This window comes from Amblyomma maculatum, chromosome 3 (assembly GCF_055883805.1).
Source record: "Amblyomma maculatum isolate TAMU_Amacu chromosome 3, ASM5588380v1, whole genome shotgun sequence".
Taxonomy (NCBI): domain Eukaryota; kingdom Metazoa; phylum Arthropoda; class Arachnida; order Ixodida; family Ixodidae; genus Amblyomma; species Amblyomma maculatum.
Window position 1 is genome coordinate 67,317,716 of NC_139346.1, and position 144,179 is coordinate 67,461,894.

The following is a 144,179-nucleotide window of genomic DNA, read 5'->3' on the forward strand; positions in this document are numbered from 1 at the left end:
CACCGTACTTCCGTCAGAGCCTTACATAAAACACCGTATAAGTGCGAACCGCTGACGGTGCAGCAGAGTGCGCAGCTCTCCCACTGTTGTCGTACACAATCTCCAGGGCTAGGACGGAGTGAACGGTGCGCTACAGGACCAAGGTTGACTTTGAGAACATTGCTGAGTACCATTGGTTCGTCTCTTCGTCCCGTACGTGCTCCTGTTCCACTATGGACCACTTCGGCTTGCTCCCAAGTGAGCTTTAAACAGGAGCTCAGAAAATAATAATGAAGGGTGGATGACTCAAGGTCTAATGCAGATGATCCGCCGTTACACGTGAAATTCGTAGTGATAGGCGACGAAAGTGGCGCGCAAATAAAATTCGAGGAAAGATGTGAAGCTTTCTATTGGCATGCCTATTATGAAAACACATTTTCTTCCTATGCGCTTACTTCCATGTGTATTTAAACCGTTCTTCTTCTTGCAGCGCGTAAATAAAGCCTTCGTGTCTGCAGAAAAGGCGGACCCGACAAGAAAATGAGTTTTTAAGAACATACCATAGCACCTGAGCATTTTGTACAGAATGGTTCTCCCAGCTGGTGTATAGAAGATATTTTCACCAGATATTTTTTGTGTAGGTACCTAACAAAATAAATAGCTTTTTAGCATCAGTTAGCATCATTAGGTCGGAACATACGCGCCTATTTGGGTGCTACCGCCGCCAGGCAAAGGACTACAAGCCTGACTAGGAGGTGTTTTTAACTCTATGTGTTACAGGGCGGTGATGTCCTACTATTAGCAGGGACGGTGGTGAAGCAAGCACTGCAGGACAGCTTTCGATTGTTTTATCTTTTACAGGTTTCCAGAGGCTGTCTACCGTAGCATATAAGGAGTGGAAGCCAGTGAATGTAGCTGTTTTGTGACGACAGTTTTAGGAGCAATACTAATCGCGCTACCTTTGTTGGCCCACTGTTCATGCATATACTCTGTTTACTTTTTGAGCGCTTACTATGTGGAGTTCTAACAATGTGTCCGCCGCATTGACTGTTTGGCGACCGAAGCTCGGCACTGGCCGTATATGCCCTCAAACTTATTTGGCGCTGTGTGCGGCTAGTGTCGATGGTTATCGTCGACGGCGGGACCTGCTATCTTAGAATTTATGTAATTGATATCTAGCTGTTTTTGTCTGATGCTGCCGTCATGCGGACATTCGGTCATTTGAAAAGGAAATTAGCAATCAATACTTATAGAATAAAGACATATAATATCCTGAAGAAGGTTGATTGTATGAACCATTATATTATGGTGCGCCTAAATTCAATTATTTCAGGAATGGCTGCTGCTACCATGACCGTGCACTTTCATATTTATTATCGGCTGCAAGAGCTTGCGAGTTTTGTGTTCTCAGATAAAGAAATTGTAACTCCGTTGTCTTTGCGCCCAATCACTGAGGTATCGTTGTTAAGCAGAACATTCTTGCATGTGATTTCGTACCTTTCAAATCTTGCTAAATTTAGGGCAACTCTGCCGAAATCAATGTATGTGCTCTCTCCTAGACTTCATTCGGTCGGCTAACCTTTTCTCAACTATTTAACAACCGCCGCTTTCTTTCTTAACTCCCTTTATACCCTGAGGCAATAACAACGAAACGTATATAAAAAAAAATATCGACGACAACGTTGTTAAAATAGGCCTAAAGAAAGCTGCAATTATTACTACAAATTACTTGCAAGCTCGGCTTGTTCGGTGGCAGAGAGTAATTATTTAATCATAGCTTGGTCGCACTGTCTTTAATAACGGGGAGCAAACAGCTCCTACTTGACTAGCAAGCCAGATTCTCTGGAGACATAGCGCGTTGTGCTGCTCTTAAGCAATGACACAATACGCGACTAGAAGGTAATGCATCGTCACTACCGTAATATTTGGAGCATTGTTCCGCGCAACACAGCCATTGCTGACCCCGGTAAAATATCCGCCCCTCCTTTCTTCACGATGAAGTTTCTTCTGTACCGTCCTGTAGGCATATAAATGAATATTTTTGTACACAGAACACGCAATATAATGGCAATAATACAATTTTTTTAACTGGGTCATTTATGTAAGCAGCTCAGTGGCTCAAAGAGTTACGTCTGTGGCCACTGTGTTTCGTTCCTACAGCCGAGTCAGCGACACCGCATACGAAACGACGGCAAAGAAGAGGTCGAAAGATTATGCCAGCTCGCCTTGCAGCAATACAATAGCTATTTCTGATGCTTACGTGTGTGGCCCATCCCCATCGTGGGTATGTGCCATTATCCAAGGGTACAAAAACTACGACAGCAGCAGCTGGTTGCTAGTGGCCGGGGCAGTCCCGCCCCCCGTTTACCACGACTTTCCCTACCAACGTTTACCAACGTTTCAGCTGATCATCGAGGAGAAGGAAGAAGTTTCGCGAACCCTGGGCCCCAGGGGGCTCACCCGCGAGCATCATGTCTTCCTCCGAAGGCGGCGGCGGGAGCAGCGGTGAGCGGACGGAATTCTTATTCTTCGATAGCCCTGTTATTCAGCGCGTCACGATCCCTGCCTGGCACTTCTGCTGACACACATACATTATACTCTCAAGTATTGTACCCATTGGCGGGCACAGTGGCCCCGTGTAAACACGCGACACCTTGGCTTTTATAACAAGCGCTGCGGTTATTCAAGGCTGCCTAATCTTGCCTGTAATGACAACACTTCTCCCTTAAGGGTCGGTTATAAACTTTTGCAGTATTCGCTTTGGCGCATGAAAGCGTCAGCTATCAGAAGGTTTATGACATCAGCTCACTTTTGAAAACTGTTAAGCAAGCTTAAGTTCTAAAATATATAAACTATTAAACACTGCGTGCATGTTTGACGAACCTTAAATTCACGACTGCAGTACGAATTATGTAGTGTGGCTTCTATTCAGGATCAGAAGTGCTCTTCCAGAACACTGTTCATAAACAAACCCCATTCTATCAGGCCTTTACTACTCCGCTTCGAAGAAATATGCCAAGATTTAGGAATACTGGATGCACTTCCAATTGTAGCCCAGAGACAGTATTCATTTCCGCCTTGGTACAGTTCCCCTCTACATGTGACCTCACACTGACAGCCTTCCGAAAAAAATCAAGCAGCACACGGACACATATTACAAGAATACTTAGCACTACGAGAGAAGTATATGAACTTCACCGAATGTTTTACATATGGATCAAAAACAGCAAATTATGGTGGATGTGCTGTTGTGCTAGGCAACAGAAAAAAAGTTGTAAGGCTACCTAACAGTGCCTCAATATTTACTGCAGAATGTTACGCTGTCTATGTAGCTGTAAATAAAGTTATGCAACAGAACTGTGAAAAGAGCATAATCTATACCGATTCTTTAAGTGTGCTTATGGCATTACATTCTAAAAATGCAGCTGAGCATACAGTAGAAAACATCATTCACGGCATAGAAAAAATCACAACGCAAGGCCAAACCATCAAATTTTGTTGGGTTCCTAGCCATGTCGGGATAGTTGGTAACGAAATAGCCGACTCATGTGCTGCACAAGCTCTAAATAAGGAAATGAAGAAAATGCAAATCCTCTACAAGGATTGTATCAGGTTAGTATAAAGAAGCCTGATAGATAAATGGCAGAAAAAAAATGGAATAATGAAGAGCAAAACAAGCTACACACAGTAAATCCCATAGTAGGAGAATGAAAATCATGGACACAGAAGGAACGCTTCAGTGAGGTGATTTTGTGCCGTCTTTGAATTGGACATACACATTTGACACACAATTTCTTACTGAGAACAAAGCAAAAACCATTATACGAAAAATGTAGACGTGAGCTCACCGTGAACCACATTTTGATCTCGTGCACAGAGCTTGAACAGTAAAAAAAATATATTTTATTAAATTCTATAATGAACGAATCCCATTCCACCCCTGTTTACTATCGGGAGACAACCCACTTGTTGAAATTTCATCTGTTTTTTGTTTTCATAGAGTATTAGGGATTCTAAATAAGCTGTAATTTTCTAAACACTTTTCATTTTCACTCATAAAGAAGCTCAGCAAGATCGTGTTCAGCGCATGATGACCTTAGTTGCCTATATGCCAAAAAACCCAACACAACACAACACAGCACACTCTATTCCGAATCCAAGGTTTCAACGCTGGCAGTGCTGCACAAGGCTGAGCCGTGGTGGCTACTGCAGCGTAAAGAAAAAAAAAGTTGAGATAAATAGGAAAGTCATGCTTGATACATCTCCTTTTTTCTTATATACAAACTCTGAGCGCATCGTTGGTAAAACTAGGCAATTATGCATTCTCGAGAGAAAAAATGTTAGGCTTCTGGAGAGCCGCTTGTGCTCCACAAGAGACGCTGCAAACGTATGTGGAAATGCAGACGCAAAATGTATTCGAAGAAGAAGACAAAAAATGCCTTTCGCCACGCTGTTCAAGGGTGATTGCAACGCTGGAGCCGATGTATATAGGATTCGTTGTTGCAAACAATCCCAACTCATTAATTTGAACGAATGTGAACCGATGTAATCTTCGTAAGGAAGGGAACAAAGACGTCTTGAAACTTCTGCCGTACAGCTCCTTTCCCAAGACATCCACGCTACCAAAGTATGCGATAATCCATTACGTGCGAGCCGATGTGGAAATTAGAAGTGGGCGTTCAATGAAATAAACATTTTGCCCGTTAGCGTGTGCTTTTATCTTCGTAATCATGTATAAGTGATAAGTGATTAAGTAGTAAGTGATTTAATGTGAATGAGAGTGCGTGAAGCACAGTTAAAATGATTCAGTGCAGTGACTACTGTTTATGCTCCCCATCTGCGACAAACATCTCCCAGAAATACTTTTTGCAGCCATCGGTACTCATTAGAGTCAGTGATTTAATCGCTAGCGTCGACGCCCAGCTTTGTGCTCCAGTGCTTAATTAGCCTTCCTTCAACTGGTCTGGCAACGTCATCTTTAATAGGGCTCTCACGCCGGGTGAAAATCGTGTACCTGGACGTGTAAATGATTGAAATTTTCCAAGTCATACAAAGTCAAGCCGACGAGTTTTTCAAGATGACTGTTCACCGACGTTTGTTTATATTTTCTCTTTCTTTTCAGATGAGCAACAGGGGTAAGCTATTTCATAGTCTTTTTACTTCACATTCCGTTTTAAGTTTTTTGCCGTTTTTCTGAATTCTGAAACTCCCTCCGCTGATTAAGCTGCTAATAAATGCACAAAAAGAAAACTTTTGCCCTGCATTTCATTTAAATGTCTATCTTTTACTAAACTTCAATAGATTTCATTCAACTGCACCATAGCCGCTTGAGTAACAGCGATGTTCTCCAGAGATTCTGTATCTGTTAAAAATTATGGAAGACACTTAAGCTCTCCCTCCGAGGGTATGACGAAATAGCGTAGGCTACCAGTTCACTTATAAAGCATTGCTTCAACCAAGTCGTATGAACGGGCCTGCGTTCACTAGGGTTAACGTGAATGCAAGTGTTCTGGAAGGCTGATTATGATATCACCCGTTGATGTGAAAGATTGAGGCCTGAGTTGGTAGCTCCTACCAAACACAACGTCAGGCAATCCTGCATCCAGTTAGTGCTCGGTCATGTCAGCTGCCAGCTACTGCCTACCAGCACCATGCTCGTGATTTTTGCACACAATTCCAACAGCGCGCGGCGCCGGATTTTCGGTTGAACGCTTTCCCATTAAAGAACTAGAAAATTCTACTATTATTTATTTATGTGGAATATTAAGAGAAGGTTGGAGCTACCAATTCAAAAATTGAATTAAGAAAGGTATCAGTAGTCCAATAAACGAGGTTCTGCGGACTCATACGTCAACCGTAAACCACACACTAAGCAAGCGCAATAAAGCCAATGTCATCATGACTGACCTCATGGCCAAGTCATATTCATCCGCACTTGCCACCGGGATCTCAAGAGCAGTATGAAGCTATAGGTACTGAAGCAGCGAGTACAATCGAAACCCGTTCCAGTCGCTGCCTGTTGCCGTAATTATAGGGATAATTCTTTCAAGCGACTCTTCACGCTGCTCTAGTAAGTGTGCGTTCGTTTCAGGGAGAGTGTGGAGTACAGCGGGGAAAAAGGAGATGGCGTCGTGTACCTTATCTTCGGAGTCATCTCCATCGTTGTCATCGTGGTGATTGTCCTGCTGGTCGTGTTCCTCATGAACAGGGGCAATGGGGCTACTTCCGGTAGGTGCGCTACATGATTGTTAAGTGTCGAGAATGCGCTCGGAGAGGGTACAGACATACGGGCAAAGAAGAGACCTTCAGTTAGTCGTACAGGAGCATTGCAAAAAATAGATTTCAGTTAGCTAGTAACGAGTTACGGGCATTCGCTTGAGCGAAGCCATGCATACAAGTTAATACTATCATGAATAATTACACCCTAGTTTGAACTTATTCCAACTTGGGAATCTCCTTAATATACAATCTACTAACACGGCTCCCACTTCTAGCTGACCTTTTCGGCCTCGCCCTGTTAGCCAAGGTAGATTGCGCCTCTGCGTTCCCCTGCAACATTACCAAACTTTGCGTCAAGGTCGCGTCTAAGGAAATGCCGGAAAAATTAGACGCCTTATATAGAGCGCATATGATATACGCGTTATTTATTGATCGATTGGGGGTGTTTGAGAGTGTAATTGGTCGATTGACTGATTAGTGATTACTTATCGTGGATTACTGAACGACACCAGCGCGGTTTAGACAAATTTCTTTTGTGTCGCTGACCGTTCTAACATTTTACCACGTGCGTGCAATAGTAGTGGGGCTTCGTTTGAGTGGGTGTCTTATTGTCACGATAGTGCTCGGTGACCAGGGATACTTCGTAAGATGAATGGCGAGGAGGCGGGGAAGAACCCTCGGCACGAAGCAGTTAGATGGTAGAAGGGAAGGCAAGATGCCAAAATTTGAACGTTACAAACGGGCGTGAAGCACCATAAGTGCGAGGGGGAAGCTGAGCTTGAACTCCAGCAAGCTGCCGGTGACGCCCGTAAAAACGGAACTGAAGCTGGGTTTGTCCTTTCAGCCAAAGATGCAGAGCTGAGAAACGTCAACGTCATTTAATAATAGGTAAAGAAGCGAGTGCGATCAAAGTAGGATCAGAGTAATAACAAATCAGGCCATGAGCGTGCATGCTATCGCCTCTACTCCTAATTGAAAAGCTTAAGCGTCCTCCTAATTTTTACACGGGTCTTGATTGCATGCATCTCATTGTATCCCGCATATGTGGCTCAGCGTTCAAACTTCTCGTGATTGGCAGCTGGGGAGTACTGCGCTACTTGATAGACAGAGACAGGTGAAAGGCGACACACGCTTCATCCGTGTGTCGTCTTTCACCTGTCTCTGCCTATCAAGTAGCGCAGTATTACCCAGTATGATCAACCAACTGGCCCCCATGTTTGCATTGTTGGCAGCTGTAGATACTCTCGTTTTCTTCTGCATGAACCGGGTCGCAGGTGTGAGCAATGAACTCTCAGTAAAGTAAAAAAGAAAGGAAAAACACTTGATTGATCTCTTTAACTGCGTACACTTAGGGCAGTTAATATCTGTAGATACATCTGTGGCTGTAGGTTATTCACCCTGAAAAAACGGGGGAACACTGGGTAACGCTGAAAAACACCATGGGTACTATATTAACACTAAATAAGCGCCTCGCAGCGAAGGCCGTGAGATGCTTTCGGAATTTCAAATTTGCATCAGATTACCGTTCGCCTTCGAGAACCATGCGTTAGATGATATGAAAAGAGCAGAGAGCCTAAGGCGGTAAAATATTATTTTAGATTATTTCGAGGTTGCATTAACGGACGTTGCAGCACCATTTGGGTTTTTCCCTTCTTTTTAGACCCTTTTATAGGAAAACGCCGTTTATTTTTATCGCTAAACACAAATATTGTAATTTCCTCGTGTCTCTCTAGAACCGGCTGCGGAGTCATCGTCCCCGGGAACTAAGTGCACCAACCCTTGCGGGGAAGGTGGGCGTGTCTGCATGCCGGACTCCAAGAGGGACATCGACGGCTGCTTCGTCCAGAACTGCCACTGTTGTACGTGTCGCAGCATTCGCGCACTCGCGCGTGTTGCGGCGGTTTTGTTCGGTGTGGAGCTCAGTGTTAACGAAGAATTGAACAGCAGCCTAAGGGTCAAGCAGTCTCGCGGTCAAGAACATCAGCTGGAACTCTATCCGGGAGAAAATGCGGATAACACAGGACGCTGAACTTTCAACTTTATTTGAAGAAACCGTAACCCGTACTTTTACACGCACCAGGTATACGTCCAGCAGGGGGAGTAATTAAGGCGACCTGACAGCCAAGGCGCGCCAACGAATTGGGAATTACATTATCCAGTACATGAAAAGGTAACAACAGGAACAGCATTGCCAAAACCTCACTAAACAAATAATTCCAGGACACAGAACACAAATGACATGTGGAGATAATGCATGGAAAAACAGGGTTGAAGGCGCACGTTGATAAATGTAGAAAAATGAAAAAAAAATAGCGTTGAGGGCGCATTTTTTGGCATAACATGGGAAAGCCACAAGATATTCAACGCTACATAAATGACGAGGACACAAAAAGAAATGCACAGGACGGGCGCTGACTCCAACTGCTGTTGTTCTTGAGTCAGCGTCCGCCCTGCGTATTTATTACTGCGTCCTCGTCATCTATGTGGCACTGAATAACTTTCCAAAAAACCATGCTTAACCAACTAGCTCTGCAACGTGTTTTGTTCTGGGAAAGTAAGAAGCGATGAAAAGATTAGCTGTAAGAAGGATGAGTGTCTGCAATAAACACGTCTGCAACGATAAAGAGCAACATGAGAAGGGTGCCTCTAAAATCTAGAATAACTGAGATAAAACCCGAGAGATAGCGATTTCTTCTTCGAGTATACCATAGTGAGATGGAAGGGGTGCTCACACAACCTTCCCCAAGCCCTGATATGTAGGCAGTTTCAACACTTCCACGCGTCAGTTGCTTTCATACTTATTCAAGGCGTTTTTTTTTTTTTTTAATCCAGGGATGCATTTCTATTTGTGTCATATCCCCTGCAATGGGCGGGTACATTTCATGATGCACCAGATAAGTCTTACAATCACGTTGTACGCCTCAGCAAAAAAGAAATGTAATTTCTAAACGCCCATAACTCGAATGATTGAAGGGATATGGGAAAAGGGAGAGGTAATCGTGCTACGATTGAGTGAACTCTTACTTTCCGCTTTGCTATTTTAGATCTAGTAGATATAAACTGGTTTAAGACAATAAAAATGCTCTCCTTAGTCAGCCCTTGTGTTCGCGCCCTTTCTCGCCTCGTCCATGTTACTACTGCATGGTAGTCTCCAGTTTGCGGAAGCAACACATCAGCCGCTATGTTTCGAGAGTTTTTTTTTTCTTTTACATAAGCCAGATTCAGAATAAGGCGTGCAACTACAGCACAAGAAGAAGAATGCGGGGGAGCTTTAGCTTCAACACGTGGGCGCCACCATGTTTCAGTTACGCCTACCGCATGCGGCAACAGGGGGTGCTACTTTTCAAGCTATGTGCGCCTGAGAGAGCAACGCGTGACAAACTCTTGCAGTGTCGTTCACTTCCTGTGTTCGTGCCAAACTTAGAACGTTTGCATAGGATTTCCCATTGCGTTCTTTCCGCTCGTGTTATGCCATTGACTCCTGCATCGACCAAACATGAGCAAGCAACTATGCTCTGAAATGCTTCAGATGGGCCGTGCGCAGTGGCTGAATTTCCCGGTTGCTGTTTACCAGCGTCAACGAGCGTGGTCGAGCGATAAAGAGAAAATAGTTTCGACCACCTCTCCCGCTGCTATATCATGATTGATTCATTCCTTTCCCTGCTTCTTCTTGTTCTTTGGCAGACGTTCCTGACCCTGCCCATCTGTGCAGCAACCCGTGCAACGCCACCGGCCAAGTGTGCCACTTCGACTCTCCCCTGGACGAACACGGGTGCTACAAGCCATCCTGTCAGTGCGGTCAGTGCGGCCAGCGCGGCTGGTTATTTTTTCGGAAGTTGCACGGAAGGCACTCTGGAGTCCGCAAGGGATAGATGTCATCAAGAGACGACAACGGAGCTACAATACGTGGCTACACCGTCCCTCCTAACGCAACAAGCTGCAGCCAGCAACAGGAGGCGCATTCATGGCGCACAGGCTGGCGCGGTTTGATTGGGGTCATTTTAAGTTCAGCTTAACGTTTTTAGTTTGATCTGGGGCAGTTTTTCTTCGAAAAAAAAAGATCCCCGAGTGAAGGACGTACGATGAGACTTCCGCTTATTACGCCTATGCGGCGATGTGATAGTAGCCATCACTCCAGGAAGACATTGCCTCTGTTCAGCTATAAGGTTTCAAGCTTGGCGACAATACACTATTAGCAAGCAGATGCCGCCTTGTTATGCCACAATAGCGTGTACTGCAAGAATATGCTCAATTTTTGGATTAAAGAGACACTGATAACAAAATAGCAAATAAAGATGACATGCTAGACGATGCCTCGGGAGCACTGGCGCCGGTTTTTCAGCGCAGTAAGCGGTTCCGTTGCAGATACAACAAACAGCATACAAATGTAATTTCCGACATTATTGGACATTCTCGGGTCCACGAAAACGCCGAAGCTTACTTTTTTTTTTTTTTTTTCAAGGCATGTTATGCTGGAGCTTTCCAATTAACCAGGTTAACCCAAGTGCGAATGCCATTCGTGACTTCCCATTGAAGAATTGCTGCGTGTGACTGCGACAGTTCAGGGGCATGCGTGTACAGAATTAAGGGCAAACCCGTCTGCGTGCCTCCTTGTATGTCGTTATTCCGTCATCTTTCTGTGTTTTCTTTCCTCTGGTTTGATGTTGAGACTTTTGGCACTGGTGGCTGCGCTTGGCGCCCTCCTACAGACTCATTTGTTCCACCGCACATTCCCACTTACGGCTATAGTGTTTTGCACGAGAGAGCGAAAAACTGACGTTTCCAAGCGATTCCATTTCACTCCGTTTGAAAAATGATCTAGGTGCAAAAGCTGAAGGTCTGAAATCAGAAGAAGCTGGAAATAATCATCATCACCATTATCAGTAGCAGCAGCAGCAGCAGCCCGATGATACCCCCTGCAGGGCGAAGACCTCTTCTATGTTAAGGCGAAATCCTTTGATTGCTTATACTCGTGGCCATGATCCTGTCCGCCCGGCCACGAGAAGAGTCACAGGGTTTCTCGAGATTCCACAGGAAATCGCGAGATTGTGACATCATCGGCCATTAAGCCCCGGATTGCGGAACGCACATAATAATTTTCCTTGTCTATAGTGAGGAAGATAATTATAAATAAATAAATAAATAAATAAATAAATAAATAAATAAATAAATAAATAAATAAATAAATAAATAAATAAATGCGCGATGTCAATGCACGTTAAAGAACCCCCCAGGTGGTCGAAATTCCCCGAGTCCTCCCCTAAGATGTCTCTCACAGCCAGAGTCCCTTTGAGACGTTAAACCCCACAAACCAACCACACCAAATAAATCAATCAATCCTGTTTCCACTGGCAATCGAACCTCCATCCCTTGCATCCCCAGCCGATCGCTTTAACCAACTGCGCCACGCCCGCGATCTTGAAACGCACGTCATTATTCTCCTTGTCTACTGTGAGGATAGTGGTTAAAAATAAATAAATCTTGTTCTACCGTCAATCAAACCTTCATGATTTGGCTCCCCAGCCGAGCGCTTTAACCAACTTCGCTTAGCCCGGCCTTGGGGAACGCACATCATAATTCTGCCAGTTTACCGGCAGAATGATAGTATAGCAATGACAATGACGCTAGAATTACTAATAATGACAATGATGACATTAACAATAATAATGACGGTCCAATTAGTTTCGAATTATGTGTACTAGCAACGCTTAGGCTTTCGCATTTCTGCAGCTGTAGATTCCACAATGATCTCGGAATGATCGAGGTGCCAAAGCTGAAAGCCTGAAAGAGAGAAGTAGTTGAAAATCATCATGCGCAGAACAAGCAGCAGCATCAACAGGATTATACCCACTGCCGGGTGAAGACCTCTCCTATATTGCTCCAGTTAATCCCGTCCTGTGCTAGCTGCATCTACTGGATTCTTCCGAACCTGTTAATCTCATCCGCCCACATAGCTTTCAACCTGCCCCTGATAATTTTTCATTCCCTTGGAGTCCGAGCTGCTACCCTAAGCGGCCATTGGTTGCACTCTCTATGCAATACGTACCCTGCCCATTCACATTACTTCTACTTGATTTTGACTACAATGTCACTAACTCGAGGTACTTCTCTGACCCACTCTACATACTTCCTATTTCTTCACGTTGCAGCTACCATTTTTCTCATCGTAGCTATCTCCGTTTTAGTAGGACCCTTTCGTAAGCCTACATATTTCAACCCCAGATGGAAATATATACAGCGCAAGCAGGCATTTTGTTAGCAGCGAGAGTATAGATAAGAGAAAATTCTTTCGTGATAATGATTGGCTGTTAAGAATTTATTTGCTCGTTGTAAGGCGAAAACTGTCGACGAAAAGCGTAGACGCATGCGTCGACGCGCGTGCGCATTCACTAAAACAAATAAAGGCTGTCCAAGCTAACTTTAGCCGAGGTTAAAGTATTAAAAAAAATATAACGATAGGCCAGTGAATCTACTTGTATACAGCTGCAATCCATCTGACTCACCATAGGGATATTTTTATTTCGCAGTAAATAAGATAATTTATCTAATTTACTGAGTATTGACTTTAAACAATAAATGGCATGTTCAAAGTTTGACAGCCCCTTTTGAAACCCCGATTCCATTTATTTCCGGGAAAGAAAGCCGCACGTGTATCTTCCTTCTAAAACTCTAAAGAAAGCTTGTGAAATAAAAAAAGTATCACGTGACTAATGCATTTGTGCGCCGCGATTGTGCTGCGCTCAACCATGGTCGGAGTGAACGAAATAAGTCGCGGCCGTGGCCCCATGGCCACGTTGCAGTGGCAGGCCGATATGTCTGTATTGGTTTCTTCGCCCTCGTCAGCCAGTCAGTGCACGTGACGGTGCAAATTGCAGCAAGCGCGCCGCACATGGCTGCAACTGTCGCCAACATATCAGGCTACCGCTGGAACTGGGCTGTCCAGTCAAAGCCGCAGCTATTTTCGTTCCCTCAAACCACGATTGAGAGCACCACAATCGGGCGTGCGAATGCGTTAGTCACGTGCGTGATATATATATATATATATTCTCTATCGGACGTTAATGGAAAGGGAATATCAGAAGGTGCTCTCCAATTTGGCGAATCACATTTATTGTCTAAAGGCATTAGGTAGTAAATTAGAAAATATCTTAATTGCTAATCAGTTATTTGCAAAATAAAAAAAATTGCCTGTGGATTCCCAGTTGGCTGGCGTCCGTATACAATTGGTTTCTCTGCCCTACCTCAAATGTTTTACTATTTTTAACTCTTGGCTGTACAGTTAGCTTGGACACCCTGTACCTACTGAACATCTGGCGATACAACGCAGGCATACATTTTTCTTGCGCATTTGCATCCCGCGAGCAATTTGCCATCTGTGCGTAGTGTAGAATGCAAGCATAAGGCTTGTGCGCTCCAGAGAAGTTCTGCATTACGTGTCGCTATTCTGGGAACGATAGAACGGTGCGAACTCATGGCGGCGCCTAAACAACCGCCCACTACAAGCCATAATTCGCTGCTCAATATAACCCACTCAAACCTTCGTTCGCACTGACAAAATCGGGGTTGCGCACAGCTTTTTAGTGATTTTGAGAATTTCGCGAGGTAATGAACCAAATGATCGCTGTGATAAATGAAGCTTTTGGTAATAAATTCTAACTTACACCGAGGAGCCTCCTATTGCATCTGGGAGCTGGTCATCGATTAACTCCCTTAATTATAACCGAGGCCTTTTATTTGATGTTTTATGATGCTCTTTTCTAATGAGGACTTTGCTCACTTCACGTAAGCACTGTGCAAAAGTGCTCATTCGGAGTTCATGCATAGTTCTTAAAACGCGGATCAGTCTGAAAAGCTCGTGCTGCGTCAATCCAAACCCCGCGCTGAACTGTCATGGTTTCTTTGCCGGCTTTTAGCATTCCGACATATTGGTGCACAAAGGAGGCATATTACCAAAACGTTGAATTGGGCGAGTTAGTAGATATTCAGAGAAGACAACAATAAAGGACAAACGACGAGCGCTGATTCGCAACTAAAGGCTTTCCATATAGAAAAGGACCAACAGAATTGTGTCAGCAAACCGACCATTTTCCTTTATGATAGGGGGATCACTTTTCTATGGAGCTCTTGACGGTGTTACGAGCATATCTGTGAAGTTTTTAGAGTTTGTGTTGTTTCTTTTATATATGATTGTTCCTTTATATATGAAGGTTTTAGTGAATAAACCTTTAATTGTGAGCCAGCTCTCGTCCTGTGCACCTTCTTTTCTTGTCCCTTGCAGTTAGCGCTAGAGGAATATTACCACGTCGTCGAAAAGAAAATAATAATGGGTGTCTGTTTCCTTGGCGGCTTCTGTAAGTAGCGACTTTCTTTTTGTGTGTACGCAGTGACGTGCCCTCAGGACTGTCCGATGGAAAAGAAGTGTGACCCGAACAGCCCGGCTGGACCAGATGGCTGTCCCATGTCGGGCTGCACGTGCGGTAAGTTGTCAAACAAAAGCATGCCCATTCACGGGCAGCTGCGGAAACTGATCTTCAAATCTTTCCTCATTTGTCTTGAAAAAAACATTCATTTATCAAAGATGAGTTCTTGCTTAGCTGTTGGGTAGAGTCCTCTCTGCAGAACCACACTGGCCTTAACTGATGAATCTATTAGTTGGCTTAACGCTCGTAGCTTGTCCAAGGTGAAGCTGATCAATTGTAAATCATACTGCTCGGATGACGTGTCCTTTGCGTGTAAAGGTTGCGGTTCAACCTTGCACTACAAAGATATATGAAATATCTTCGGACTAGCGTTGCACAAAGACTAGGCATTTTGTTATTAAGTGTGATGGATTTTGTGCAGCCTTTAAATATTCAGAAAGCCATTAGTTTGAATCTGATGCCAGGCAGGCATAGGCCTCCTTCGATGTGAGGCAGCTTGTGATGGTGGGTAAATACTGCGGTGGAGCCGCAGGGCCTCATGAAGGTCTGAATACGTTTCAGAAAGGGTACTTAGGTAAAGTGTAGACAGCTCTGTTGGGTTGGTAAGACCGCGAGCTAAAGTATATACCATCTCGGTCACCTCAAGGTGTTCATGGCCTCGAATCTATGCAATCTGATGATGCCGGTGAGGCAAGAGCCATCTGGGTCGCCGTCCTGTCGCGTATTCGCGGCAGGATTATTGAGATATAGTGACGAGGTGGGAAGGGCCGGCGATGAAGCGAGATGTAGGAGAAATTACCGGTGAAAGTCGGAATAATTTACGAAAAGCAGTTAGTCTTCGACCGCATGCCGCCTGATTAATCTCATCATTTTCTCTTCAACGGCTCGGATATAGGGGTAGTGTTGTCGAAGAGAAACAGAAAAGAGAAGAGTGAGTATAAGCACGATCTAAATATAAAATAAAACAAAAAGTGTGGAGTGATAGGGCAACGCAGTGAGCAACGAGAATAAGAAATAACTTGGTATTTAGTGCAAACCTATTGCGAGTGCTCACGAACAATAAGACACATTTTTGCTAGTTTATTCCCAGTCAGCCGCAACAGCAGTATCCTGTTTAGAAGAGGACTTTCCTAAATGGCTCACCGACAACGCTAAGAGCGGGAGCCTGCTCCCATTCCTCACAGAAAACCATTTACATGAGTTTCTATAATATGCCTTATGGCAGGCTTGCCTACAAAAAAAAAAAAGTATCCTATGCAAGCTCCCGAAAGTCAATTCAATGGCAGATTTTATCTCATTACTGCAAGTGAAATCAGCAAAGATGGAGTTCAAAATACTCGCGCGATAGCCTAAAACCAAGTGGATGGTGCCGCATCCTCTGAAACATGTTCCACTCTGTTGCATGCTTTCAATGAACGCAGTGCCGATGATGTGCCCCGCCCGGTGTCCTGCGGGAAGACAATGCGCTCCGCACGCCATGACTGACGCGAACGGCTGCTTCGAACAGGACTGCATGTGTGGTGAGTGTTCCAAGTAGGGTTACATCTCACACCGGAAACCTCCGCTCCGCTGAAGTCGCGGATAGAAGAGTGGAAAGAAAATTTCGACCTTTCCTAACTGCGATGTAATGAGATAAATTCTTGCTATGTTCGGGATTTCTTTCTTTTTATGTTTTTATTATTTATTTCTTATTTGTGTGCTGTGGGGTGTAAAACGAGCCCACTAAAGTGAATAAGGCTTAAGTTATAACACACCTGACACCGTGTTTCCTCAGAGTAGGCGCATTCAGCACTGCAAAGGCTGAGCCGTTTAATATCTGCGTTACCCCTTCGTGATAGTCAACTTGAGCCAACGAATCGAACTCGTTCAAAGACGAGGGGGGAGGTGGGGGGGGGGGGGGGGGCAGCTGTTTAGGTGCAGGTTATAGGGAACTTGCGCTACACTTCGGGCCCTGAAGTAGTTTTAGTGGAAATCAAAATCTGCTGCAGGTATGCGCTTGTGTCGCTGCAAACGCAAAACCACATTCTGATCCATCACAGGCGAGCGTGTGGCTGATAACATTCCTTGCTTACAGCTACTCTCGACGTAACCGTTAGCTGACAAACGCCGCGTGTCACTTCGACGTAGCCTGCGAGCTCGTGTCTGTCAGCTGTGGCAGATGGCTTAGGAAATGACTGTAGGCGCGCTGGAAACTGCTTGCTTTTCGCGCTGATCTTAACGAGAGCGAAGTGCGTACTATAGGCTACAAACAGCAGCACGGTTGCCAGCCATGCAAAGCTCATAACTTTCCTTATCCGTAGAAATTTGAATAGACTGATAATGTATGGAAAGCCTAGAAAACATTTCCTTCTCCTATACCACTGCTCTAAACATTACTCCAAAATGCTTTCCCACCGGCCAAGATAACTTAAATTAATAGAAGGGAACGACGAACACAAGTGTTTGCCATGGATTTCGCTCTTTGTAAAGTATCTCAATATCATTGATTTTAATTCGACAACTGAATGCGTAAAACTCTTATCTGAATGCATAAAAGCATGCCGAAACGCTTCGAAATTTCGGTTCGATGCTCTAATGATTTCGACATCTTTCGCGTATGCGAGAAGTGCGGCGTTCGACCCCAATGGCGCCGGGCATTTATATATTTGTCAATGGGTGCAATCTTCCAACAAACTGGCGCTCGTTTTTTGTTTAATGCAATGCTAGCGGCAAGAAGGGACTCCGGATGAGCCGAAACAGGTTTTTTATAATATACTTGGCTCTAGCCACTGACTTGCCATGAGAACGCATCAGCCACCGCCGTAATGATTACACCGGAGCGTAGTCGGAGCTTCACATTGGGACACACACACACCCACACACGCGCGCGCGCGCGCAAAAACACAAAGGCAAAAGGTATTAACATCCCGACTTCCCCCATTCTTTTACTGTGATATTATTACCTGTGCACCTCTGACTTCACAACATACGCTAAACTAAGTCACCGACAAATATGAGCAAAAGCTTAACAATACGCAACATGTTGCGTCAATGCTTGTTCTATCAGAACTTAACGAATTTTGTACCCTGTCCTTTACTGACAACAAGGAGAACCTTGTTTTGTTTCTTTTTGGTTCACAAAACACGGGTATTGATCGTAATTATACAGAAGGATGTACCAACACTGACGGTTCCTGCTAGGAGGTAATGTATAAGCATTGCTAAATTTTATAGGAAACTGGAAAGAAATAGTTTACGAATGTGTTTAAGCGAACGAAGGAAAAGCAACTTGAAACCACACAAGCAGCTTTTTAAATTTGGACTAATTACAAGAAAGTTGTACAGCTTTCCATTACATCACGACTCGTACATGAAATAACTCAGGTTTAGAGTATGATTGAACCGATACACAATGTTACAAAGGCGTTTTGGCAGTAACGTAGCCGTATTGCAATAATATAAATTTTTTACATCTGAAACAAAGCGACGTAAATTCTTCAAAATGAGGCTGGTTATTCTAAATTACTGACGATGCAAAAGAGCCGAGTGCTTCCTATTTTAGGGTGGCTGATTGGGAAAGTTAGTTATTCGCAATGGAAACTGCAGCGCTCAAAAATGCAGGGACAACTTGAAGGAGACAAGAGATGCTTCATTCTAAGTTTCTGTAGTTTGTACGATTTGTTGCCAGTAAAAAAAAAAAATATTTCTGTCAAGAACTGCATGATTAATTTTGATGAGAGCGTCTATTGTATTACATCTGAAAGTACCCTGTTGTGTGCAGAGTAGGACTGCGATTGCAAGTGCTACAGTGTTATGATCGGAAAGGAGTGGTAGCGCATCACTTCGTTAATAACCGTAAGTTAATGTTGAAACAGGGCTTATTGCGAAGAAATCGAACTTGGCTAGCACCAACCCGCGATACCACCAAAGTTGCTTAGGGCGCCGGGCCTTCAGCTGCGACTGACACATCCAAATGAATCTCCGGAGTTGCCGTCGATTCTCTCTATACCATACTAGCTTCCAAATCTCTTCCTGTACTCCTTCGTCTCAGAAGCAGTTTGCGGCATTGACAAAGGCAGGGACAGCCTGGCCCGCTCGCCGCCCGAAATGGTAGGAGAGACAGTGGGAGCACATTCGTCTATTATAGTGCGTACGATCGTGATTGGGTCAGGCCGACCCTACCTTTGTCAGTGCTGCAAATAGATCGACCAAGTGGATCGCGCAGATAGGTGACGCGGATCGGTTACTTGAAAGTTGATGCCGAGTTTCAGGGCTCATAGAATTCCGGCGGTTAAATCTGCGGACTTGGCAAGCGTTGGTACTTCAGCTAAATGTGCTGCTGCCAAATCAGCTCGCTGCTGTAAAGAAAACGGCGAAGTGGGCTCCGTATGATCTCGACCTCGACTTAATACGAGTCGCATAAGCGCACAGCACTTAGAGTCTACACTTAACTTTCTTAATGAGTCTAGCGCCAAAGGGCGGAGTGCTGCACATTCATTCCATGATCCAGTATAGCAAAACTTGGGAGTGTCTTTTGATTGTTCAGGATTTCACCTGTAGTTGTTTTGAATCTCTTCAGTATTACACACATTCTGTGGCTTACAGGCAGATAAATAGTTTTAATCGTCTAGAGGTAAGTATGAAAAACTTCTGTCTATCATCACATCGGATATTAAAAAATACGAAAAAAACACGCTTGCATACGTTGGGAAACGTTTTTGAAACTTTTCATGTACGTGCACACACACGCCGAAAAGTGTTAGGTGCTTGCCTATCCTTCTTCATCGAAATGTCGAACCTCAATCCCCAATCACAGTGAATTATTGTGTGTAGGTCGTGCCGTACGCGTTTAGAAGTGTCAGCACCTGGGAACAGAGTTTTTCGCTAATAAATACGTTTCGTTTTTTCTTCCCACAGTACAAGTAACCGCGAAGACCCCGCATAAGCCGACTGCAGGTAAGTCGCTGATATCGAACTGATGTTCGTTGCTTTAAGGGGCATGATACGACGTATCTTCCCTTCTTATGCCTAATATGCTACTTACCTGTAATAACTTAACAGAACCAAGAGAGAAATCAAAAGAGCTTGACGGTCACCAAATATTTCGTCGCGACTGTCTTACAGAGGTAATGATACCATTGTTATTTGGCAATACAGCTACTGCACGGTTCGCATCCCTTGTGAATAATTAACCTTCATCATAATAGAGCAATTATTTTACGTGAAAATAGCTGCTTCTGTATCAGCTGCCAACGCGCTGTGAGAAATTAACGGAATGCGTTATTTTAACGAGATGCACTCTTATGACAGCAGGTGCATTCCGGCACAGCGAAAAAGAAGCGTGCAACGATACTTTCCATCGTATACGGCTGGCTTCCAAAACTGGTCTATTAAAGCTTAATGACCTCAAACGTACGGCGAAATCTTGAGGCAATTTTAGAAAGTCTAAAAATTCTAGGTAACTCTATTTACATGAGAAATCAAAATACACGGTTTATTTCACAGTATTTTAATGAACAAAGTATGACACCCCTAAAACTCTTAAGTGAGTGCAAGGCAAAGTGAACCGTTGCCTTGAGGCTTTCAAGCGAAGCGAAAGCTTAGACATCCTTTGGACGCCGTGGATGTTCCATTATGCGGCTTATAAACAACTCCGTTGCCTCGTTACTTTTCTAAAATGGAGTCGTGGGCTTACACGCCTTACTGCGTTTTTTTCGGCATGACAGATCCAGAGAACCGGTAGCATATTTGTTTTAAAACCATTCCTCACTGGCATGCTTGTACCTGAAACGCACCTGCGTAGTATGGCACCACCGATTGTAGGTCACATTGAATAATCGATATGCGTAAAAGCCTGCGTTTCTAGCCGTCGTAAAACACTCTTGGATAAATAAACCACTCGACTAATAAAAATCAGTGAAAACCCTCACTAAATTTCCTCTTGAGTAATGCTCTATAAAATGCTTGATGAATGAATGAGCGCACAGATAGATAGATACCTAGATGGATTTATTGAAAAGAAAGTCAGAGACGTTGGCCGGAATCATTCAAATGTGGCCTGCTACTCTGCACTGGGGAAGGGGAAGGAGGGAAGAAAGAAGATCATGGTGTATGGCGATGTGGGAGAAGGCAATGAAATATATGTATACAGGCACAGTAGCTTGCTTTACAAGCGCGAATAAGTCCGCTGCTGGCGCACAACAAAACGGCAAAGAGCCCGCACTGCCTGGACACCCTTCCCCTTGTCCTGCCAAGCGCTCAGCAGCAGTTCCTCCAACAGAGGCCTCTTGTCCAAACGCTTCAAGGAAGCGGCTAGCACATTTCTTTCGCACACATACACTGGGCACATCAATAATATATGGTCCACAGTCTCTGGGATGTCACAAGTTGAACATTCCGGCGAGTCCACCTGTCCAATTAAATGTAAGTACTTGCGCGTGAAAGCCACGTTTAAACGAAGTCTATGTAGCAGCATGCCTAATGACGCGGAATATCACGCGGAACATAAAATGTCAGCGTTTGATCGAGCCTTCTTAGACGAATGTGTCCCAGTAAGCTGCTGAATGTGTCCCAGTAAGCGGGACCCAGTAAGCTGCGGTAGCATTCTTCATACAACTCGTAAGAAGGCACGTCATATCAGCTCTTGAAAAAGGCACAGCTGTTTGGAGGCCATTGCTGAGCGCGCTTTTCGCTTCAACATCGGCCTGGTTATTCCCAGAGAGCCCGCAGTGGACAGGGATCCATTGAAACATTAATGAGCGCACAGATTTCTTATGCACCGGTAGAGCAAGCTCATAGGGCATAATGCTTTCTACAAGTTCACAGGATAGTATCAGAAACGAGAAACACCTGAACTTACTGGAGCGCGAGTCCCTTTTTTTTCGTTTATTGTTTTCATTTTTATTCTTTGTTGATTTATGTTTTTGCTTTTGACTTTGGGACGTTAGGCCCCAAAGCCAAACAACTTCCAGTGTAGCCCGTGGTCTCAACGTTGTGCCACATAGAAAGGCATGCAGAAAACTGCACACCCGTCTTGTTTTTAGATGAAAATTTTAATATTCTTGATTTCTCGTAACCAGTTCTTCAGTAAATTAACGCCAGTCGTCATCACGCCTCGGTGGAGTGCGACAGTCATAGCGATCGGCACACGTGATCAAAAGCACTGGGCGTTGCGGAGGCAGGCAGGCGGGTGAGAGGGAGAGGATGCCGGGGAGTTTGAGGGAGGTAGAGATTTTGGTTTCTTGACAACGCAATGAAAACGTGAGGTGCCGCTTACTCGCATCTTTTGCATGCTGGCAAACAACAGGAGAAAAGAATTGTAAGTTGCGTTTACATTTGTTATAGTTAACCACGCTCTACCTGACGGCCTGCGTTATTTAAAAATCAGCTCGTCATGAATTTAGCACGGGATAGTGAATGGGCAGCGTCGAGTTTAAGATGGCGTTTAAGCGTGTGGTCCATGATATGCGCCGGAAACGCGATGGAACTGAAGGCTGCAAAATCAGTTTGAATGTGCACGTGAGCGCAGACAGGCTAAAAACTAGGCCTGTGAAACACCAAAACACCTAGGCTGCGACCTAGTACCCACTAGTGCCAACAAGCTCTTGCCGATTAATGCAATCAACCAGTATGCCTTGCTCTACTTATTGCATGCCTTTGTTTGCTAGGTTGTCGCGTTGCGTGTCCCGAACCTATGCCACCTGGTTAAACCCCATCAACATAGAGTTTTGGCATCACTATATGCTAAACAATGTGTTATTTGGCAACATTAAATGTTATTTTCACAGGCGAGACCTGAGTAAGCTTGCGGACATACCTGTTAAACTCCATCTGCCTACAAATGTTCTTTCTTTTAATGCGACAACATTAAAGCAGCCGTTAGGAGCAAGTCTCGCGTTCTGTGTCAGGGAATTTTCTGATAGACCAAAAAGGTTATGACGTCATCAAATTCGTGTGATATCAAGGAACTAATGACATGATGAAGCCAAACTTGAAAAATGGGTCTAATGTCTCCAAAATAATGGTAGGCCTGCGGGTTAGTTAGGGAAGATTGAGTTCAGATTAGTATAATCTGCCAAATTAAGCCAATGCATGGTGCTAGAACATGTGACTCATGCGTACTCATGTTATATGTCATTGCTTTTTAGGCATTTTTTAAGACACCCTCCACCTCCTATCAAATGTTTTACATTCTTTATCTTCTGATAAAATGTCCCTGACAGGGAGTTTTGGCTCCGTGGCATAACAGGCTGTTTTCCACTCCGACGCGGAGCGCGGTGGTTCCGTTACGGAAAAACAATATGAGCAGACGGGAGTCCCCAGAAAGCTGAATATAAGGTCTTATTTTCGTCTAGAAAGGCTTATCGTTATAAGCCGTGAAATATATTCGAATGAGTTAGCAGAGATAGACAGCCGTACTAAAGATATGATAATACTTTGCCTGTGATGCTGCTGCCAGGCATACCTAGTAACGGTTTCCGTGCGGTCTCTGTTACTGCAGTTACAGTGTTTAACTCATAGCGACGCTAAAGCTCTGTTGATGAGGTTTACACAGGTGGAAAGCTCTGACATTTATCTATTGTGTCCATGTTAGAGTTCCACAAACCGTTAGCAAATGTTTTCATTTGGACCTAAGTGGAGCGAGATTTTATTGCAGAATCCATCAATTTATACCATGATTCTAGACCTCGAGCATGGGATTAGGCGCGCAAAACGACTCACTACCGGAACCAAAATTGTGGATGTTGCGCAGCCCCTTTCACGACCCGAGAGGGCGGAGGGGCAGGGTTAAAAGCCGCAGCACAAATGAGCGCTGCTGGAACATCTTGCCGGAGTCTCCTTCTCCTGGCGCCGTCAGAGGCAGTGTATACCAGCCGACAACGCATAACAAAGGTCAAGACACCACCATAAAACTGGAGATGCCTCCCAAAGACTCGCACTTGGTTTTAGTTGGATCGTTTACAACGGGTAGTTTCGAGCTACACCTTCTGAAACTTCTTAAGCATAGTGTTTAGTTTGGCATTGGATTGTAGAAAATTTACCCTTGATTTTATCAAAAGTAAATTTTCGTGAATAGCGATGGTAAACTTAGGTGTGACGCACGCATAGAATGTAATGCAGAGAAAGTGTAACGCATAACAGTCGTCATTGGCGCCGATAGTCGCACTATTTCGAGGGTCGATGCCTCCTGCATGCGCCGTCGCCTGGCCCTCAGCTGTTTACTGAACCGATCGGCGGACCTGTTTTCCCTGTCATTTTCTGCGATTTGAGCAGCCGCCGAGTCAGTCAGTTCTCTTTCAACCACTTGACTTTCATCGATAACGAGCTTTTGAAAGCGTGCGGCGGGGAGATGAGAGATTACGACGACGACGGTGGTGATGCAAATTCGTGCCCTTCCACTTCGCCTTTACGCCACGCCACGCTTCGTTCCTAGCAGTCACCTCATGCTCGCAGCGGCCTCGTAGCCAAAACCAACGTTTAAAAAACATCTGTGCACGTGGCGCCATCTGTTAGGCTCAAATTGATTTATTTGCTACAGAGTGCCGTGCACCAATTGCAACTGACAAAGCGAGGCGCTGCGAGCATTCGCTGGCAACATTTGGCCCAGCGGCTTTAAATATATAGCCGCTTAGCCTATATAGCTAAATATAGAGATCTACAATTACATATAGAGAAGTACAGATACATAGCGTTCTTAAGTATATACAGGTTGTGGCGCATTAAGTGAGCCAAGGTTTTAAATAAAAATGCTAATCCGGGCGAGAAATCAACGGAATACATAATGTTGGCACTAGCCTATAGTTACTTAGGGTATTTTTCAATTTTCCTTTTAGCTATTTCTTTAGTTATGTTTAATTAATCAGCTTTTTAAGTATTGCCTGTACACCAAGTTCAATAGACAAACCTGTCAAATTATTTTCTACACGATATATCTCACGTAGTTTTTTTTTTTTGCGCGTTGTAGTTCAGTCGTTCAGTCGTGTCCGACTCTTCGTGACCCTATGGACCATGTCACGCCACGCTTTCCGGTCTCTCACTATCTTCCTAACATCACATAACTTCATCTGCAGTGCCTCGAGGATGCCATCTAACCATCGCGTTCGCTGCCTACCCCTTCTCCGGCGACCCTCAACCTTTCCTAACATCAAATCTTTCTCCAGCGACTCCTCTCTTCTCATCAGATGACCAAAGTAGCTGAGCTTTGACTTTAAAATTTGACCCTCCAATGAGCAGTCAGGGTTTATGGTCGACAATATCGACTGATTTGATCTTCTGGCAGTCCAAGGAACTCTCAAGAGTCTTCGCCAGCACCACAATTCAAACACGTCAATTCTTCGGCGGTCAGCCTTTTTCACAGTCCCACTCTCGCATCCATACATCACAACTGAAAAGACCACAGCACGAGTTATACGGATCTTAGTTGGCAGACTAATGTCTCTGCTCTTTACTAGGCGGTCAAGGCTAACCATTGCTCTCTTTCCCAGAAGCAGGCGTCTCCTAATTTCATGGCTGCAGTCTCCTTATAAGGTAATCTTGGAGCCCAAGAAGAGAAACTCTGTCACAGCTTCCACTTCTTGTCCATTGATGCTCCAGGACTTGATAGGGCAAGACGCCATGATCTTTGTCTTTTTAATGTTCAGTTTAAGCCCAAACTTCTCACTCTCTTCTTGTACGCGCATCAGAAGTCTCTTGAGTTCCACTTCACTTTCTGCCATTAAAGTGGTATCATCCGCATATCTAAGGTTGTTGATACGTTTTCCAGCTATCTTCACTCCAGCTGAAGACTCGTCCAGACCGGCCTTCCTCATGATGCACTCTGCATATAGGTTAAATAGGCAGGGCGACAGTATGCAGCCTTGCCTCACTCCTTTCTCGATCGGAAACCAATCAGTAAGACCATGTCCAGTTCTGAGTGTGGCCTCTTGCCCTTCATACAGGTTCCTGAGGAGACAGATGAGGTGAATTGGAACTCCCATCTCTTGGAGAGCTTGCCACAATCTGCTGTGATCTACGCAGTCAAACGCTTTCGCATAATCAATAAAGCAGAAGTAGACGGGTTTCTGGAACTCTCTTGCTTTTTCCATGGTCCAGCGAATGTTAGCGATTCTAAACAGGCCGCTAAATATGAAAACTTGCCCCGGGACAGGACGCTTGCGCCAATTGATTGATTGATTAAAACTTTAATTTCCACCGATTTAGGAGGCCCCCTACTCCCCGCTCCTGGCACGCAGGCCTGAGGAACGGGGGCTGGAACCTCCGTGACTAAGGACTGGCGAATATACATTGGTTATTCGCGGCCTCAACCGCCAGGCGGACGGCTTTCTGCTGGTCAGCGGGGATGTCGCTTCGCAGCAGAGTTACCCAGGCTTCTCTACTTTTAATGTTGTCCCTAGCCCCCGGAGACTTAGGGCATTCCCAAAGTATATGGTCGAGGGTCCCCCTCGCTTCGCAGGCTTTACATTTATCGTTTTTTTCTCTCATCTATCTGGGTGCGAAACAACCAGACAGGGTTCGGGAAATTTCCGGCTTGTAATCGCCGCCAGGCTATGGCCTGTTTATTATTTAAGCTAGGATCCGGTGGCGGCATCAGACGTCTTCCTAATCTATAATTTTCGATTATTTCTTTATAGGTTTGCAAACGTCCGTCCATCGCCTGGCAGTCGGGCGGCTCCGCGTTTGCCCGGAAGTAGAGATCTCGGGCTAAATCATGAGCCGCCTCGTTGCCGAGGACGGACGTGTGTGCTGGGACCCAAATTATGGTGATTTTGCGATCGATTTTAGTTGCAGCTTTCAGAATTCGGGCGGCTTCTTGCGAAACCCTGCCTTTTCCAATATTCCAGAGAGCAGTTTTATTGTCGCTAAAGATCAATCTAGCCTTCGTTCCGACGCAAGCGAGCGCTATTGCGACCTCTTCAGCCGTGTCTATGTTTCTGCTTCGGATGGTGGCGGAGACGACTGGTGCGCCGCTACCATCGACTACCGCGGCGACTGCCGCCCCTGATCAGCCGCTTGCAGTGTCTACGTAGGCAACTTCTTTTACTCTGAATTCGTTTGCCCTTTTAACCAGTGCTTCTGCTCTCTTCTCTCGTCTCTCCTTGTGGTATTCTGGGTGCATGTTGCGTGGGAGAGGACGGACAATGATGTTCTCGCGACATTGTGGTGGTAGGGCAACCTTGTCGGCTGTGCCCCTATCTATTTTTCGACCCACCCATTCTAAGATGGTTCGACCCGTGCTCGACCTATTTAATCTTTCATGTTGGGCGATTCTCACCGCCTCAGCAAGTTCCGTCCAACTGTTATGCACTCCCATTTCCATCGGGCGTTCCGTAGAAGAGGAGAAAAGTAGACCCAGCGCCCTCTTGACGCAACGCCTGATGAGTGCGTCTATCTTATCTTTTTCATTGGTCCTGATGTTGAGGAACGGTGTGGCATAGCATATTCGACTTATTACGTACGCCTTTATCAGTCTCAAGAGGCTTCTCTCTTTGAGGCCTCTGCCTTTGAATGCAATCCTCCTAAATATTCCTGTTACTTGCGTCGCGTAGGTAGTGAGTTTTTTTATCGTTCCGTCGTTATACCCGTCCTCTTGAATAAAAGTCCGAGGATTCTGATTTGCTGGACTCTTGGTACGGTTTTGCCGTCGACCTTAATTTCTACGTTAAAGTCGCCCTTGCACCTCATTGATTTTGGATTATATATGAAAAGTTCGGATTTTTGCGGAGAGCACGAAAGACCCCTTTCGGCCGCGTAGGACACAATGCTTTCCGCCGCCGCCTGTAGGCGTTCCTCTATGCTGCCATCGCTGCCATTGCTCATCCAGAGATTAACGTCGTCCGCGTAAATGCTTAACTTCAGGTCTTTTATGACTTTAAGAGCGGCAGGAAGGCCTCTAATCACCACGTTAAAAAGGAAGGGGGAGAGCACCGAGCCTTGCGGAGTTCCTTTACTTCCCAGGTGGACGGTGGGGGATTCTAGGTCCTGAAACTTTAGTTTCAACGTCCTGTTTGTCAGGAAGTCCATTACGTAATTATATGTCCTCTCGCCGACTCCTAATTCCTGTAGTCCCGCGAGAATTGCCTGGTGTTTTACGTTGTCAAATGCTTTTGGTAGATCTAGTGCGAGAATTGCCTTCGCGTCTCTGGATTTCTAGTCAATTATGTCATGTTGTAATCGGAGCATTACATCCTGTGTGGACAGGCCCGGTCGGAACCCGACCATCTCGTGCGGCCACAGGTCGTTTTCCTCCATGAAATTAGTTAGCCTTGTTTGGATTACGCGTTCCATAAGCTTTCCAATGCAGGAGGTTAGAGAAATAGGTCTGAGGTTTTCCAATTTCGGGGGCTTGCCAGGTTTTGGAATTAGCACAACGTTTGCAGTTTTCCACTGCTGGGGAAGACGACCGCTACTCCATACTTGCATGTAGTATGTAAGTGCCGTTATGGAAGCGTCGTCTAGGTTTCGTAGCATTTTATTTGTTATTCCATCGGGGCCAGGAGCTGATCGCGTCTTTAAGCTCAGGATTTCGGCTCTAACTTCCGCTTCTGAGATGGGCGCGTCGAGGGCCTCGTTCGGTGGGCCCGCGTATTGCCTAAGAGGGAGCGGATGTTGGATCGCCGATATATGTGTCTACGAGTTTAGTTATTAATTCCGCCTCAGTCCCCTCGAACGCGTGTCTTGCCTTTGCTATTGTTGTGTTTGACTGTGTTTTCGAACTGTCGGGATCAAGAAGATGTCGTAGCAGGCTCCACGTCTTTGAAAGGCTCATGTTGCCCTCCATTTCATCGCACCTGTTACACCAGTTTTGCTCGCAGAGTTTAATTGCATAATCCTCGATTTCCTTATTGTGTCTGGCTATTTTTCGCCTTAGGTTTCGGTTCCATCTCTGACACCGGAGGCGCCTTTCCCTACCTTTTTTGCTTCCCACATGTGTAGGAGTTTCCTGTCGACTGTTTTCGGTGCATGTCCCCCTGCATGGTAGCGGATTTAACGTGGTGCATGAGGGTTTCTGCCCAATCGTCGATATTTTCAATATTTTCGTCCATGTTTGCAGATTCCCTAATTTGTCTGAATTTCTCCCATTCGATTGCGCTGATGATCTTTTCTCGTCTTACTTTGACTCCCCGTTTAAGCGTTATTTCGAGGACGTAATGATCGCTTCCAAAGTTGAGCTCTGTGCTCTACCACCTAAGCTCCTCTATGTTTTTGGTGAATGTTAAGTCTGGGGTTGTGTTTTTGCTCGCACTGTTTCCCACCCTGGTCGGGCAGCCAGAGTGTGTCTGCAGGGTGAGGTTTAATTCGTGAAAATCTTACCATAACTGCCTGCCCTTAGGATCTTGCTTATTAAATCCCCACTCTTGGTGGCAGGCGTTGAAGTCTTCTGCAATTAGCGGGGGTTAGCTCCGGCTGCCGCACGTCCAAATACCTACACCAGACATAACGCCCCGTCGCTGGCCGCAGTCTCACTGCAGCCAACCTTGTTCATCCTTGTCACGCTTGAGAAAGCAAAATTAAAGAGCGCAAGCACCCCGCCACGTGGCATTCTTTTTTCATATTTCGCGGGCTACCTTTGGAACGCGGGAAAAGGACCACGGGGAATATATCGTGTAGGAAACAATTTATTCAGAGGATTATTAAGGTGCTCTGCAACTTCCTCTATGACATTTGGTGTTTACAGGCAATGCTAAAATGTTTGATTAATTAAACACAACTAATCAATTAGGGAAAAATGAACAACCCACTGGGTAGCTACAGACTACTGCCAACATTGTGTATCGGGATTGATTCGCGGCTGGAGTGTCATTCATTTTTAAAACTTATGCTCAAGATATGCGAGACAACCTGATTAGCAAACTGTCGTTAATTTGATCTTCAAGGAACTGGCCAAAATTTTTGAATTATTTTGAACTTCGATTTATTGAATGGGGCTAAAAAAATTGTAGAAAATCCCATGATTCGCCGTAATCCTTTTTGATCTACACCAACATGAAATCTGTATTTCAGCTGTCTGCATTTCATATAAAACACAAATGATAACGACGGTTTTGCCCGATTTCGTTAAAGGCCTTTATTCGGACACTCTCGGGAACTTTAAAGAATGGCTCCAAGATCGTAAATGCCTCCGCTACCGAACGTTAAGGAATTGCTCCGAAGTTGTAAACTCCTCCGCCAACCTTTCGGTGTGCGAAGCAGTAGCAGCAGTGAAAAAAAATATAATAATAATAAAGAAAGAACCAGCCCGTCACGATTTGAAGATGCTTCACCAGCAGTGCACAAGGTGAAGCATTGAGGGCGAAGCACGCAGTGCAGAGGAAAAGCGTACTGGATGCAGCATATGGGTGCACGCGATATATATATATGAGAAGGCGTTCTAACCGCGTGACGACACCCCAAATAAAGGTACAAACAGCGAAGCGTCAAGCTGCTGGTAGGAGACAGAGCTTTAAGATTTTGAAAGATTTAGGGAGTTCATTGTTCTGCTGCGGTCAAAATGCTGCTTGTGATGACGAATCTCACCCTATTTCATACCCAATGCCTGTTTAGCTGCGCAGTTCACCTTCGCAAGCCACAGAAACACGCATTCCATCGCATTTATGGTAAAATATATGACAAATTAAAAAAGCACGCAGACAGGTATTCGGGAAATGTCCAGAAATTTTGTCTGTCCAAGTGAAACTGGTGGCTTGAACTGCCTGCGATTACATGCTCAAATAAGAATGAAAAATTCAAATGCCCCCACCGCAGCCGGGTCGGATAGCGGTGATTGTAGTACACGAGTTTGATCTCGTCGCCTTTAATCCAGTCGCAATCTTTTGTTTCTGTACCTTTGTTCAATTTCTGTGACATACACTTCTTTACTGCAATTACCCATTTGCAAGAGTTGCTATTGGTTTCAGTCCGTTATACCTAGTGGCACGGGCAGAGGCATATTATTTTCTATTACTTTTGGGTAACCTCAGCGTAATATATGTGGTCGCGCGGTAGCGTGGCGAGAACGACGCGTCTGTTGCCGCCTAGACAGTGCATGTTATAACTTCGCTTTAGCCTCGACTCTGCGCGCGTGGACTAAAGTGAGCATCGTCTGCGTAGTTAGCACTAGTAAAAATTCTGCCCTATTACGTAGAAGGTTTCCGAGCTGTATGTGATCAAAGTAAAAAAAAAAACACATTCCGTGTAGGTTGAAACCAACTGAGAGCTGTTTACAGACGTGTGGCGTAGCCGGAGGCATTTTTTCGTACTCCAAACCTTGTAGCGTAGTAAAGGCGAATTACCGTACCATTTATTTACTGGCCTCAAGAGCAAAATGTCAAATAAAATGTGGTAAAGAATCCTGCGAAGCAGTAGGCAGCACTATTTTCACCAAGATGCCACTTACACAGCTTTATTAATTGGCCTTGTAGGACAGCTGTCACGTGGCCAGCAGATGGCTGATATATCTTGCCCTGTGTGCACACAATGCCACTTCAAGAAGAAAGCTACAGAGAAAAGCGTTTTTTTTTTTCTCAGATGTGTCTTTGGATGCTGATGTATAGCACACTCTCAGGGGAAATATTTCATTGTGCGCAAGTTATCTTTAACTCCGGTAACAAAACACTCCGCTTAAGGTAGCTTGCTACGAACATTTTATACAGCTGCTTTTCATGGGATCTGCGACTTCTCCAATGGGCCTTTGTTTCTGAGACCGGAAGTTGAAATGTCAGTAATTAATTGCACAAGAACGTACTGCAGTGCAGACTGTGTCACCCTACCCTGAACTGCGATCAATCGGTTTGGGTGGGTTAGTACGCCGTCTTTGTTTAGAAGGTGCAATACTTTTAAATGGAGTACGGGAGACACACGAGCTGTTAGTAGAGCTGCCATATGATGCGAAGCGTCGTTAACGCTTTTAGGCTATTTCCTGTCAATAAGAAGGCGCGGGGACTTCTATGACTCAATATTTCATCATATGAAATCCTACCAAACATTATTCTCGGAGCAGCCTCTTCTGCCTGTAAATGATTTTGAGAATACTACTGTTTACTTTCCCATAACCAGAAATACCACCGCTTAACTAAGACAGCGTTCATTTTTCCTTTGAGCTACAAATGAACGCAACGGGATAAGCGTAATCTCTACCTGCGCATACTTTTTTTGTCAGGAGCTTTCGTCTTAATGCGATGGCACTAAAATAGCCATAGAAGAAAACAAATGAGGCTTCTATCGACGTTGCCTTTCGTAAAATTCGCGTATTGGTCGGCTGTGTTTGTGACGTCACGAAACCGCGCAACATGACCAATTTGACAGCTGCGCTGGTCACATGATGCGGGGGAGCAGGGGAGCAAGCTTGGCGTCAGATAGCAACTGGGCTTGGTTGTGCTCAGCTGTGTCTAGAAATTTCGGAGCATCAGGTTGGAATGCAGATGGAATCAACTCGGCTTCTGTCTGCCGTGGTTAAATATTTCCTCAAGAGGAGAGGGTGACAAAGGAAGTATGTCGCTAAAGATGTATCGGAGGCTGCGCAGGCTCGTGCTGTGCGGCGAAGAGCAATGACGGAGGAGGAGAGGCAGCCCGAGCTAAATTCCCTTTAATTCTATCGAATGTTCAACACGTAGTGTAATTTAATATCCCTAAAAACGTTTTTCACTCTGTTGCAATAATTTCCTTGTGGTCGCCTTCCACCGCTCTAACTGCACCCATGGGTTGTGGTGTCCTGTTGCATTGCAGTTCCCAAGACGTGCCCTGTGATCTGTCCTGACGGCAAGAAATGCCACAAGCTGCAACCAGTTGACGCCTCAGGCTGCCCTATGGCACCCTGCACCTGCAGTCAGTACCGACACTACTTTCTTTCAGAGACCCCAGTGTCCGCAAATATCAGGGGTTGCAATTCTCTCATTTCAAGCAACTGTAGAAATTCTTCAGACACGAAAAGCAGCCAAATGAAACGTTGGCGTCAATTTTACAGGTACTGCGGAAAAATGAGATAGCTTCCCACCATGTTTTTATAAGACCCCTGAATCACAAAGGCACGGTGAATGTGCACGTGTTCTCAACATTGTTCTGAGCGATGCTACGGCGTAACTCGCTTACTGTTGCAGTCCATTTTCACATTTGTTGTGTTTTTTAGATCTTTTTTCAGCAAATAGTGGGCCCGTTTTATAAATAATATAAATAAATTGGTTCACAGGAAGGGAAAGGCGCAGTAACTGTCACACTTGCTCTGTGGACACCCGAACCGCGCCGTAAGGGAAGGGAGGAAGGTGGGAATGAAAGTGGAAAGAGAGAAAGAGGAGCCGTAGTGGAGGGCTACGGAGTAATTTCGACCACCTGGGGATCTTTAACGTGCGCTGACATCGCACAGCACACGACGCCTCTTCGTTTCGCCTCCATCGAAACGCAGCCGCCGTGGTCGGGTTCGAACCCGGGAACTCCGGCACAGTAGTCGGGCGTCTTACCGCTGCACCACCCCGGCGGGGAGGCCCGTTTTCGGAAACTCCGCTTTCTGGGCGTGTTTCCAGGGTTCACTGGTTTTTGGAGGCAAATACTTAAAAGCAGATTGTCAAAATAATTGCCGAAATTAGCGACATGCTTCTTGTTCGGGCCTGTGGCGAACATGGCACATTCGATTTTAGTTTTGCAAAATCCAACAAGCGATTCCGATCAGCCATGTTTATTATCTCGAATAACTTTTTGCTCTGCTACTATTGATAGCTAGCACCTTTGACGTCAGCAAGCGTTGTGGGGCTTCGCCTCTGGAATCAAAAGCAGTGACTAAAATAACACGGCGAGATAGACGGAGCATCGTGGAATTTATAGTAAATCTTTCTTTTTGTGTAACATCGTGCTAAATATCAAATGAAGGCAGCCTATGGACGAAAAGTTGATCGTCGCGACTGAGCAGATAAAAGGGCAAAGAAGGAAAACATATACTATACGAACTATATACGCCACCATAATTTTCTCCTTTCGGCAATTGCTCTGAACTTAATAGCGAGCGCGATTACCTTCCGTACTATTAGCATGTTTTTCTTCACGAATACAGTTTGGCAATTAACTACATAGCTAGAAAGCAACTGCACAGCTACAATGTACATGCAGCGATAGTAGGTTGGTTGGTTGGTTTGTAGGGTTTAACGTCCCAAAGCAACTTAGGCTATGAGAGACGCCGTAGTGGAGGACTCCGGAAATTTCGACCACCTGGGGTTCTTTAACGTGCACTGACATCGCACAGCACACGGGCGCCTTGCTTTTCGCCTCCATCGAAAAGCTGCCGCCGAGGCCGGGATTCGATCCCGCGTCCTTGGGAACAGTAGTCGAGCGCCGTAACCACTGCGCCACCCCGGCGGGGTGCAGCGATAGTAGTATTCGGTTGAAATTTTTATGACCGGATGTTTGAGGTACGCATAATTATTAGGCAATCACCATAGGCGTGCACAGGGTTCTGCGTTAGGAGGAGCGACGTTGCACTTACGGAACAGGTCCGGCAATTTAAAGGTAGGGGGCAGATTTGGCGCCCCCCTTAGAGGATTAGAGGGGGCGCCCCCCCCCCCCCCCCCCTTGTGTACGCCTATGGCGATCGGGGTGGTAGGTCCCAAGAGAACGTTTTAGAGCCAACTGCATTAGATGATTGCATGTATTCGAGTAATTTGTAATCACTGTTTCTTGCCGTGCTGTACTTGTTTTCCTTATTTCCACTGTCACTTTAAAGTAGCGGATAGGGAAAGAATTTTCTTATTGCTCCCTCCTTGCTTCCTTGTCAAGCGCTGTTTTGCGCACATTACTTATGAGCAAATCAGTCTTCGTAATTATACTTAACTTAGTCTATGTCATGCGACAGCATCCGAAATAAAACGTTTTAGTTGCTCATTCTGCGTTTACACACGTCGAGCTTGCATATCCGTTATAGGGCATATCAATGTGTTTGCTCGCTAACTTGATAGGACATTTACAAACAATGGAGCTGCAAATTTATTACAAGCGGACAATGCTACAAGACATAGAAAAAGGGGTGAAGTACACGACACTCAGCGCAGGCTAAGGAGTCTAATTAAGGCAACTGCGTTTACAGAGCGCCTGCTTTTTGAATAAAAAATGTCCTCAAAAGCTTTCCAGTTATTGCCCGCCCCTCTTATATCATAACTTACTGACATATTTTCCCAAAGAAAAGAGCCGATTCTTTTTTAAGATGTTTTGTGGCGTCTCAGCATAATTGTTAACTTAAATCGCCATGTTTAGTGCCGCTGCTTCATCAATGGTGTCATCTGGCGGTGCAGTTTCCGACTCCTGTCCACCTCAGTGCCCTGACGGGGAAATTTGTGACCTGACTGCACCGATCGACGCCGCAGGATGCTTCAAGAATGGCTGCCAATGCGGTGAGTGAGGACTGATGGGACGCGTTTTTGGGCAGCACTTAACTATCTGTTGTCCAAAAAATGAGATAACCATTGGGTAGTCCCAAAATATAAATAAGCCTGTAATGAACTCCCAGCTATGGGCTGCCCAAGGTGTGTACGTCTGACCAAATTAATGGACGAGCTGAAAAGTTAAGACGGTTATTCAGCCTATACCCTCGAGGTACAGATAGCATCGCAGAATGTAGGTTTAAAAAGTGTTAAAAAATTAAAATATACTGACACCATGAAAGGAGCTAATTAGAGAATTCAAACAAAATTTAAATGTTTAGTCTAACATAATGTCAGCGAGGCTTAGAAGTTCACAGGGATGAGCTAGCTGCGTTTATCACACGTAGGCTTCATTTTGAGATGACTGGGATGTCACCAACTCGCTTCTTAAGCTGTTATTCTGGGATGTGAATTCATGCAGTAATGAACGTGACGTAGTTGCTCCTGTTTCCAACGACGATGATGATGGTAGAATCTAAAGTCAGGAGCAAATGACAGGGAGCAAACGTTTTGCACATACTTGCAGATATTATATGCATTTCTCTATTACATATAACGTAACCATTTGAATATTATGCACCCACAGGTGAACTAGTCATGAAACTGAAAAAAAAACGTTGCTTTTCACGCGTAATTCGAGTAATATATAAATGAAAGTTCGAACATTTGTTTCCTCTCAAATTGGTCATTACTGTACGTATATTTAAAACAAAAATACACGTAAGCGAGTATTGTGTGAATACGCATGAGAGGGTGTGCAGCAGAGTGCAGAAAAATCTCGCAAATATTTTGACAATGATCAATGTAGATTATTTCAAATGACAGACAAGAAAAGCAAGATCATAATTAGGTCTTTGTGCAGAGAGCTCCTCAATAGGTAAGAGTTATTTTTGCATGTTATTGGTAAGGATAAGTTGCGATATTGAAGAAATGAGGCGACTACCACAGTCCTCATACTAACGTTCTGGTTGTGATAGTGACGAAAGTAAAAAAAAATGGTGATAGCAATGATACCACTCAACTGGGAGCACGACCGTTCGAGGTCGAAGAGAGACAGCGTCAAGGCAAGCTTCTGATTTATGACATGAGGGGCACTCATACTTATAGGCTCAATGAAAAGAAAAACTGCGCACAGTGCCCTAGTCTTTCTTAGGAATTCCGTCCCCTGAAGTTTTGATCGGAAGGGCACACAAGGTCGACGGGCTCGTGTCGGACACATATATGCCAATTATTGCCAAATATCATCTTTCAAGATAAAAGACGAAATACGTTTCAACAGTCTAAGCCTAAATATAAAAAGAATACATTCAGAGAGTTTTTCTTCATTTAGTAGTCACTCTATAAAAAACACAGGATCGAATTCAACGAAACCAACTATTTAATTAAAAAGGTGCGCTTCAACGGGCGCTACTTAAGATGCAAGTGCTGCATTTACAATTGTTCTTATAATCTCTTCCGTAAAATTCCTAATGGCCTCCCGCTCACGACCGACCGCCCTGAGGGTTCTCGGCAAGAAACCTCGAGTGCCTCTCCGTCACAGACCGCTCTTGTTACCGACAGCACTGCACGCGGAGCACTGTTTAAAAACTACGGCCCTTAATTAGCTGTCTTTCTTGTTGAAAATTACTCATAGTATAATTCATAAACGCTGAAATTTGTGTGCTCTTATTGATGCTGGCTATGCTGACATATGTCTCACTGAAACCTTGCTATCGGTAAAGATAGCAGAAACCTGTAAAAAACCTAAAAGAAACCTGTAGGACCTTACCTGCAAGAAGCGCTGCAACGCTCATTTTCTCTACAGGTGGTCTCGACGTGCTGGAGGCGAATTTGTCGCCGTTACTGATACTGTTATGCATTTTCCAATACACGTTTTAAGCGCACTAGCACTTGTTTCGTTGAAATTACCACCTGCACTAAGAAACTGATACAGGGCATTTGCTCTCCTCGGCTCTCTTCTTCCGCTACCTTTTCATATTCATAATGTCATCCATTTGAATACAGCCCGTGCATCAGAATGGTACCTTCATTTCGCTAGGCGTTTTTAAATATTTCAGTAGAGCGTGATTTAGCTTAGGTCTTTACTCTATTTCTTTCCCTATTGAATGCGACATAATGTTGCATTTCTGCAATGATTTCAACAGTGTCGCAACTTTATTGCAAGCACTCGAATTGAGCCTTCTGCATCTATTATCCTGAGATTGGAACTCACTCCTTCGCCTGATTTTTTTTCCAGCGCGTATTGTACTTCCCAAAGTTAAGTGATCCCCTACTGCTTTAGTTTTCTTTGGCCAACAATATGCCTCATCATCTTAATCACAATAAATGTATGAGTGATTAACCATGAGCTGTCTGTTTTTCTAAATGATTATACTTATCAAGCCTTCAACATCGCTGGGTGATTGATAACTGAATCTATTTTATAAGAAATTGTTAAGGAGCCATCAACACTCTCCACTCAACCTTTGACACTAATTAATGATAGGAAGGGAAACGCTCGTTCCACTCTACAAAACTAAGTAATTCCAAAAAACTTTGCCTCACTTTTCTGGCCCCGCCACTCGCGCGTAAATTATTACATTTTAGTATAAAAAGACGTACTCGTAAAATAAATTCAATGTGAATATGATGGTGAAAGTGCGTGAGTTAGGCACGAGCCCTCTTCTTTGTACCAATGATCCACGAATCATTTGCAGAATAATTATATCTTGCGTGAAGACAGGGTAGAGAAAAACAGAACGTACGCAAGAGAGATGACAGGACGACGCGCGTCGTCCTATCAGCCCCTCTTGCGCACATCCTGTCTGGAGCTAACTAATTTTCATACAATATCCAGAGATAGTACAGCAACAAGTTTTACTTTAACACATGTAGTGGCTCGATGGCGTTTCGTAGATTCTTCATGCATTTCGCACCTCGTATTCCGGGTTATTTTTGTGCACTATTTCAATATCAGAAGTGAAGGACGGGGTGTAGCAAAGATGTGTAACAAAGGAAAAACACTATAACGTAAGCGCGTCCTTCGCTGTTTCTAACGTATATCTCGACAACTGGTTATCCAGTCTGCCACCATAATATTCACGAGGTATATTCACGAGTTTCTCAGAATTTTCCATCGGGTGATAGCCTTTTCCTGAATACACGCAGTGCCTGACAGCCGACCTGTGCCTCCCTCGGCTGAAAAATCTTCGCCCGTGACAGGTAAGGTCCAGTTCCAGCTTCTTGTGATGTGTCTCAAAGTGAGATGTTTTTCCGGCTTACTTTGGCAGCGGCAATATCTTGCATGTAGGCGCAACTAGCGGAGGGACGACTTTAAACAACATAACCGAGTCACGAGTGCGCTCACTCATGCACACAAAGAGCTGGAAAATCAATTTCTGCTCATAAACACACACAAAAACTTGATGCTCAAGGACACCTTTCAATGGCAGATAAAAAATGGCACCTTTTGTTGGCGTACACCGAAGGATCACCTTCAGTCTTGCTGATCGTGCAGACCGGGTAAATCCTTCCGCCTTTATTTTTGGTTTCAGCTATGGTCGGAAAATCCCTTGCGCAAAATGTGAGAAAGGTAATTGAAGCTAAATGGATTGCTTACCTTCCTAAAGCGACACATAAGCTTTAAGCGACAGCGTAACGTTGGATGTGCCTGATCGGTTCAGACCATCTCGGGTTCGTTACCGTGACCTCATTGCATTTCGTATGCATCGAAATTCGGTAGCGGCGGCTGAATTCGAGCCCTCAGCCTCGGCACTGGCAGCGGCGAAGCAGTGAACTACTGCGGCCAGTAGCTTAAAACAGTCTGGTGAAAGTGTATCTGAAAAACACGCTAAACTTTAAATAAAGGGGGACCAAGGCGGCCTCCAACTTTCACAAAATGTATCCTGTCCTAAAAAAAGTAGCGCAAAGCCTCGGTGCAAATACGGTGTTTATCGCTCACTGCACATGTTTCCTACCTGCGCGCCCGTAATACTCCAGGCAAACGGCCACGATACGCCGCACAATGTCGTGCGAACTTGCAAACTACGTCGGGTGTGGGGGAGGGGGGGGGGTGAATCCAGGGAAGTGGAGGACAAGTCTTCTAGTAGAAATGTTGGCTTGAGGACTGAGGCTCCCCCTCAACCCTTGTCCGGTCTTTGTTTTGTTTTTTTTTACACAGTTGGGGTTGTGTATTTTATCCTTTCGTGATGCAGCAGTACGTACGCATATCTGGCTAGGGCGCCTGAAAGCGCATCTGCATATGCTGAAATCGCGCTCGGGCCGGGTGTGCAAAAGTGCTGCGACTTCTTGCTTCCGTCGAACTTCCCTAGATTCATATCATGGGGAAAGTGGAGGCATAAGTGCGAGCTGCCTAAGGTTGTAGCTAACCTCGAGACAGCGTTCTTTCTATCAGTGGCTCTATGGTCAATTTCAGGTATGAAATTTTGTTTATTGCTACTCGATCAATATTTTTCCTTGTTCCAATTTTATGTGGTGTGACATGTTCGCATGCGCGAACATACCACTTTTACATATATTGGAATGGAGTCAAAGAAATCCAACACGATATTCAGTGGTATCATGCATAATACTTATTTTTCATCTCTAGCGTCTTATTTTCGCTCTTTCTATCCGTCCCTTCACCAAGTCGTGTTTATAGTCGCAATACAACTGCTGCTGTTCTCCACTCTGTTAAGCTCTATAACGGGTACACGATAACGAACTGCCCTAATTGAAGCCGTTTTATCGCTTTCAAGATGGGACTGGCAAGACTATAAGGCATTGAACTAGCATATGTTGTTATTGAAATCCTGGTAGTTTAATAGTAGCGTCTACATCAAATATATATCTTCCTGGACAGATGTCATCAAAATGAAGCGCACATTTCATAAGCGCTCACGTTGGCAACGGCGACAAATTAGCTTTACTAGGCACTCACGGACAATAACAGAACCACACTAGAAGACCTATTCTTGCATTTTTCTTTTAGATATAAAATTTTTGAAATATTCAAATCCATATATTCCTAAACGCTAAGACAAGCATTGTATAAGATGGTTTTCTTCGGACTCAGGATCACATGAAAATATTTTTGTCAGGAGCGACTTTAACTGTTTTCAGTGCTGAGCACTGGCAAAATCACCGCCTGTTGCGTATGGTATAGTTTTAAACATTGGACATCGAATGTAATAATACATTCATTTATCATATGAGATATATTTCCAAATAAATGAGCAAATCCTGTTAACTTTTTGGCGGAATCTCAATGTAGTTCACGCAGCTGAGCTTTCATGCGGCTTCCACATAATAGAGGCTTTTTCTGAATTCTCAGAAATTTGCGCTTGATAGGAAAAGTTTAGGGCCTCTTGAACTTACACTGGCGAGCACAAGAATTTTTATGATCTATTTTTACACTTATTACCCCAAGAGGAGATGTGCGGCGTCTCGAATAGCAGGCGTACGTGGTATCGCGGATAAGACGGAGTGTCCTATTCAAGTGATAGCCCCAGAGAGCTGTTGAATGTCGCGTGGCTTAAACTGCACTATTTTTTCGTTCTTCGTTGTTATTTAACTAGCAGGCACTCAGTAGCTAACCTTTACGGCGGTAAAATAAAAGGCCGCTCTTCCGCATATCACCGGTGTTTGTTTCCTTGTTTGTCCGATTCTCTTCACGGCCATGCCTCTAGTAGGTTGAAACTAGGATGTGACATGGTGAGTGGTCGGTGATTTCCGTGACGTCACGAGGCCAGATGCCAAGTCAAATTGGCAGACGCTTCCAATTTGGGGATTGCCTTTAGAATGGGTCTCTTGAATCCCTAGTATTCTACTCTACTGGTAGGCCATGTCGATTCACTAGTATAAATCTTTGATAAAGCTGGCTTTAATCTTAATACTGAGAGTAATTTGGAACAAATTTCTAAAATGAACCATGGTCTTCTAACCGGCCAAAGTTTACGCTCAATTCAAACAACTAAGTTTTCCCAATGCTTAATCATCTTGCAACTGCAGCCATTGTGAAATCGCCAGAAGATTAGGAAATCGCCAGAGGGATAGCCCAAATCGAAAGAAATATAGTTATTTTTAAACATCGCTTGACTAATGTGGGAACTCGATTTCTTAACATTTTTTCTGCTACTGCTACTTCCAGAGATATATATCTGGGGGAGTCTGCGCCAGAAACTTGCTAGGTGTAAGATTATTTTTGTTTTACTCTGTGTAAGGCAGTTGAGGAAAACGGCTCTGGAATTGAAAGACTGACCCACGCATAACCTTCGCAATTCTGAAGTGTACATGCGCACAAATGTTTCGGCACCATATGTACGAGCTTTCTCGTCCACCTTTGCCACGGAATCAGGACTTTTCAAAGTTCTGCTTTACATTTAATTGCAAGAATAACCAGCGTTTATGGTGTACCCACGTAGGACGTTATTTTTATTTAATATTTCACTGCATATTTGCGGTACATGAGGCGAAGTCATTTCTGTGGTAAATTCTTCGTATGAAGGAAAGAACTGCGGCCAAATACAAGAAGGAACTCATTGCTGCTTACTTGTCCCTCCCTTCGTTCTCTCCCAAGAGGCTCACCTCACGTTCTGCACTTATGGTAGCGATGATAGCCGTTAGGCTTCACAAAGCTGCGGAGCAGCAGTGGGCCTTACTGCAGCCCCAGAGACCAATTCACAGACCAATTCATAAGATGAAAAACAAACAATGTTACCCTTTCTAGACTAGTTTATTTTTTTAACAAAAATAAACTACTTCCAGCCCGTTAGCCGGTAGAGCTTGCGGAATATATCTAGTTTCTCATCTGTTTAGTTCCGATTAAGATGACGTTGTGGAACCCGTTTACATACATATTCTTGTTCTCTGAGAAAAAGTAGGTTATATAAGTTCCAAGCCTACCGACCACATTCACAACTGGGATCTCTCTTAAGACTGAGCATCAAAGGTAATAGCCGTGAGAGATGCGCGAAATTCAAAAAGTATTGCCTCTGTCCGCATTGAGCTTAGAAAAGGCCCGCCCCTTATCAACTTACTATTAGCCTACATCGGAAATCGAAGGCATTAGCAACTGTAGGTTCGGTAGCTAAAGACAAGGGCAAAAAAATAAAAACGCACACCCATGCCTTTAAATGGCTAGGTTTGCCTTTCATGGGAGGGCTAGAACATGCAAAAAAACGAGTGAATCAGTATTATAACATTTGTTTTAGTGTGAGGCTACCGACGTTTCGTGGCATATATCCCGACCTCGCTTTACAGACATTGAGCGACAGTAACTCAGGAGAGCAGCCTGAAGGCCTCAGGAACCGCTCTGCTTGCGTGGCCTCGTTATGCACGAACATAAGGACTTGTCTACGCAAGTGCGGATACTCAAGGCACATTGATCAAGAAGAAGGTCAATCAGAGCAGACGTCTCAGCTTTGTCATCGGGTCGAATGCAACGACGTGGACGTTGTCACAGACTGAGCACCAACACTTGATGAGGTTGAGAGACGCCTGCTCAAAGTGACTACCTGAAGTGACTTCATCGTTATCGGGAGGTCTCTTCTCAAGAAAACGTTTGATACTGTGACAAGTACTGTGAAATGTGCGGTGTCTTGATAACGTATGAGCGGAATTTCGATTTAATAATTGGGAAGAAAATACTAGGACCCGATATAAGCGAAAAAAAAAAGAATAGCATAAAATGACAGAGTGTCAAGTCAATGTTTGAAGGCGATAGACTACTTGAAATTTCTGATTCATAACTAACGAGTATTCATATTATGGATTCAAAGCTTCGGTTGAAACCTTTTTTAAGAAGAGCGCCTCACGCACACATCTTTGAGGTTTAGCAATGTGAAGCTATCGACTCCTGTCTTGAACAAACTGAGCAGTCACCGCCAAAACTGCAGCAACTTCTTAGGATAACGTCGTAAGTCAACGGTAATAAACATTGCACAGATGCGCCGATTTATGCTTGCAGACCAACCGTTGTGCGATCGCGTGAGAAATTCGCACTGCTGTCATGGCTAACACTGTGGAGTTAAGAACTTTCATAGCTGTTGCAGCACAGCGCATCATTCATGCAGTCGTCGGGCACTGGCGACATTAATAGAGACAATGAATTGGTTTTCGCCTCATTTTGTGTCAAGCCACGTGGCGTCTTGCCCAAGAACCGAATTGCTGCGACCAATTTCCAGTTTTGGCAAATCTACAAGAGTTCCGAGCATTACTTGTGGTTGAGGGGCTAAAACGTCAAGAGGAGGGACAATGATGTACTGAGGACGCCGTTGTCAACGGCGATTTTCAGTGGTCGAACAGGGGCGACCGGCCGCTCCCAAGGATCGACGTCTGTTCACTTTCTGCACGAATCGCGAGCTGTCTGTGCCCAGCTTTGTTCTTCGGGTGGACACCGGATTTTCCTCAGGGGACACTGTCGACACGCGCCCTGTTCGACCACTGCACAGCAGCGGTGAGCACGGTATATGCAGCGTCAGGCGTGATGTGCGGATATAGGAGAAAGTGTTCTTTTCCCCGGACTTCAAGGAATAGTTTGGTCCTTTAAAGCGTTTAAAGTATTCCTCTTAGAAGAAAGAATTAAGCTAGATAACGCCCAAACATTTTACCTATTCTCAAATTGTACTACCAGCCGCTTCTGTAAATGACACCAATCTAAAGTTCACACCGGTCATTGAATCACTCATGTCGCGTTAAATATAGCGACTACACTGGGTGTGTACAGCGCAATGTGGATTCCCATTTGATGTGGTTCCCTCTTGGTTTCATAAAGACCGGAAGTGGGCTACACCACAGGTCATGTTAGCAAGAGTACCTACTATTGAATTAAAGTTTAGCGCTTTACCCCTGTACCCCACTTCGCCTCATGCAAGACCTGACTGAGAGCAACACGCGCATTATTGAGCGGCCTTTTCCGACTTACCTGGATACTCTTCTAATCAGCTATTATTACTCATCCTCCTGCCTAAACTGCATGTTTCGAACAACGCACTATAGCCGAACACTGCCTGCAATTATCGAAACGCCACTTCCTTTACACCTCCACGCCATCTAAATTAGCTAGCAAACTTCTCCCGTTTGTCCAAAATTTCCTGAATAAAGCACTAATCAGGAACATTGTCGGTGCATTATTGAACCATCTTTCGCGTTTCAGGTGCATACCGTATTATAGGCTACCATTCCTTAATCTTGTAACCCAACTCTCAAGAATGATGCAGTCCTCTCTTGAAAACTGCTAGCAAATTTCCGAACCGCCGTTTTCATTTCACCTATATACCTTTACCATGGGCACCCTTCTAGCACCCATTGCACTCAGAGTACCTCTTTTACTACCTAGCACCCTTCTGCCGAAATGTTTTAGTATAGTGCACTGCTCAAGAATGCTGCACGTACATAATCTAGTTGCTGTCTTTCTTTTCACCCACATATCAATTGAGTCAGCTACCGTTGCAGACCCTCCAGTCTGATACCGCTTTCCATTGGGCGAACAGGAGCAAGAGCAACGAGCAGCCAGAGCAGCGCACGAGAGTACTGGGGACGCGTGTTCTCGTCTCCCCAATGGAACATTCACGCTGCTCGGAGAGCAGCGTAGTGAGGGGGAGCGCGTGACGTCAGGCGTCATGTGATCAAACTTTTCCTGCGCTCGCGTTGCCCGTATCCGCCAGCGGAACGCCACCGCTGCCGTCAAAAAGATCACGTGACTTCCTCCGCTCTCCCTGTACTGCGCCGCTGGCGACGGAGCACCGAGGACTGCTCTCGGCTGCTCTCGGGACCCCAAAAGCGCGCCTCCTCTGCCAATAGAACACAACGCTACTGCTCCTGTTCGACCACTGGTAGGCGCCGAAACTCGCGAGGGTACTTTTAGTGCAGCTAAAAGTGCTTCTGTTCACCCAATGGAAACCGGTATGAATTGTCTCGAATCAGGCACAACTTCTATTCCTAATGAGTAAATTTCACCGGGCCCACTTACATAGTTCTCCTGACCCCTCAAGAGTCATGCCTAGTTTGGAGCGGCTTGGTGATCTCTGGCCTTATACTCAACCTAAAGACATAAGTTTTGGCTCCTGAGTGATGTGGTATGCTTCTCTCCTCCCGCCAGTTTGTCTCCAGACACGTTCAGAATTCTCGAACCACTTTTAACAGTAAGGAAAGAATCGAATAGTATAAAAGGCTGTTATGGGCATATTCACGAGAAGGGTCTGAACCTCCGATGAGTGGGAAAACGTTTCCTTTAAAATATTTCCTGCACTCGAAGCGACAAGGTAAAATTGCCATAGACAACCGATGGGCTGCATTTTAAAACTAAATGTGAGGCAATCGCGGAATATTGTAAGATAATATTTATCCATATACCGTAATAAATAGTCTAATCTGCACGCGCGTAGCGAAACTTTGCATCTGAGTTTGTGCTACGTTCATGACGAGTTATTAAAACTTTCCGTAGAAAACAATTGCGGTGCGTTCTTGACCAAGTGTGAGGCAAAACCAAACATTTTTTATACCTTTATGAACACATTGATGAAATTTGTCTATGCTTCCTATGCGGTCCAAAATTGCGTTTCTAAAGTGTGCCCTAAGCTCACATTCAGTAATTTAGACTGCCATATAAAACATAGTGCACGTTTATTTTATAATTATTAGCAGAAATCTAGAAACTTTCTGAGGTAAGAACTGTGTATCTATGTGTTGCTTGTTATAGCGAAATAGTACAATATATGAAAAATTTATGTTATCGTCGGCAGCTTGGGGAACCTAGAGTCCTCCGGAACGGCTTCATTCCAAAGAGAGCGGACTGAAGAGGCTGAATGTTGGCTTTTTCTTATATGGATTATATGTAAACAAGCAGATACTCCTGCACACGGTCTTTCGTTTAGTGGGTTACCTCACTCCCTAAATATTCAGCATTGAGTACATACCACAGTTTGGGATCGTTTGACACAAACAGAAAAAGTGACACGTACACATTCTGCCGCCATGTAACAGTCGAGTAAAAGGCACTGAGGATTCGGACCTGGTCGGGACCACCTTGCCGTCAAATAAGCAATGAAAAATACAGGCTAAACAAACGTAGTGTATGACACATGCTTTTTTCGGGTGAACATGAGTGACAAATGCTACACGCACAAGCAAGTGCACTACGAAGATAATTGCAGCTCCAAGTGAACTGTGCTTATGCTACAAGAAAAAAAGCTCCATGTTATCAATTATGCAAGATATCGTGCACGAAGAAATTCATCCAACCTTGGTTACAAGACCAAAGTAGGAAGCTTTACAACTCTGTCCAGGTACAAAGCAGAGCTCAGAGCTGAGAAAAATTATTGGCGTTCTTGGCTTTCTCAATTGCGCTTCGAAGCGGAGCACAAAGAGAGTGGCGAGGGGAAGCGGGAGAGAAACCGAAGAGGAATCTTTACTATAATCATCTCATTCATGTTGTCTTGTTCTGCTTCGTTCTCGAGGGTTATGCTAATTTTTTTTTCACGCCCACTTGAATGTGGTCGAGGCGAGCGCAACAGCTCACCATAGCATAGCAGTGAGGTTTACTAGAACTGGACAAAAGTTTAATGGTATCCCCTTTTAAAAGAAAAGGGTGGAAACATAGAAGAAGAGAGTAGAGAACTTGTCGCGTATTTCTTTTTAAGAACTCGCTCTTTCTCTCGAATAATCAAGTCTAACCGTATCTGTCGCGTTCTTGTATTAAAGGCTAGCGACTGTTCAGGTGCACGCGGGAGATATCGAAGCGCAAATTCAAATAGTGAGACTGCCATTGAAACCAAATGGGATATACATTTCTTAAATGATATCAGCAACTATAGAAGCCTGTTGAATGAGGATTTGTGATTATATTGGTCGTTACCGTGATGTTAGATAACAACTAAAAAATAAGATTTTCTCTTTTTTTTTTCTACATGTCGAAAATTTCTGGGTATGTCGATGGAAAATTGAAACATTTATTTTTGTGTTTCTTCTTCCGTACTGGAAGTAGGCGCGACTGACCATATCCTTACGAGTATAAAAATCATAAACAGGGACTAAGCCATTCAGGACGCCGACTTTGAGTACGCGTATACGCATGCGTACAAAGCACAAAACTTTAACTTGGCTCCTGTAGAAATCAGAAGGGAAAGCAACGTCACCATAAGAATAGCTGTTCAATTACATATCGAAGTGCAGCACGAAGTGGTACAGACGCTGAAGATACAGCAGAAAACCTTACTGATAAGATGCGCTCTTGTTAGCTTGTATCTGCTACGTCATCTCGAGTTACAGATTTTCCCGCGCACTGTAAATCCAGTGGACGCTGTGAGCGCGGTTCGATCCCAATAGCAATCTCTTGGAGCACGCGATAGATATCAGCGCTCACAATCAATTCGAGCGCTGTTGCACAGGAATATAACTACCTGCCGAGTTCGCGCACTAATCTGCACATAGACAAACGGAATGATTTTACTAATAATCCGCAGGAGACAGCGGTTCGAGCGCAGAGACTGGATCTACAGCCGCGATGGAAAGCATTACGCAGCCTGTTGTTCCTGGTGAGTAACCCGAAGCGCTCATTGCACATTTTCAGATATGGGACAGCCGAACTTAACCTTTTGAGGGCCGAATTGTTTTGAAAAAAACTTCTCCAGGTGGTCAAATTACTTTATTGCAGGTTTTGAAAGTTCATATGAGTAAAGTCAAGGAAAAGTTGTAGAAAAATATTAGGAACCATATTTTAGAGTCAACGTTGCTCAATAGGGCAAACTCAGGAACCTCAGAAAACGGCAAGGAGAGCAGAAATATCTCGTGAGCGTCAATCATAAATAAATTAACAGCAGCCCAAATAAATATGAATATCGGTTTCTGTGGACCCTGCACCGGGAGTGCCATAAAGATAAAAATCAAGTTTTGCGCGCCTACATTGCGATCACGGGGGGGGGGGGGGGGGGGGGGGCGAAACCATGCAAGGGCCTTGCCGCAGACCGGGCCACAAGCGGCAGCTAGGAATCAGTTCTGTTTATCCCCTGCACGGAAGGGCCCATAAAGATAGAAATCAAGTTTTGCGCCTCCGTTGCGATCACGTCTCGAAACCGAAACCGCGATAGGGCGGCGGCGTTACCGCAGACCAGGCTGCAGCTACGAATCGCTTCTGTTTATCTTCGCAAGAAGGCAGCGCCATGAATTTCAAGCGCTTCTGGGCCTAGGAGTTGGCAGCACCTCCCAGTGAGCATACACCGTCATTACGGCGCGAAATTTCAAACGGAGGATTGAAACCGTACCGGTACGGCAAAAACCTTGCGGGACGAAAAACCAACGCCTTACATGTACGGCCAAAGCCCTCAATGGTTTAAACCGCTTGACGTTGTCATATGGGGGCAGATGTCGCTCTAAAAGGTGGTGAAATTACCTTCCAAGCAGGCCAGACGTTAGCATGAGCTGCTGATGAGGATCGCGGCTGAGGGAAACGTAGATGCCTAGCGGTCAAGGGGAGTGGCTGTATAGGCGCCATTAGGCTCTCTAAAGGTGCGCGCAGTGGCAAGCATCCAAGTTATGAGGAGAATTCTCCTCTTCTTCATGCAGGAGGCGTGCTCGCTGCAACTGTTAGGAGAATTATTCATCCGATCTGCTTATTTACAACTGCCAAACTGGAAATCAATATGGTCGAGTTGAGTGAGACCTCTTGCGGCAGTAGTGCACCTGCTACACTATCACCTGCGTGAACCAGTTTTTTTTAGCATGTGTATCGAGAAGGGCATTCGCTATTTTTGTCTTTAAACTGAGATTTTTTAGATATTTAAAATAGCTCCTGCGCGCAGTTGTGCCATTTCTGGCGGACACCAAATAAGAAGTGAGTACTGTTGACAAATAAGGTAGTTAATTGTCTTCTAGCTGTTACAGTTAGCTATCCAGTAGCAATTAGAGGTTTGTAGCCAGCGATTAGTAGAGACGTCTGTTAACACATAGCTGTGTCGCAAAAACCGCCTTGATATCCCAAAAAGTGTACTTAAAAATATCAGCGCTGGATTTCTTCGAAACAACTTGCATATTTGCCACTTGGGTGAGCGGCGCTACCTTTTGTAAACTCGGCAACTCACAACCTTTTCCTTTCAAAACATGGAGAAAGCTAGCCGGTAAATGCATAATTTTTGTTCAAAACTACTTTCAGTGAACATACACCCGCGGACAAAACGAAACGCCACAGTTCACGTGACGAACACGTGAACCCAGTGGTCTTCCAGAAGCAATCCAACGCTAGGTGTTGGCGGCCATGTTCATTTCTCTGAAATGCGTAGATGCTTTAGGATCACGTGGTCGCTTTTCGGCAATAAAGATGCGAGTGGCATAGGGAATACCTGAAATTCTGGACAACCTATAGTACGACCTCTAGAAGCCGAGCTCAGGGAGCTGCCGCATGGAACACCATCAAAGAGCTGCATTGCAAAGGAACGAAGCCCTTTACTCTTGCATTAGATATTTCACTTTTGAGAAAGCCATGCCGGTGTTGGAAAAGGTGAACAAGAAATCTTTAAAACATGGTTGTGGGCATGCCGAGATTGCTTCATAGGCATTAAAATAAGTGCGGGTTGAAATTAAAAAAAAAACAGATAAATTATGTTAACTTGTAATCGCTTTACCTACTAAATTAGACTAGTTTACTTCTTTTCAGCGATTAGATCCAAGTGCGGGAAGGTGATCGGGAGTATTTAGCCGGCGTGTACATAGTAGTAGCCATTTCACATTCCTCAGATTAGTAATAGCCTTACCCCATTCCTAGATCACGGGTGTGAGTGAGCTCAGCAAAACTAATGCTATCGCATATTTCACGCGTAATGGCAATTAGGCAACTTTAACTTTTTCGGCACTAACTTTGGCAACATCCTTTGTAATTGTCGCATGATTACCTCTCAAAACTAGCTCAGATAGGTGAAAGGATGCGTTGCATGATAAAAAAAAAACTTTGGTAGGAAGGCTACCGTGGAAGCAAGGATGTCTGTCTGTCATGAGAGTTTATTCATAGAAGACTGCAAAGCTTATAGACCTTTAGCTTTTGCTGTGTATAATGTATATATCTGCATACCATGCTTCATGCATACATGCAGTGGTTTTTTTAGTTCTGTGTGTGAAATACGTTAAATTAAGCGTTTTTATTTTTCAAAATCTCATCTCTGTTCACACGTCATCCTGCACAGACACATTCCAAGTCTAGGTAGGCACCGTCCTTTCCAACAGTTGGTAATTGTGCCCGGATCTTCATATCTTGAAACATATTATGTATTTTGGCTGCAAACGCACTTTTGTCGCGCGAGAAGTTCTAAGACGAAAGTTGAGGCAACTAGAAGACGGAAAGGGCTTCCCTCTCCCTCTGTGTGTAAAGAGGGAGAGGGCTTCCGTGAATTATTGCAAGCGAGAGAGCTGAAAAGAGAAATTAAACACAGGAGTTCGTACAAGCCGCAATGTGTGCTGGCGTGCATGCATGCTCTAGCAATTCTCCGCTTGAGTGTAGAAATTTCAGCAAGCTCCACCTTTGGTAATTTATTATGGTGTTTAAAACGTGTACTGTGCTCTATTTCGTTTTTTATTATTTTACTTGCAGGAGGCCGAGCTCTTGAAGCTGACAACGGCAACGGTAACTGTTTTCTTCAACTTCCCTGGCTGCTAGCGTAATGAGTCTAGCTACACTCACTTTGTTCCCCTGAGCCAAACAGCGTGGGAAAAGCAAACCACATAAAAAAATCGAAGCTTATGCGTCCGCTCAGGAAACGAAATTCTGTAAACTTGCGAATATGGCGTTAGTGGAAACATCTTGATCTTATATGCGGCCCGCCGGTGTGGTGCAGTGGTTAAATCGCTCGCTACAGTGCCCAAGGATGCGGGATTGAATCTCGGCCGCGGCGGCCGCTTTTCGATGGAGGCGAAAATGAAGGCGTCCGAGTGCTGTGCGATGTCAGTGCACGTTAAAAATACCCCAGGTGGTCGAAATTTTCGGGACTCTCCACTACAGCGTTTCTAATACCCTGAGTCATCTTGGGACGTAAGAGTCGATAAATCAAAACGACTAAACCTAAACATGAATGAAAAAAAAAAAAAAACAATCTCAGAATGTGGCAGAGACAATATATATTTGGGATTTCTACTTTCTGTACCATGGATCGACTAGGACAAGGCCATTTCAAAGTTTCATTTTCAGCCGGTGGACAGTGCTTCGTGCCCTGCATACAAGTTTCTGTTAACGCTTTCCGTGTTGTATTTTATCACGTTTGGGCGCCAAACTTTATTAATAGTCTTAGAAGGCAGCTAGTGGATCTATATAGACTGCGCGTAACATTTCGCGAAAGATGATATGTCAGATGGTGTCCACAACAACATAGATTGCTCAATTTTTTTTCCTTGCTCGCCTGTTTTGTCGGTAATACAAAAGAGGTTAACTCACATTCATCTATTTAGGTCATTTGATAGCGAATCAGTCTACTATCCTTAGACCAAGGTGTAATTATAATTTATTATGATTCCAGACTAATGGGTGCAGTCAAATGTACAGCTCAGTGCTCGTTAAGGATGCTTCTACTGGCAACGTTATACACAACATTATGCTTTTTGGATGCTCTTTTCGAAACAGTGACAATGGCAACGACCCATGGACCTAAGGACTTATTGCGCCATACAAAACGCGCAAGCCCTATAGTGCCGATGCTGGAAACTTAGCGACGGTTACCGTGCTCGCCCATTATGTCATCGGTAATCTGCTAGCCGATGTCTTTCCGACATTCCTGCTACAGCTAAGGCATCCTAAGTTGTTTTGCACTCAAACGCGGCCACGGTCCAGTGGCTTTCAAAATGGCTTCAATGCTCCCGCGTTGGTGGTGCGAGCTGCTGCAGTACCCCAATGTACCTTCGAGGACGCTGCGTTGCGCTGTTACAGGTGTGGAATTTTGTGCTTGTCGTTTCTGTGTGCAGGAGAGACCAACGGCACGCACAACAAAGGCGAGTAATAATTCTTCTCTGCGGGCATTTCAGGCATATTAAACCCGTGTATAGAGAGAAGTCTGCATGACTTGGCAGCATTGGCATGTAGATATAACTTAGAGGCCAGTGCACACTGATAAAGTTGCGAGCATGTAACCGGCTGACAAGAACTGCAGCATTTATATTATCGAATAGCATTTAGTGCCAAATTGCTGATACCTGGCAACTCCTGCATCAATATAAACCGTATGAACACTCACGATGTCCAGTTAAAGTCTTAGGCAGGCTACGTCAAATTAAGCGAAAGATCGCTTACGATGCAGCCATATAGCTAGGTAAGCAAACCAATTCCGAAAGTATAAACATTTTACGGGAGGGTGATACAGTGGAGCCCGGATATATCGAACAAGAATATTTCAAACTACTGGCTACTTCGAACTGCGCGTATGAAACCTCTGAAAGTAGCGCTTCTCCGAGTGTCGCTCACCATTATTACTTCTCCCACGCCGATACTGGTCGGCTGCTCTGCCTTGGGTACTACAGGTACTATATATAGGCGATATAGTAACTATACTGAGTACCTGCTAATAGCGCCAGGGGTGTTAGAGCTACGAGAGGAATATAAGACACGCTTTAAGCTGGCATTCGATCTTTTTTACTCAATATGGATTCCCCTCGCTGCCATACGATGAAAGCAATGTAACTGACTACAGCTTCTTGCCGGCTCTCATTCCGCGTGCTTAGATTACAAATGCTTAAAATCGACTTAGGTCTATCAACGCTGAGCGGAAGGCAGCCAGCACAATCGCGGGCGGCGCATCGCTGCAAGCAGCTCATTGTCAGCCTGGGTGTAATGTATTCCCGCATCTAGGCTCGTCTATTGCTTTGTATTGTATGTCTAATTACTGATATATAAGTGCCATTTCCTGAATCCTTTCCAATTCGGCATATCCGTGCTTGACAGTAGGGGAGAGTCGGGATGTATGGGACGGTTGGAGGAATGGGACGTCTGGTGTATCTCTCCAGCAACTAGTTCAAAAACGTTCTACAGTTACTCACGAGATGACACTAGAATATCAATAGCGCGGTTTTAATGGCGGACGTCTTTGGCGGGTGCAAGTTACTGTGACAAGAAATTATCTGATTCACCTGTAAAACGTAAGTATCTGCAATCTCATTTACACCTTTCTCGTGTACAAAGGACTCTGGTGTCGCTAATACCAATTTTTCACCAAGAAGGCGGATCAAAATGTTTGGGTCTAAGGAGACAATTTTCGGCATTGAAGGTTTCTTTCTTTGAGCAGTGTAGCTTGGGAGGAATGGGACAGCTAAGGTGAGGGTGGAAAGGGACACTGTCCCATTACTCCCGCCATTAAGACTAGTGCTGCGACTAGCGGCTCTACTACAAGGCTGAGCCGCATTAACCTCGAAAGCAGAAATTTCCGTTTATTTCGCGTTTTGAGCTTACAAACATTCTGTGGAATGAAAATGGCTTAAGATAACAGTCAGACTGGCTAGATAAAAATTCACGTTAGGGTGCTTTAGATGGGGAACTAAAGAGGCATTATAAAACGATCGTATTGCTTCATTTACGAACTCCGATTGCTATTGTACTTTTTTGTGAGCCTCCCGGGTGAAGGGCATAAGTAGTAGGCTACAGTGCTGTTTAATACATGCTACATATTAAGCAAAGCCATCTTATTAGGAATTTGTGAGGGTGCTTCTTTATATTTGCATGCTATTGCTCCACCTACCTTTTCAAGAATATGCCAAGGGTGTGCAAGAAAAAGCATCCCGAGAGGGCTCGAGTATCGAACTGTTCGATGTTGAATGCTGTGAGAGTGGCGTGCGACTAAGAGACGTATAAGGGCCGTAGCAGAAGCTCTCAAATTGTCAAAATCATTCCTTGCTCGGGCTGTAAAGAAGTGCAAGGGTTGCAGTGCGAGAGGAAGTATCTTGTTCAGCTACAACTTGGTCTGCGGTATGGTCTTCACAGCAGAATATGAAGTACTCTTGAAATAATAATTGCTCAAGGCAAGCAAGATGCATTATGGACTTACAGGAGTGCAGGTTCATTCATTTGCATACCAGTTTGCCACAGCTTTAAGTCGCAAGTGTCCAACATCGTGGAAAGTCAACACATCAGCTGGAAGAGACTGGTTTAAGGGATATATGGACCGTCACCCTGAGCTATCACTTCGACTGCCCGAAGCGACCTGTCTTGTTCCGGCAACTAGCTTCAACAAGCCTAGAATCGATGCCTTCCTTTGAAATCGGAAAGCCGTGTACGACCGACACAAGCTAACTCTAGACCGCATCTACAACATTCTCGAAACAGGCTTCACAACTGCCCACAATCGGCCAAAGATTGTCGCAGCACGTAGAGAGAAGCAAATTGGCATCTGTGGAACGCGGAGAATTGGTGACCGTCTTGTGCACTGGCAATGCCATAGGAAACGCTCTGCCACCGGTATTAATTTCTCCACGAGGGGGATTTAAAGATTTTTTCCTGAAGGGCGCCCAAGCGGAAGCCTTGAATTGGCAAGCAGGTCTGGAACTGGATGTCCGGCACATTGTGACTTATACAAAGTGCTCCAAGGAAGAACCATTCTTTTAATTCTTGATAGTCATGAAAGTCATGTCAAACATCAGCGCCATCAACAAGGCCAAAGAAAGTGGCGTCGTTCTGCTGTCCTCTTCTTCACACTACAGCCAACGCTTGCAGCCACTTGATGTATCCGTATATGGATCATTCAAATCTCGTCACAACCCTACTTGCTACAACGTTGGATATCGTGGGATCCGCCTATGCATCAACGGTAATACAAAAGAACATAATCTTAGGGTTCCACAAAACAGGCATTTGACCTCCCAATAGCGAAATCTTCACTGTGGACGACTACATGATGTCGTCCGTCACTGACAGACCCGAAGCTTCCCCTAGCGGAGAGGTCTCACCATAGGCAGCCACTGCAATACGTGAAATGGATGATTCCAGCCTTCTGGGAAATGTTTTGAACTGAGAGACAGACGATGACGCAGCTTTAAACATCCTCGGAGATGTTGTCACGCCCACAGTCAATGAAGCTGCCTCGACTTCGACTGTTTTTCCCAGTCGATTGTCTCAAGCGACCTTAGGTCATATATCCTACGGCTGCACCGCGTAACCCAGGGCAAAAGGTAACGCTAAAGTACTTAAGACACCCCAGAGAAATGCGCGATCGAACAAGCAACTGCAGAGAGGTTGACGGCACAGTCAGAACAAAAGAACGCCGAAGACAGCAAATACTGCCGCCACTGCCTGTTCAAAAAGAAACCTGTGTCTTCATATAAAGACCACAGCTTTTCGATTGAAGAACTGAAGAAGAACTGAAGAACTGTTGATATTCCCTTTGGCGATTCCGACAGTGACATTTCAAGTGTCGACGATGAGAGGCTCGATATTTCTGACGTCGAATGGCCGAATGAAGCTTTTAAAGGGACAAAAGATGATTTTGTCCTTTTCAGGTTTTCTAAAAAACAAATCTGTCAATTATTGCGCGTTTAGAGTCGAGAGCAGTGATAACATCGACGCAAGTATCTGGTTCATTCGAAAGAAAGACGAGAGCTCCCAGTTTCATTTTCCTCTTCAGGAAGATAGAGCAACTGTACCAATGGCCGACATTGTCACGAAGGTGCCACTGCAGAATACTATCGGCGGAACAAAGCGCTTGCAGTCCTGCTTCAAGTTTGATGTGGAACTATCAGCTTATAATATTCGCTAAGGCAGTTGTCATCACAACATTACACACGTCCCATTCCTCCCAAGTGAAGTCCCAGTCAACCCTGGAGGAAGGTGGAATGGGACAGAGTTTGGCTTTTGTAAACTGTTTTTTTTTTACTCCTACTTCACAAGTGGTAGCAAATATTCATTCTCAGAATTTGTACAGCATGTTTGATTTATATTATAATAAAAATTAAAAAAGAAAATAAAAAAAATCTAAAAATTTATTTATGAAAAGTGTCCCATTCCTCCCGATCATTATTTCAAACAGCATTCAAAATAATCTCACAAGTTTTGCTTTGAGTTTGGAGCTGGCATTGTCACCTTTCTCAGCCGTTGTTGCATAGCTTTGTAGGCGGTATCGCAAACTTAGCAAAGTGTTGATGTTATGTATCATGCGCTTCTAACGGGCTGGTTATGAAAAGGAATAACCAATACTCGTATTATGCCAGTTCATCGTCATCATCATCATCATCATCAGCCTGATTATACCCACTGCAGGGCGAAGGCCTCTCGCATATTTCTCCACTTAACCCGGTTCTGTGCTAGCTGCATCCACTTGACCCCTGCGAACTTCTTAATCTCATCCGCCCACTTAACTTTCTGCCGCCCCCTGCTACGTTTTCCTTCCCTTGGAATTGCCAGTTACTTGGCTTATACTGCTCGCATTCGGTATACTTGGCATAAATAAACAAGATATCGCATTGTGCAGTTGTGTATTCATGAACGTACAGTTCACTGAACGTCGGTTAATTTATGAAGACCGGAGAAAGTGGCTGGTAAGCACACGCGTACTCGGAGTGCGTTCAGAAAGATGCTTTAACAACTAAAATGTGAAAGCTGCAATCAAAAATGGAAACTCTAGATATTAGAAACCTTTTTTTGTTCTTTTACTATCATCACTGACCTGACGCTACCACTATGTCTAGATGATATTCCTGTCCTGAAGCGGAGCCCCCCTCTACTGGAGAACGGAAATGGTAAGCAAGGTTTAAGAGTGAATGCCGTTGGGCGAATCGATCGCTCATACTTAAGCAAGAGAAATGCGCAAATAAACAACTCGAACGAGAAGACTGCAATGTATTTATGCATTTCGCTTGTTTATATCGGCAACACAGGAAGTATTTCTGGCTGGCTGCATACAAAATACTGTTTCACACAGTCAAAACGTTTTTGAACGGATGTCCATTGTTTGCGCGAATATCCGCAAAATATTTGATACATATTCGATTCGCCTTTGAAAGGAAATGCTATTCGCGCACGTACTCCCATGGTAATTCAACAAGGTTGACGACTGGGCAAGTTGGTAAGGGTTCATATTTAAGCAGCCAAAGGACGAGACACAGGAAAGAAGAGGACAGGACAAGGCTGGACTAGCAACTGAGTTTATTGAACAGAAGAAAACAGCGAAGAGTCTTTCCGAAAAGCACGCGCACAACCCAACCGGTGGAATGGCAGGAAATTGGGAAGAAGATGAAAAAGAAAATTCAAAGCCAATTCGAAGTCAAGGCCAAACTAACAACTTTTCTAATAGATCAAATTCCTTACAATGAAGGCTAACCGACGCCTTAGCCACACACTTGTCCTCGGCTTTAGCAATGTAATATGCTTCAACCAACTCTCTACAGAATTGATTACCATTGTTGTAAACTACACCCTTAATATTGAAATCAGACGCACAAAGCTCCCATGGTAAATAGTTTCTTTAGGGAGCAACTTACTAACCTGCTCAGGTGTCAAGCGTTTGATTGGGTACCGACAGGGTTCATAAGCACGTTGATGAGCTATTCAGTCGTCACATTACCTTTCCCGTTGTATCTAGAGTCGTCGCCTGACTCCGTTCCCGCCGAGGCTGGAGGAAATGGGGATGACACGAAGCAAGCAGGAACAACGGGTGCCCCAGAGAAACTTCCCAGCGGAGAGGCGAGGGCAAGTGATGAAGGTGCTTCACTTTCTACGTTTATGCCGTGTGTCACGTGGCTTAGGCCTTAGCTTGAATGAATGTTCCCATTCTGTTAAACATTCTATCCCATATGAATGAATGTTAGTAGCTTCTACATTTGAAGCAATCCCATATGAATGAATGTTAGTAGCTTCTCCATTTGAAGCAGGATGGTGTTGTGTGCCGCCGTATATGCTCACCTAGCTAATCAATCTTTCGTGTGTAATACCACGTAAAACTCCTAATTCTGTATGTGAAAACATAATGTTCCCATTCACTCAATCGAACTTTGAGTTGTGATCTTCTTTCTTAACATCACTGCTATTATTTTAAGTTACTTACCTTATACAGCAAGCACCTCTCATTAGTTTGTTCGTTAATTAATTATTTAATAAATAATAGTTAATTTTGCAGGAAAACAGACGGCCTGTAACATCCATTCCGCCTGGTTTGTACACGAGAATACAAACTAGAGAACTTTTATTAACCCTTCTTTTGAGGACTTTTCTTTTTCGAAATATTCAAAATAGGAAAACCAAAACGAAGTCAAGATTGCTGTTATGGAAATATTAACGCATCTTCCTCCTGCAAAGCTGTGAGAACAAATGAGATCCACTAATGGCTGTCCTGCGAGGAAACCATGAGTGAAACAAAAAAAAATTGAACTCAGGTAAAAAAAAAAAGCACTAACAGCCCTCAAAGTACCCCCCTCTGGTTTGCGGCATCGCTCCAAATGTGTGACGTCGCGGCACACACGGGAAAAGCAAAAAACTAAACACACACACATAACTGAAAAACGTGTTCTTCCGCGTTCATAGACTCGCGGACATTTACCAAAATGGTCACCTCCGATTGTCGCATCCGTCCGTCGGTGCAGGCGCTTGTCGCTGACACAGCGGTGTCATTTCGTAGGGCTCTATGGCGGAAAAGAGATTCAGTGAAGCGCAGAAAAGCGAAACGGTTTCGTGAAATCTCGATAGTGCTGAAATTCACAATCAGAATATATTTTACTATCATGTGTAAACGACTGTCCATCGAATTGAGAAAATGTACCCATTTCTCCTAGAACTCTCGAAGAATTTAGGAATTATTTGAGAGCACGGACTTACTCGAAGAAACCATGTTCCAAGCGCTACTCGTAGGTGCAAGGCGGTCGGTCCTGACGTCATGGTATAGCTCCGCAGCTATTAGATGGAGGGGGAGGGGGAGGTCCTTTGATAGCTGCATGCCACTTTTTTCTTGACCTGTATCCGACTATAGATCGTTTTGATGCACGGATGAAAATGAGCCTGGTTCACTCGTGAGAGTCTTCCTTATCAGCTTGAACGTATGATTTCTGAGCGTTTTGGTCATCATTTCTTTTCTTACTCCATCAGCGCTATTTTCGCATCAACTGCCAAAGCAAAGTCTTTCGGGGAAGGCTATCACAGAAGACATTAGGATGGTTAGCTGGTTGCGCCAGGTATTAAGAAATGATTAGCCTCTGCTACACTGAGTCTTCTCTTCAGTCGATAAAATTGTACATCCCCGTAACAACATCTAGAGCGAAATAAGGCGAGAAAACTCGTCAATTTGCCGACGGCTCGAAACAAAACAATATTTATTTATTTTGTAGTGAACTACACGAGGATATACGAAGACGAGGATTAAGTAGGTGAGAATATCACGAAGACGAGGATAAGGACGACGAAGTGCCGCTGCGCTGCTCGTGCTCGCTTGTGGAGACTGAGACTGGCTGTGTTCTTGTGTGGTTCGCCGTGAAACTTCGACAGGGCTATTATCCCTGTTAAAGCACAGTAAAAACCCCCTTTCACTTGGTGGAGGTGAGCATTTCCTGCCGCCCTGGAGCTCCGCAGCCGCACACTCCCGACACAAGCAATGACCGACGCTACTACCCCCAGTCCAACCAGCCCCTCATCCGCGGTGTTCTGCGCTGGAGCTTTGCGCCAGCGTGATCCTCCAATCTTCAGCGGAACCGGCGACCATGACGTGGAAGACTGGCTGGCCTCATATGAGCGGGTCAGTATTCACAACCACTGGGACGACAACCAAAAACTCAATAACGTCATTTTCTACCTAACGGACGTTGCAAACCTATGGTTCCGCAACCACGAGGCCGATATCACATCGTGGTCTACTTTCAAAGCTAGTTTTGCCGATATTTTCGGCCGGCCTGCAGTGCGCAAATTGCGCGCTGAGCAACGCCTGCGCGGCCGTGCACAGCTTCCTGGTGAGAATTTTACCAGCTATATTGAAGATGTCGTAGACCTCTGCAAGCGCGTGGACGCTTCAATGTCAGAGAGCACCAAGATAGATCACATTATGCAAGGCATTGATGATGACGCGTTCCAGATGCTTCTGGCTAAAAATCCAGCCACCGTCGTCGACGTTATCAACGCATGCCACAACTTTGATGAATTACGCAAGCGCCGTAACATCACTCGCTCTTCGCTCTCAAACCCCGCGCCGCTTGCAGCTTTAACACCTGAAGCAGACCAGTCCACCTTGCTGCCACAAATACAGCAGTTCGTTCGAGAAGAAGTTGCCCGTCAACTATCCCTCGTTCGCCAACGTCCTGACGCTCCCACTCCTTTAGTGCCAAAGCTGCAGCAAGTCATCCGCCAACAAGTTGCGGAAGCACTCCCCACGCTTCCTGAAACTCCTTCTGTTGCTCCTTTGACATACGTCGAAGCACCAGTCCAGTATAGTCAACCTGCTGTTCCAGCCCCTTTGACCTACGCGGCTGTGGCTGCGCGGCCACCGCCTGAGCCATCACAACCCATGCAGCCTGTTCTACGCCCTGCACCGCTTTCTCAAACAGCCCCGCTTCATCCGCCCACTGCGCGCTATTACAACCCTTGGCGTACTTCTGACAATCGTCCTATTTGCTACTACTGTGGTTTCGCTGGACATGTGGCCCGCCGATGTCGTCGTCGCATGGCCGAGCCTGCGTCTTCTGATTACTCGCCACCGCTGCTTCGTTCTGCCCACTCTCCGCCTGCGTATGCCCCAGAACAGCGTTCATATACAACGCGTCGTTCTCCTTCTCCGCGTCGCCGGTCACTGTCACCAATGCGCCGGCGACCACCACCTGCTGACGAGGGAAACTAAGCTCCGCGGTTCCTGAGGCAAGAACTGCGTACTCTGCGAAAAGCTCAAGGCCTCATATTCCACCCACGAACATTATAATGATTTCTATCGATGGTCTGTCCGTATATGCGCTGGTCGATACGGGTGCTGCAGTGTCAGTGATTCATGAGCAACTCTGCCGACGATTACGAAAAGTTACGACGTCATTTAACGGTTTGTCGCTCCGCACTGCCAGTGAAGAGAGGATTGCACCTTTAGCAGCATGTACAGCGCGTGTCGTCATTGAAGGTATTTTGTACAGTGTCAAGTTCGTAGTTTTGTCATCTTGTTCTCACGACGTGATCCTCGGATGGGACTTCTTGTCTAAAAATAACGCCGTGATCGATTGCGCCCGAGCTGAAGTAGAATTTTCTGCACTGTGCGACGCACTGCCCGACGACAGCCGTTCAGTGTGTCCTCAAAAGCTGACCATCGCTGAAGATGTCGATGTAGCACCAGAGGCTTGTGCCCTTGTGCCTCTTTCGTGTCCTGCCGCGTCAGACGTTAGTGTTTTATTTACACCGTCTGCATCCTTCATCCACCGCAAGAACCTGCCGCTGCCATCTGCTGTTCTCGATGTTCACGGTGGCTTCACGAAGCTACTCATCTACAATCCGTCCCCACGCCCGATTACTCTGCTACGTGGGGAATCTCCCGGTTCCATTCAACCAGCCCACCTTCTCTCTGACCTGGATGCCTCCGAGACCTACCGCAGTAACTACATTGATGCTCTGCAGTCCGATCCGACGCCTGATTCGTTGCCAGACGACTTCTTCCGAACCGCCATCGATGAGGCTCTTCCTTCCACCTACCGGACTCAGCTCGTGGCCCTTTTACAGACATTTCGCTTTGCTTTCGATGCCGCCCACACACCTCTCGGCCGCACTTCAACAGTCGCGCATTACATTCAGACCGGCTCTAACTCGCCTTTTCGACAGCGCCCCTATCGTGTGTCAGCGGCAGAGCGTCGCGTGATCAATGAACAAGTTGAGGACATGCTACAACGTGGTGTAATTCGTCCATCACAAAGCCCCTGGTCCTCACCAGTGGTGCTAGTGAAAAAGAAAGATGGCTCGTTTCGCTTTTGTATTGATTACCGGCGCCTCAACAAAATTACCCACAAGGACAATTACCCCCTTCCGCGTATAGACGACGCTCTTGATTGCCTCCAAGGTGCCGAGTACTTTTCATCTCTTGATTTACGTTCAGGTTACTGGCAAGTACCAATGGCCGCCTGTGACAGAGAGAAGACCGCATTTGTGACGCCGGATGGCCTCTATGAATTTAATCTGATGCCCTTCGGTCTGTGCAATGCGCCCGCCACATTCGAGAGGATGATGGATAACATCTTGCGGAAGTTCAAGTGGCACATCTGCCTCTGCTACTTGGACGACATTGTTGTCTTTTCCGCCGACTTCGCTACGCACCTAGAGCGCTTACGGCAAGTTTTGGTTTGCCTTACTGACGCCGGCCTGCAGCTGAATCTCAAGAAGTGTCACTTCGGTGCCAGGGAGTTGACTATTTTGGGGCACATCGTCTCTAAGGAAGGTGTTCGCCCTGATCCGGTCAAGCTGCGCGCAGTGGCGGAGTTTCCTAAGCCGGTTTCTCTCAAGCAACTTCGAAGCTTCATAGGTCTATGCTCCTATTTTCGGCGCTTCGTGCAGAATTTTGCTTCGATAATTGCACCCCTGACGAAACTACTCGGAGGAAACAGTGACTTAACTGCGTGGTCGGTCGAGTGCGACGAAGCGTTCAACGCATTGCGCCGTCTTTTGACTTCGCCACCAATCCTTCGCCACTGCGACCCGACAGCACCCACCGAGGTCCATACTGATGCGAGTGGCGTTGGCCTCGGAGCTGTCTTGGCACAACGGAAAAACGGTTTTCACGAATACGTCGTCGCGTACGCGAGTCGTATCCTCTCTAAAGCTGAGCGCAACTACTCAGTTACAGAAAAGGAGTGTTTGGCAATTGTGTGGGCATTAACAAAATTCCGACCCTACCTTTACGGTCGCCAGTTTGACGTCGTCATGGACCACCACGCGTTATGTTGGCTGTCCTCTCTTAAAGACCCGTCCGGCCGCCTCGCACGATGGGCTCTCCGCCTACAGGAATTTGACATCCGCGTTATATATCGCTCTGGCCGTAAACACATGGACGCCGACGCACTATCTCGTTCTCCCGTCTCCAACGAACCTGCTTGCTCTACGGCGGCTGATCCCGTCCTCTCCTCTCTAACCATCGCTGACATGCCTGCGGAGCAGCGAAAAGACCCGTGGCTCGCATCTCTTATCGAGATCGTGTCCGCTTCTCCTAACGCTGCTGCGCCTTCTCGGGCTTTACGCCGTCAAGCACCACACTTTGCCCTACGAGACGGTCTTCTGTACCGCCGCAATTATATGACTGATGGTCGACGGTGGCTTCTCGTCATTCCCCGCCATTTACGACATGAAATTTGCACCTCTTTCCATGCCGACCCTCAGTGTGCCCATCCTGGTGTATTGAAGACGTTTCAAAGGATCTCTCAACGCTACTATTGGCGCGGCATGTACGGGTATATTCGCAAATACGTCCGCTCCTGCATCGCCTGTCAGCGCCGAAAGTCATCCACACCTCGTGCTTCTGGCCCCTTACAACCACTTCCATGCCCGGCCCGCCCTTTTGACCGCATTGGCGTTGACCTTTACGGGCCACTTCCCTGCACGATTTCTGGGAACCGGTGGATTATCGTCGGCATCGACCACCTCACCCGGTATGCCGAGACCGCCGCTTTACCCGCCGCTACTGCCCGTGAAGTTGCCCTGTTCTTGCTACATTATTTTGTTCTTCGCCACGGCGCGCCGCGAGAGCTGCTGAGTGACCGAGGACGCGTCTTCCTTTCCAACGTCGTTGAATCTCTACTAGCCGAATGTCGCATCATACACCGGACCACAACAGCCTAACACCCTCAAACAAACGGGTTGACTGAGCGCTTCAATCGCACTCTCGGAAATATGCTGACGATGTACGTTGCCGCCGATCAGACTAACTGGGACGCTGTCCTTCCTTTCGTGACATACGCTTATAACACCGCCACGCAGTCAACTACTGGATTTAGCCCTTTCTTCCTCCTTTATGGGCGTGAGGCGTCGTCCACGATGGACACTATTTTACCATATCGTTCCGACTCCTCCGAGTGTACTCTCCTTTCAGACGTTGCCAAACATGCGGAGGAATGTCGCCAGTTGGCCCGGTGTTTTACATCGGAATCTCAAGGCCGCCAAAAGCATCACCGCGACAAAGATCAGACGCCACACGTTTTTCCTGCAGGATCCCTTGTTTGGCTTTGGGTTCCCGGCACCCCACCGGGATTGTCATCAAAATTTCGAACCGAGTATCACGGCCCCTACCGCATTGTCCGTCAAACCTCCCCTGTGAATTACATCGTCGAGCCACTCACTACCTCTTCGGACATGCGTCATCGCGGCCGCGAAACTGTGCACGTGAGCCGCCTCAAAACCTACTACGATCCGCTCCTCTTACCCTCACCATAGGTTGCCAGGATGGCTCCTCCTCGCTCCGGGGGAAATTGTAGTGAACTACACGAGGATATACGAAGACGAGGATTAAGTAGGTGAGAATATCACGAAGACGAGGATAAGGACGACGAAGTGCCGCTGCGCTGCTCGTGCTCGCTTGTGGAGACTGAGACTGGCTGTGTTCTTGTGTGGTTCGCCGTGAAACTTCGACAGGGCTATTATCCCTGTTAAAGCACAGTAAAAACCCCCTTTCAATTTATTTATTTATTTATTTATTTATTTATTTATTTACTCATTTATTTATTTATTTATCCTCATACCCACAGTGCCATTGTCTGGCATTACAGTAATGGGGGGGAGGGGGGGAAGAAAAAGTATACAAATTCTACCGCGCATGCAGGCGGTCTACAAAAAAAAAAAGATAACATTTAGATGGAAAGAATACGGAATTATAACACACAAAAAATGTCACAGCATGGAAGAAAATGAATCATTTGATAATATGGACACTACCTCCTGGGACAGCTTGTTCCATTCCAAAATCCTTTTGGGGGAAAAAAGACATTGTGAAAAGGTCAGACCGGCATCTGTATTCTTTAAGTGAATGATCTCTCCGTATATGGTCATCTTCTGCCTGACTATAACCGCTCCAGGATGGAGGCCTATCCTTTATTAGTCCAATTAACCTGGTCCTGTGCTAGCTGTGTCCACTTGACTCCTGAGAACTTCTTAACTTCATCCGCCCCGTCCTACGCTTTCCTTCCTTTGGAATCCACTTTGTTACCCTAAGCGACCATCAATTATCCCTTCTTCGTAATAAATGCCCTGTCCATGTAAATTTCTTCTTGATTTCCAATAGAATTCGCTATATGGTACGTGCAAGCAGACTTCGTTAGATCGCGGTTTACTGACAATGCATGCAAAAGCTTTATCGATCCCGGGCGGTAGTTAAGAGGGCCACTGACACACACAATCAAGAACGCCGTTCGAGTAGTGTAGACCAAATTGTAGACGAATGCGTTCGCTGTAGTCAAGGCCGGCCTGGTGCACAGCACAGACAAACGTTCATTTTTTGATCCCTAGGTTCGGCTGCGGACGACAGTCTGACGAAGTCTAAATACACGACTGGAGCCATTGAACTGGGGCCAATTGAGGCAAGTGCGACAATAGATGACAAAATAACGCCAGAGGCGACCTCGGTGGCGTCTCAGGCTCTGCCATCAGACGGGGATGCCACCAACAGCCCGGGCCAGGATGAAACCGGAGGTCCTGCGGCAAAATCGACCAATGAAAGGACGACCAGAATTGCTCACTCTGAGCAAGATTCCCCCAAAGACGACGAGTCAGTGGCTTCTGGCAAAAGTGTGTCCGACGCTGGTGCGACTGAAGCGGAAGCCAAAGCCGAGGGTGCTGCTGTAGCTGACGAGCCGGACGGTGCGGAGGCAGCAGCGGGCGCATCTTCGGACGAAGGAGCCGCGGCTGAGAATGCGGAATCTCGGGTGCGGCGTAGTTTCAAAGCAGCTGGCAGGACCCCAGGGGAGCCGACAATTATCTCCGTCGGGAAAGTGGAGGCGAATGGAGCCCTTGACGCCTTCAACATGGCCCGGAAGCTGGCCGAGGCGCTTTCCAAGAGTAAGTGGCGCTCAGCGAGCCCGTATGTTTTTATTTTTTAAAGCGCTTCTGTATTGTCCCCTGCCTTCTTGTAGCGCTCTGGAACACCAAATATACCCATTAGCATGAAACTCTCACACTATTAAGTACACCATTACAGCTGTCCCCGATTCAACAGCGCTGGTCCACTGCGCATTTGTTGCTCCCGTGCAGTTCAGTTAAAAAACACGAGAAAAATGTCAATGATTTTTTAGTGCGTGCAGATTATCAACAGATTTTGTTGACATAGGATGCAGATTTGGTGTTTTTGTTTCTTTCAGTTTCTATATACATTTATTCTGCATATTCTACTGCCGCAGAAACAGTATTGAAGTGACCTATGAGATAGCTGTATCCATGCATGTACAAAACAAATGTTCGAGGTTGATATGGCAGGCATTGACAGCTGCTTCTTATGCACATACGAACACAATTTCTTTCATAGCGGCCAATTTGTCTCGGCATCCTACTAAAAGAGCCCTGATTTGCTATTTTTAAATCAAATGTTTTGCAGCGGTAAAACTCGTGAGTCTCGTGGCGTATTCCTTTGACAAAATAATAAAATGTGCATAACACAAATACAGCGTTCGACAATTATGTGAACAGCCTCGCTACCCATGTTATTGAACCAAAATGGGTGTACGCTGCAACGAGCGAAGCTTTCGGCTTGAAACTTGTGAAAAACTACTTAAGGCACAACTACATTAGGCCTGTGAGCTGTGCTAAGTGAGCCCGAGGGTCGACCAATCTAAACGAGTGTTTCAGCGACTCAAACGCTTCTTGTAAAAAAGGCAACTGCGTTGTTTTCCTATACCTTTCGTTTTCGGTGTACTACCAGCGCTGCGTGTTCTGAGCATTCGATCTAGGTACGTAGGGAGCGTATGATGCGTAGTTGCATGGGATTAAGTTCTCTACCATGAATGGCAAAAGTACATTTTGGAAGTAATTAATTTAAATTTATATTTCATTTCCAAAGCACATGGAATTCCATTAAAGTTACACACCGATTTCATCCCATGAGTAATGGCACTGCAATTTCATTACTTTCGGAAAGTAATGCAATTCAATTTAAATTACTTTCTAGTCTTTTTATGCACGGACATTTGACGTTTCTTAGTTTACTGCACCAGATAGTCAACTAAGTTTCTCGTTCAGGGTCCAAATTTTACAAACGCACAATTTTTTTACATCTGTGTAGTATTGCGGTGAAACTTAACTGTCAGGGTGCTGCCTGTTTACTCGGCACCCCTGTCCGTTCTACTCTGTTGTCTCTGAATCGCCTCCTTATTGCTTTCTTCTTCCCTGGGGTTCTCACCCAGCGGGTCCTTCATCTTGGCAGCACCTTGACACGCTCCACTGCCGTCACGCAGGCTTCCCTCCCTTCGCTATAACAGGCTGGTCTCGCTTGCAGTGGCTGCGGGACGATCATTTGTCCCTTTTAATAGCACCAGACTTCCATGCAGTGTCAGCCTCTCGCCTCTAGTACTGGCCGCCTGTACGGTGCAGCTTGTCTTCCTAACTAGCCAGTACAATCTGTTCGAACAAGTAGCCACCTCCACACTTGTCTGCGCGCACGCACAAAGCCACACACCTTGTCTTTTAAATATGAAAACGACACGAAAAAGACGAAGAAAACAACAAAAAAAAGCAAAACGCTCTTCCATATTGCACTCAAGATATCAGCGCGACCCCAATGAATGGCTGCCCAGAACTAACCACCCAGTTCGAAGCTTCCGATAAACATTATTTGTTGTTTCGGCGGTACTTCGTCGCAGTTTCAGTCCTTGAATGTTGGCGTCATGCATGTTTCCACACTCCTCTTCGCGCCTTCTGGGGTGAGAAGCGCAACTAAACACCGCTATGTCTTGGCCGATGTTGCCAATGTAACCATGAGTCGGAGCTCATCTGCGCCCGCTCCCACAAGTCCTCAGAGTTCGGCGCTAAAGGGTTCCCTTGCAGGTTGTTCAGACCTTATAAGCGGTTCCTATATGGAACGCGGCCCCGTGTAATATACTTAAAATATAGCTTTGACACTGTTCTAACTGCACATGCGAGGAACTTTACACCGCAAAAAAAAACGTTTATTTAGCAGGAATGTTATTCTACATATTTTCGTGGCATGTGTACAGGAATCTCGGTTCCATACAAGCAGAAACATTAAAAAGTTGTACCCAAATTCCAGTTCTTAAACTGAATTAGTGTTTAACAAGATTGAGCCTTGCAAAAGCAGTTTGTGAGCCACTGCATGTATAAACACAGGCCTGTTCTTTACGCAATTTGTGCCAGTAGGTGCTGCGCAACCTATCGGTGAGATCGTTTCTCTTTTTCTTGGTTTTCAGTTGCACACATCACCTTTTCCCATCTTTCAGATAAGAGCGTTGACCACAGTTCCTCAACGATGAAGGTTCCCTTCTTGACTGTGCCCAGCGGAGACCCGAGTTCGTCTACCTTCCTGGCGCTTGTGACAAAGGAAAGCACAGCTCAAGCAAACGACACCGGGGAGCGAGGCATTTAGAACAATAAAAGACTCCTCCTCGGTCGAGTAACAAACATAAGTACCGGTACACAGCCACGTAACGCCTGCAGCCTTTCTTCTTCTACAAGCGTTGATACGCAGCACGTTCGTGTGCGGGCGTGAGGTGCGAAGACGACATTATACAATTAGTCCTGCCAATTATATGAACGACATTTCAAGAAAATTTCAGGAAGTCACCTGGCGAAATTATCGCGCTCGCATGGTCAGGAGAACCGATCCCATGTATACCGGGTCTCTCATTTATTCACAGGAAACGGCTGTGTCTCGCTTTCGATAGTTTCGTAGTTGCATCGCAGCCTATTCCGACAATTGACTCTGTGAAACTACTGGCATTTCTTGTTTTGTTAGGTGCATATAAAAATGTCTGGCGACCGCTTCATCAAAACAAAACAGTGGGTTTTACTGTGTACATGCATAGAGTGCCAACCTTCCGGTAGTACTCCTACCGTAACACTGTGCGCAGTTTTGCACAAAATATTAAACTCCGAATATATTCACCTGATGTTTATTTCAGATGTTTTGTTGAGTTTCGGTGTTTTCGGGTTAGGGTCTCTGGCACATGCCGTTGGCTTAGCGGGTGACGACAGATAGACGGCAGTGGTTTCAAATTGTTTGTCAATTTATTTTGCTCCATCCCATCGTCGACCACCGAGGACCATCGTGGACCACCGTTTGAACTGAAGTTCTTTTCCAGAAAAATAAAATTGTAAAAGCTGACAATATTTACAAATACAAACTCATAAGAAATTACTCTAGAGCGGTACAAGGAAAGCTCGATTCTTTTCTCACACTAGCCAATCTACAGAAACAGCATTATACTTACCCTCACCGCCATCAACTGCCATGGAAAATTCCTTTCTCACGAACCAACTATGGCCGTCAACGAATTGCTCACACACTTTCAAACACACTAAACTAATTCTAAGATATAATTCTAAAATAAATAAATTCTAAGATAATTTCAAAGATATGCATTTTGCTCAGTTCCATTACAGTTGTTTTCCTTTGGGAATTAGTTTAGTGTGTTTGGAAGTGTGTGAGCAATTCGTTTCACAACCGCCTCATGTGAAACGAATAGCTCACACACTTCCAAACACACTAAACTAATTCACAAAGAACATAACTGTAATGGAACTGAGCAAAATGCATATCTTAGAAAGATTTCTGTATTGCCGCAAAGATTAAAAAATGTGTTTCTATCCTGTACTTTGTTTCTCATTGTGAATTAGCCTACAATATTTATTTTGCTCATTGTATAATATTCAATGTGTATTTTTGCGTACAATCATACATTATTTGTATTTTGCATCCCTATATGACCGTGTAATAATATTTTACTCTCTACAATTGTTGAAGAAAAATGTTATACGAAACAGTGTGTCATTGTTGCCTGGGTGGCCGGAGCGTTGTCAAGCTGCTGCTGTGCAGCTTTTTCTCCCGTCCCCCTTTTTCGCCATGTATCCCTTCCTTGGTGAAAATAAAATGTGCGTGAAAAAAACTGCATAAAAATATGGCAATCCTTATCGATTCGCGAGCGCTTTTTAGGCACATTGATGTTTGTTACGTGGCAAAAAAAGAAAAACATTATTGCCGAGAAGTCAATCTGAGGACAGACAATTGAAATTAAATTTTCAAATATTCCTGCCGTTTGATTCGAATTCGGGACGTCCCCGCCGAAAAATACTGGTTGTCGCTGTTTCGAAGTGAGGGGTTGCTGTGAGTTGCTGCAAACAATGGCGCACGACGCAATTGTTTATTAATGCGTGAGCATTAAGCAGGTATGTCATCAGGCTCATGTCATTGCGAATTTTTATTCACGGTCACGCTCACACGAAACGAGTTATAAGAATGGTCGCATTATATAACGGATTAACAAATCTCAAGAGGAAACGTTTTGTGTATGTGGATTTATTAGGTAATTAGAGCCAATTAAGTTATAGTCAGACATCGAAATAGCCGAAAGAGGTAATGGCGAAATCCAATAGAGGTCACATAGTACTCGACTTGCGGTGACGTAGGCCTACCTTCCGGTGGCTGGAAATTTGAAATATGTTTGAATGTGAGCGAGCGGAGAAAGGGCGTGATTTGCGTGCATAAATCGGTGGGAACAGTTCGAAAGTGTGTAAAGAGAGATAATCAACCAACTGCAGTATGAAAAAATTGGCGACGATTACGGTACATCCTAATGCGAAATTTGAGCGCAGCTCATCAGCTGTTTCAGCTTTTCGATACATTGAGGCAAAGAATTCGAGCAAGACATGTATGCACAATTACAGACAACTGGTTACGAGGGACAACGGCGGTGACGACGCGAAACCAGGGAACGGGCGCCAGAGCTTAATGCTGAAACGATGCCATTCGATACATTTTTTGAAAAGCGAAGGTTTTTCTGTTTTGTTTTTTACCGTGGTGAACTAGCTGTATATAAGCAAACTACATCAAAATGCGATGCTTTTCTTTGTGAGTATGTGATTTCGCTGTTACTGCATATGTTACCCTGCAGTTCAGTGTGGGCGCTCGGGTTATTCGTGAATTATTGTATTTGTAGTAAACCCTCGGTCTGTTGTGGCCACCTGCATGCGATGCTGACTGAAGCTGCGAAGACTGGTCCGAGTATAGCGCATATGGGCAAGAGAAGGGGTGTGCTGCCCGCCCAAGGTCGAGTAAGGATGAAGCAGGGGGGTGGGGAAGTAAATGTGGACATCCCACCTGCCGAAGCAGCCGTGGCGTGTGCCACCGCATTGCCCCCTGATTCGTCCGAGTGACCCGAAGTCTACTGAATAACGACAGTTCAGGCCGCGAGTTGATGACGTTTAAGGAAGCTCTGTATGGCCGTAACAGTTGCATATTATGAGCCCGGAGTAGCGATTTTCTGGTAAGCTTCATAGGAATCAATAAGAATACGTATTGAACCAGTGCCGGTGCAAGGGCCCCGCCTGGGTAGCGCAGTGGTTACGGCGCTTGACTACTGTTCCCAAGGACGCGGGATCGGATGGAGGCGAAAAGCAAGGTGCCCGTGTGCTGTGCGATGTCAGTGCACGTTAAAGAACACCAGGTGGTCGAAATTTTCGCAGTTCTCCACTAAGGCGTCTCTCATAGCCTGAGTTGCTTTGGGACGTTAAATCCCACAAACCAAACCAAACCAGTTCCGATGCAAGGCACTCCTTACAAGGCTCCCCAAATCGCGAGGAGTTCAGAATGAAGAGGGGTACCTCGAGGTAGGTGGCAGGTACAAGCGCCTGAAAGGGATGGGTTTTCATTGCATACCCAGACCCTAGATGCAAATATGTTTATAATCGATGCGTCGGTGCATATGTCAGTCGTACCAGGGATTCGCTCTTGTCGGTGATGGGCAGCGAGGAGCTCCCGGGGAATGACAAAATCGCAGTTTATAGGTCATCGATGGAGGAGTGTGACTTCTGGCATCGCCCAAGGGGGAAGAGATGCATATAAGGCTGGTGTTTTGTCGTTACGCTCTTTATTCCAGGCCAGCAGGTGACGCCCTTGGGCAGTGTTTTCTAGACGTATTCGATGACGCGTCTGTGACTCGGAAACGATGGTAGCGAGCGGTGGGAGAGCGGCCAAACGCTCAAGTTCGGTTATAGGAGTGTGTTTAGGTAGACCGGTAATGGTGCGTAGTGTTGCGCGATGAAGGCGTTCGACCTTAGCGAAGTCAGCTTTCGACAGTTACCATCATGACATGCATTTCTACGATTGCAGACAGTAAGGAAACATATATACTATCCAGTCAGGCAATATTTTAATAATAAATAATAATTGGTTCAGAGGAAGGGAAAGGCGCAGTATCTGTCACACTTGTTACTGTGGACACCTGAACTGCACCGTAAGGAAGGGGGAAGGTGGGAGTGAAAATAGTAAGAAAGAAAGAGGAGCCATAGTGGAGGGCTGCGGAGTAATTTCGACCACCTGGGGATATATAACGTGCGTTTTTCCCTGATGGGGCTGGGTCAGGTGGGTCACCGCCGCTTGCGGCGGGGCTAGCCTACCACGGAATTTTTATCTGTTGTAGGCCGTCATTGCACCCGCCACTGTTTCGGTGGTGGACGACGGCTGCTGTTGCGGTGCGAGTCTTTCTCTCCCTCCTCCTTTTCTTTCTTCTCTATTTTCTCTTCTGTCTGCACAAGGCAGCGGAGGTGGCTCAGCAACAGAGCCAGTAGCAGGCCGATGCATTTTCGTTCCCTTCTTTCTACAGCCTGTGCAGTGGTAAGACGCCCGACTACTGTGCCGGAGTTCCCGGGTTCGAACCCGACCGCGGCGGCTGCGTTTCGATGGAGGCGAAACGAAGTGGCGTCCGTGTGCTGTGCGATGTCAGCGCACGTTAAAGATCCCCAGGTGGTCGAAATTACTCCGTAGCCCTCCACTACGGCTCCTCTTTCTCTCTTTCCACTTTCATTCCCACCTTCCTCCCTTCCCCTACGACGCGGTTCGGGTGTCCACAGAGCAAGTGTGACAGTTACTGCGCCTTTCCCTTCCTGTGAACCAATTTAACTTAACTTTCTACAGCCACAACAACAACGCTGACATCGCACAGCACACGGACGCCTCTTCGTTTCGCCTCCATCGAAACGCAGCCGCTGAGGTCGGGATCGAACCCGGGTACTCCAGCACAGTAGTCGGGAGTCATACCACTGCACCACCCCGACGGGGCAGGGAATATTTTACAAGTCAGATAAATGGGAAAACATTGATCTACAGTAATAAATATAATAATTGGATCACAGGAAAGGAAAGGCGCAGTATCTGTCACGCTTGTTTCTGTAGACACCTGAACCGCTCCGTAAGGGAAGGGAGGAAGGGGGGAGTTAAAGGGGATAACAGGTTTTAGTATTTTTCGTTTTTTCTCGCTGTCCTCCCGATTGGCTGGAATCATGACTTTCGCCTCGCCCCCCCCCCCCCCCCCTCCATAAAAACTTTTTAATCATTTGATGATTTATGTTCGAACCCGACCTCGGCGGCTGCGTTTCGATGGAGGCGAAACGAAGAGGCGTCCGTGTGCTGTGCGATGTCAGCGCACGTTAAAGATCCCCAGGTGGTCGAAATTACTCCGCAGCCCTCCACTACGGTTCCTCTTTCTCTCTTTCCACTTTCACTTCCACCTTCCTCCCTTACCTTACGGTGCGGTTGCGGTGTCCACAGAAAACAAGTGAGACAGTTACCGCGCCTTTCCCTTCCTATAAATAAATCAGTTTTTTTGGATTATTAATGTGTTAAAGCAACTTAACCAAGTTTAGTTATCACCTGTGCAGATATTTTTTTAAGATGGGGTGATCTCACCACTGAAAGCATCTATGAACTCTCGTTTAAAGATACATCCGCATAGTGGGCAAGAAGCGGAACGCAGAGTGTATTGCCAAGTTAAAATTCTTTACTTTCGCACTTAATGCCTCGCAGCAGCTAGCTAAAGAAGAAAACAAAGAAAAGGCAAGCTTTGGGCCTCACTTGGCAGCAATTTTCTGGCAAACCGAAATGGAAGCTTTTTTTATTTTTTTACTAAAGTGAAGCACGTAACCCTTAATTACAGCTCTGGTACCATAGAGAGCCTGGGCTACCAGTGTACTTGACAAGCTGGAGAAAGAATAAGCAGCCTAGACAAAGATGCACGCCCAGCAACAACGAAGAAAAAAATTTCCCCAGCGCAGACAAGGGCACTGGACAGCTGCTAGCTAATAAAAACCAATCCAACTTGAAGCTATCGCCTCAGAGCAGTAAAGCATGCACTAGCCGGGCCACTTTGATATATTAATTTAGGTCTTAAACGTGGTTAGCGTTCTTAAATCTTTGAACTCATTTTTGTCAGCTTGAACTTTTTGCAAGAGCGCTTTAGGCAGGAAAACTACCATATCTAAACTCCTCCGCAAAAGGCTGCTTTCGAGGTGGTTTCTGAAGTAAAATTTCTTTGGGAAGAATATGAGGCACATCTTGGACTCCTCTAATTATTCCGTAAGAAAAAAAAAAAAAAAGATGCGACATGCAATGACAACAGAAAAAATTAGGGTCATTTAATAAGCGCTCAGATTCTTACAAGAATCTCGTAAAGAACCCGCAGTTTGTGTTATCCTGCACAATGAAGTACATAGAAGTTATCTAAGCACGGATGGTTAGTACATCCTTGTGATATTTGAAATGATAGTTTTCCTAAACTGGCACACTTCATTACTTATTATGACAGCTAAAACTTCTTTTCTCTTTGCGCTGTGGTGATAAACTAATCTGTGGCACATCGCCACTTGACAGCAGAATCTTTGCCACAACTTTTGCCTACAAGCGCAGCAGACAGAATGCATGACTTTGTTTTCAAAGGCCTTGACCATGTAAAACAATACCGATTGACTTAAAGGCCCCCAAAATCCCACTCCTTGGATGCCCGCTGAAGGCACCCAAGAAGGGCATATTGTTCTCCTGCGATAAACACTTGGAGACAAGCAACAGAACCAACGAAACGAAATACAGACGCAGAGCGACTGATTACTACTACGGCGCGACCGAGGCCCGACGCACGGATGGATGGAATATAGGAGCGTCCCCTTTGAAACGGGGTGGTAGCAGTAGCTATCATGCTCATTTTTCTCCCTGTATCTTAATTATTGATTTGGTTTGGTTTGGTTTGTGGGGTTTAACGTCCCAAAGCAACTCAGGCTATGAGAGACGCCGTAGTGGAGGACTCCGGAAATTTCGACCACATGGGGTTCTTTAACGTGCACTGACATCGCACAGCACACGGGCGCCCTGCTTTTCGCCTCCATCGAAAAGCTGCCGCCGAGGCCGGGATTTTAGAATGATTAACTAAACCATCATTCTATTTCATAAATTTTTTTGTTTCTACATTACTAACTTTACGTCACTTCTCTGCTTTTAGGCCACCAATCTTCCAGTCGTTTTTTCCTAGTTTTCACCGCCAGTTTATTCATCCGGCCACTGGTATCTCTAAACCCCAGAGCTTCAGGAACAGTTACTGCGCCTGCATCAACTTCCGGGTGGATACCATTACATTCGAGTATAATATGGTCTATTCTTTCACTGGAGTTACCCCATACAGCACATGCGTCATCTTCATTGTTAAATTTCTTTTTGTAGCTGCGTGTACTAAGGCACCCTGATCTAGCTTCAAAAAACAGGGCACTGCCTCTTGAGTTATCAAAGAAAGTTTCCTTCCTGATCTGCATTTTCCACTTTCGGTATATTTCCGCACTCTGTTTCTTCTCCATCGAATTTATCCAATTTTTATCTTCTACGTTTTTCACTTGTTGCTTAATTCTCTTTATTTCTCCGTCCTTATGACTAGCATACTTACTAGTTAGCTTCCTAGTTCTTTTCCTCCATTGTGAGTCAACGCTTTTTAAGTACAGGTATTTAAATACTTCAGCTGCCCATCTGTTACTGCCCAATTTCCTGACGCGTTTTTCATATAATATTTTACTCTGAGCTTCCCGTACTTCGAAAGATGCCCAGCCCATATCTCCCTGTACCGCCTCATTTGTGGTTTTGCCGTGGGTACCTAATGCTAATCGCCCAACGGCTCTCTGATTTATTTCTAATGTCGAGTGTACCTCTGATTTTAGGCACAAACCGCACAAAACGCCGCTAGCAGCAGCGCCACATTTCCCCTGGCGGCATCGGTGCGTAAGGGGGCCACGCGCGACCGAAGGAAAGCGCCGCGGTCTTCACACCTCCCTATTCTAACCACCCTAATCCTTGCTTTTAAGGCACCATCGCAACTTGTGTGTGTTGCGAATTTAATGCTTTTTTTTTTTTCTGGGAGTGTAGAGCAGCTAGTAGTAACAATTTCATTCAGAAGAACTTCGCTTCATTTATATGCCTTAATACACGTATTCATTCGTATTCTATTTCCGTATAGAAATATTTTCAACAATAATATTTGGTATTTGGTATCGTGCTTCCTCTTGAGCTTGTCTTTCGTTTTTTTCGCTGCCCTCACCCCTCTGTAACCCGAAAGCCATGGGGATTTCGGAATATAATGAAAAATAGGCTTGGTAGTCTATCTTTTGCTGAGCTACTAAATATACTGCATATTTATTAGAATGACCAGCAATGTACCACCTGGTCCTGAATTTGCATGCCGACTGGCTTTAAACCACGCAATAGCTTTTTTCCTGCTTTTGCATCGTTATTTTCATTGCATGGCGCGTTTTAAACAATACCGAACCACTAACCGCTTGAGATACCGCTAGAAAAATTAAAGTTGGGTTGTAAATTCCAACTGTTTTTACTCTGTGTGTCAAAGTTTGTAAATGACCACGAAACCAGACTGCCTGCCTTCTGACCACCATAAGCTATTTGGGTGGAAAATTGTTAAGGTTCAACTATCCTTCAGTCAAGTTCCGCGAGCATTAGTCATTGACCACAGCCGCAGTGGCTGCTGCCGCTTTGCTGGCACAGATCTCGCGCACAACTCTCGCGCGCGGGATTTCGTTACATGACCCTATAAAGGCTTTCGCCTAGATACGAAAAGTTTCTATTGGTGCAACATTCACTCACATACACACACACACACACACACACGCACACACACACACACACACACACACACACACACGCACGCACACGCACACGCACACACACACGCACGCACGCACACACATACACACACACACACACACACCATCCCTTACATTTGCCTTGAACTTGTAGACTCCTGGCTCCTTTGAATTTTATAATAACGAGCCCCTGATTACCCCTTCAATTGTCTGCTTTTTGCCGACAAGAATCACCGGGCAATTACATGGCGCGCGCGCGCGCGCACGCACGCACTCACGCACGCACGCACACACCATCCCTTACATTTGCCTTGAACTTGTAGACTCCTGGCTCCTTTAAATTTTATAATAACGAGCCCCTGATTACCCCTTCAATTGTCTGCTTTTTGCCGACAAGAATCACCGGGCAATTACATTATCTGCGGCGGATCTACAAAAGCGGCGTTCCTTCGCGGGTCTTTTCAGATGGCACGGCAGTTGTCTGTGGGACAGCATGGCTTAACGCCTTCTGCTGGTTTTGCAGGTTAGTTACTGACTTAATGTTGATCCACACAGAAATGCAATAGATTTGTAGTGATCATGCCGTGCCGTCGCATAAATCCCGCAATTTTGAGTGATTTCTGGTCAATGTTGTTGCTGCTGTTGACGTCAGGCGATCATAAGACGAATGCGGGGCATACGAAGGAATACTTGCAGATTTAAAAAAAAAAGTAAGCCGGAAACGGATCGCAAATTGAAGTCTGTTCAAGATGAAATTGCTGAGTTGTATGCACGGACGGAAGGATTATCGGATTTTCTTGCGGCGTTCAAGGAAATGAGCACGAGAATTGATACCCTAGAGTCGACCATAAAGGAGCAGGCTAAAAAGTTAGCTAGCGTAATTTGAGAATCGTGGCCGACGTAACAATCTCTTAGTGTTTGGGGTGCCTAAACTAGCCACCGAGTCAGCGTCAGATCTGAGAATAGCTCTTGTAGACAGTATTTTTCACAAGGATCTCGGTGTTCAGGCTACTTCGATAAAAGGAACTCATCGGCTAGGTAGAAAGAAAACGGGAGCCACTAGACCAATAGCTATGAAATTCTATGACTCCAGGGGAAAATACAGCTTTCTTAAAACTTGCGTTCTGAAAAGAAAAGGACTTAAAAGTACATCTTTTAGCTTAAGCAATGACTGCGCAAAGGATATTGCACAAGGCCGAAGAAAATTGTGCCAGTCAGCTGCTGTGGAGAGATCGACCGGACAAAAAGTATCGCTGGCTCACGATAAGCTTAAGACGGATGACCGTTTGCACTATTGGGGCCAGAATCGAAACGAGCGTTTTCTCTGCCGTACCAAACGTAAGGGTATTCGGCACAACCGTAACGAGTCAGCGAAAGCATTGACTGGCATAATGGATCACCTTCTAAAAGTAATAATAATTTATAGCTCAGAACGGCTCTGGTGAATGCTCGCAACATTATTAGGAAGGTCCCATAATTTGAATTTTTATTGCTGTCGGAACACCCGCATATTGTTTGCATAACGGAAACGTGGCTCAACAGTGTTGTTTATTCTGATTGTATTGTTCCTGCTGGCTACATAGCGCTTAGGTGGGATCGCAATTCCCAGTAGGGCGGGGGTGCCGCTATTGTCAAATCATCGTTCTCGGTTTCCAGGATTGGGAGCGAAATGCCGGAGTCTGTGTGGTGTACAAATGTGTTTTCTTGTGCTGCATACGCCACAGGGGCAATTTACAGGCCACCCAATATTTCATGTGACTTCCTCGATAAATTAAATGAGTTCCGGTTCAGTATTCTAATTAGGAGCACTCGCCTGATGATAGCTGGTGCTTTCAACTTGCCGCATATTGATTGGGGATTGACTACGCCAGGGTATGTAGAAATATCTAGCGCGGAAAAACTACTGGATCTTGCTTTGTTTCACGATTTGAGACAAATAGGCCACCTACACGGATATACCGTCAATCACAGTCATTACTGGACTTAGCGCTCTCACAAAATGTCTGCGATTTTGAAATAAACGTGACATATGGTATATCTGATCATAAAATTATTTTCCTGGGTATGCGTATTTCTGCAGACGTTCTTGCAGAGCTTATTGCGCGAATAGAAATCAAGGATTACGGGAAGGGCGATCATACATCCATTCTCAATTATCTTAAAAGTTGTTTTGATGAATTTGAAACAGCCTCCGAAAATGAATCTGTTGAATTAACAGCGTCTAAAAACTTGTATCCACTGGTACGTGCCAACTGCACTTAAGAAAACAGCAGCGCAACCCATGGATCACCAGAGATATCACTCACGCGAAACGCAAGTTGAAAATACTGCGTAGAGAGAAAGCCGACCCAAATGACATGCATGCATTACGTCAAAAAGTAAAAATGCTGCTGTCGGCCGCAAAAGAAAGATTTTTTTAATCACACTTTTACTCGATTTCTGAAAAATTCCCAAGAAAACTTTTGGCGCTATCTTTATAAAAGAAAGGAAGCAGTAAAACAGGTTACAGTTGGAGCTGAACTTATTTCAGATAAATAAGAAATAGTATACCTTTCCAATAAATATTTCCATTCCGTATTCGCAACAACCTCGAGCCAAAGCGAGGTGCGCGACGAGCACACTCTTGTGAAATGTTTATCGATACTGTCGGCTTTACTCAGAGCGTCGTGTTTCAGCAGCTGTTACAATTAGATGAAAAGAAAGCCATCGGTCCGGGTGGAATACCTACATGATTCTGAAAAATATGCTGAATGGATGTCCTTTTTGGTAATTATATTTCGAAAATCACTCGTAACTCATTCTGTGCCCCAAGACTGGCGCTCTGCCGTTGTTATACCTGTGTTTAAAGGCGGCAATCGCCCACCCATGACCAACTATCGGTCTGAGTAACTTACTTAAATTTATTGTACGGTTTTGGAACATGTTATTGCGAAACATATTATCATCTTTTTGGAAACAAACAGGCTAGTTTTGGACTGTCAGCATGGGTTCCGTCGTGGGTTTTCAACAGAGGCACCGTTAATTGATACATGACCTTTCCAAATATACAGATGACTGGCGGCAGGTTGATGTTATTTGTTAAGATTTTGAAAAAGCCTTCGATAAGGTTCCTCACGGTAAATTACTACTGAAACTGCAAAGGGTTGGCATTAAGGGAGATGTCCTGAAATGGACTGAAGAGTATTTGACTAATCGCAAACAAGCGGTACGTCGTGACAATTGTGAGTCTGGCTTTTTGGAAGTATATTCTGCTCTGTCACCGGGTTCTGTGCTGGGGCTGTTTCTAGTTTGCATCAAAGATGTTGTAACTGCTGTTGCAAATTCTGCTAGGTTAAAACTGTTTGCGGATGATTGCCTCATTCATGCACCTATGAGATCTGAAGGAGATCAGGTTAACATTAACCAAAACCTGCAGGTATTTGGCTTTGGTGTGACATATGGGAAATCAAAATAAACTTCAATAAAACCGCATTTATTCATATAAATAGCAAGCGCAATATATGGGCGAGTCGGTTGAACCTTATTTTAAAACAGCGCTAGAATACAGACAGTAGAAACAGACAGACACTATGCGCTGACTTCATTTTCAGAATAATATTGCAGATCACATTTTGGTTAACATCACTACGCTCAAGTATCCTGGGGTTTCAAATTATGACGATCTAAATTGGCACAATCCTGCTGAAAATGTGTGTACGATGGCAAATAGAAAACTGTGTTTCCTGAGAGCAAAGTTGGGGAAAGGAACGAAAGACGTGAAACTTGTTAGCGTACAAATCTTTCATAAGGCCTTCCGTTGAATATGCGTCTGTAGTATGGTCTCCTTATCAGAAAGTTCTTTCAACTGAATTAGAAAACGTTCAGAGACGTGCGGCGAGATTCATTTGTTAAAAATATAGAAAACATAGAAGGAAGACGTACAAAGCAGAGGTTAAAAATAATGTACCATCCACGGAGAAATAAACATAAATAAGGAAGCATATCTGCTGCCTCCAGGCAGATTGAGCTCCCGCCTTAATCATCATAAAGCAGTTCGCCCTTGCATAACCAACGCTAAAATATCTCGCTGCTCATTCTTTCCGGACGCTATTGAGCACTGGAACAGACTGCCCAGTCATGTTGCTGAGTTTGCGGGTGTAGCTCTGATTAGATTCCTGTGGATGTGCGTGTATATAATATGCGTATATTTTAGTATGGCATATGACTGTACGGCGGTGTTGTGCTGAGTTTTTATGCTCTCTTGTGTTGTATATTAGAAGTGATTAGTACATTTTTTTGTACATAATTGTTTTCATTTTCCACCCTGTCGTGACCCTCAAACGAGATTTGACAGTATTCTTAAATAAATAAATGTTCTTTTCGTTGTCTTCCTTTCGCAAGACTAAATTACACTGTATTCTTGTGAACTGGATTCTTCTGTACTCCCGCCTGCTAAAGTCTGACTTGCAGTCTGGCAGTATGAAATAAATAAATAAACAAACAAACAAATAAATAAATGAACTATATTTTAATTTCACTTGTCTCATTGACACAGGTGTGAGAAGTGGCCCAAATATGCCATTAAAATGCACGTTTCTGCATCTAAACAACGCTTTCCTCATTTGCTTTGACCACTTCACTTATACGCTGACTTCGCGAATCCATCGAAGACGCTGGCAAAATTGAAGGTAACGCTGCTCGCTCGGCACGGTTTGGCGCTTTCAGATGTCTATATTGTGTTTATATTATCAACATAGTTTTATAATTTGAGCACTCTAGTCCTAATTAAAATTCATAGTCAATAAAACGGAACGTCTTATCAAAATTTCTTTTACCTGCACGTTGACGTTTACTTACTCCTCTGAATGCATCTTATTACCTTCCATTTCTGTTCTGATTTCAACGTACACCTTAAAGGTAGGTGGGGTGTTTCAGTGTTTAGCCTTTTTACGTTGCATGTTGGCAACCTATATAACTCACTACTGTGCTAATAACCATGTGGCGTAGGTTATAGGCTCCTCACTGAAAATAAACACTCTTTGTTGTGTTAGCTGTTACTTGAGCTTGGAGCTCTCCGCCCGGCGTGTCCTTTCCTCCGTGCCCTTGGCATAGTCGCTTCGCGATACAACAGCAGGTTGCTCGTTAGCCAACCTTTTCTTGTGTTCGCAGTATGCAAGCAGTAACAATTTGATGTCTAACGGTTAATGCATAAAAGAAAAATTGCGAAAAAAAGATACATACAGAACTTCGACAGACGCGAAACGCAAAAAGTATTTGTGTGCTTTACTATATCAGTACACAATAAGGATCATCAGACAGTCTAATTTAATCCAGAGCCATTCACTACAGCGTCTCTATCAGAACAAGCTTCGGCAAGTTATTAGCGTACTTCGCATACGTGCCAGCCTCAATCACCGGCGCACTCCTGTTACTTAGGCTATCTCTGAACCTAGCGAATCAGAGATACCGCTCTTACCGGTATAGTCAAATGTAGGTATAGTGCATCCTTTTAACACAACTGTTCTAGTGGTGGCGAAAACTAGTTTACGCGGAACTGGCTCTCTTCACCTACTTTTAAGCACTTGCGGACAAGAGCGCCATCTGTTCACTAGCCCTTCAACTTGGGCAACTTAGATACGCTGTCACCTGAGGGCGCCATGCGTCCTACAGGTATCAGGAATTCTGCACTCAAACAGAATGCGCCGAGTAAAAGCAAAATATACGGGCCAGTCACATAAATCAGTTCGCCGGGAAGGGTGGGAGATGACGTGAGGCTTAAGCTGCACCTGGTGGAACGTACGTCATCTGTGAGGACAGCAACGAAACGACGAAACGCAGCAATTACCCCAGGATTCCGGAACCAATTCGTTAGGCACTACTCTTCCATCTTTCTAGAGGCACCGAGCATTTGAATAAAGAAATAAAAGTATTCCTAAGATGCAGCAGCGTGAATCAAAACAACAAAATTCATGGTTGGCTAGCGTTAATACTGTTAACAAACTTCTGAGAGTACTGTGGAATCTACCCAGCATTAAGCGTGGTGCACACGGTGCATTCCGTTTACTCTCACTGTCATTATAAATTAATGCGCCGTCATTGTCATTGCTAATGTCATCATTGTCATTATCACCAATTGCAGCGTCAATGTCATCGCTGCTATTATCCTCACGGAGAATTATGATGAGCGTTTCACGATGTGCGAGTGACTATCAATCGGACTGGCTCCCATTATTGATGTGTTGTCTTTCCTTGCCACCGTTTTAGTGCAGTTGTGCTAAGACATGTTGCAGTTGTGTGTTTTTGTGCTGTATACTTCAATTGGACTAGTTCGGCTGCAGGCTGATTGCTTTATAAATAATGTATACAGCTCTTTCCTGCATTTAAAGGCGTGTAATCAGTACCATGCTAATAAAAAAAAAATTACGGGCGTGGCACAATTGGTCAAAGCGCTCGGCTGGTGATGCAAGGGATGGTGGTTTGATTCGCAGTGGAGACAGGGTATTTTTTTTTAACTATCTTCCTCACAGCACACAAGGCCAATTATGCGTTTCACGTTTTCGGGCATGATTGGTTGCGGGATGCGACCTGGTTAAATCTAGCTTGAAGTACTTCCATGCAAAAAAAAAAAAGGCTGTGGCTAAAGGTACGTCGGACGGACCCGATCAATGGTCTTAAAGGTACGTCCGACGGACCCGGTGCGTTTTTCTTCGGGATCCGTCCGACGGATCCGGGAAATATTTTTCAGAGGTACGGCGGACGGACCCGATCGGTAGGGTTCTTCCGACGGACCCAACGCATTTTTCTCCGCTTTGGGCCTTGGGATCCGTCGGGAAAGCCGGACTCAGATGTGGTTGTAGCAACAACATGGTAGCCATATGTAGCCAAATCGAAGTTGGTATGAGGTGTACGAAGAAGTATGTACTACATACTGCATGCGTGAAATGTGAAATTACAAAGAATAGTACAGTGGCAAGAATAGTGCCTAGAATGGGTGATATACTACGTGATGGCATGATGATAGGTTTACGTGAGTTGGACCGCGGCAGGGTGGCAAGAGCGCGAGCGCATGTAATCGCGGTGTTGACGGCCAGCCCGCGGCCCGCACGCCCGCTCATTTGGTCCTCGTTATTATGTGGATTAACGTCTACGACGGTCGTTATGTAATTATGTAGTTTTGATTCTTCAAAGTTTCCTCACTTCCATCTGTGATGAGATGCGTCACGTAACGCATCGCTTTCTGCTCGCATTGAGGTTTGGTGCTGCAAGTTCTACGTAGTACAAGCGGCGCTGAAAAAGCTGGGCACCGCCGGCGTGTCTCTAGCCCAAGCATCGCGTCATTCGTGTTTGTTGTACAACTGGAGGTGTGGTTTGTGCTTACCGTGAGATGCTGTGATTACGGATTACGTCCTACTAGAGTGCTGTGTGAGACTACGAAGAGTGCTGTGATGAGTGCGCCGATGTCCGGACGGACATCAGTGTGTCCGTTTATGATCGGCGATGTTGCACGTGCATGTCAGTGTTTATTAGGTGCAGTGGTAATTTATTTACACGCGCTGTGCAACAATCAGACGAAAATAAGTCATCGACAATTTGTTAGCCTGTACTACAGAGCTCAAAACTCTGAAAATGGGAATGCACGATGCAGTTTTCGCATGTTGGAGTGCACCGAAAAATAAGTGCCCAGCCCACACCGCCGGGATGCATATTACTACATGTGAAATGGTTCAGGTTTCTGTAAAATAGCTGCCTGGCACAGCACCTTTCTAAATGTTCAGGCTTTGTACTATTGTTGAAGGCCACTTTATCATTAATAAAGGAACGAATATGCTTTATGTGTTAATGACTAATGCTTTTTCAACATATTATGTTCATTTTTTTTTCGTTTTTCCTTAGTTTCCTTTGTTTTTCATGCTAGACAAACACAAATAGTACACTTTTAAACTTGTCAGTCCAAAGCTGAACATGAATATCTGCCATGCATGTGACCGCTTTAATGCTAGAAAGGTTGACATGTATAGCATGTACGTACACGCTGCGACATCTTAGTGGCACGTTAGGCTACTTGCCCCAAGGTCGTGATGTTTAATACCAGTGATGGCAGTCGCACTTTGGTGCAGGTGAAATGCAAATGCTTCTGTTTTCTGCAAGATGTCAATTCAAAGTACAAAGCCCAGGCAGTCAAATTAGTCTGGAGCTCTCCACTACGGTATTCTTCATAGCTACATATGTCACTTTAGGATGTGAAACCCTACATGCCACAGGTAGGCTGCATTGTTTTTTAGATTTTGTAACCTCTCATCTATGTTTTGCAACATTTGGCTAATTTTAGTTCCCAAACAGTTGCTAAAGATGAAACCAAAGCAGTTCTTGGCATGGTTTGCTGCTTAGATTAATTTGCTAATTGCAGTTCTTTGAAACTTGCATCAATGCTGGACAGTTCAAATAGCAAGCAGTTGAATTACAGAAATGACGTGGATCATGCATTTCAGTTCTGACAAGTGGAAAGTAACGGTCCCCTCCTTGCATGCATAGGTGCCTTTAGACAAATACATACTCGGGTGTGTGATTGTGACGCATATCAAGGGTCAACAGAAGGCCATGTGGAGCCAGTGTGATATTCTTCATGAAGGCTAAAGTAAAATTGTACAACAGCTGCTGTACCATGCAGAAAAAAAATTGATCATCTAGTGTATGATTAACTGACCATGAATAGCATCTTACTCAGAGTATGATGTGATATATATCTGGTTTAGCATCCCAAAATAACTACGGCAATGAGGAACACAATAGTTGAGGGCTCCGGTATAATTTCGACCATCTGGGGTTCTTTTACATGCACTGACACCGCACGGTGCATGACGGCCTATTGTTTCGCCTCTATTAAAATGTCCCTGCTGTGGCTGGAACCAAATCTGCATCTTGGGTTCAGCAGCCAAGCACTCTAACTACTGAGCCAGCACAACGGGGCCAAGTATCAAAATGCATGCCATTACATTTCTTTCTAGCCTGTGGTTTTCTTCACAGAACTAATGTATACAAGGAGAAGTAAACAGCAAGAAAACACTAGTTTTATTGCACATTATATTCACATTTCAGCAAACATTCTCTAGGAAAAAATTTCTCATAATGTTTTCATGGAAACCATGAACAAAACAAAACAATGCACTTACTCCACTCGAATTATTAATGGGCAAGGTTGCATCTATGCTACTACACTGCCCTTATCACAAAACCACAAGCCCCATCTGCTTTGGCCAATCACTTGATGGAACTAACGGAGACAGATGTCGCACACCACAGACTGGTCGTCTCGCAACATATCTCTGCATATGTTGCATTTCAATTTCATGCCTTTCCACTTAGTTTCAACTGTTACCAGCATTACTAGTCACCCATCTTTTCTGAAATTCCTGTTTACGCTGTTGGGATCAGCATCCTTGTTAACGACGGTCTCTGGCATTTTAGATGCTATCATTTTCACATCTTCCTCATCTGGAAGAACGAAGGAAATGACAAGCTTTGAGCAGACAAAAAATTAGGGAGACTCCTAATCTCCACCTGTAAGGGTATGGTGTGCCAGCGTTAATGGTTCTTGTCTGCAGATCCCACTGTGGATTCTCGTTAATTTGCATGCCCTTTGCTACAAACATTACTACTAATTCCTTAATTCATGTCTCTGTTATCTCAGATATACTCATTAGCATACGGTCGTAGGCTGCCCTGTTAGGTGATAGACAACCTGGCATAGACCTCTGTAAGCCTCAACCTTTCTTAATTGGAGCTGAAACGTTGAAGCTGAAATATTTCAAATATAACTTTGTAAGCTTGGCTTAACAGCTCCTGCCATGTCGTGTGGCCTCGTGACATTTGGCTCGTGACACTTTTGGCTTGTGCACAGGGGTCATCTGTTAAACACTGGTTAACATGCATGAAAAATACATTTTCACACAAACTGGTGGCAAATGGTCAAGTGGTGCACTGCAGATTCTGAAATGTATACCTATATTCATGCAAGGATCGCATCATCACATAACATGATCAAGAGTTCTATCAGTACCTGTAGTTACATAGCATTTCAATGCCCATTAAAGGACCACCTCAATGGTTGTTGTTATCTCAAGACCTGTTCTAACAGCGTACTGACGCCATTCCACTGAGCGATGGACATGTATATGCATACCCTAGATAGCTCATGATTGTGGATCTCATTTATTTCTATGACTTCCAAGGAGTTCCTGTCGTCAGAAACTTTATGAAATCGGGACAGTAGTCTTGAAAGGTGATGAAAAGAAATAACCAGGTTACCTTGACGCAATGCTAAATTACAGAGGGTGAATATGCTGCATGAAGATACCAAGAAGCTTGTACAAAGAAAAGTGAGAGTGAAATGGCAGGATTTTTGAAACATTGAAATAAACTACAAACTACACTTGTCAAACCTGTCATTAAGGAATGGAAATCATGCAGTAATCAAAAACGCAACATGGAAGCCATTTTAGGTCATCTTCACAAAACACATACCCACACCTCACACACAGCTTCATACTTATGAAAGAGGACAAACCAATATGCAAGGAGTGTGGAGATGAACTAACAATAAACCATATCTTACACATGCGCCAGAGTCGAGAAAAGAGGAAACATTTTGTACAATTTCCAACAGATCCATTTCCATCCCAGCATGATCCTAGGAGAGACGTGCAAATTTCCTGCATTTTTGGTTTCCTAAAATGTTCCTAAACAAGCTACATCCTAAAGAACATTTTAGTCATTACACACAAAATAAATACATTAAACCTTGTTCTTGGTGCATGGCAGCATTAGTCGCTTAGGCACCATAAAAATCAACACAATGCTGTAAGGTATACCTTGGTTAGCTATGTTATATGAGACAAGCTTTCGGCCTGGTGTGGTCCTTATTCACGTGACAGCGCTGTCATGAGGGTCTATGTCCCAGCGATCGGAAAGTGACCTATTCCAATAATTTTACAAACTGAAGGTGATTGTAGATTTCTAAAGACTGGAGTGCTCAACTGTTTTATCAACGTCCGCCTGCTTTGACAGCCTGGAGTGAAACTGTTGAAGAGAATACATTTTGAACATTTAACGCGTTTCTGAAGGCGTTGCTTTCAATTACGGGGCCAACAAAAAGCAGGTGAATGTCAAACGCCGCCTAGATAGGCTTTCTAGCAAGACAGCGGTGTAGCGTGGAAAATCGCTCCGCCGATCCATCGCTGGCGCCGCTGACTTGAAAGGCGAACTGTTCAAACTTATATAGCTACTGACCACACCTGAAACACTGAATTGCGCATGATCAAGGCAGAATTTCTCTAACACTGAGCACTGGTAGCTATCGATTTCGCGCCCAATATTGTGAAAATCTGTCCTCTCTTCGATCATTGATACGTCCACGGTTGAACATTTATGCGCCTCGGGGTAGGCCAGCCGTGGGAACATGGATGCGTGGTTGTAGCAACGATCGCTTGCATGGCACACTCTGCAAAATTTCAAGAGTCAGCTTCTTCAACGAAATGTGCAGCGCACATTTTCTACCGCGTACCTATAGCCCGGCGATGCATGCATATCGATCCCGATCGTTTCAAAGCTGCGCGGCCGTTCAGTCGGGTCACGCTAACCTCGAGCATGCGGGGGTTTAAACTACATGTACGCAAACTTCAACGACAAGAAAAAGATGCAGCCTAAGCACTTTAGTCTAGTAATCCCCTATATACCAAAGAACATTGCTGTTCACAGGGAATTCGGATCATTCACGCTTTCGGCTTTCCGGTTGTGCACTCTTGCGGTGCGGTGCAGTAGGTCTTCGCCTCGACGAGTCGATGTGCAGGCCTCTAGTAGATTCGGCATGTCTTCTGCCACGGCTCTGAGGTAGAATTTAAACGAAGAATTTAGCTAAAAACATCCTGTTTCCTCGGTCTGCATGTGAGGAACGAGCATAATGCCATTTCACATACATACTTTGGACTGCCGAATGTTCAGCTGCACGACGAGGTGTGTGTGTGTGTGTTGTGCCGGCGCTAGATCTTCAGAGGTCGATGCAGGACCTAAGACAGCGTAAATGCTAGGAATAGCTCGCTCGCATTACGGGCAGATCGAGGTGATAGTTTAGTGCGAAGCGAAAGCTGCTCGTGAATGTGCGTATCTCGATGCCAGCTGGTGGAGCTGGTGCAGTACGTAGCATATCGCCTGCAGCTATGTGCTTGACAGCGATGTTTGCCGTACACAACCCTAAGTGAAGACCGTGATCTATGTTAGAACGGATGCACTCTTCGTAGCTCCTCATCGAGAGTCGCGGCTAGCTGATATCATAGAGGATGAGATCCATTCACGCGTAGCAAGCGGAATGGGACCGCGTTCGACGTGCATATAGCCATGAGCCTGTATATCGACGTCCGCCGTATCTTTACGAGAATCGAATGGATCCGTCGGACGTACCTTTAGACACTTTGGAGCTCTCCGCCCGGCGTGTCCTTTCCTCCGTGCCCTTGGCATAGTCGCTTCGCGATACAACAGCAGGTTGTTCGTTAGCCAACCTTTTCTTTTGTTCGCAGTATGCAAGCAGTAACAATTTGATGTCTAACGGTTAATGCATAAAAGAAAAATTGCGAAAAAAAGATACATACAGAACTTCGACAGACGCGAAACGCAAAAAGTATTTGTGTGCTTTACTATATCAGTACACAATAAGGATCATCAGACAGTCTAATTTAATCCAGAGCCATTCACTACAGCGTCTCTATCAGAACAAGCTTCGGCAAGTTATTAGCGTACTTCGCATACGTGCCAGCCTCAATCACCGGCGCACTCCTGTTACTTTGGCTATCTCTGAACCTAGCGAATCAGAGATACCGCTCTTACCGGTATAGTCAAATGTAGGTATAGTGCATCCTTTTAACACAACTGTTCTAGTGGTGGCGAAAACTAGTTTACGCGGAACTGGCTCTCTTCACCTACTTTTAAGCACTTGCGGACAAGAGCGCCATCTGTTCACTAGCCCTTCAACTTGGGCAACTTAGATACGCTGTCACCTGAGGGCGCCATGCGTCCTACAGGTATCAGGAATTCTGCACTCAAACAGAATGCGCCGAGTAAAAGCAAAATATACGGGCCAGTCACATAAATCAGTTCGCCGGGAAGGGTGGGAGATGACGTGAGGCTTAAGCTGCACCTGGTGGAACGTACGTCATCTGTGAGGACAGCAACGAAACGACGAAACGCAGCAATTACCCCAGGATTCCGGAACCAATTCGTTAGGCACTACTCTTCCATCTTTCTAGAGGCACCGAGCATTTGAATAAAGAAATAAAAGTATTCCTAAGATGCAGCAGCATGAATCAAAACAACAAAATTCATGGTTGGCTAGCGTTAACACTGTTAACAAACTTCTGAGAGTACTGTGAAATCTACCCAGCATTAAGTGTGGTGCACACGGTGCATTCCGTTTACTCTCACTGTCATTATAAATTAATGCGCCGTCATTGTCATTGCTAATGTCATCATTGTCATTATCACCAATTGCAGCGTCAATGTCATCGCTGCTATTATCCTCACGGAGAATTATGATGAGCGTTTCACGATGTGCGAGTGACTATCAATCGGACTGGCTCCCATTATTGATGTGTTGTCTTTCCTTGCCACCGTTTTAGTGCAGTTGTGCTAAGACATGTTGCAGTTGTGTGTTTTTGTGCTGTATACTTCAATTGGACTAGTTCTGCTGCAGGCTGATTGCTTTATAAATAATGTATACAGCTCTTTCCTGCATTTAAAGGCGTGTAATCAGTACCATGCTAATAAAAAAAAATTACGGGCGTGGCACAATTGGTCAAAGCGCTCGGCTGGTGATGCAAGGGATGGTGGTTTGATTCGCAGTGGAGACAGGGTATTTTTTTTTTTAACTATCTTCCTCACAGCACACAAGGCCAATTATGCGTTTCACGTTTTCGGGCATGATTGGTTGCGGGATGCGACCTGGTTAAATCTAGCTTGAAGTACTTCCATGCAAAAAAAGAAAAAAACAAGAAAAAAAAGTCCCGTGCGTGGCGCGGTTGATTAATGCGCTCGGCTGGGGCTCATAGGGATAGGAGTTCGATTCTCGGTGGAGACATGATTTTTACTTTGTGATGACGTCATCATAACGTCATTTGGCTGACAGCTGACCGAACGAACGAACGTAGTCAGTATGAGCCATTAAAGGCTTTCGCCCTAAAACAGCGTTGTGTGCCTAACGTTTAATCTAAACATTAAACTGACACTGCTCCAATGGTTATTTTCATGTTCTGCTAGCGATGATAAAAAACAAATATGCGCAATGAAATGTTCTGGTGGTAATGAAAGCACAGCTCTACAGTATAGCTGCCTATATTTCTGAAATATTCCATTTCAGAGTTGTTGTTTTCACTCTTCATGCAGCGCAATGTATTCAGCTTTAAGAGGGCTTTGCGGATATACACTTGCCACATAGTGCACGCTCAGCCTTAAAGCTTCCTTACCGAAATTTTCCTGCTGCCCATTTATCCTTGTCATGCGTAACACACTCTTCTTGGGTGGCTATGAGCGACTGCAGGCACGTTACCTTTAAGAACGTGAGCTAGCCATGAGCTGCATATTTTAACGTATTGGCGTTAAAAGTCTCGTTGCTCGTGAAATCCGGCGCAGTCAGCATCGGCACCGGTGTCGGTGTTGTCGTCGTCGCTGTGACCGAAAGATCAAAGGGAGGCATTATTATCTTGCAGCTGACATGACCAAGCACTGATTATTCCATTTATTTATTTTGCATTTATTTATTGATACTGCGATTTTTTACAACACCTTAGCAGGGTGTGGACAAAATACAGGAGAACATGAGTGCTGGAAACAACAATACGAAAACGTGAAAAAACACAGCTGCGGGAGTACCAACAAAACACAGGGATGCAGCGGTACAATCCTAAAGATGGCTTTCAAACACGTTTAGCGAAGTTTGTGTCGCTGCATCGTTAGTAAGATTATTAGTAACCTCCTGCATGATGGTGTGTCGGATCGTAGGGCTGTGACGTGTGTGTGTGTGTGTGTGTGTGTGTGTGTGTGTGTGTGTGTGTGTGTGTGTGTGTGTGTGTGTGTGTGTGTGTGTACGCCGAGGAAGAGGAGGAAGGGGAGAAGCTCCACTTTTAGCGGCATTGCGCGGCAGCGTTACAGGCGCCAGACCGCAGCTCCCTTTGCGCATTCTCACTGGCGTACATTCAATTTGCAGCTCGGTTAATCATTGATCTCTTAATTTCAGTCCCTGTTATGTCTTCCATACTCTTTATACTGCACAGCCGTAATCAACTTACCCCACTGTATTAAAGACCGGCCGACATATTATCTCGTTTAACCAACCATATACGAACTTGCCTGGGTGGCCGAAGAGTAGCATTTCTATCTCGCGATGCAAGGTTCCTGGAGGGTTCGGTTCCTGTCGCCTTCTTACCTGAATTTAAAAACCCTAGTTAGAAGCTCCTGCCACATTGGCTATGTCACGTGGTGACGTGACGTCGAACAGCTCTGCCACCAATCAGTGCCGCGCACGGCCTTGTCAGCTACCTACTATACTACCTGGCAGATCGGTATCCGCTTTTTTTCGGCTTCAACGCCGACACTTACATCGACAACGCCGGCAATGCCGGTATGGATTTTGCTGAGACGACGAGGTTAAAGGCTTAATAATCCCAGAATCCCTTTTACAGTGCTATTATGGTCGTAAACTCACATAACCACGCTGCAAGCAGCCGGTGTGCATCATTGTAAAACTGTACACATTTGCGGCGGACGTCTGTCACCCGTTAATAATTAAGGGGGTATTATTAACGATGCGCCCTTAACGGTGCGCACACTCCCAGACACCCTTAGAGTGAGTGGGGGTAGCAGCTCCGGTCGCAAAGGAGATGCCCTCGACTTGCGTGGCAAGCTCAGCCGGAATTAAGCTACCTTGTAGTGACAGAAGGGGGTGGTCGTTTGGTGCCCAGCGGTCGCCGGTTCAAACCAGAGTAAGGATCGGAGTCAGAAGTAACAAACAAAACACAATTTATGTACAGCAAGAGACGATACAGAGGAATACACAAGATCACTTGAAATACAACAGACGAGAGGTTCACAGAATAACAAACGCTAAGCATGCAATTACAGAATGATTCAATAACACAGGCTTTACAACAGATCAAACACGAGAGAGTACGTAAACAAACACCAAATTGTTCACCGGGCACTGTTGCAGTCCGACGCCTCAAGAGTCACGATGTGGCCGCCATACGAGACGAGCGCCGCTCCCTTGAAAGTCCGTGGGCTTGCCAGCAGCGGGTGATCCCCGGGAGTCCAGCCGAAGCACTGGCGAGCACGTCGCAAAACACTGACGAATTGACTGACTGGCTGACTGACTCATCAAACGGCGCGGTCTCTTTCAATAGGGCGCGCCGCGTCTGTTTGTTAGCACGCGTCAAAGCTAGCGCGCACACTCACATAGCTTCGCTGGTTATAGCTCCCTCTTCTCCTCCCGTCGAGCCGCGCGTCGTCATTGGCCAGGTCCCATAGAACCTTCTCGAAAGGCCTGGCACATTCCAGGCCGATGAACCACCGTCCTCCCCGGGCAATGGGGAAGAGGGTCACGGCAACGCGTACAAAGCTACGCGCTCTCCCGCGCGGGGAAGGGGGCTTTTCTCTCCCTGCCTTCCACGCGACGCCGTGCGGGCCTCGCGCCGTACCGGCTTGATGAAAATGGGCGCCGATTTCGTGACACTGCCCCTCCCTTAAAGAATATTGTCCCACAATATTCACATCAACCACGAACATCGCGCGCACATGCATGCGCTCACAATTGTATGGGGCAAATGTTCACATCACACATATTGCATAAATTTCACAACCTGTAATAACACTTTACAAAATTCACACATCAATGTCATGATGCTCACAAACATAGCACCACGCTGTTGTCAGATACACCAAAGAATCAACAACACACCGCTTTTCAAATACGAAGCGGACAAACCTAAATTCTGAGCGTAATTACAGCCCGCGATCAGTGCGTGACACGCTTCTGTCCGCCAGAGATTCTGCCTTCGCTCTAGGCTCTCGCATTTGAGACTCTTCTATGTTCTCCGATCGGGCTACTGAAAATTCCCTGAGGCAGGACTTATCCTATTGCAAATCACACAACCAATGTGTGCCGATAATTGCCCCTACAACCAGTAGCGCCGACGGATACACGGGAACCTGTGCCAACGCGCACAGACCAACAAAAAGAATCACTGTAATAGTGTTCTTTCCTAGGCACCGGTATTCCTTCCGCTGACGGTGACATATCCCAAGTAGCTCCCCCATAAGTAGGACGAACACTTGGGCTACCTGCATCAACGAAGGCCTAGGCAGTCCTGACTTTATTTCCTGTGTTGCCTCTTTCTTATCGGTTTCCTCCTGAGGGGCTTCCTTTTGTTTCTTCATGTCTCGAGTCTTTTCTTCCGGCTTCTCATGGCCTCGCTTTCCTCGCCCTGCCCTTTTCTTTTTAGATTCATTGCAGCGCACAGGCGCGGGACTTTGTTCAGGATCCTCGGGAAATTTTGCGCCCTTGATATTTCCCAACACCAAATCGTATATAGGGCCTTCCATGCACAGGGCTGTCAGTTTTCCAGAATAGTATGGCGTCTGCACTTCCAATTTTGCTTCAGGTAGCAGCTGAATTGAGCCGTCAATCAGCCTCACAGGGCATTTCTCGCCAGTCAGATCACTCTCATGAATCAAGCTTCGTTTCACGATTACGGAACTACTACCTGTATCTCGTAGCACAGACACTGACTTTCTTCCTATCTTTCCCCTCGAAACCGGCATCCGATTCACCGCAGATCCAGGTTGTGCATGTACTACGGCGTTCACCACCCGGATTTTCTTCTCCTTCCGATTAACCCCTCTCTCTGCTTCCTCCTCCTCTAGGTCGTGCACCACGCGGACTTTCCTGCCGTTCTTAAGCTCAACAAAGCCATCGGCATCTTCTTCCTCCAGGCGATATTCCGACTCTGACGGAGTCCTCGCACATGCCGCCTGCGGAGTTGCCTTGTCAACGTCGGGACACGACATTGCTTTGTGGCCCTTCTGTCCGCATTTCCAACACGAGGATGGATTGTTGGTTACAATTTTGCGGCAGTTAGGTGCGATGTGGCCTAGTTGTCCGCAGAGATAACACCTCGGGGTTGACTTCACGCTAGGTTGTGTCTGCCTGAATTCGGGCTTTCGAGGGGTTTCAGAATTTACAATTTTGCTCAAATTTTCGCCTCCCTGGGCTTCCAAATACTGGTCTGCGAGATCCATCATTTCTTCCAGGTTATTCGCTTTTCTTTCTTTTAAATAAAGCGACAGACCAGGGTGACAGCTGCCCAGGAATTGCTCCTTAATTAGGAGTTCACGAAGTGCGCCATACTCTAGTTTAATGTTTGAGAGTTCAGTCCAACGGTCGAAATAATGACTCAGTCGCGCAACATACTGTGTTGCCGTTTCACCGTCCATAGGTTTTCCAGTCCTGAACTTCTCACGAAACCCATCCGTCGTAAATCTAAACCTTTAAAGTAATGCAGCTTTCACTTTGTTATAGCTGCCTGCATCCTCAGGAGGAAGTCTTCCAAACACACTTAATGCTTCGCCGCTAAGGCAAGTGCTCAAGATGGTAGCACATTCACTCTCTGTCCAATTTGCATTTATGGCGACCCTTTCAAAACGCAAGAGGAACGCGTCGAGATCGTCTCTTCTCTCGTCGTATTTCGGGATCAATTTGCTTGCGTCTATCCGCAAGCTGCTATGTCCTTCACTGGAGATATGCACTTCAGTTAAACCGTTGTTGTTCCCTGAGTTTTGGAGCTGAAGTTTCATAGTAAGTAATTCCTTTTCTCGCTGAAATTCCTCTTCACGCTCCTTTCGAGCCTTCTCTCTTTCTTCCTCGGCTTCCTTTCGAGTCCTCTCTCGTTCTTTTTCTGCTCTCTCTCTTTCTTCCTCGGCTTCCTTTCGAGCCCTCTCTCGTTCTTTTTCTGCTCTCTCTCGTTCCTTTTCTTCTCTCTCTCTTTCTTCTTTTTCTCTCTGGCTAACCCATTTGCGCAGTTCGGCACCGGACAATCCCAGCTGGGTGCCAGCCTCAATCAACTCTTTCAGATTCATATCTGAAGCGCGAACCGTCTGGGTGTAGCCTAAACACTGCTCAGCGAACTTCGCCTAAACGCTTCCGCGCGGCACTACCTCTCGCTACCGCTCTGCTGCTACACTGTTTACGACCTCTTCGTAAACTCTTCCAACTCGTTCACCGTCCTCTGAGCTTGAGTGCACCAAACGTCCTGTCGCGGACGCCAGAATAATTGTCACCCGTTAATAATTAAGGGGGTATTATTAACGATGCGCCCTAAACGGTGCGCACACTCCCAGACACCCTTAGAGTGAGTGGGGGTAGCTGCTCCGGTCGCAAAGGAGATGCCCTCGACTTGCGTGGCAAGCTCAGCCGGAATTCAGCTACCTTGTAGTGACAGAAGGGGGTGGTCGTTTGGTGCCCAGCGGTCGCCGGTTCAAACCAGAGTAAGGATCGGAGTCAGAAGTAACAAACAAAACACAATTTATGTACAGCAAGGGACGATACAGAGGAATACACAAGATCACTTGAAATACAACAGACGAGAGGTTCACAGAATAACAAACGCTAAGCATGCAATTACAGAATGATTCAATAACACAGGCTTTACAACAGATCAAACACGAGAGAGTACGTAAACAAACACCAAATTGTTCACTGGGCACTGTTGCAGTCCGACGCCTCAAGAGTCACGATGTGGCCGCCATACGAGACGAGCGCCGCTCCCTTGAAAGTCCGTGGGCTTGCCAGCAGCGGGTGATCCCCGGGAGTCCAGCCGAAGCACTGGCGAGCACGTCGCAAAACACTGACGAATTGACTGATTGGCTGACTGACTCATCAAACGGCGCGGTCTCTTTAAATAGGACGCGCCGCGTCTGTTTGTTAGCACGCGTCAAAGCTAGCGCGCACACTCACATAGCTTCGCTGGTTATATCTCCCTCTTCTCCTCGCGTCGAGCCGCGCGTCGTCATTGGCCAGGTCCCATAGAACCTTCTCGAAAGGCCTGGCACATTCCAGGCCGATGAACCACCGTCCTCCCCGGGCAATGGGGAAGAGGGTCACGGCCACGCGTACAAAGCTACGCGCTCTCCCGCGCGGGGAAGGGGGCTTTTCTCTCCATGCCTTCCACGCGACGCCGTGCGGGCCTCGCGCCGTACCGGCTTGATGAAAATGGGCGCCGATTTCGTGACAACGTCCCATCGACATATCAGCCAGAACATAATTCACGCTCTACGGATTTGGCTGAGGGCTCGGCTTCTTCAATATGCCTCGCTAGCGAACGCGCAGAAAATTTTACGCCAGCCACAACGGTAAGAGTGGCCAGAAATATGTGGAAACCATGCACGCGCGAAGAGTAGTGAGAAACATTACCCCACCTCTGGTAGACAGGCAAAAATACGAAGGTGCACTCCACCCTTACGCCAGGCTGCCAGTATAATGCACCCATCTGGTCCAGCGTGCGGCCAGTACAACGAAGGAAATGGGCTTTGTGCAGTATACAAGAGGTCGGCCTCGGTGAGGCTCTGCTCGTCTGATTTATTTCTGTATTATGTGTTCTGGTTTGTCTCGGCGAGCTATATTACTAGGTGGTTGGTTAAAACTGACGGAACTAGGCAGAAACAAGAGCCACGCGCCATGTGGACGCAGCGCAAATGTCTGTCCTGTTCTCCCGCGTCCTTTCTTCGCTGTGCTATTACGTATACTGTGTGGATCATGAATAGCACTGGCAGCCGTTGCTTGCTGCACGCTTCGCAAAAAGACGAAAGTTGAGAAGGCTATGATGTAAATGCGAGTAGATGATAAATAAGCATCACAAATTAATAGAAAGTTCAGTTAACACTATTCAGGGTTGCTAAATTGAGCAAAGCGCCAAAACACGCAATTGCTGTAGAAGAAATGACGTAGCTTACGGTATTCGTCTTATCGATTCACACCTTTCGTGGGGCGAACTTCAGTGACAGAAAAAGGTTTGGCGAGTAAAAGTGAGACCAGGTATGGGTTCTTTGCATCAGTTGTACAACACTGAGCTTAGGCCACGTTTTCGAATTTATGGTCGTGTGCATTCGCCACGTTAGCCTTTTGCTAGGCATTGATGATTGTTTGAAACTTTCCATTCTACTCTGTGAACAAGCTAGTGAATGCTAAAGACTGTAACAGAAATTAATGAAATAACTCGATAGTTTTCTAGTGTTTTAACATTTATTGGCATAGATTCCTACCAATTCGCGATTCAGCTTCCTTCGGTGCCAGTCTCTGTGACAGGGCTAACTCGGACGCGGAACATAATTCTGCAATGACCTTGCATGGGGTTGTGATCTGGGTACCACGATGCCATCCATTAGTGTGGTGCATTCATTATGTTCATGCCCAGCTGCCAATATCGGATGATAGAAAAGACTCCGTGTGCCTTTAGCAAAACATGCCACGATTCCCGGTCCCAAGAAATTGTCGCTCATAACTCGCAAATCGCTCGTCTGCTAGATATTACGGTAGTTTATTCACTGATTTCATAACTGACAAAGGCAATTTTCCTACTTCAGCGGCGTGATGACCAGACTGATATGCTGATTTCAGCTTGGCGTGCCCCGCCCGTGGTGGGGATCAGGAGAGCGTCTTTCGGCAGCTGTAAGTTGCTCAGCAGTAATACTCCATTTGTACTCTAATCGTCTTCCAGTTACATTATTCGTGCAACAATTAGTACCAAAGTTTAAATGTTCGCATTGAATTCCCTTCTGACTATGTGGCTTTCGTACACCCCATCTATTTTGATTTTTACAAACGCACTATGCGACTCGACTTTGCACTTCGAAACTTAGCACTTTACTATTTGCTTCCCAATTCGCAGATACCCAAACAGATGGGAAGAGAGAGAAAGCGCGACTTTTAGCAGAAGACAGCCACTAGCTGCTAAGCATTCGTACAAATCGAATGGTGGTTACGAAGGAGGTAGGAGAAATTAGCCGAGTTTAAAAAGCAGAGATTGCAGTTAGAAAATATAACTATTTTCTAGCGGCATAGGTTATTTTTCTAAAAATAAAAATATTTTCTAGCGGCAACGTTTATTGGCTGCAGCAAAGCTTCGAAGCCCTTCGGAGTCGCCACAGGCAAGCTTTCAAAGCCGCCGACCCCTGCGCCTGCTATCCGAGAATTTTCATTTTTTTCCGCGGATATAGTGATATCTAGTGGTGGTAAAAATAATTTATTGAAAATGTTCCGCAGGTTGTAGCGGTGGTTGGAGTCCTCAGTCCGAAGCCCCATTGGCGTAGGCTCCTGTCCTCGCTCTTTCGATAAGTTCTTTTTGACCCCTTGTGTCCGAGCTGGTCATAACTGCCTCCCACCCCTCCTGCTTTGGCTGGTTATTAATGGTGACATTCTGATTTCGCTGGCATGCAAACACTATATGGTACAGGTCCGCCTTCTCCCCACAGAATTTGCATTGTGAGTCAACTGACTCTGGATCTATTACGTGTAGTCTTCGTGGGCTGTTAAAAGTGTTGGTCTGTAGCTTGCGGAGGTGTACCTCCTCCCCTTTGTCTAGTGTTTTTGTCGGTGGATGGTAGACACGGCGAGATAATCTTAAGTACTGAAACAGTTCAGTGTAGGTTAGCAACGGGGTAGGAGGATCTACGAGATCCCTATTGGGTGCCCGGGGGAGAAATGCTCGGACTGAGCCGTTTGCGCTCTTCTTCCCTGGGATGCCGTGGTGACCTGGTACCCATACAAAGTGTTTATCCATGGGTTGGTAGCCACGGGTGTAACTATCTTGCAGGATTTTAGATACTAGCGGTGCAGTCCTGCCCCTGAAGTAATTGGTATGCTGTCTGTGAATCTGTAAGAATGTATTCTGAGGAAGTGTGTGTTGCAGCTAGGGCAATCGCCACTTCTTCCGAAGCCAGTTAGTCTTGGCTAAGCAATATTAGTCCATACACTGTGTGATTTTGGTGCACTACCGGAACGGCCGCCATTCCCCGTTCAGGACCCGCAGCATCGACATAGAACGCGCCCTCGCGGCTGCCGTATAGTAGATCCCGCTCGAGTTTGTCGTCTTGGCTGATTAAAATCGGGGTGCATATTCCTCGGCAATGGAGTTCCCTTGAATTGTCCTCTCCACGAGGCTGGGATGTCGCTTTTAGGGTCTAGCTGTCGGGGGCAATTGATGATCAAGTCGTTCAAGACTTGTCGGCCAGTCAGATGCGTGGAGAATCGTATCCACCTGCGCCGTGAGGTGTGCCTCTATCAGCTCGTCCACCGTTTTGTGGACGCCCAGTCGTAAAAGCCGGTCCATCGATGTCGCAAGAGGGAGCCCAGGGCCTTCTTGTAGGCTGTTCTGATTATGACGTTGATGTTCTTGATGTCAAATTTCTTGAGACGGAGGCAGGGTGCTGCATAGACGATGCGGCTCACGACGAAAGCCTTCACCAGTCAGAGAGTATCTTCTTCGTGCATCCCTGATTTCCGTGTCGTTATTCGGGCGATCATCCTGGCGACTTGCTCGCTCACAAGGCGGAGTTTCCGGATGGCGAGGTGGTTGTTGCTTTTGTTATTCATGTACAGACCCAGTATCTTGACGGTCTAAACTTCCTTGATGGGTGAGTTGTCAACGTGGATGTCGATCGTGGCCTGATTTTTTTGTGCTGGCGGAAGACTAGGAGTTCACATTTTTCGGGAGAGCAGGTTAGTCCACACGCTCGTGAATAATTCTGAACTGTTGTTGCCGTTGTTTGTAGGTTTTCTTTAATCATTCCCATACTACCCATGGTTGTCCAGGTGGTTATACCGCCAGCGTACAGGATGTGTCGTATGCCCTGTATCTGATTTAGAAAAGGTGGAAGATATCGGAGTGCAATATTGAACAGAAGTGGGAATAATACTGCCCGTTGCGGAGTGTTTCTCGTGCCCATCTTCACCTGCGTTGTTTGTTTAGTGCCGATGCCGCTGTTGACCGTTCTGTCTTTAAGGAAATCATAGATGTATGAGCAAACTCGCTGGCCACAGTTCGTGGTCTGGAGGTTCTGGAGGATTGTGGAGTGTTTGACATTGTCAAACGCTCCTTTGAAGTCGAGGGATAGAAGTGCTCGGTCACTGTTTCTGCACGTTGAAACAATGACTTCGTGTTTTAGTTGCAGAAGCACATCATGGATGGAAAGATGTGCTCTGAATCCAAACATCATGTGTGGCAGTAGCTCGTTGTTCTATATATAGTTGGAGAGACGCGTGTGGACTGCGTTTTCCATGAGTTTGCCTGCGCACGACGTGAGGGATAAGGGGCGTAGGTTTTCAATGCTGATTTTCTTGCCGGGTTTGGGGATGAAGTGGCTGTTTTCCATGCCTGTGGAATGGTGCTGATGCGCCAGCATTCGTTAACGTAATCCGTACGTTGCTGCAGTGCCTCCGTGCCAAAGTTGGTTAGAAGTCCGACCGTAATTTTGTCTTGTCCCGGGGCTGTACCTCGGCGCATATCTGCTAGTGCTGCATGCTATGTTTTCTTCTAAAGTGAAGTGTTTATCTACGTCTTCGTTCGGTTCCCCCCGGTATTCTGAATTTGAGGGTTCTGCGTCTCTCGAAGTGCATATATAGCGACGCGTGAGTTCATCCACGAGTTCGTCATCCGTGCCTTGAATGTTGTGTAAGGCTCGGTGCAAATTTCTACGTTGTTCACTCTTCGATTTTGGTGGATCAATTAGGCATCGGAGATGGTTCCACGTAGTCTTGCTGTCTAGGTGACCTTTGAGGGATTCGCACCTATCTGGCCAATTGGTGCGAGCGAGGTCTCATCCGCATTGGTCTGCTTGAATAGTTAGCTTCGCTATTCGAATTCTGAGTTTTCGATTGTGCCTTTGTTTCTTCCACCGTTTTCTGAGACTACGTCTAGCTTCCCAAAGGTGTAGGAGATTGTTGTCAACAGCTGGGTGGTCCTCCGTGGTGGCAAAGGTTTTGTTGAGGTTTCCTTTAAGGTCGAGAATGGATGTCGCCCACTCTTCGTAACTAGTTATTTGTTCCGATGTGACTAGTTTAGTTTAATGTCCTTCCTGAATTTCTTCTAGTCTGTCACTCTGGCTGCCGCAGTATGTGGATCGGGAGCTTCCGGACGTGCAAGCTGGGTTTCGCAAGGGCAAAGGAACTAGAGACCAGATGCCAACCTTCGCTGGATCATGGAAAAAGCAAGAGAGTTCAAGATACCAATCTACTTCTGCTGTATTGATTATGCTAAAGCGTTTGACTCCGTAGATCACAGCAGACTGTGGCAAGCATTCCAAGAGATGGGAGTTCCAATTCACCTCATCTGTCTCCTCGGGAACCTATATGAAGGGCAAGAGGCCACAGTCAGAACTGGGCATGGTCTTACTGATTGGTTTCCGATTGAGAAAGGAGTGAGACAAGGCTGCATACTGTCCCCCTGCCTATTTAACCTTTATGCAGAGCGCATCATGAGGAAGGCTGGTCTGGACGAGTCTTCAGCTGGAGTGAAGATTGCCGGAAAACGTACCAACAACCTTAGATATGCGGATGATACCCCTTTAATTGCAGAAAGTGAAGTGGAACTCAGGAGACTTCTGATGCGCGTACAAGAAGAGAGTGATAAGTTTGGGCTTAAACTGAACTTTAAAAATAAAAGATAATGGCGTCTTTCCCTATTACATCCTGGAGCATCAAGGGACAAAAAGTGGAAGCTGTGACAGATTTTCTCTTCTTGGGCTCTAAGATTACCCCGGAAGGAGACTGCAGCAATGAAATTATGAGACGCCTGCTTTTCGGAAAGAGAGCCATGGTTAGCCTTGACCGCCTAGTAAAGAGCAGATACATTAGTCTGCCAACCAAGATCCGTATAACTCGTGCTATGGTCTTTCCAGTTGTGATGTATGGATGCGAGAGTTGGACTGTGAAGAAGGCTGACCGTCGAAGAATTAACGCGTTTGAATTGTGGTGCTGGCGGAGACTATTGAGAGTTCCTTGGACTGCCAGAAGGTCAAATCAGTCGATATTGTCGACCATAAACACTGACTGCTCAATGGAGGGTCAAATTCTAAAGTTGGTCATCTGATGAGAAGAGAGGAGTCGCTGGAGAAAGATTTGATGCTGGGAAAGGTTGAGGGTCGCCGGAGAAGGGGTAGGCAGCGAACGCGATGGTTAGATGACATCCTCGAGGCGCTGCAGATGAAGTTATGGGATGTTAGGAAGATAGTGAGAGGCCGGAAAGCGTGGCGTGACATCGTCCATAGGGTCACGAAGAGTCGGTCACGACTGAACGACTGAACTGAACTAGTTTAGTTTAGTGTCCTTCCTGAATTTCTCCTAGTCTGTCACTCTGGCTTGGCCACATGGTTTGCTGTGCTTGTTGCTTTCAAAGATGGTCTGCAGCCTGTAGTGATCGCTGCCTAAGGTCTCTTTCTCGTATTAAGCCACTCACTGTTGCGGGCGTTGCGGACGAGCGTGAGGTCGGGGGTGGTATCCCGAGTTATGCTGGTACCGACTCGAGTCAATCAATCAATCAATCAATCAGTCGGATGCTGCGGGTCAGTAAGGAAGGTAAGTGCCATGTCAACGATGGCGGAAGCTAGTTTTCTGCCTTTAGTGTCTTCCTTTGGATATCCCCATAATGGGCTAGAAGCGTTAAAGTCTCCGACAATAGCTAGGGGAGCTGTATGAGCTTCTCAGTTCTTTGATAAAGATAGCATCAAAGGCTACGCAGCGCTGTTTGGGGCGACTATATATATTGAGTATATAGGTGCCCTTGCTGTTACGGTGTTGTGGTAGCAACTTTATTATGAAGGTATATTCAATGTCGCTGTGTAGATCAAGGTTTACAGTGGTTGCTGTGCATGATTTAAGGCCAAATTGCATGGCGAGGGGTTTGTTTGATGTGTTCAGTTTACTCTGATCTTAGCCTCCATATTCACCTCTTGCAGGGCTATTATTTGCGGCGCATGAAAATAAGAGTCTATGCATTGTTGTAATGTTTCCCTCTTACGCGTTAGTTCCCTGCAGTTCCATTGTAGGATCGTGAGTTTAGGTCTTGGTTGTGGCGCCATGTTGAGGATTAGAAATGTGTGTCTGATCCTGTGGTGAATCTTTAAATTCTTTATCAAGTTCAGGGATGTCAAGGCGACAATTTCCCATTTTGCGCTGTAGTTTTGTGCCCTTCTTGTGAGAAACATCCGAAAATTCTTGAATTTTTCGGTCAAATCTAATCTCCTGCGCTTACATCCCGGTTAGAATAGGTTCAAGTTTTTCCGTCATAGGCTTGGTGACTGATTCTAACATACTTTTGATTGTCGTCTCGATCATAATTTGTAATTTATTCTCCATGAGATCTTTGTGTTTTCCAAGCGGGTAATGCGGTGCTGTGTTTCGGAGTTCTGAGTAAATTGCGGCATGGGTGCGCGCGGTGCTGCTGCCTGCTGTTGTGGTACCTGCGGCATTGGCACCTGCTGTGGCGTCTCTAGTGCAGTTTGCCTGTCGATGCAGCTAGTATTCAGCTGCTGTGGCCACATAGGGTGTACCTCTTCCTTGTCCTCCTCCACCGGACATACCTGTTGCGTCAATGGATGTAATGTGTTGTTCGGGTTGGCTGCGATGCCGAATTGCTCTTTTAGTTTCCCATTTTCTGACTTTAGTTTCTCGATCTCTGTTTTAAGTTGTTTGTAAGTCAATGCTTCGGGGGAGGAGGCAGCTACATCTGCCCAGCTCACGTTGCCGTCGTTGCGCTGCTCCTTGTAATGGGGTTATGTTGTCTTCTCAGATGGACGATTGCCGGTGGGGTTCGACGCCTTGTCGGTAGTGCCAGGTCCTTTGCTTGATGACCGTGAACCGTGTGGTGCTGAGTTGCTGCTGTTGGACTGGGCCTGTTGGGTCAGCCGGTCCCCGCTGCTCGATGTGCCTCTGCGGCTGGACCGGACTCGAAACTTGGCCCTGGACTGGTGACTGTCTTGGCCTGTCTTGGATTTGGCTAGTTTTGATGTTCGGTACTTGTACTTGTATTGATTCGACCCCGTGGGATGTGGGCCTTCGCACACCGTGCACTTGGGTTGGCAGTCATAGGCTTTTTGAATATCGTCCTGACCACACTGCGGACATCGTGACTGAGAAGGGCAAGGGGAGACATGCGCACGGTGTCCAAGTTTCCCGCACAGTAAATAGGCTGGTGTTGTTTTCTTGTACAGGCGCACGGGAAGCGTCTCACCGTAGTAAAAGACGTGAAAAGGGATCTTTCTTCCTTCGAAAGTGCCGGCCGCTTTGTTGGAGGAACCTAGTTTTCTCACGCTCACCACTAGTGTGTCCGGGGAGCGAAGCACTTCTGTGATGTCTTCGTTGGAAACCCTAGGGTCCACCTGTATTACTCCTTAACAAGTGTCGTCAGAGGGCTGGAGGTAGGAGTACACTGCGTGTGCTGTGTCCCCTAGTTTGAGTTTTTGAATTGCGAGGATCTTTCTGATTATTTCGGCGTTGATATTTTGTGCCCAAATGGGCTAACCGCTGAGCGCTGCTGATGTGTTGTGAATGCCTGCTGCCGTGTGCAAGGAACTTCCGAGAGTGTTGCTTCCCCTGAATTTGCTGAGATCCAGCGTTCCTCTAGGCTTGATTATGATGACTGCATCCTGCTTGTCGAGACGCGGCTGCGGAGGAGGCTTTTAATGCTAGACTTGCGTGCGTGGCGTCTGCTACAGCGGCGTATCAGCTCCGGCGGTGAAGTGGTCATCTGGCATTCGTCCTTTCTGCCGTGCCGAGCGCTTGTTACGGGCTGATGCGCGTTCCCACTCTTCTATCTTGCGTTGAATATTGGCATCCATAACCTTGCCGAAAACTGGCATTTTCGCCAGCGGAATGGAGACGATACGCATTCCATCCGGGTCGTACCCCGTCAAGGTCATCAGTATTTGCGGCAGACTGCCCGCGGACCCGCGGCGGGCAGCTGAGTCGAGGCTTATCGGTTAGGCTCAGCTACTCACTCGAACCGCTTGAACTTGAAATCCTCGTTGGATTTGAGAAAATGGTCCCACCTGAGAAACGGTGGTCTCCTCGTCGTTCTGAAGTGACCGGGAACAAGTCCTGATGCTTTTAAAGCTCTTTGGAAATTCTTATTCGGGAAAGGAGCATAAATTCGGTGGAGCCGATGTTACACACGGCCGTCCTTCCCGACTGCTCGCAGCGCCCCCTCTATAGCGAGACAGCAGAATATTCTTGAGCAGTACTTAATGTACAGCATCCACATATACGTCGCAACAACACAATGGTTGCGACACACTTTGAGCTAGCAGAGGAAGGACTATCAGGCATAGCGATATCCACACTTGAAAGCAGAAAACACATAACAAAAAATGAAAACTGTTTGAAAATCTTAGCCAAAGCGCACATGACCTGTGAGGAAAAGATTTCACTGTTCATATAGCGCCGGGTCAGAACAATATATATCCATCGCTAATTGTTCGCGAAACTCCATTAACGAACCCAATGCATTAAAAGAAATGCGGGCAGTACGCTGAAATAAAAATAATTATAAATGGTTCACAGAAAAGGTAAGGCGCCGTATCTGTCAGACGCTCTGTGCACATTTTAACCGCGCCGTAGGGGAAGGGAAGAAAGTGGGTGTGAAAAGGGAAAGAAGAGGGGTTGTAGTGGAGGGCTACGGAGTAATTTGGACCACCTAGTTGTTGTTGTTGTTGTTGAAAACTTTTATTGTCCAACAGAGAAGGACCACACCGCCTGGGCCGCTCTGTCTCACCCCCCTGTAAGGGGGAGGGGACTTAGCTGCCCAGCCGCACGGGATGGTCGCATTAGATGCTGGCCGGTTTGGTTTCGCCGGCGGCCTCTGCTGCCAGTTGGACGGCGGTGAGTTGGAGCTCAGGGTCCGAGCTTCGCAATAAGGTTTCCCAGGCTTCCCTACTGCTAATGTTTTGCGCCCTGCCTGGGGAGTAAGCGCACTCCCAAATTATATGGTCGAGGGTTCCTCTCGCCCCACACTTTTTACATTTATCGTCCTCGCAGTCCGATCGGATATGTTTATTTAGTACTGGGTTTGGGTATACTCCAGTCTGCAGGCGTCTCCACGCCATTGCCTGACCTCTATTTAACGCCGTGTTTGGTGGGGGGAAACGCATCCGGCATTGCCTGTAGTGTTCTGTAATGTCTTGATACGAAATTAATCGCCCTTCTCTATTATGTTCTGCCTGAGCCGAGCCATCCTGTACAGCTCGGAGGTAGAGATCTCGAGCTGCACTGTGGGCCGCCTCGTTACCGCTGACAGATTCGTGCGCCGGGGTCCAGATGATGTTGATCGTCCTATCAATCACTCCTTGTGTTAAAATTTTGGTGGTGAGGGGGTTTACCCTCCCCCTACTGAAATTTTGGATTGCAGTTTTACTGTCGCTAATAATATATCTAGCTTTGGTGCCAACGCAAGCGATCGCTATCGCAGCTTCCTCCGCTATTTCGGTTTCTTTCCCTAGTATGGTAGCCACCGTGATGAGGGTGCCTCCCCCATCTACCGCCGCTATGGTCATGTATCGACTGTGTCTGTTTCCTGCCGCATCTACGTAGGCAACTTCATTTGGGGGTTTGCTCCGATATATTGTTTCTATCGCTTCCGCCCTTTTCTGTCGCCTTTCCCTATTAAACTCAGGGTGCATGTTTTTGGGTAGGGGAGGGATTCTTAGGTGCGCCCTGATTTTCCTGTCAATGTCAACCCTTTCCTTTTGCCCCCTGTCTGTGGCTATTCCAAGGTTACTTAGCGTAGCTCTTCCCACTCGCGTCGTGCTGAGTCTTTCAAGTTGCGAGGTTTTAACCGCTTCCGTGATTTCTGAAATCGTATTGTGCAGTCCTAGGGCCAGTAGCTGCTCCGTCGATGTACATGTTGGGAGGCCGAGGGCCTTTTTAACGCATTTTCTGATGAGCGCGTCTATCTTTCTCCTCTCATCTGCCTTTAGGTTCAGATATGGCGTGGCGTAGCCCACTCTGCTAATGACGAAGGCTTGTACCAATCTCAGGAGGTTTTTTTCCTTGAGGCCGCCTCCGTTACGTGAGACCCTCCTGATGAGGTTTAATGTCTGGGTCGCGTGGTTTTCTAACTTTTTAATGGTGATCGTGTTCCTTCCGTGTGTTTGTAAGTGTAGTCCCAATATTCGTATTGTCTCTACTTTTGGTATCTCCCTTCCTTCCACGTACACCTGTGGGTCAGAGGGAGGTTTGTTCCTGAGTGCCTTGTCATTATACACGAAGATTTCTGATTTTTCAGGCGAACATTTAAGTCCTCTGTCCGCCGCGTACTTAGAGATGACATCTGCTGCCGCCTGCAGCGTTTCATTGATCTCTGCGTCGCTCCCTCTGTTGATCCAGAGATTGATGTCGTCCGCGTACAGGCTGTAATTTAAGTTGTAATTCCCAATTTTCCGCAATTCTTTCGGGAGCCCTCTCATGGCCATGTTGAAAAGGGTGGGTGACAGTACCGATCCCTGAGGTGTCCCCCTGTTACCTAGCCTGATCACCCCAGATTGTATTTCCTGGAAAGTTATAACCGCCGTGCGGTCCGTTAAGAAATTTCTGACATAGCGATAAGTTTTTAGCCCTATTCCTGCCTGCTGGAGCCCTTCCAAGATGGCTTCGTGCTTGACGTTGTCGAAGGCCCTTTTTAGGTCCAGTCCCATAATGACTTTCGCATCTTTGGTTCTGGAATTAATTATGTCTTGCTGCAGCCGCAGCATGACGTCCTGTGTGCTCAGATGGGGCCTGAAGCCATACATCTCGTCTGGCCATTTCTCTTTTTCCTCCATATAATTTGAAATTCTGGTCTGAATTATGTGTTCCATTAACTTTCCTACACATGACGTGAGCGATATAGGCCGGAGATTTTCCAGTTTCGGTTGCTTCCCGGGTTTTGGGATCAGGATCACGGTAGCCTCTTTCCACTGCGGTGGGATCTCCCCCTTTTCCCAGCATTTCTGCATGTAGCTGGTGAGGGCCTCTATCGAGTTGTCATCTAAATTCCTGAGCATTTTATTCGTGACTCCATCTGGCCCTGGAGCTGACTTGGTTTTGAGTTTCGCTATCTCCGCCCTTACTTCAGCTCTCGTGATGGGCGCATCTAACTTCTCATTTGGAATTCCCTGGTAGTCGGGTAGCTCTCTAATTTCGGTGTCCCCTATGTATGTCTCGACGAGTTTCTTCATGAATATGTCATCGTCCTGCTCTTCGCATGCGTGTCTAACCTTAGCCATTTTGACTCGTGCTTGTGTTTTGGACGTTTCAGGGTCTATTAAATGTCTTAGGATATTCCACGTCTGCGGGAGGTTCATATTCCTTTCCATGTCGCCACATTTGTTAGTCCAATTTTGTTCACATAGTTTAAAGGCGTAATCTTCTATTTCTTTGTTATGACGCGCCAGTCTTCTTCTGAGATTTTTGTTGTTTCTGCCTTGCCTTTTAAGTCGACGTTCCATGCCCTGTTTGGCCTCCCACATGTGTAGGAGTCGGGCGTCCGCTATTTCCGGAGCTTTTTCCCCTTCTAGCGTCTTAGTTGTTTTCCTGGTGTCTTTCTTTACCGCTTCGCACCAGTCCTCTATATTTCCTATCTCTGTTAGGTCTCTGTTCCCCCTAATCTCTCTAAATCGGTCCCAGTCTGTGATTTTCGTCCGGAAGCACTTTTTTCCTTTGACTTTGCTCCTGATTTCAACCGTGGTTTCCACTATTGAGTGGTCGCTCCCCAGGTTGAGTTCCGTATTTAGCCATTGCGTTGTTTCTACGTTTTTAATCAGGGTCAGGTCCGGAGAGGTATCGGCGGTAACGCTGTTCCCCGCCCGCGTGGGGTGTAATGGGTCAGTCAGCAATGTTATCCCCAGGTTATGCGTGTCCTCCCACAACTGTCTCCCCTTTGCGTCTTCCTTAGTGTAACCCCACTCCGGATGATGGGCGTTAAAGTCCCCCACTATAATTAGCGGCTGGTTCCCTGCTATCTTAAGTGCCTTGTTCATTATCGCCCTGAAGCGGACCTTCCGTTGTCTCGGTGGGCTGTAGATATTGAGTAGGAAAGTGTTTGATTCCTCCTTTTTTCCTGTTAGAATTTCTACAAAGACGTTTTCTATGACGTTGTCTTCTAATTCGTGTTGGATTGTTGCTATGTTTCTCTGCACCAGTGTTGTAACTCTCGATTTGTCCCCTTTCCCACTGTGGAAGGCGCGATACCCTTGCAATTTGGCCGGGCCGCCGGTCTCCTGCAACGCTATAGCAAGTGGGGCTGATTCGCGGATTGACAGCGTGCTCTGCAATACCGGTCGCTTGCGTCGATACCCGCGACAGTTCCACTGCCAAATTTGGATGTTATTGGGCGGTCTGTCCATTATTCAACTTTGTTTTGTTCTCCTCAAGTATAGTCACTCTCGCATTTAGGTTGGCGGTTTCCCCCTTTAATTGCTGGAGCGCCTCTGTCATGAGGTGAAAGTGATTTTGCATCTGTATCTGCATATGTTGAATCTGCTTGGCTAAGTCCTCAAGTTTACTGTCTCTTTCCTTAGCGAAATTCTTAAGACTTCTGTCCAGTTTCGCATTTACTTTCTCTAGCTTTTCATCCACTGTTAGATCTGAGCTGCTATCCTCCCTAACTTTGCGTTTAGATGGGGGTGGAGAGGTATCCTCGACCAGCATATTATTATCCGCTCCCTTGTTGTCGACTTGAGCTGTAAGATGTTGGCCTTCGATTTTGTTGGGCGCCCCTATTTCAGATCCGCCTGCTTTTGTTTGAGATTTAGTCGCCACTGTATTGCGCTCTGTTTTTAAATTTTGTATTTCCTCCTTTAAACTAAGGATCGTTGCATTCATGCTCTTAATAATGCTTGTTAATTTTTCTATTTCCTCGTCTTTTTTGTCCTTCTTAATATTTCGGCCCTGGGTAACCTTGCCTGCGAAGCTCACGCCTTTGCTCTCACCATTCTCGGTTGTTGGTTCGTCTCGGTCTCGACTGGGGGTCGTGGCTCTCGAGCTTGACAGTCCCCTGGATTGGCTCCTCCGCCTGGAAGAGCTTCGTCCCCTGGAGGCTGTCCGCTGCTCCTCTCCTAGTCTAGGGAAGGAGCTCGTCCTGGGCTTGTACCCTTCTTTCTCCCCTTCTTGTCTGGCTCTTGGGCGGCTCTGGTGTTCTTGGGTTTTTGCGATTTGGTTGGTTGCTCCCTCCGATTCCGCTTCTTTCTTCATCTTCTTTTCCCAGATTCTCTTTTTGATTTCGTACGGTGTACGATGGATCAGCTTGCATTTGCTGTCCCCCAGCATGTGCTCTTTCCCGCAGAGTTGGCACTTCAGCTTGCAGGTGTGGTCCTCTGGTGGATTTTCCTGTCCGCAACCCCGGCACTTGATGTTTGTCGGGTTTGGACATACGTCGATTCTGTGGCCTAGTCTTCCGCATGCCTTGCATACTTCATATTTCTTCTTATACAGGTAGCATCTGTGCGGGGCTCCCCCAAGGATGACGGTCCTCGGTACTTTCTCCTCCTTGAAGAGTATTAATATAGTCGTGGAATCTTTCCCGAGTCTTCTTACCCCGATAGCCTCCGGGTTTGCCTTGTGTCTTAGCATTTGCATGATGTCCTCTTGGGTGAAAATCCTATCCACCCCGTGCACCACTCCCTTGCCGCACCCGTCCGGAGTGCCCACGTAGGCGAAGACTGCCACCTCTTCTTCTTCCCCTAGCTTAATTCGGTTTATGCTCGCGTATTTCATTTTCCTTTCCCCACTTGTTGTAGCGATGAGAATGGAATGTTGTTTCGTGTTAGGTATCACGATGTCTTCCTCTTCCGTTTCTTCAATATTTACGCCCGCCGACGCCCTGATCATTCTTGTTAAATATGCGGCTCCACGTTTAAGGAGTCTATCTAGTCCTCCTTCGGGTCGGAGAATAATCTTGTCCGCTCCCTGCGGGATTCTTGCCTCTTGTCTTTCTACAGAAAATGCTGCCAGTTTTCTTCCGGCCTGCTTAAGCCTGAACTGCTCAGCCTCGATTTCCTTCCTGCTCTTTTCAAGCGGGACAACCTTCTTCCCTCTGCACTGGAACCACTGTCCCGGCACCGTGAACTCCCGCGGGTCCACTTCTTCACCTTCAACCACCTCCATGGCTGCACTCACTTCAAATTTCCCGCGCGCTTCGTGCCGTGCTGAATTTCTTCGCCGCCGGTGGCGCTGCTGCACCCTCGGCTCCCCCGTCGGGGCCTCGACCACTTATCGTCTGGGTTAGGCTTAGCTCGCTTCGCCCCAAAAATCCTTGATGATTCGAGAAATCGGACTCACTTGGTGGAGAACTTGTTATCCACGTATTCCCGGCGGGTTCCGACATCCGATTCTTCACTCGTTTTCAGGCGATGGACAGGATTTCTCCCGATAACAGCATCAAAGCACTGAGCTGTGCGGAGACGCGTCCGATCATGCCGGCACCGCAGCGCCCTCCTCTGGACCACCTAGTTTTAACGTGCGCTGACTCGCACAGCACACGGACGCCTCTTCGTTTCGCCTCCATCGAAACGCAGCCGCCGGCGGTCGGCTTTGAACTCGGACACTCCGGTGCAGTACCCACGTACATAATTAGGCATAATACAGTCAGACTTTCCAAACGTTTGTGGCAACATTTACGACCAATTTACTGACAAAAGCGCTACTGGGACCATTGGTATGAAATGTCTGTTATTATGACTGAAATCAGATTCAGATTGAGTGCAAAATTGAAACATTGTACGCAGCAAAACACATCTGATAATTACCGAAAAGAAAAAGCGCACGCTGCGAAATAAAGAAAGCAGAAGTCAAATTGGAACGGAACATCGCACCTAAAAGCGCTTATATGAGCAAGTTCGTATAGTGTCTTGATCACTTTTATAGCTTAAGGCAGATAGTCGGTGAGGTAAAATTTGGTGTACCGCCCTCTGGCGCTGTAGAAATGTTGCAGCATCAGATATCGCTCAGCGTGGCCAGAACACCCTGTCATATAATTGTCGAAATCCACGTCGTAGAGGAGGACGCATTGTTTGTCTGGATTCCCCATCATATCCATCTTTTCTCTGAGGACCTTGATATGTTCAACGGCGAATGTGACGTTCAGGAGGATCCCTCGACTCTTCTTTACTGTGCAGCCCGGTACAGGAATCCTCCATTCTTCAAAGGACAGCTTCGTATCGCACACCTCGAAAAGAGCTATATACCCGGGCTTTGCCGACGCGGGCCGCGGTGGGGCAGGCTGCTCGAGGCGGTAGCCATGGCGGTTGTGCAGGGCCAACGACATGGTGATGCAGAGCCCTTTGTATTGACCAGTGTTAGTGGCAGGTACTTTGCGAGGCAACGGGGGTGGTGGAAACAGAGGCTTTATGGCATCTAGTTGCAACTCCAAAGTGTGCACAGAGTTCTTACAATACTCGTCGAAACTCGTCACTGGTGCCAATCGATGAGTCGTGAAGAAAGTGAGGTTCAGGTCACTCCTTAGCGCGCGAAAAAAATCCATCTGAAAAGGGTCCTCAGGATCTACCATTGCAGACACGATGAAAGCGGTGTTGTCAGTATTGATAGCTATCAGCGTTCTGAGGCTGCGCACAAACTCGGCGAGATGCGGCGCGCTACTTCCGAACCCTTCTTCACAGATATCCTCATCGCGCACCCAGTGCAGGTTGATTCCGGCTAAGCTGTACTTCTGGTAAGCGATGTACCCCTCTTGAATCAGCCTCTGGCGAACAGCGAGGTTCCTCTCAAGTTTGTGAAAGTCCGCGCTGTCTTCGGGGTAGCCACCCAGGGTCAGAATTACTGCAACATCGACACCCTGGTCCCGTGAAACATTCTGTATGGCAGCCAGTCCGTACGTTTCGTCGAATTTCTTTGCTCTGCTAGTCAACTTGGCACCGGCTAGCCTCCACGACCAATACACGACGCCCGGGCATAAAGACAGCGGGATGTCCAGTGGTAGGAAGCCGTAATATGCTGGACGCCTGAATCGCGTTACGTTGTAGATGCAGTAAACCGGCTGCGGTCCCCCGGCTGGACCATGTGGGTATTGTGAGTGCGACCAGTGGAACACACCAGTCAGGTCATTGGAACCAGGTACGTCAGGGCTTCGTTTCGTACAGTTCAGATGGGTCGTCGTCGATGACGTTGAAATTCTCAATGTAGTTCGTGAAGAAGAAAGCAGGGGTTCCGTGGATAACGTGGATAACGCGGTAGTTGACGCAATCAAGGACTGCTTAACCGTGGAGGCAAGCGTAGTTGTTATTTTCATGAGTGGAAGCAGCAAAAGGAGTACATGCAGGACAACAGTAGTGATTCCGATGAGGCAAAAAGCCCACGACGCAACAGTGAAGAATTTGCGTCTGGGCCCACGTCCGAATGGTCGCCGAAAGCTTGTGCTCCACGCACTGTCGCTAGCCGCTTGTCTCGAGTCGAACCTCTGGGCCGCGGGTACCAACTGGTCGTCAAACCTATCACCTTCGATTCCAACAGACGGAGGCGACGTGTGGGCTTGACGCTGTTCTGGAGGTTTTTCGGGCAGCGTTCCCTGAGCTGGCTGGTCGCCTTGCTTGGTGATGTGTGTGCTCCGCAGCTGCTTGGTGCTTCGAACACCGCTGGACATCTCAGATTGCTTGAATCGCAACTGGTGGCTCCTTTCAATCACTCATCCCTAAAAATGTCCTTGAGGCCGATGGATCTATAGGGTGTGGCTAACTCTCAGTGCCAGAGATGAGGGAAAGACTTGCTTCCGGGGCTTCTTTCAGGGCTTCTCTTCTTCTTTTACGCAGCAGAACGCGTGCGCAGCGAGCAGCTATACCTGCGTGCACAAGAGCGCCACAGGTGACACGTTCTATAGCAATGATTCTGATCCGGGAAGCCGCGCAAACCGGAACACAAAGAATGAATTATGAAAATAATTAATAATTTATTTAAATGCGAGAAATAATGCACCCAATTTATTTTAACTCGCTTTTTCACGTCAACATTTATCACGTTGACTGTTTGAAAACACCGCTCGGCATTTCCGAAAAAGAAAATATTGTGAAGCGAAACTTTCATTACGCCATGTCAAGCAAGGTCGCTGTGCGAAGCCGGAACGCTGCCCGCTGCTGCGCATACGCCGAGCCACAGGTCTGAACTGGTGCACAGTGCGTGACGTCATAGTTCCGCCGCCGCCGCTACCGCAGCTTCGTCGCGACATATTCTGCATGCTGAAAGGCTAACGTGAACAGACACGAACACTGACTAGCTTTCGCTCGTAAACCAGGTTCCAGTCATGATTAAATCTGCACCTTTTAGACCGAATGGAAGCGAAACGAAAAGGCATCCGTGTGCTGTGCGATGTCAGTGCACGGTAAAGATCCCCAGGCACTAGGCCCCTGCCAATTCTTTTATTTTTTCTCTATTTGCTCCTCTGTCCGCACGGCGCATTTGGGTTTGCTCGGTACGGTGGCTTCGCAAGAGAGAAAACGACAGAAGAGACGAATAAAGCGGACTGTTCTGACAAGCATCTACCGCCCCCAGAGGCAGCGCGAGCGGTTCAGGTGTCCAGAGAAACGTGTGTGACAGATACTGCGCCTTTCCCTAATAATAATATATAATTATTAGTAGTATTATTATTATTAATATTATTAAGTATATTATCCAGGTGGTCCAAATTTCCGAAATCCTCCACTATGGCGTCTCTCATAGCCTGAGTCGCTTTGGGACCCCATAAAGCATTATTATTATTGTTATTATTATTATTATTATTATTATTATTATTATTATTATTATTATTATTATTATTATTATTATTATTATTATTATTATTATTATTATTATTATTATTATTATTATTATTATTATTATTATTATTATTATAGGCTCTCTCAAGGTAATGCCGCGGCCAACATGTCGCCCATTGAAAAAATTGGTCTGGCTTAGCTTATGGTTAAGCCTAGGATGCGAAGCATACTAGCCTAAAAATTAAACATTACCTGGCTATACTGGTCAGCCATTTCATAGACAAGAACAACTCATGCGTTACTCTGCTTCTTCCTTTATTTTTTCAAACCAATAAATACACTACGATGATCAGTAAAGTAATGGCTTTACTTAAAGAGGGCCGTGCCGCCCTCTCCCTGGCCGACATCTCGCTGCTCAACTGACTCAATGAGTGCAAGACGAGTGCGTTGCCTTTTATACAATTGCGTGACGTCATAATCTCCTAGCGGTAGGAGCGAGAGTTAGGCCGCCGGCGGAGGCTGCGCGTCCGCAACCGAGCGCACTTGAGCCCCAGCTTTCACAGCTGTTGTGACGTCATATCACGTGGTGCGCCGATGTAGTTCAAGTGGTAGCTACGCGGCCGCGCGCGGCGCAGCAAGGAAGAGCTCGGTTGTGCGGCTAGTGTGCTTCGCATAAAAGCACATGCTGCGAATCGCTCGGCCGCTCGGCACCTGGGGGCGGTAGATGCTAGTCGGCACAGCCCGCTTTCTTCGTCTCTTCTGCTGTCGTTGTCTCTCTTGAGGAGCCACCGTACCGAGCAAACCCAAATACGCGTCCGCACGAGGCAGCGGAGGTGGCCAACTACGCCATCCATACTGCCAATGGATGGATGGATGGATGGATGGATGGATGGATGGATGGATGGATGGATGGATGGATGGATGGATGGATGGATGGATGGATGGATGGATGGATGGATGGATGGATGGATGGATGGATGGATGGATGGAATATAGGAACGTCCCCTTTGGTCATTTTTCTCCCTATATCTTAATTATAGTTTTAGATTGGTTAACTAGATAAACTAGATTGGTTAACTAGATTGGTGTACTAGATAAACTATACCATCATTCTATTTATTAAATTTTTGTTTGAATATTACTTAAATTATATCACTTTTCTGCTTTAAAGCCACCAGTCTTCCAGTCGTTTTTTGCTAGCTTCCACCGCCGGATTAGTCGCCCGGCCACTGGCATCTTTAAACCCCAGAGCTTCAAGAAGAGTGACTGCGCCTGCTCCAACTTCCGGATGGTTACCATTACATTCAAATATAATATGGTCACCATTACATTCGAATATAATATGGTGAATTGTTTCACTACAGGTACCACATACACCACGTGCGTCATCTTCATTGTGAAATTTCTTATTGTAGCTGCGTGTTCTAAGTGGCACTGCCTCTAGTAAGGCACTGCCTCTTCACTTCAGTTATCAAAGAAAGCTTCCTTCCTGATCTGTCTCTTCCACTTTCGGTATAGTTCCACCTATTCCATAATCTATTCAATTTTTAACTTCTGTATTTTTCCCCTGTTGCTTAACGCTCTTTATTTCTTCGTCCTTGTGACCAGCATACTTACTGTTTAGTTTCCTAGTTCTTTTTCTCCATTGTGAGTCAACGCTTTTTAGGTATATGTATTTAAATACTTTAGCTGCCCATCTGTTACTCTCCCATTTCCTCAGGCGTTCCTCATATAATATTTTACTTTGAAATTCCCATACTTCAAAAGATTCCCAGCCCATATCTCCCTGTAAAACCTCATTTGTGGTTTTGCCGTGGGTACCTAGCGCTAATCGTCCGACGGCTCTCTGATTTATTTGTAATGTCGACTGTACCTCTGACTTTATTTAGACAGAAACCCGCATTTCCTAAAGTAAGCCAGGGCACCGTCATTCCTTTCCAAATACCCCTCAAAACATCATGCCTGTTGTAACCTCACAATGCCTATCCTTCATTATTCCGGCATTTTGTCGCCCTTTGGCCTCATGTTTTCCAATGTATGACAATCCTTCGTTTGCCCATACCCCGATATATTTATATTCTGCTACTCTGGGTATTTCATGGCCTCGCATTTTGAGACCCAGATCAATTGATCGAGCTGTTGAAAATCATCAGACCCGACTTAATTGCGATAAACCTGAAGCCTAGAGCAATACCTTTGTCTCCAGAATACTTAACTAGAGCTTGCAGTTCTTTCTGACCCTCTATAGCACCACAATATCGTCTGCATACATCAAAGCGAGGAAGCGCTGCTCTACTGCCCTTCCACCTAATCTATATGACAGGTTAAAACCTAGGCTGCTTTTTTGTATCCTCCGTTCCATGTTTATCATATAAAGCATGAATAGCAGAGGTGATAGAAGACAACCTTGTCTTAATCCTTTGCATGCCTTGACAGCTTCCGTACTTCGTAGCCCTTCCCATATAATTTCTACTTTGTTACCCCGGTATATTTCCTGTAGGAACTATGTTATCTCATAACCGATACCTTCTTTTATATGTTGCACAGGAGTTCCCTATTTACGTTGTGGTACGCCCCTTTTATGTCCAGGAAGGCCAAATACAGAGGTCTATTTTCCACTCTAGATTTTTCGATGCATTGGCTAAGCACGAACAGGCTATCATGTAAGCGCCTACCATTTCTAAAGCCGTTCTGAAGTTCTTCGAGTATCTTGATACTTTCTACCCATGATTGCACCCTTAATTTCACTGCCTGAATGGCCAACCTGTACATAACAGATACTATGGTAATCGGCCTGTAGGATTTTATCTGCATCCTTTCTCCTTTCCCTTTATAAATCAAATTCATTTTACTGTACCGCCAGCTGTCCGCAATTTGCTTATTCGTTGTAACTGTTTCCAAAGCTTTTAACAACGTTTCCTTACTTCTTGGACGAAGTTCATTAATCAGCTTGATCGGAATACCATCTATTCCTGTAGATGTGTTTTTAGGAATACTTTTTTCTGCCCTTTTCTAGTTTATATTGGTGGCTTCTAAGCTGCTTTGTATTCTGCTACCTTGTGTTGCTTCCTGATTTGCGGAGATTACGCTATCCTCGCTCCTAATGACTCGGCTATGTTGTTGTTGTTGTTCTCCTCTAATGTGATGGCACATACCCACACAGGGGGATCGGCCAAGAATTGGGGTGCAGAGATATTAGATTTTGAGATGTATCACCACATTCATTAATTAGTTCATTAATCAGCTTGATCGGAATACCATCTATTCCTGTAGATGCATTTTAAGAATAATTTTTTCTGCCTTTTTCTAGTTTAGATTGGTGACTTCTAAGCTGCTTTGTATTCTACTATTCTGCTGTATTCTGGCTGTAACTGATATAATGTAGTTCACTTCGTTGTCTCCTATCTTGTGTGTGCAGCGCCGTCTATGAGCTAGCTAATATCTTCGCCATGTTGGAATGTGCAATCGAGCAGTTGCGAATTAGCATAGCACGCTTTTTTCTTAAGTGTGCTTTATGAACTGCGCTGCAGTGCGCAGTACGGAAAAATTATCGCTTGAGGTTAACTCAAGTGCGCGAAACGACGATGGCTGAAGCTTCGGATAGCAACGAAGCTGCAGAAGCTCGTCAAATTGCAAATGCCTCAGCTGCGCCTGTGATTACCATTGGAGGTAAGTGAAGACTTGGTATAAAGGTATTTGCTTTGACTGGCTTTATAGATCGTTGTAGTTCGATTTTACATAGCGAGAAGATAAACCACAACAGGCGTGCATCGCGTTTAGACGTGGATATTCTTTCTGGAAATAACAAGAAGATTAAGATTGGGAAGGAGCACATTTGCCAAGCACTCGCAGATTATGACTAGCAGCTTACCGCTATCGCTCAAGAAGAAAGTATACAACAGTTAAATCTTACCTGGACTCACCTATGAGGCTGAAACGTGGAGGCTAACCAAGAGGGTTCTATTTAAGTTCAGGACAACGAAGACGGTTATGAAACGAAAAATGGTAGGGGTAACATTAGGAGATAGGAAGCGTGCCGAGTGGGTGAGAGAAATAAGTCAAGTTACTGAAATTCTAGTGGAAATCAAGAAGAAGAAATGGGCATGGGCAGGACATGTAGTGCGAAGAGAGGATGACCTATGGTCGCTTAGGGGAGCAAACTGGATTCCAAGAGAAGGAAAGCGTAGCAGGGGGCGGCAGAAAGTTAGGTGGGCGGATGATGTTAAGAAGTTCGCAGGGGTCAAGTGGATGCAGCTAGTACAAAATCGGATTAATTGGAGTAATATGGGAGAGGCCATCGCCCTGCAGTGTGTATAGTCAGGCTGATGATGCTGATGATGATTCTGCACCGGGTATTCCAGTTTCTGATCGTGTGTGTGCGTGCGGGAGCTTGTGTGGAATAATCGCACTCCTGCCCTCAGTCCATATGGTCTGCAATTTATACATACACGTCAGAATTCACTTTTATACTTCTTATCATTTAAAAAGGCGACCGGATCGATCGCGACGTGTCCGTAGCTAGCGGTTCACTTCGTATGCGCGCTCGACTTCTTTATTGGCCGTTACGCAAGATCGCGATCGTAGAATTTCAGTACTTTCGAATTACAACAATTACTCTGAAAAGTTGCGTGTCAGCATGCCATGCGCATGTATTGCGGTTTCGCCGGCCGTGTTACGTTGGCAAAATTTAGCCCGCAAAATTCGTGTCTAGATTAGACGATGTTGTCAGTACAGCGAGCTAGCATTCCTCGATAGGCCCGTGGAGTGACGGACAACAGCGGCGCTTTCCATCGCTACAACTATCGCTTCCTTCACTGCCTTGTCGTATAGCTCAGATTTTGGTGCAGCATAAAATGGGCGAAGAGTAGACAGCAAGCGTTCATGAACAGGCCTGTGGGGCAAGTGGCAACTACTGTGCTTTTTGCCCTCAAAACGTTCGCATCCCCCGTGCCTTATCGCATCGCCCAGGTTTTGCTGCTGCAGAAATAGTGAATAGCGTAAGCCACAGCCCTCTTCCTGCTTTAACTGGTCATTCCACTGCCGTATCTGTTCTTGAAGAGCGCTGTGTGTAGTGCAGCGGAGATGCAGTAGTGACATTTTATGACAGCCCGCCGCTGGCCATCTAGCCTCTAGCTGCAGGTACACTAGGTGTACTCATTGGATACGAGCGCTGAAAATGTAGAGACTAAAGCCTCTTTGAAAAGAAAGGATTCCAAGGGTGCACATAGCCTCCCACGCGTGGAGAATGCGAAGCATGCTAAATTTATGTGGTGACCCACCTAAATTTGGAACCCACTCAGTTGACCATAGTTAGATTAGGTTGAAGACCAATTCTGGTCAAATTTCAGGCGTCCACAGGGCCAAATTCTTTGCGGATAAACACTTCCTGAGGCATGAGCCAATAATTCTTATACTTAAAAAAAAAAGCAGGGATGACCATGATACGGTTCATTTCGACAGCTGTGTTACTTTGGGCTATTGATCAACTGGGAGTCTGCACATAGAATAAAAGACAAGTGCTGCACTGGTTTGGCACTAATAAAATGCATGTCACCGGTTCACTTCGCAAAGCACGCACCTCAGTCATGTACGAAGCACAAACAACGAAACTGTATATCAGTATATATTGCTTTGATGTTTGCTGCACTGTAACATTGTGTTAAATGTTTATTTTTGGTTCTCTTTTTGCAGACAAGATATATCAGCACCCAACTGTAATCACTGAATGGCAAGATGATGTAAAAAATGGTCCAAAGTCCAAATGCCACGTACTATATATTAACTTGCTACCAATAAGGCATGTGACTTACGAGAAGTCAACTCCTTCAGAAGCATGGAGTCATATTCATGCTTGCAAAGCGGTTGGGCAGGACAAGTGGTTTTCCATGAAGTTGACAGCGTCGTCATTATTCTAAAGTGCCAGGTGCAAGCATCACAGGCGTTAAAGACGCAGCATGAAACTTGGGTGTGCTGTAAACAAAGTGGAGAAGTAGAGAATGGTGGCTGCCCATCTGGAAAAGGTAAAGTCTGCAGCCATGTAGGAACGCTGCTTTGGAAAATTGATCTGGCAGTGGCGAAGGGCCTCACCTGAGAAACGCGTGCTGATGAGACAGCAGCGTGGAATATGGGAACAAAAAGGAACTTGGAGACAGCTGCACTAATCGACATTGATTTCAAGCGCAGGATGCGAACAGTTTATAATGCACCATCAAAAAAGTGCCGTCTGTACCACATCTTCTTGCAAAAGACAAAGAGTTTGAACAGTTCTGCAAGAACTGTCCATTTCAAGAGCTCATGGAAGCACCTGGTGAGAGGCAATTTACTGCATACTGTGTAAATTGTACAATGCATTCATAATTTCAGAAGTGTCCGCTACTTGGTACTGGTCGTACACAAGTTCCTCACAAAAGAAGTTATTAATGCCACAGTTTTTCTTCACACGTCGCTTCATTTTCATAGTGGTGAATCATTGCTCTCAAGCATGACCAGTGAATGTTCTTACATGCAAGCTGTCAAACATGCACACTTTGTGATTTAGTTATGCTTTCCGTCTTCTTCAATTCCAGGCACCTTGTTTTATGAAACTAGGACTGCTCCATTGCGGAAGCTCCAACCAGGCACATCTGCTTTGCAGCATGCGTCCCATGAAGATGTCGCCACCTTGCCACACGCCTGCTTGTTGTGCGCCGAGTTTTACAATAGGTACATTGTCCTTCCCGGTGCTGCAATCGCAGCTTTGGAAGCGGCTGCAATGGAGCAGAATAGTTATTTGTGGCATATATCCAGACGGCTGAGGGTGACAGCCTCAAATATTAGAAAGATTCCTAGAAGATCAACAACCCCTACACTAAAGGCAGTCCAGGCCATAACAGCTTCAAATTTTTTTGGAAATGCAGCCACGCAGCATGGCCTCAAGCATGAGTCAGTGGCACGGCAGCAGCTTGCCACGGAATTTGGGCTGACAGTAGTGCAGTGTGGGACAAACGCCTGCAAAGAGAAACCAAGGCTTTCTGCAACGCCTGATGGTGTTGTAGACTCGCATCAGGCAATTATTGAAATTAAGTGTCCTTTTGTAGAAGATTGCAGGGACATAATTGACAATGGAAAGTATGATGTCGTCATAAACCAAGGCAGATACATGTTAGCCGAAAATGGTCCAAATAAGTGCTACTCACATGTTCAGTTGTCCTTGCTGTGCACAGGAAGAAAGCTGTGCTTTTTTTATGATTGGTCAATGAAATGTGCCATATTATTCGAAATACCTTTTACAAGTATGGTGTTTTCTGGCATGTTCATTAAAGGTCCTGACTGACGGCTTATCTGTTTCACGACTTTAGTTATTTGCTGTGCATTTCCAGTTGTCCTTGGGTTATAGATTTACCTGTCTAGTTCGCACTTGTCATTCCTATGCATATTCCCGCACGCGCGATAACGTGCATAGTCTGGCATTGGTAGTATTCGCCATTCCTTTACTCATTATTGCCGGCAAAGCGTAGTTATTTATTGCGCGTAAGAGACTTATTTCTTACGCTGAATTTATGTAACCAGCGAAACACGCATCAACCCAAGGAGAACACAGGAAGGCGCTTGTATACCGATTCTCACGTTTTTTTTCGCTGATTCTTTTTTATATTATCAGCTGTGGTGTGGGGTGGCTTGCTGTGGTAGGCACTAGGCGCATTTAAAGATCGTGTTAAGTACCATCTGCGACCAAGGTTCTGTGATCGTAACCATACTTACATCTATGTAGATCCCGCGGACAGGCAGTAATGTTTTCTTTTTTCTTTTTATTGCTGGCGGCTGCTCCTGTGCAATAAATGGCACAGGCAGTTTTTGCAATTCTGCGCTTATAGCAAACAAAGCAGACTATTTCTTGGGTATTTTGTATTGTTGTTGGCATAGCTTTGTTGACAAATGGTGGTGTTCGCAACACTGCGCATAAGCGAAATAGCATTGCTACTTCGTGATAGTCATTGTAGCATTTACCACTTTCCGTCCTTGTTATTTTGTGCGCATACGGCTACGGTGATTGCACACGCTTAATGCTTTCACATTACGAGGCATACTTGTTCTTATGGTCTCACGCAGGGCAACCACCTCTTGTACGTCACTTGCTCAGTGAATTTCCTCGCAAATTACATATGATAGTGCTTCTGCCTTTTTAAAAAATATGTGGTTTTGATGTGTTGTTTTGCTGAATTATCAGCCGTGGGGCATGATTGATGCCTGTGTTAAAAAATGCCACTTCACTCGCACTCCGTGGTTTGGTGCAAAGCAAAGCGAACTTGACTTCAAAATAAACCACGACCACAGAGGAGGTAGGAAGGAAGTCGCAATTGTGGGTTAAAACACCGTAAAGGAAGTTGGGGGGGGGGGGGGGGGGTGCCGCACCGCACCGGGTGGAATATTGCCAAACCATATCCCGTAGGCGCACTGGAGCAGACGACGCTCTGAGCGAGGTAAGCGGCGATTGTTGCTGAAAGGGCTCTCGGAACGCAACCTAAAGGTAACATAACCCACTTTAAACGCCGATTGTTGCTGAAAGATGTCTCTGAACGCGACCTAAAGGTCACATACACTCACTGACGCCGGAAATGATAATGGGGAATGTAATTGCTTACTGTAACTGTTGTCATGCCGATTGTTTCTGAAAGTCTCTCTGAAGGCAACCTAAAGGTAACATACACTCACTGAAGGCAGGATATAATTGTGGTGAAGGCAATTGCAAAAAATTATTCAGAAAAAATATTACAACACAGGAGTCGAACAGATCTTTAAGTGGCATCAGTGCGTGGATGGGCGATGTTGATCCATTGCGCCACCGAAATGACGAAAACGGTGGCCTTTAAATGCGTTCTTATCCGTTTTAGAGAATATATACATTATTTGTCGCAAAGTGGCGCTGCTCAGAGGAATCGCACATGTGCTGTATGTGGTAGCTCCAGTGAAACAACTGACCATATTATACTCGAATGTAATGATATCCATCCGGAAGTTGATGCAGGTGCAGCCACTCTTGCGGAAGCTCTGGGGTTTAGACATACCAGTGGCCGGGTGAATAAACCGGCGGTGGAAGCTAGCAAAAAACGACTAGAAGATTGGTGGCTTAAAAGCAGAAAAGTTGCATAATGTTTGTAATGTAAAAACAAAAATTTAATAAATAGAATGATGGTATAGTTAATCAATCTAATACAATAATTAAGATATAGGGAGAAAAATGACCATGATAGCGGCTACTACCACCCCGTTTCAAAGGGGACGCTCCTATATTCCATCCATCCATCCGCGCCAAAGCGTCGTCTGCTCGAGTGCTTCTACGGGATATGGTTTGCTAATACGCCACCGGGTGCGGGTGATCCTAGCGACGCCACTGTTCCTTGTGGTGTGTGTTGCAATTGCTAAATGGTCTAGGTCTAGACCGTTTTCTGGATCTCATCCGATTCCAAGAATTTTAGCAACATTACTAGGAAGCTATTGAAGGAGCAGTAAAACAGTGTGCAGTGGACTGGTGATGGGCCTTCAATTGAAGTGACTTGCTCTCATGTTTACTCTGCCGTATGTATGACTCGTGAGTTCTCTGTGTGGGTCTAAATTATGTTGTTGGTCCTTCCTAATGAAGCAGTTCTCCTAGTGAAGCACTCATACCGTTATTTGAGTTCCTTTCACATTTTTGTCACCTATCCGTAGACAAAATACCCACTGATTTCAAATTTAAATTCTTCCTTAACCGTGAAATAGAATTGCATCCCTGAAAAAGGGATTAAATGAGAACACCCAAAGAAGTGTACTTACAAGACTTGTGTCTGTCTGTGTTTCTGCTGTAGTAGTTGCTTTAACAAGAACGACACGAAATTGCGACACTGCTCTGGAGCCATTAGAGATGACACCTTGCTGCAAATCAAAATGAAATAAAAGCATCTGCAATGAGGTTTTTCACTGTTGAAAGCACAAACGAAAGATACCAATCACTGATGCACAAAAACTAGTGCAGAAAAACTAGTATCCTAAACTAATATTAACATAATTTAAATATGTTCTTACTTTATTTACAGAAATCTTGCACAAGCCACGCCACAAAATAGCAAAATATAGGCTCTTTAATCAAATGCACTGGTGCATGAATTATCAAATCTGAAGAACATGCTGTGTGTTTGCAAGGGTTTCTGTGTTAAATATATGTCCATCAGTATATATACCACTGAATTTTTACTTGCACACAGTACAGCTAGGCCATGTAGCCATATGTTATTTTTTCACATGGCTGGTTCATCCTGGAAGTGTAACTCTACACTGACCTTTTTGTTGTGCTAGGGCGGCTGAACAATCTGAGTTAAGCCATATCATGCCTTACTAAAAGCAGCCGCTGCTCATGCAAGGCCCAGGTGGTTCATGTCGCTTGGCTCAAGCAATTTCATGCTCGAGCATGTGCTGAAGTCGCCCCAGGTATTTGTCTGTGAAAGGGGAAGTATCACGCACACTGTGTTGTTTGCCTAAATAGTGAAGAAAATGTACACGAAGTATGAACAGGTCAGCTCTTGCCACGCTGAGTTCTTGGATTCTGGCAGGGTGAATAAGCGGCCCTCAATGTACTTGGTATATAACAATTTTTTTTGCCTACTTGAAGCTGTGTTGCAAGTAAACTTTAAAGAAAAACATTATCTAACAGGTCCATCAAGCCACAAAGTTCTAAATGGTATAAGGGTCCTTCAACTGCCAAATTAAAGTGTATTAAGCACCTATAATTGTTCAAATACTCACGAATAAACACTGGTACACTATACTAAGCGACAAAACCTTGCATATCATACCACTGTGCATGCTTTGTGCCACCTGTCGAGGTTATAAGCATTGCCACATTCATCACAGTAAGCTGCATGAGCTCCTGATTGTGGAAAAAGTTACGCTCATACCTTTGTTGTTAGTTGGACTATGGATGCAAAGCAGAATGGCTTTTACCTCAGAGGTGCATAAATTACCCAACCACAAAACTTTACTCTTATGATTTTGATATGTCTAGCAAATTTTATTGAGTCAATGCTTTCTCACTTGCCTTTGATTTTAGGTCATCAGAAGAACATAATGGAACCAAAAATTGATTCTGATGCAGAGAACTAAAAAATTGAGCACACTGCAGTGAACATTTTGTGCGTGATGTGTAAGGAAAAAGGAAATTGGAGTTGCATACATTGTCAGTGCTTGTGTCATCAGTCGCTGTTAAGGGATCCGGTTGTGCATCTCCCACGGAAACCTGTGAATAGAAGGAAGCAGGTGGCACGAAAGCACCTTTAAAACATACCTATTAAATGCATACTTATTGTCACGTGGTGATGACCAGGGTCGATGGCACAAATGAAGAGTCGGTGATTTCACTGAAGAAACTCTTTTATTGGGCTGACTTGCGCCCGCAAAAGAACTAAGCAACTCGGTGGCGGCGATAGCAACCAACGTGCTCGTCGATCGTCGAACAAACAATGCTCGTCACACTCGTCAACGCTAAATTTAAAGGCTGCTCAGAACAATCTAGATAACATCGCAAACTGCTACCACCACAAGCTGAAAAAAGACACACGAGTGGCCGGATTCTTCGGGAGAGATCTCGGTGCATCTTGCGCTACAACGAAACTGATAAAGGTGCGACTCGCGACATCGAGCATTAACAAACAAAGAATATGGAACTGATACGCGGTCCAGAATCAGAGTGATAAGGCTTGTATTCCGGCGGCTGTTAAAGAAACAACAAATAGTTTTGAAGGTTTCGCGGCATTACTCCCCCCATAAAAAAACATCGCCTCGATGTTCCAAAACAAAGCAACTTAAACAAACACTACAAAGTTTAAACACCACAGATTCCTTAACGCGCGTAATATGGCTTCAGTCGTATAGCATGTACAATTTCCGGACGTGCTCGTCGCCGTTGTGATGCTGACGTTCCGTCGGGAATGACTTCATAGTCCAGTGGTCCGACGCTGCGAATGATTTTGTACGGCCCAAAGTATCGACGCAACAACTTTTTACTTTGTTCGCGACGGCGAACTGGTGTCCAAACCCACACTTGGTCTCCTGGGTTGTACTCGGCGTGGCGTCGTCGTAAGTTCTATCGTCGGCTGTCGGTGCGCTGTTGGTCTTTAATACGCAGCCGTGCGAGTCGTCGGGCTTCCTCTGCATGCTGCAGGTAGGCGGCGACGTCAAGGTAGTCCTCGTTGGTTACGTGCGGCAGCATTGCGTCGAGCATCGTCGTGGGCTTCCTGCCGTACAGAAGCTTGAACGGAGGCGCTCTGGTCGTCTCCTGGACTGCCGTGTTATACGCGAAGATCACGTACGGCAAGATGGCGTCCCAGGTCTTGTGTTCAGCGTCGACGTACATGGCAATCATGTCCGCGAGCGTTTTGTTTAGGCGCTCCGTAAGGCCATTGGTCTGGGGATGGCACGCAGTTGTTCGTCGATGGCTTGTATGACTGTATTCCAGGATGGCTTGCGTCAACTCTGCCGTAAACGCAGTTTTCCTGTCCGTGAGCACTTCTGAGGCGCCGTGTCGCAAGAGAATTTGTTCGACAAAAAATTTGGCGATATCTGCCGTGGTACCATTTGGTAGTGCTTTTGCTTCGGCGTAACGGGTAAGGTAGTCAGTGGCCATGATGATCCACTTGTTACCCATAGACGAAGATGGAAAGGGGCCGAGGAGATCCATCCCAATTTGTTGAAAGGGCAGGACTGGGGGCGGAATTGGGTTTAGTAGTCCTGCTGAACTGATCGGCGGCGTCTTCCGTCGTTGGCACTCACGACACGTCTTCACGTAGTGGGCAACTTCGGCAGGCAGTCGCGGACAGTAGTACCTCTCCTGGATTCGACGCAACGTGCGCGCAAATCCGAGATGGCCTGCGGTGGGCTAATCGTGCAACAGCTGCAAAATTTCCTGCCGGAGGTTTTTAGGCACTACAAGAAGCTGCGCGGTCTTGTTGTGTTCGAAGTTCTTCACGAGGAGGCCATTGCTTAACGCGAACGATGATAAATGTCGCCTGAACTCACCAGGAGGGGAAGCGGCCTTTCCTTCTAAAAAATCGGCTAGCGCTTTCAGTTCAGGGTCTGATAGCTGTTGTTCTGCGAATCTGCTGGCGCTTATCGGTCCCAAAAAGACGTCGTCGTCATCATCCTTCGGGGGAGCGTCGACGGGAACGCGTGATAAGCAGTCTGCGTCGAATGCCTCCGGACCGACTTATAGACTACAGTCAAGTCAAATTCTTGAAGTCTGGCAAGGCGGCCGGATGGATCTTTTAAATTAGCAAGCCAGCAGAATGCGTGATGGTCGCTTACCACCTTGAATGGTCGGCCGTATAGGTATGGACCAAGCTTAGAAGTAGCCAGGATGATCGCAAGGCACTCCTTCTCGGTCGTCGAGTAATTGACTTCGGCTTTTATGAGGGACCTGCTAGCGTAGGCGATTACTTTCTCCTGTCCGGCACTCTTCTGGGCGAAAACGGCTCCTGGGCCCACACTGCTCGCGTCGGTGTGAATTTCGGTCTCGGCGTTTTCATCAAAGTGGTCAAGTACAGGAGGGCACTGCAGACGGCGCTTGAATTCGTCAAAGGCTTCTCCTTGCGGCGCTTCCCATTTAAAAGGTACGTCAGCCTTTGTAAGCTGCGTCAACGGTTCGGCGATGCGAGAAACGTTTCTGTCAAATCGTCGATAATAAGCGCACAACCCAAGGAATCGGCGCACAGCTTTCTTGTCGACAGGCGGTGGGAATTGTGCGATTGCAGCTGTTTTCTCCGGGTCTGGGCGAACACCATCCTTACTAACGATGTGACCTAGGAACCGCTGTTCTTCGTAGGCGAACCGGCACTTCTCTGCTTTTAGCGTTAGCCCCGATGCCTTGAAGGCTTCCAGCACTGTCTGCAGTCGGTTTAGCTGGTCTTCAAAGTTTGACGAGAAGACAACAACGTCGTCCAAATATACAAAACAAATCTGCCACTTCAAGCCTGCCAAGACTGTGTAAATTAGTCGTTGAAACGTGGCTGGTGCGGCAGGATTTCCTCAACTTGATCGCGAATGGCCTGGCGTTCTCATGGCGATACACGATAAGGGTTTTGGCGCAGAGGTCGGGCGTGTTCGTCCGTTATAATGCGGTGCTTGGCCAGGGGTGTCTGTCATACCTTCGATGATAACGATAAGTATTCCCTGTAGCTTCGAAGAAGACTGCGAATATGGTCTTTTCTGCTGTGGGTCAATGCCGGGTTGATGTCGAATGTGGGCTGACGTAATTGGTCCGGTGCGTCTTCCAGCGGTTGGTCGTGGAGTGCGAACACGTCTTTGAGGTTCGCTAATTCGTCGAGTAACGCGATTGTCGTGCCCTTGTTAAGATTCTGGTATTCTTCGGTGAAGTTTGTTACCAGCACCTGAGCTTGTCCTCTCCAGAATTTCGCGATGCCTCTTGCAATGCCGGCACCTCGTTCAAAGAGCAATTGGATATTTTTTTCGACGATGCCTTCAGCGGTTTCGACGTCTGGGCTTCCTATGCTGACTGCGACGCTTGATCGGGGCGGCACGGTCAATTCTCCGTCGAGGATGTTTAGAGCGACGTGTTGCGTCTCAGTCGTCGTAGCAGGTATGGCTGTGTCTGCAGAGAGCTTGATGAGCTTGGATCGGAGGTCGATGATAGCCCTATGTTCATTTAGGAAGTCCATGCCTAAAATCACGTCTCGGGAGCACTGCTGCAAGACCACAAAGCTGGTGGGGTAAGTATGCCTATTTACGATTATTCTTGCAGTGCATCGTCCCCATGGAGTAATCACATTGCCACTTGTGGTGCGAATCAGCGGGCCATCCCAAGCGTTCGTAACTTTCCTGAGCTGGGAGGCTAACGGTCCAATCATGACTGAATAGTCAGCTCCGGTGTCTACTAGGGCAGTGACTTTGCAACCGTCGACATCAGCTTCAAGGTCACTTGTTCGCGTCCTCGCATTGCACATGGGCCTTGGTGTCCGATCTCGGCTCCGTCGTTTCTTCAGGTCATGGCCGGGGCACACAGTTGTTACTTCGCTGGGCGGCGGTGTCGGCTTGCACTCTGGTCGTGTTGTCGTCGATGTCGTCGTGTGGAGCGGCGGCGAAATGGCTGCGTCGTCGTTAGTGGTTGTCGGCGGCGGAGGATGTTCGTCTTTTCACCGTTGAGCAACCTCACCTCCAAAGGTTGCTGCCTTTAGTTTCCCCTACGGGGCTAGGAGACCGTCCATGCACGTAACCGCGGCCCGGCGACGCAGATCGGGCATTGTACGGTGATAGGGAGTGTGACAGACGACTTGGCGACGAGTGCTCTCCGCTGCGCAGGAAGTCATTGAATTCTTGTGGTCGCTCGCCAGGACGTGGCCGTGGAGCGTCGACAGCGAAACCACGGAGGCCGATCCGCCTGTACGGGCAGTGACGGAGGATGTGTCCTGCCTCACCATAATGGAAACAGAGCGGTCGGTTGTTAGATGTCCTCCAAGCGTCGCATTTCCTGGGGCTTGGAGATCGTTGGAAGACTTGGCGGGCGGGGGCCAAGGGGCGTCTTTCGGGAGCAGGGTGGTAGCGACGAGGGCTTGGGAGGTCGCGTCAGGGTGCAGGACGACATAATGCAGCTGCATAGTTCATCGCTGCTGATTCATGCACTGGGGCCGTCTGTGTCGTCACTTTAGGAACGCCCAGCGCCTGCTGGACTTCTTCACGGACGACGTCCGCGACCGTCGCCACCTGGGGTGGTTGCGATGATGGCAGCAATCGGCGGAGCTCCTCTCGCACGATCTCCCGGACGAGGTCCAGAAGGTTTTCTCCGCTTGCAGAAGCGCTGGGGTAGTGGCATGAGTAGTCTGGTTGAAGTGGTCGCTCGTAGTGGCGCATCCGGGTGTCCAACGTCTTCTCGATGGTCGATGCTTCACTTTCAAATTCTTTCACAGTTTTTTGTGGGTTCCGGACAAGCCCTGCAAAAAGCGACTCTTTAACGCCTTACATTGGGCATTTTGACTCTCTCACCTTCGGTCACGTTAGGGTCGGCGCGGCGAAACAGGCCATTCATCTCCTCAACGTAGACCACGATGGGCTCGTTTGGTAGTTGAATTCTTGATTGGAGGAGGACCTGAGCTCTTTCTTTTCGGACAGAACTTGCAAAGGCCATCAAAAACAGTGCTTTGAATATCTCCCAATCCTTGAAAGAAGTCTCGTGATTTTCGAACCAAACTCGGGCATGTCTTTGAAGAACAAAATAGACCTGCCTGAGTTTCGCAGCGTCGTTCCAGCCGTTGAATTCTGCCACACGGTCGAAAAGGTCCATCCAGTTTCCCGCATCTTCATCCGGCCGTCCATGGAAGCAGGGGGCTCACGGGGTTGGACGAAAACAACCGGGGCTGTATGCTGGGCCATTGTCAGCGTCGATGCCTTCTGAGATCGAATGGGGTCAGGCAGCAGACCGTGTTCGGGTTGTAAGCCTCAGAGTCGGCGGCTGGCTCGGTGACCTGTAGGCTAGTCTTCCAGGGCGACAGAAATAAGGCTGATGTCTTCGCTTGAAGGATAAAGGACAGCACCTCCACCCGATGTCACGTGGTGGTGAGCAGGGTCGATGGCACAAATGAAGAGTCGGTGATTTCACTGAAGAGACTCTTTATTGGGCTGACTTGGACCCGCAAAAGAACTAAGCAACTCGGCGGCGGCTATAGCAACCAACGTGCTCGTCGATCGTCGAACAAAAAATGCTCGCCACACTCGTCAACGCTCAATTTAAAGGCTGCTCAGAACAACCTAGACAACATTGCAAACTGCTACTAGCACAAGCTGGAACATTGTAGAAAGACACACGAGTGGCCGGAATCTTCGGGATAGATCTCGGTGCATCTTGCGCGACAACAAAACTGATAAAGGTGTGACTCGCGACATCGAGCATTAAAAACGGTCCAGAATCAGAGTGATAAGGCCGTATGCCGGCGGCTGTTAAAAAAACAACCAATACAGTTTTGAACGTTTCGCGGCATTATGATTAATTTGCTAACATTTGCGTCCACGAACTTAACTTTGAGCGAGGAACTCAGCAGCGCTGCATATCACAATTGAACACACTGCAATCAACATTTTGTGTGTAATGTTAGTTATAGTTATATAAGGTTTTATGGCGTAAGAGCAACTATGGCTACATTGCGCCTTGTGTGTAATGTATAATGAAGAAGGAAACTGGAGTTGGATACACTGTCAGTTCTTGGGTAATAATTTGCTGCAGCGGAATTATGCTGCGCTTTTCCCAGGGATGCTTCAGATAGTACAAGGAAACACATGGCTATAAGAAACTAACATGCAAATATTTTACAATAGTACTATGCTCAGAATTTCTCTTCGTGAACACTAGAAACTTTGTTTCTACGGCATTCGCCTGCCCAAACAAAGGTCGTCGATTTGACCCCGACTTCGGCGGCCGTATTTGAAGGAGCCTAAATGCAAAATGCCTGCATTCGGCCGTTTATGTGTGCATTTGTCAAGAACCGCATGTGCCTCAAACAGTCCAGTGCCCTACAGCCGGGTGTGCTGCACAGTCATGTGTGTTACATTTGTGCTTGAAAATTATAAATAACAATGGGCATAAACTCGGACACGTGCGTTGCACTAAATGAAACAGGCTCCGGACAAAATCAACATGAAGCCCGCGCTAGCCCCTCTGTAAAACGGCACGATACACCATCGCGTCGAGGCGTTAGAAGCGCGGATACTGACACGCCTCCTTTAGCAGTTTAAGTATAGTTTACAACGACAGTAGCGTATTAAATCCGTGCCCTCAATCGTGTATACCACGATACCACCAACAACGAGCTACCGATTTCAAAATAAGAGCGGAACTGGAAATGCTTACCTTTCTTCTCTTCGTTGGCACATAAGCTTCCCTGTGGATGCGTCGCCGTCCAACTTTCACTTGAGTAAAAGTGGATTTCGAAGCATTACTAGCAGCCTAAATGCACATGAATATAGCACAAACATAATTGAAAAGTTCCTCACCTTTTGTTCATATCCAAGGCGAAGCATCGGCGTTGCGTTTACGTCTCTTCGTTTTCCACCGACGAAGTTGCCTGAACAAGGACGCGATGAGAATGAAGGCGAGAAGTCTTTCCCGTTAATGTTTGCTACCCAAACCTGCACTGGTCTTCGTCCGCAGGAAATCTATGCAGCTGAAAAAGCGTGCAACCACACTGCCGGCGTGGCTGGTTATAAACTTCACGCATTTCTATTTCCATTTTTTTTCCCTTTCGATAGTTGTTGCATCCGAAGACGACACAATGGTTCTCAGTTGATCTGGAGCTCGGCACCATGTGACCAAATCCACGAAAAAGCACAAACGCGAAGAAAATGCGTCAAAATCCAAGCTTGCACAATGAAAATACGGCATGTGCACCACAGACTGCCGCTGATCCCACAAGCCAGAGAGGAGGTAGGGTGAACAGGGTGGAGGAGGAGAGCAGTCGGTGCGCTGCGAACTGGCTGGGTGTGAGGCTAAACTGGAAAATAGTGTATAAGGACCAGCGCAAGAGCATTACATGAGCTCTCGCTCAGATAGCCCTCCAAGGGCTTTCTTTTGCTTTGTAAGAGGGCCCTCCGTACATGGAGGGGGCTCTCAAATGCCATTCAGGGGGCAACACCTCCACCCTCTGTAATATTGGTAGTAAACGTTTCTACCACCCCCACCAGCTACAGAGCCAGTAGCAGGCCCTGCATTTTCTTTTCCTTTTTTCTAAAGTCGCAACAACAAAACGAGCCTTAATACGCGGAACAAGCTTAGTCAGGTGTCCACCAAGAAACAAGACGTAGTGCACCTTTGCATTCAGAAAATGACTTGGAAACGTGCTCGCCCAGCGCCAGCTACCTCGACTCTCCAGGCTGACGTTAATGTATAGTGGGTGGTACAGCGCGAAGACACGAAGAACAAAAGAAGAGAAGCACAACAGACGAGCGCTGACGTTAATGTTACGTCACGAATAGATGCTCAGCCCTCTCGCGGTGTCTGCCGCTACCGCGTTGACTGCTTGTTATAGCCATTGTTGTCTGGTGGCACGGCGAAGTAGTCGCGTGCACGTGTTTGTTCCTAGTGGTGAATTTCTCGCTTCCTTTGGCACTTTTTGAAATATTTCTTAGCTCCATGCTGTCCGATATAGTTCCTGCTGATTACTTGCGCTGCTCTACATCGACAGTAGTGAATATGGCAAACACGTGCTGTGTGCCTGGGTGTAGCGGCAGCTAAAAATCCAGGCTAAAAGTTCGGGCTAAATTCCCCGAATGTGCAGAGCTGAAAACCGCATGGCTACGCGCCATTGCTCGAGAGGACTCTTTCAGCCCATTTAAGGGTAAGATCCTACGCTCACTTTAAGCAATAAGTTACATAGCTTGTTCGGCTGAAAGCCCGTCGGCGCTGTAATAGCAGTAGTTGTAGGTGCCAGCGCCCGCGTGTCGGGTGTATCGGGCATAGAGTTTCCTACTCTTACCTAGAGGGAAAGCTGTGCTGCCGTCTATGGGAGTTAACATGGAGTTTTCAGACGCCAGTTCAGCCACCATGGGCGCTCAAAGCATCATGGGCCGGAGAGCTACCGAGTGCAGAACTACAACTTTTGGCCAAAACTAATGCAAAGATAAACGTTGTTCTACCGTAAATAATGTCCTAAGATTGAATATTGTGACTATAAATTACAAAAAGAGAGAGAAACAAAATGCCAGTGTGAGATTTATCCAATATAAGCGATGACTCTTTCTCCTATTGGCTTAGTTTTGAGCAGCACAAATACCAATATTTCGCACTTAATAGGCAAACTTTGAAATAAAAAAACGTTATGAAAATATTTATGGCTGTACAATCACTTAAGAAAGTTTTTAGTGGAATTTCGGGAAACAGAAACCATTTATTGACGACGTCTGCTTTAGCGCCTTCGCTACTATGGCTTTCGCGGTCTATGTACGCACCTTCAGACGATGATGATGACGAAAAAGAAACATCGCAGTAACGCCACTCCACGTACCCGAGAAAAACCGACTGTCCCGCAACAAGTAGCACACCGGCCCATGATTCTTAGCGCGCCCATGGTGGCTGAAGTGCAGCGCCCTCAGCTTTCCCTCCAGGTAGTGTAAGGAACTCTATGGTATCGGGGGATGCGATGTTGTAGTGGTCGTTTTATTTATATACAAAAAGAAGAAAAAGATGTTTGCCAGCCCAGGTATCTCCTATCTGATATCTGGAGCACCTGAACTGAAAAAAAAAAACTTCTGTAGTGAGAGCTACGTTGCACGCAGTCTCGCCGTATCGCCGTGGCCGCACCGTGACATTCAGCCGTAGTCTAGCAACCGCCGCAGCCGAGTGACGTCACAGCACGCAACTGGCGCGCGCCTCGCCGCTCCGAACGCCAAGATTCGCACCCGGGCGCAGACGAGCTTGTCCATGAGTGTTACCTCGAGGATGTTACAAATTTACTGTCGAATTCTGATGTGCCACAATTGCCACAATTAACACATTACCAGAGAGACAGCCACGCTAGGCTAGATAGAGAATATGTGTCTGCTCAGCTTGCTCCTCTCTGCAACAACTATAGGTAAAGCCTGTTTCGTTTATCGTCAATAGCCTCGTCATGTGTACCATTGGATCCATAGAATCGAAGCCGCGGTTTAACTTGAATTTATGGAGGCAACGACAATCTACTCACAAATGAGTTTTGTGGATGCTGTGCAGCGACGCATAAAAATATTGTTAGAAGTGGAACCTGAAGCAGTACTTGAATCATGAGAACATTTTAAAGAGGAGGTTAAGATACAAGCAATTGAGCGAACGGGTTCTCTACAAGCAATGTAGAGAACAAAGGATTAAAGAGGAAAAATTAGGAGAGCTTGAACTTTTGTTCAGCCTAGAAAGTGCACAACCAGGGCAATTTATGAAGTAAATCAGAATGGTTAAAAACCATCTAGAGGCTATCGATATACGCAAGTGCAAAGGGGCTGTCGTCCGAGCCAGTGCAGAAAGATTGTTTTCCCAAAAAGCGCCCACGAAGCGTGCATTAGGAGAGGAAAAAAGGTACGTGATGAAGAATTAAATAAAAGAGATAAACTCCAGCAATGGGGTCACAAGCGATAGGATGAAGATACAACGAGCATTCGTAGAAACATTTCGCTCCTTTTTAGGGCACGCAAGGCGAGTAGAGAAAAAATTTGAAAAACACGTTTTGCCACTGATGCCAAGACTCGATGACACAGTAAGCAAGCTTCGAGAAGCCCATCAGCATGCGAGAGATTGAAAATACGATAGATGACCTGGCCGCTGCAAAATCGTTTGGTCCTGATGGATTGGGCGCAGCTTCTTATAAAGCTTTTAAGGGTGAAGCTGCACAGGCATTGCATCGAGTTTTGAACGAGGCATATGATAAGGAAGAAACGCCACCGTCATTTCGAAGGACGCACACGGTGTGGATACCAAAGAGCGATGATACTGTCGTGCTCTCAGTGAACTCATATTGGCCTATAACAATTGCCAATGTGGATTACAAAATCTTCATGAAGGATCTAGCGAAACGGTAGCAGAACGTAATTAAATATTATTGTAAAGCCACATCAAACATTTGGAATTAAGGGGTGAAGCATATATACAAACATTCACGCAGCCAGACGCATTTTGGAATGCTGTGACGTGTTTGAAGATCACGTTGCAATACTGCAATTAGATTTAGAAAAAATCTTTCGAACTGGCTAGAAACGAAATTTTATTTTCAATACTGATCATGTAAATATAGGCTCAGTCATATTAGGTGGAGTTCAGATGGCTTATGCAAATTGTTTCACAAGCATTATTGTAAATAAGTAGGTCACAGAAAGCTTTAAGATAAGACCCTCCGTTAGACAAGGATTTCCGCTTTCTCCTCTGTTATTGCCATAAATATAGAAACGTTTTGCTTATAGGTGATTAAAAATGAAAGGATCCGAGGATTTAGACTTCTGGAAAGCGAAGTAAAGATATTGTCATACGCTGACGACATAGCCGTTTTCTGTCAACACAGAGAAAGCGTTTCAGAAGCACGGCCGGTCTCGATGGAGAGAGCGCTTCTCTTCTCTCTCTCGAGACCGGCCGTGATGTTCCCGCGACGATTGAGAAGGCCGTAATAAAGAGCGCGCGCTCTCCCTCGAGACCGTCCTTGTCAGAAGCAATCAAAGATGCTACCCGATTTTGTAAGCAAACGGCCAGCGAAGTGGACAAATGTTTGGGGCTGTGGCATGAGGTCTGCCGCAAAGTGCCTTCCCTTTTCGAAAATATTTCCTGGTCTGCCACACCTACGATGTATCTTGGAGTGCCTCTGGAACACTACAAGGATACGAAAGATTGCTGAAATGATCAACGTGAACGTGTCCAGTCGAAAACAACTAAGCAGGGTGGCCTTTATTTATCAATGTTCGCGCGTTCAACTGTATACAATTTGGTCATTGTTCGAAAGTCTGGTATGTGTTGCAAGCATTGTCCATGTCAAGGGTTAGTGTCCAGAAATTTCTCAGATTGCTAGACGTTTTCGTCTGTGGTTCAGTTTGGGTGAGAGGCAGTCGTATACATTTGCTTCGGTGAAGAGTGGAGGACTCGGTTTGGCCCATTTATTTCCACGACAAATAGTATCCAGGTTATGTTCATATACGTTACCACACCGACCCTTTTCTGCGTACGGTTTTCCAAGTTAGGCTGAGCCATGACTTACCCGAATTTTTGGCGTCCTCTAGCAACACCAAGTGCAGAAGACCAAGCGTTCTTTTTTTTTTGCGCCAGGTTGTCGCTTCCTTTAACATTTTAGGAGTGAGATTCTCAATATCCTGAGATTCTTATGAGCGCTGTAACCCAAAAGCATCTGTAAAAGGACCTGCTTGATGTAATGATGCCAGTGCCCTTGTATCGATTATTACACTGTGGAGAGGAAGGTTAGGATGTCTTAAAAAGATTCCAGTACGGTCATCAACAAAACGTTTTTTTCTTCCCCTTACATAGTGGTACATTACCTGTTAAACCGTTGTTGAAGGAAAAAGATGTATTTGTTCCGTGGTCAGTAAACGCTTGATTTGCCATAAGCCGGAAACCATAGGCCAATTTTTTCTTGACTGCTGGGATGCAGTCTTTCTGTGGGATATCCTGCAAAGGATTTAAAAAAAAAGGACTTGCCTATTACATTATATGGTATACGGTTCCTGCCTGTCCATAATCAAGGGGGCGTGCCATATGACTTATTCATGTTGCTTTGCCTCCACAGTGGATGGAAAACGAGAAGGGCTGTGAGACACGCACGTGGATGCTCGCTGCGCGAGGGAGTAATTCATTGAAAGTATAAACTACCTGAGCGCCATATATAATAATAATAATTGGCTCACAGGGAGGGAAAAGCGCAGTATCTGTCACACTTGTTGCTGTGGACACCTTAACCGCACCGTAAGGGAAAGGAAGGAGGTGGGAGTGAAAGCGGAAAGGCAGAAATAGGAGCCGTAGTGAAGGGCTAAGGAGTAATTTCGACCACCTCGGGATCTTTAACATCCGCTGACATCGCACTGCACACGGATGCCTCTTTTCTTCGCCTCCATCGAGACGCAGCGGCCGAGGTCGGGATTGAGCCCGGGTACTCCGGCACAGTAGTCGGGCGCCTTACCACTGCATCACATCGGCGGGGCCCATATATAATAATATAGTAATTGGTTCACAGGAAGAGAAAGCCGCAGTATCTGTCACGCTTGCTATGTGAACACCTGAACCGCGCCGTAAGGGAAGGGATGAAGGTGGGAATGAAACTGGAAGGATAGAAAGGGGAGCCGTAGTGAAGGGCTACGGAGTAATTTCGACCACCTGGGGATCTTTAACGAGCGCTGACCACAGCACACGGATGCCACTTCGTTTCGCCTCCATCGAAACGCAACAATCGTGGTCGGGTTCGAACCCGGGAGCTGTGGACAGTAGTCGGGCGTCTTACCACTGTACCACCCCGGCGGGGCATCCATATATAATGCCCAAAGTGAGAAACCTAAATAGATAAGTTTTGAGCGAGCTGGCTAACCTGAAGCATTTTTGAAACTTTGTGAAGCCTTACTTTTTGCTAGAGCTCTTCGTGGTATTATACTTTCACTTTGCCCCAGTGTATATTTCATTGTTAACGGGAAATGAAAAAAATACGCGCACCTTAGGCGTCATTCTCCCAGCCGGTGCTCCTCTCCGTCGAGACGGTAGCGGTGGGGGAAACCACACGACGATGTTGAAACACTTCGATTCGGTGGACAGCAAGTCGGTTGCGTACGTGGATGCGGCAAGTGGCAAAACGGAGGCGGCGATCGCCTCGGTGGTCGACGGCCAAGATGCCCCGGTATCAGCCGCCACCATTAGAAGCCGCAACGCCGAAACTGCTGAAGAAGTTCCAATAGCGCTCGCTATTGCAAGCCAGTTTCATAATCAGCGATAGCAAAATGGCTCATCATCGTATTCAGATATGTGGCGCAAACAAAGACAAACACAGGAGAAGATCCACAACACACGCGCACACTACCAACTGTAAGAAGAACCGGAAAACACTTCCTCTTCTACACTCAGGCACCAACTAGCCTCTCAAGCCGTTATTTTGAGCAAAATGGCTATTTGGAATTTTCGAAAGGGTAGGGTCTCGCCGGAAGCGGCAAGGATTCTGGCCAGTAGACGACTAAACAGGAAAATTCGCCTAATTTGGACCCCTGCACGCACGTCCGTTCCTGGCAACGAAGCGGCCCACTAGTTAGCCCGAGCTCTCTACTTCCGGGTAACTGTGGAGCCGCCCGATTGCCGGAACATGGACGAGCGTCTGCAAAATTATACGGAGATTTTTCAAAATTACAGGTTAAGCAGGAGACTGGTACCACCACCGGATAAACGTCTAAACAATAAAGAGGCAGTCGCATGGCGGCGCCTGCAAGCTGGGAACTTTGTAAACCTGGTCTGGGCATATTATGTCCGAATGGATGATAGGAGAAATAATAAATACAAGCACTTTGGGGAAAGAGGGACCCTCGACCATATAATCTGGGAATGCACTAGCTCCCCAGGGGCTAAAACAAATATAAATTGTAGAGAAGCCTGGAAAGCCCTGCTGCGGAGCGAGGTCCCTGCTCCACAGCTACAAGCCATCCGCCTGGCGGAAGCAGCCGCGAAGAGCCAAGACCTCTTTGCCTGCTTCTGATCGCGGAGGTCTCTGCTCCCGTTCCTTAGGCCTGCGTGCCGGGGGCGGGAATTGGAGGCCTCCTTATCTGGCGGAAAAAATAAAGTTATTATCATCATCATCAAGGGCGAGCGACTCGCGCCGTCGCAAGCCGCGGCGGTGCCACCAACAGCGCCTAACTCCTGCGCTCTCCGCTAGGAGCGCAATTGTGGCGTTACGCTGAAGAGACTAGGCTCGACTCACGTCGCTAGAAAGCAGTAGCTGTGCCAACCACCAGCGGCTTAACATTGCTTCGCGGCGGTGCCGCCTACCACTAGGGAAGCTCATCGTAATGCGCGTAAGGGTAGGAACACACTAGCGGGAAGACGCGCGCGCGGCATGCCGCCGGCGGCAAGCAGCTTGCCGCAAAACCTGCAGCAGCGGCAGGTAGACCTGCCGCGCGCCGAATGGGTCGAGGAGCCATTTTCGGCGGCTTGCCGCATGCCGCGAATCGGAAGAGCCCATGAGACACGTCCGGCTCAGAGACATGCGCTTCAGTGTCGCCATCTCGTGCCGGCTACCAAAGTTAACTTCCCGCGGCTGAGGCGGCGAGACCACGATCAAGCACTCCCGACTATCAACGACGAAGCGAGCATTCTCCCTTTGTGCCTCCGCGTTGGAAATTTAGGTTGGTTGGTTGGTTGGTTCAAAGGAAGGGAAAGGCGCAGTATCTGTCACACTTGCTCTGTGGACACCTGAACCGAGCCGTAAGGGAAGGGATGAATGTGGGAGTGAAAGTGGATAGAGAGAAAGGGGGCCGTAGTAGAGGGCTACGGAGTAATTTCGACCACCTGGGGATCTTTAACGTGCGCTGACATCGCACAGCACACGGACGCCACTTCGTTTCGCCTCCATCGAAACGCAGCCGCCGAGGCCGGGAACTTTCGCCTCAGTGAGATAATAATGGACACTTTCTTGAGATTGCTCGGTTATTCCCTTTTTACGCGAAAATCAACCAATGAACGATCATCGGCAAAGCATTCGATCTCGCAGGCGAGTTGTTTTCATACGTGAGCGCCCGCTGAACATTCACGTCGGGGAACATGTGAACAGGGCAGTAAACTTGTTTAGAATGCTCGAGCGGTGTGCTGCGGAGCAAACACGATCGTCGCGGCAGATGACGAGGGACAACGAGAAGCTGGAATGCGGTCTGCGGCCGAAAAAAAAAATCGCAGATCAGCTCACGCAGTCGGACACAAGGAGATATCAGCGCTGTCACGTAACCTCCGCGGTGACCGCCGCGCGAAAGCGATGTGGCTTCTCTGCCGCGCGGGCGTCCTGCCGCTGGCGGCACGCCGCGCGCGTTCTCCCGCCAGTGTGTCCGTACCTTAAAAAGAGAGCGGCGAGCTACAGAGACAGAGGAAGAGCAAGAAACAAGACTCGCTAAGCGACGTGCCCAGTATGCGGCTCGGCGAGAACGTGCGAGCTCTTCAGTGGATGATGGGACTGATTCGCTCAGTGTTGTCGACAGTGAACATGGAGCCAGCTGTAGTCTTAGCAGTGACGAACATTGGATTTTGACTAAACGGCTGCGATGAGCACATGAAACCCACAAAGAACGACAGGAGCGGCTTCAGAAGGAAATTCGTTGTGAAGACTTAATCGCCAAAAGTTAGGTCACGGTTGTCACATTGAACGTGAGATCCCTTGCTGCGCATCATCACGACATAGCCACACATACACTCTTAATGTCAGCTCATGTGCTAGTATTCACTGAGACAGGGTGGGCTGGAGATACTCCAATCTTCATACCTGAGTTCAACTTTCTCGGGGGGGGGGGGGGGGGGGGGGGCTAGGCGCGATAACCAAAGTAGAAACGCAGGGGTATGCATATACGTAAGGCAACCCTTGGAAGCAACCGTAGTGACACCCCCAGTGCCAACTAAGATGGGGAAGCAGTGTGTGTTGAAGTGATTGCTTTGGCCTTAGTTGTGGCTGGTGTCTACATCTCACCGCAAACTGGAGACGATGCTGCACTCAAAACCTTCGCAAACGGTCTGCCGAAGCGCACTGATAAAAGGATGCTCACATGCACTGGTGATTTCAACAAGGACCCAAGCAGAGACCCCAAATTCATCGAGGCCTTGGACGAAAAATACTACCTCCAGCTATGCCCTCAGCAGCCAAGATCAACTACTCAATGGGGGAGGAGTTTGGGCTTGGTCGCCTGCAGAAATGCAGACCGGTATTCAATAAGAGAGGTACAAGTGAAGAGTCACTTCTTCACGGACCACCGAAGTGTGTTTATTGGCTTGAATAAAAGCGATGAACCACTGTAACAATGCGTCTCTTGTGTGACTAGTGTGTGCCTTGGATTTACCAGGACACACCATGAGTGCCAAGCATGCCGTTGTAGCCAGTGCAGGAACAGCAGTTCTACAGTCTGCATTAACATCGCCAGTAACCAAGCATATCCTCACAGCCGCAGCCATTATAGTTTCCCTACTAGTTGTATATAGAATAGCCAAGTGATCACCACAGCAGCACCAAGGTATGCAACAATTAAGTTTCACTGATTTATTTATAGGAAGGGAAAGGCGCGGTAACTGTCTCACTTGTTTTCTGTGGACCCCGCAACCGCGCCGTAAGGGAAGGGAGGAAGGTGGGAGTGAAAGTGAAAAGAGAGAAAGAGGAGCCGTAGTGGAGGACTACGGAGTAATTTCGACCACCTGGGGAAGTTTCACACAAGCACCACAACAGCACGACTATCACGTGAGCGAGGGCGTAGACATGGGTATTCCTTTCGCAATTTCCCGGCCTAACCAAGTTGAGCCACAGCCATTTTTTTCTCTCTTCTGTCTGCACGAGGCAGCGGAGGTGACTATGCTACAGAGCCAGTAGCAGGCCCGTCCAGTTGAATTCAAACTGTTTTCTTCTACTACGTAGTAGTGTAGCACGATGCACACAATGACGCAAGAGGAGACTCCGCGATTGCTGGCGCGCGGGGTGCGGTGAACACATATACATGGAGGAAGGAAAGAAGAGGCCCTGACGTCATTTTTTTGAAGCCGGCGCGGCCGCACCGCGACCGGACGCTGCGTCTCTCCTCCTCCTTTACCCTCCACATTTTTTTCCTCCGCGGCGCTCACCTACCTAGGGACCTTAGCAACGCTGTTGCTAGTGGCCCGAGTTTTCATAGCAACAGCGTCGCCGTTGCTAATGGCCCAACTTAGCTAGCCCTAAATTTTGACGTCACTTCCGCCACACTTTCTCCAATGCATTGAGT

General features: G+C 46.2%; 2 protein-coding genes and 1 pseudogene across 2 annotated transcripts; all 3 read left to right on the forward strand.

The window, feature by feature from the left end:
- The first annotated feature begins 2,450 nt into the window (after positions 1-2,450).
- Positions 2,451-34,950, forward strand: LOC146194896 (uncharacterized). Its single transcript, XM_084596664.1, has 9 exons — positions 2,451-2,484; positions 5,102-5,114; positions 6,071-6,207; positions 7,932-8,057; positions 9,883-9,996; positions 14,583-14,675; positions 16,040-16,138; positions 32,298-32,396; positions 34,844-34,950. The coding sequence occupies exons 1-9, from the start codon at positions 2,451-2,453 to the stop codon at positions 34,948-34,950; spliced, it is 822 nt and encodes a 273-aa protein (XP_084452790.1).
- A 12,418-nt stretch (positions 34,951-47,368) lies between these two features.
- Positions 47,369-69,413, forward strand: LOC146194897 (uncharacterized). Its single transcript, XM_084596146.1, has 6 exons — positions 47,369-47,484; positions 50,526-50,558; positions 56,588-56,638; positions 57,481-57,600; positions 65,331-65,879; positions 68,267-69,413. The coding sequence occupies exons 1-6, from the start codon at positions 47,454-47,456 to the stop codon at positions 68,410-68,412; spliced, it is 930 nt and encodes a 309-aa protein (XP_084452272.1). The 5' UTR covers positions 47,369-47,453; the 3' UTR covers positions 68,413-69,413.
- Positions 53,662-54,773, forward strand: LOC146194898 (uncharacterized; annotated as a pseudogene).
- Positions 69,414-144,179: the final 74,766 nt, after the last annotated feature.

What these genes read in the sequence shown, in the direction of transcription:
- LOC146194896 (XM_084596664.1), top strand. Translation starts at nt 2,451, where the DNA reads ATGTCTTCCTCCGAAGGCGGCGGCGGGAGCAGCG. An exon ending in CGTCCAGAACTGCCACTGTT is followed by an intron (nt 8,058 to 9,882) that starts GTACGTGTCGCA and finishes GTTCTTTGGCAG; the next exon opens with ACGTTCCTGACCCTGCCCAT. An exon ending in CGAACAGGACTGCATGTGTG is followed by an intron (nt 16,139 to 32,297) that starts GTGAGTGTTCCA and finishes GTTGCATTGCAG; the next exon opens with TTCCCAAGACGTGCCCTGTG.
- LOC146194897 (XM_084596146.1), top strand. Translation starts at nt 47,454, where the DNA reads ATGGAAAGCATTACGCAGCCTGTTGTTCCTG. An exon ending in TCTACTGGAGAACGGAAATG is followed by an intron (nt 56,639 to 57,480) that starts GTAAGCAAGGTT and finishes CGTTGTATCTAG; the next exon opens with AGTCGTCGCCTGACTCCGTT. An exon ending in GGCCGAGGCGCTTTCCAAGA is followed by an intron (nt 65,880 to 68,266) that starts GTAAGTGGCGCT and finishes CCCATCTTTCAG; the next exon opens with ATAAGAGCGTTGACCACAGT.